At 40.5% G+C, this 121,896-nt stretch overlaps 5 protein-coding genes across 7 annotated transcripts; 1 reads left to right on the forward strand and 4 right to left on the reverse strand.

Moving 5' to 3' along the window:
- Window positions 1-5,494: 5,494 nt before the first annotated feature.
- On the reverse strand, window positions 5,495-7,888 carry fzd9b (frizzled class receptor 9b). Its single transcript, XM_084558425.1, has one exon. The coding sequence runs from the start codon at window positions 7,739-7,741 to the stop codon at window positions 5,984-5,986; it is 1,758 nt and encodes a 585-aa protein (XP_084414551.1). The 5' UTR covers window positions 7,742-7,888; the 3' UTR covers window positions 5,495-5,983.
- Window positions 7,889-47,015: 39,127 nt separating this feature from the next.
- Window positions 47,016-52,824, reverse strand: LOC311498774 (rhodopsin kinase grk7-b-like; the record flags this gene model as incomplete). Its single annotated transcript, XM_084559504.1, has 4 exons — window positions 47,016-47,723; window positions 49,283-49,554; window positions 51,162-51,599; window positions 52,213-52,824. 4 exons carry the CDS (start codon window positions 52,822-52,824, stop codon window positions 47,399-47,401), a joined length of 1,647 nt encoding a protein of 548 aa, XP_084415630.1. The 3' UTR covers window positions 47,016-47,398.
- Window positions 52,825-54,314: 1,490 nt separating this feature from the next.
- Window positions 54,315-55,795, reverse strand: rnf7 (ring finger protein 7). Its single transcript, XM_084559623.1, has 3 exons — window positions 55,579-55,795; window positions 55,392-55,439; window positions 54,315-54,975 (listed from the first exon to the last, which is right to left on the reverse strand). The coding sequence occupies exons 1-3, from the start codon at window positions 55,742-55,744 to the stop codon at window positions 54,857-54,859; spliced, it is 333 nt and encodes a 110-aa protein (XP_084415749.1). The 5' UTR covers window positions 55,745-55,795; the 3' UTR covers window positions 54,315-54,856.
- Window positions 55,796-58,122: 2,327 nt separating this feature from the next.
- LOC311498426 (transmembrane protein 255B) lies at window positions 58,123-80,346 on the forward strand. 3 transcript variants are annotated; one of them, XM_084559005.1, is made up of 9 exons: window positions 58,123-58,481; window positions 61,161-61,300; window positions 61,884-61,946; window positions 66,033-66,122; window positions 69,710-69,790; window positions 69,938-70,023; window positions 70,171-70,330; window positions 76,541-76,699; window positions 78,706-80,346. In XM_084559005.1, the coding sequence occupies exons 1-9, from the start codon at window positions 58,418-58,420 to the stop codon at window positions 78,829-78,831; spliced, it is 969 nt and encodes a 322-aa protein (XP_084415131.1). In that variant the 5' UTR covers window positions 58,123-58,417; the 3' UTR covers window positions 78,832-80,346. The 3 variants fall into 3 exon arrangements, with proteins under 3 accessions (XP_084415131.1, XP_084415133.1, XP_084415132.1); XM_084559007.1 differs by having other exon boundaries at window positions 78,716-80,346; XM_084559006.1 differs by having other exon boundaries at window positions 76,541-76,645.
- A 9,974-nt stretch (window positions 80,347-90,320) lies between these two features.
- On the reverse strand, window positions 90,321-120,927 carry rasa2 (RAS p21 protein activator 2). The gene is made up of 24 exons (XM_084559305.1): window positions 120,807-120,927; window positions 117,958-118,081; window positions 113,631-113,734; window positions 113,431-113,525; window positions 111,298-111,371; window positions 108,791-108,874; window positions 108,425-108,497; window positions 108,202-108,275; window positions 107,417-107,518; window positions 102,755-102,908; window positions 102,383-102,531; window positions 101,849-101,963; window positions 101,176-101,250; window positions 100,822-100,945; window positions 100,040-100,146; window positions 99,850-99,933; window positions 99,621-99,698; window positions 99,468-99,541; window positions 98,728-98,834; window positions 97,361-97,443; window positions 96,744-96,952; window positions 95,812-95,915; window positions 94,994-95,174; window positions 90,321-93,985 (listed from the first exon to the last, which is right to left on the reverse strand). The coding sequence occupies exons 1-24, from the start codon at window positions 120,862-120,864 to the stop codon at window positions 93,955-93,957; spliced, it is 2,463 nt and encodes an 820-aa protein (XP_084415431.1). The 5' UTR covers window positions 120,865-120,927; the 3' UTR covers window positions 90,321-93,954.
- Window positions 120,928-121,896: the final 969 nt, after the last annotated feature.

Below are 121,896 nucleotides of genomic sequence, written 5' to 3' on the forward strand. Positions count from 1 at the left end.
ATCAAAACAATCAATACGAAACCCAACTAAGTAAAAAAAAAAAAAAAAGGGGGGGGGGGGGGGGGGAAGCAGACGAGAACAAACTTCAAAACTCCAAATCAAAGAGTGTGAAATGCAACGGAGAATAGCAGATCCTTACTGAGCCCAGGGCTGGGGTGGGAGGGGAGGATCAGTGCGTGGGGGAGGAGGGATGTGCCTCCTTTCTCAGAACACAGAGCCGAGGGGCGAGCCTTTGATGGCGGAGCGTGACATGAGCACATTTAGGATGGGGGTGCAGCAGCAGTGTGACACCAAACGCACTTGCCAGACACCCGGGCTCTGGATCTGAGCGGTTCGGATCCATTTCAATACCTGCCGACAGATATTTGGCGTCAACATTGTGCCTTACTTCAACTGTCCTGTTTTGACTGACCCGTGGGAGCTCTTCCAATTGTTTTGAAAGGCTAAACTCAAGAGTTTAAAAGATGTTACGTTTTCATCTCCCAGCATTTGACAGATTTGGATGCTGAATGTGATCATTTAGTCATTCAGTCAATGGCAGGCCACAGGGGTTTAAAGATGTTCAGGAGGGCCAGAGCAGGCTTCAGGGCCGAGCTCAGACTCCCACATCCTGTCCATTTCCACTCCCTCCTTTTAGAGTTTTCTAAAAGCAGTCCTTGCATGGGTTTGTGTTCTTTGTTGATGCTGTTTTCACATTTTTTTCCCGTCCTTTGTAACTCCTGCTCTCGCTCTTTTTCTCTGGGGAGAGACTCTTTGGTACAAGAGATTAGAGCGGGCGCTGCCTAGCAACTGAATAAAAATGGCAGCTACAAAAGGGGCGCTCTCACTCTCCAACGTCTGACCTACATAATCCCAAGCCTCTGATCGTGCAACATAACAACATGATGAAAGGCCTGCTGTGATTTAACCCTCAAACAAATACTTGCCATCGCTGACCCTCAAGCTCAAAGAGCGATCGCGCTTTCTGCAGAACACCAAAGGGTGACTTCTGAAATCTTGACGGTGCCTAATTAGAAAGGAAGAAGAGGCCATGAACGCTATTGGAAATGAGATGAATGTATTTGAGGAGATGGCAGCAGAGTGGCAAAGGAGATTAACAGTGATCACAGCAATGCTGTTGGCTTCAGAGAGCGAGAGCGAGCGGTGGAACCTCCCTCTGTTCACTGATTCATCTCTCCTTCAGCCACAGGCAGACAGAGCACAGGAATGAGTACAGAGGGATGAGAAAGCTTTCCTTCTCTGTCTTCTGCTTATTGATCAAAGGACATGAAAAAAACAAAAGATACAGCAAAAGCTGGAAACTTTTTCTTGAAACTTTCACTTCCTGCACAGAGCTCATAATAAAATCTGCTCTGCCTTCACTCCTCCTCATTTTCATTAACTTTGACCTGTCTACACCTTTGACATCTTTGACATTACAATACCTCATTGGCCCAGAGTAACATACAATGAATGCATCCAGTCTTTGCAGGAACAATATCTAGATGTCATCAAAGACTGCAGGAGTGACTCTTTAAAATACTAACTACTAAAATGTTAGATTAGTGGCGCCAGGGTGACGTCTGGTTTGTTTCCAGCCTCTGGTCATAGAGAGACAGTCTTTTTACTCACTTTACCTTTACTTCACCTTGTCAAGTCTTTATGCTGTGTTCACACTATGAGAGGGAAAAGTTCCAAAAAGGCCAAGATGAGATCATGTCAGTTTCCTACAAAGCGAAGCAAAAACAAACCATCGGACGTTGAAATCATATCATAGAAGAGATGATGAGTTTTGTTTTAAAACAAAATTCTGATCTGAACCACATTGGTTTTGAAAAAGCTGACTTTCAGAATGAAACAGATGGCGTCCACTGTCTGCGAGTCACAGCTTAGGTGTTGTTTAAGCGTTTGTTGATGTTGTTGGATATCGCCCTGGTGAACTGCTGTACAAACACATATGACTGGTTAATGCAGCTCAAATTTCTTCCATTGAAAATGACTTGAGGCCTGCTGCTTTTCTACGGCTAGTGTGAAATGTAAAGCTTGGCTGGAATCCCTTTTGGCTGATGTTTAATTTATATTTAATTTAAATTCAAAAGGATGTCCTTCTGTTGATGCCTCATCCCTTGTTCTATGAAGAGATGAAATCTGCAAAGTGAGATCAAAAGTTTACCAAATGTCCTTCAGCTCCACATCAAGTATATTCTCAACTTATATTGTATATTCACAGAGTAACAGAGTTCTAAAAATATGGATATCAGACAAAATCAAAGGTAATTTGAGAAAGAAATTTTGATAATTTTGTATAAAGGCCCCGGTGGATGTGTTGATTATATAACTTGCGATTCCGGATAGTAAAAGCATGTTAAAGCATCTCCCCTGCACTGTTTCTGCAATTCCAAGACACTTAACCACCATTTGTCCTCCAAATCTGACTTTTAATCTCCTGGCCTGTCTGCTTTCATTTCATTGACTTGATAAATGCTACAGAAACATTTCAGCTGCTCCCTCTCCTCAGTCACTTGACACTGCATCTTCATTTGAACAAAAAGTCACTGTACAGACAAATCCCAAAACTTGTCTGCGTGTTTCGAGAAAACTCTCTCAGAGCTCACCATGTGATCGGCAATGTCTGCATAATGATATGAGTCAGCGTGCGGCTGCAACTGTGTGTTGTGCGATTTCGTGTATGTTTGTGTCTTGCTGTAACAGGCGAGACGGCGGTGGCGCGCTGGGCTGCGAGGAGTGGGGAGCTGTGTGAACTCTGGTGCTCCCTGCCTGCCGCATTTTCATGGAAAGCATCTCTTTGGGGGCCTGCGGGTTTTCAATGTGCTCATTTACACATCAAAACAGCACAGGAAAGGGATAGTGCTCAAGGGGGGTGAGGGACTGCAGAAGGAGGGAGGGCAGGGTAATGAAGGATGCTTTATTTTCTCTTTTTTACCCTCAGGGGTGGGCAGGGGTTTAAGTCTATGAGGGAGGCGCATTGATGCCATAATGATCGCCTTTAATCAGACCCATGACCAGATGGAGGGATTTCTCCTCCGCAGACTAAAACATGGTGTCAGCAGCTGAAGCGGGATAACTGCTGAGGTGCTTTTACCAAAAACAAATTGTACAAATCCTGCTTAAATAGACCTGTTCCGCCTTGCCTTAGAATCAATAAATAGGCTCGCATTCAACACAGTGAAATATTCCTGAGAAACCTGCAAAGAAAAGTGTTGCCTTTTCTGGGAGTAGTCTCACTTCTGGCCCAGACAAACTTGCTGCTCAGTGCGACTGACTCTGACACTATTTAACCTCCCGAGCCAGAGGAGAGAAAAACAGCGCGCAGGCCCAGCCAAACTAAATCTTTCGAGCGAGACTCCTGAAATTGGACATTACTGGAGATGGGGTGGGGTCTTGTTCAAAACAGGCTCGTCGCTGATTGGCTGGTGTTGCTCCAGCACTGCAGACCTCAGGTGTGTGTGCGTGTAAGTGAGTGAGGGGAAGGTGTTCCCGGCAGCCGCATCTCTGGCGCCAAAAGAACCACAGCTCAAACAAACTCTGTTTTTGGAATGAACCTTTCTTTCTTGCTTCTATCTGAAGCACTGCGCTGTGTGTGATTCCTTTCCTCTGGAAAAGCTAAAAATAGCTGTCAGTGACCTGGAAATGCAGCAATTCATATTTGTGAAGAAAAGAAACCGAGCAAAAGACATCCTGTTGCTGCTATAGAAACTAATTTCTGTCCTTCTGACCTTTGTGATCTTATTCAGCAATACCTGGAGAAATTAAAAAAATATACAGAGAGGGAGAGAAAATGAAAAAAAAAAAAAACCGCTGAGAAGGAAAATTGTTTCAACAAAGCACTGGTGCAAAAGAGAAATTTGCCCTCTGTGTGTTTAAGCCCTCTGCAGCTAGTTCCTTCCTATCTAATCAGTGCAGGTGGGACACGCTGGTTTGTGTCTCACACAGCAAGTGTTTGGCCTCTCTGGATCATGTCACTGGAGTGTAAACTGGGGAGGAAGCACGCGCCCCCCGTTCCGGCGCCCATGAACTGGAACATGTGGTTGAAACACCACCAGCCGAGGCACTGGCTGCGAGCGCGCTCCAAGCAAAACAGCCCTTTTTAATAGTTAAATGTGATCCACACAGTGTCAGAGTCCAGGACTCGCTGCGCTCAGCCTGCCAAGCCATGGACAACGTCTGCAATGGCTGAGTAATGAAAACAAAAAAGGGGAGGATGTTGGTAGTTAACCCACATTTTGCTCGGGAGAACAAAGAAATAAGTAATTCAAGTTAACCCAGGCGTTGCACGCAGACCCAACTGGAAATGTGGTTAATATTAACATAGACATAATGCATTTTTGATTCAAACTAGTAAATGAACACTAACGCATGCACGGAGCACGCTGTACTACACGAACCGTGCTTTAACTCTGCTGGAATGAAAATGATGGAAAAATGAAACACAACTTTTAACCTCTGGAGATGTCAGCGAGCACACGCCTGGTTCACTCCGCTGACGTTCCAGCAATGTAATGAAAACAAGCTCCTGGTCATCACAATTTTTTCCAAACTATCACTCCCACGTGCTGCTGCTGTTGCTGCTGCTGGTGGCGGCAGTGACACAGCACACAATCACACACAGACATAATAAACAATCTGCTGTCAAACACTAGGTTTTGAAATGACTTCGGCTGTGTGTGGCTGGCACCTAAACCGTTAAAGTCTTGTCATGTAAAAGCTATTTATTTTCACTTTTTTATGGACCGTCTGAGGACACAGTGGCTCGTGTGCGTTATAAAATTGATTTTATTACTGAAAAGTCAGTGAGAACCAACTGAGAGAATTTATTTAATGAAAATAATGTTATGCATACTTTTTCTCTGAATCAGCCATTATTTATACCTCACAGCAATTTAGAAAAGGTACAACTCTTGTGTAGAGGAATTGCATATGTTCATAACAGAAACAGCTCCCAACAGCCACACACATTTTCAAAGTTAATAATCCATCTACTCAACGGGCAACTGCAGTTTTGAGTGCTTGCGCTCAACTTAAATCTGTCAGTGAAACCACGCAATAAGGCTGAAATCCACCTCAGATTTGTCCTCTCAGATCAAAGTGCTGAGTGTTTGCATGAGGATCAAATGGAGCAGCAAGAGGACAACAACACAGGAGGGTTCTGTGCGAGGATTAAAACGGCATTAATTAAATATATTCCTCCGCAAACTCCTCCTGCATTTTTAAGCCGATGATGCAAACATTAATACTTGCCACGGTTTGTCACTCTATTCATCAGCGATTCTCTTTGAGGATTATTGTTGGGGACGCCCCTGGGACGCAGCATGCACTTGGAAGACAACACATGTGATGGGGGTCCTGCTTTGCAGAGCATCATTGGAAACAAAACCCAAATCATTTGTTTCTATTAAATCTAAGACTGATGAAACTGTGAATCATTATAGAACGCTGTAAGATAATTATTAAAATAACAACAGCAAGGCGATCAGGTTGAACATGAATTCCACAAATTTATTGTCCTCCAAAAGGCCAGAACCAGAACTCTTATAAAAGGCACTTTATTTTCCCTTAGCCTTTAATAAACGTATCTAAACAACAAATCCTGTAAGAGCCAAGGTGAACTTTAAATTAAATATATTTACAATAAATAAAACATTTATACAGATTTATACAGTCATTCATGCCACTCTCAAGGAGGAGAACACAGTAATATTTACCATATTCCTCCCAATTAACAGTCCTTTTTGTTTTTGATTTGCAACACTGGGCATGTCTACTGCACAGAACACTACGAACAGGAACATATGGGTAACGATACATTTCCCTTTATGCACTGAATACTGTTTATAGATAGTTTCTCTTAGTGAAGCCTGTACCTGTGCGTCCCATGGCAGCAGCAGAGAAGTAACTGACAGTTCAATTCAACATCTTCTTATAAAGTCTTTTAGCAGCTCCTTACACAGGGCATATGTGTGTGTGTGTGTGTGTGCGTTTCCTCTCAGACGTGTGTGGGGTTGTCTGAGTGCAGGTCAGTCTTGGCCATGTGCAGAACCACAGCAGGAGATTTGTAGTGGCAGTGTGTGCTGCCGCAGCTGACGCCGCTGCAGGGTTTCCTACTACTAGTCCTGTCCGCCAGCTTCCTGCTGCACAGGCCCTGCCAGGTCTGCAGGGTCTTAGAGCTCCACACCCACACGCCACTGGTGATGCCGACCACCAGCGACATGAAGATCTTCAGCATGAACACGGCCACCGTGGGTACGGACGCCTGCAGCGAGCAGTCGCTGCTGTGGCCGTTAAAAGAGCCGCACTTCATCTGCTGCCCCCTCAGCTTCCAGTAGTCCATGTTGAGCCTCTCGTAGAAGTAGCAGACTATGACGCAGGTGGCCGGCACCGTGTAGAGGATGGAGTAGATGCCGATTTTCACCATGAGCTTCTCCAGCTTCTCTGTGTTGGTGCCCTCTGTCTTCATCACTTTGCGGATGTGGAAGAGAGCCACGAAGCCCGTGAGGATGAAGGAGGTGCCGATAACCAAGTAGCAGGACAGAGGGATGAGTACAAACCCAGTGAGCGCCCCCGGGTCCATGCTCCCAACATAGCACAGCCCTGTCAGCTCATCTCCAGCCACCTTCCTCATTGTGAGGATGATAATAGTCTTGAGAGCAGGGATTCCCCAAGCAGCCATGTGGAAGTAGTTGCTGTGGGCTTCAATAGCCTCGTGGCCCCACTTCTTCCCTGCAGCCAGGAACCAGGTGAGGGTGAGGATGACCCACCAGATAGAAGAAGCCATGCCAAAGTAGTAGAGGATGAGGAAAACAATAGTACAGCCCGTGGACTCCAGCCCCTCCTGAATGATGTACAGCTCGCCGTTCTCGCGGTCGCAGGCGATGTTCTCAGCCCCGGCCACCGAGCGGATGATGAAGGCCACAGAGTAAACGCTGTAGCACATGGAGAGGAAAATGATGGGGCGCTCGGGGTACTGGAAGCGGTGAGGCTCCAGGAGGAAGGTGAGGACTGTGAAGGCAGTGGAGACAAAGCACAGGATGGACCAGACAGTCATCCAAATGAAGGCAAAGTCCTTGTCCTGTCTGGACCAGAAGACGTCCACAGCGGGGGAGCAGCGTGGCGCACAGGACTGACTCTTCTCCACAAACTGGAACTTGTCAGGGTTCTCACAGGTGCCCACGATGCCCGGAGAGTGGCCGCCGCTGGCGCCCGGCGGCCTGGGGCGAGGGGGCACCGGAAGCATGCCTTCGCCTTTCTTTCCCTCCGTCCTGGTTTCGTTCTCGGGCGCCTCCATGCACAGAGCATTGGGGTCGTTTCTGGTGGGCAGCTTGGAGCAGTCCAGCGAGTCCGGCCAGGTGTAGCTGAAGGTCTTCATGATGGGGGCACACCTCTCCCTGGCCTGCTCACACATGGGTCTGCAGGCCGGTATGGAGGTCGACACTTTGTCCGTGCACATGGGGGCGTAGAGGGAGCAGAGGAAGAAGCGGAGGTGCACGTCGCAGCCGTATGCCACAAGCGGGGCAAACTCCTGCAGCTTGATGGCAGCCTCTTTCTGGTCGTCGTGGTCCATGAAGTTGGGCATCCGGGTCAGGTTGTAGCCGATCCCCTCGCACATGGGGATCACGATGGGCTCGCACTTGGCCGGTCTGCCTCGCTCCAGGTCGTAGGAGCCGATCTCAAAGCTGGAGCCAGAAATCACCAGCAGACACCACAGAAAGATCACCACCTTCAGCGGACAACCGTCCATGCTCATTATTGTAGACAAAAAACGGAGCTTCTCTGCCTTTCAAAAGCGACCATGAAAAATAAAATTTAAAAAAAGCACACGGGGTTGAACACAGACAGACCGCCGTTATTTCCCCATGTCGAATCGGAGCGAAATTAAGCCCGTACCCGTTACAGCTCCTGTGAGAAAACCACTCCAGAAAAAGCAAACTGTTCAATTATTTGCCCGTGAATTAAAACGATCACTCCCACAGACGGTCGAGATAAAGGTCCAACACCAAAAACGTGACAGCAGGAAACTTCAAAAAACAAAAAAGATGAAAAATCATTCACCGAGAGCTGAGCGTAAATCCTCAAAGCGCCAAAATCGGGTGTAAAAGCGGCTGTTTGCGGCGTTTGCTGCGGCTTCGGGTGGCTGATTTGTCGGATCTTCGTCCTCCGCTTTCAGGCTCGACACTGAAGTTTGTGAGCCGCTCAGTGGGACTTGAGTCAGGGGAGAGACGGGGAGGAGGAGGCGGGGGGTGGGCCGGAGCTCCGTGACGCTCACATTTCAACCCGAGCACCACACAAGGAAAATGATCAGACAGATGCTGGAGGATGGTCAAATACCTCTGACATCTCTGCCCGGAATAGTACTCTCAGACGTCTTACTTCAATAAAAGCAGCAGTGAAACAAAGTTAACACTCTTTGACAGGTAAAAGCCAAGCAGTCATAACAGAAATGAATTAAAAAATGGTCAGGAAAATGATTTTTTAGAATCAACAATGCCCTTTGAGACGCTTTACTTCCACACACACAGCAAGGAAACAATGTTAGATACTCCTTCACAAATTAAATTAATGTTCTCATTAAGTGTAGCTTAGTTAGTATTTCTTCAGTAAAATCATGAATGCCACAGTATTAATACTCCTTTACAGGTAATATTTCTGCAATCATACAAGAAATTAAGTAAAACGAATACAAAAGTATCAGGAATGTAGAAAATGCACAGGTTTTATCAGCAAAATTAAGTTTACATAGCATTTGAACGATACACTGCAGTTCAATAAAAGCAGCAAGTGTTAAATATTCCCTTTTCAGTCATGAAAGAAATCATTCATAAAGTCAAAGGTTTTATTAGTAAAATGATGTCAATAATGACACTAAAAGCAGCAATGAACAATGTGAATACTCTTTTTCAGATGAACTTCACGCAGTTATGATAGAGATAAGAAAAAAATAATAACTATATAAGGTAAAAATAAATAACATATAAAGGTTTTATCAGCAAGATGAGCTTCAGTGTTAAAAAATGCTGCTTTAGTGGTGGAAGCTAACATTTATTCTTCTCATGGACAGATGAGCCGTTGCGCTTTGTATTTCACAAAATAATACATTTTTTTACTGCACTGCATTAACTTCTATATACAGAAATGCACACACTAGAATAAGAAAGCAGTTGAAGATCACAAAAAATCATTTAAGTAACATTCTAAATGCAGGTCTTGCAGTCAGTGATCTTATATACCCACTAATCACACCATTAAGTAAATTAAGATGAAAAACAACAATGTGTGAATGCATAAAATGTATAACTTATTCTTGGTAGAGTAGTTGCAGGGCTACATCCAAATGCAGAGGGCCGCTGGGTCTAACCCCTAACTTACTCGCTCTCCTCATCTTGGTGTTGGTTAATTGAATGCTAAATGTATTTAAGAATGTACACCTTGTAAGGAGATCTAGTACTAAATCTAAATCTAATACTAGAGAAAGGTAGGAGCTGGGAGAAAAGGGTGCTGGTAGGTTGCAAGCAGTCACCACCTCAGAGAGAACGTGGAGCCTTTTGTTGTATTGCCCACTTTTGTTATGTTCCTGTTGGAGATACTGGGTAAAATATGGAAATACAATCAGCAAAATGCAGCAGCAGTATCACTAGAAAAAATACTTATACAAAAGAAGGTCCTGTGTCCTGGTCATCGTTACCATTCAGTTATTATTACTGATACTTTAACATCTAAGCAGAATTTTATGTTTTTGTATGTTGGTTGAGGAGTATTTAATTTGCGAAGTAACTAGTAACTTCAGATGGTTGAAAAACTATACCACAATAGAGCATTCATAGTGCTCCATTTAACTGAATAACAAACTTGTATGGTTTATTATGGAAAAATAATCTGCTATATAGCCACAGCTGTCAAATCAGTGATGTAAAGGTACATTGTATCCATTTATAAATACAAGTGTAAAGAAATACATAATGGAAAAGCTCTGAAGAAGTTAGGCGAACATTACTTCAGTCCACATTTTACCCGACTGATGGGTGGCAGCGTCAGGATCAAACCCCACAGTCAGGTCTCAACATAATGAGTCATCATAATAACATCCATTAAATGGAGCTGAAATTGATTATTATCCTTTATTAAGTAATTACAAGAACGACACAACGATTAAAAAGGTGAGGCAGCAACGTTCCCCTCTGATTCCCTAATAAGAAATCTGCCACTAATGCTCAGAGTCAAACACTGAGGAGTTTATTTTTCTCCTGTGTGGTTGAGGAAAATAACCCACTCTAGTAAAATGATAGTCCCAGCGGTGCTTCACTGTTGCTGACTCCAAATTACTCTGTCACCATTGCTGCTAATGTTTTCGTGCAATATAATGTGAAACTTTATTGAGGCCTGCAGGTCAGTTCCCGAAAAACAAAGCAGTCCTGCAGCTGGTGGGGATTTCACTGGCTTTGCTAAAAGATCCTTCAAAAGGGGCAAGCAATTGACTAGTTGAAGGATGGTTGCTCTTAAAACACATGCATACTCAAAATCCACGAACAAGATGAAGTGTACAGAATCAGGGATAACATGCAGCAAATGAATTCAACTGTGATTGTGCAGCACAGGCTATTGTTTCCATCTAGTGGCTGAATGGGAAGAGCCTGCAGCTCCACAGCTGTTGCGCTGAGCATTTGATCTTTTCTCAAACAGGGGTGGAACTCAAGGATTTTGGCCTCTCGCCCTGCAGGACTGAATTGGTTGTCAACTGCATACTGTCTCTATTAGTCCCTGTGTTAAAAGTCTGTCTGCTGAAGGAAGTTTTGCATTTGTCTGACTGGCCCGTGAATGACTTGCATATGGAATTGAAATCTTGAAAATGTGCTTATTTGCTCTCTTGCATACTGTTACATGAGAAGACTGCCTTTGTATGCGTCTTTAAATATAGCAACAACGGTCAGTAGCTTAGCCTAGCATAAAGATGAAAAACAAAAGGAAACAACTCTACTTGAAGATAAAATCGGGAACTAGCACTGTGAAAAATTACTAATCAACATGTTTCATTTGCTTAAAACTTATAAAATCTGGAGTTAAGTTCTTCTTTAGATCTAACATTTCACTGGGAGCATATCTTCGCGGGCTCTCGGGCATTCCCCATTTCAATATTCTGTTTACATGAATTAGCCCTCTTAATTTGTGTTTTTGGATCAAATTTGAACCCTTAAGGAGTATAATATTTCATATCACTTTGTTTAATTTTTTATGTGATTAAGGCTTTAAATCGCCTGATTATATGCAGAGACAGTTCTAGCCTGTTTTGTGCCCTGGGAAAACTTCGGACAATATGACAATATGTCACAGCCACTTGGAAAAATAATATGCTGCCCTGGCCGACTGCCCACGTCCCCCATACCTAAATCCACCTCTGAGTATATGAATACACGACATAAGATTAATAACAGACATACACTTATGTCAAAACATTAGGTACATTAGTGAAAACTAATGCATTCTAATATAACAGTCTGGCACTACGTCTTAGCCTCATGACTGTTGTATGTTCAGTTTATGTTGAAACCCCACAAGAAAGGTGATCATTCAACTGGACAATCATTTTGGAGGATGTAGTTTGTGATGCTGTTAAACAGGATTGAATTAAACACTAAAGTGTTTCTGTTATTTAGCCTAGCCCACTGACTATAACTGGGTGTCGCAATAATAGAAACATATATATATATAATTCAGTAGTACTATAAACCACAGGCTCTAAAATGAAAACACAGTTGAATCAACAGCTCTCTCTCAGTCATTTGAAACAAATGCTGAATACAGAACCTTCACAAAGATAAGATTCAGTGCAGGACTGTTATGTTAGAATTAATTAATTTTGATTTGAATACCTAATGAACTGACAAATGAGTGTATATGGATAAAACTCATCTCAAATACCTGGGTTTGAGCCATGATCTTAAACCTATTACACTGACCATATATAGCCATATAGTGATACTAGGTAACAGAGAATCGCTTTGACTGGTTCCCCCATTCGTCCTTGTCACATCAAATCAATACAAAGCTGGGGAACATGTTTTCAGGCTCCCGTTATGTACTGGATATAGCTTGGGAACATATAGTGCTGCTACAAAGTATTTATACCCCAAAGGATTTTCTACATTTCTGCATAAAAATGACTAAAAACTTCAGTGGATTCCTGACTGTAGACAAAGAGAACCCAATCAGACAAAGGAAACAGAAATATTATGCTTTTTTATTTATTTTTTTATTCAGGAAAATTCGCCAATAATACATGCAAAAGTAAGTGCACCTCTAGAATTACAAGTTAACTTCTGTTCTAAACCCCCTCTAATCAGTTAATCTAATCTTCAAGTATTTCCAATAAATGTAATGAGACTCAGGTCTCATTACATGTAATGAGACTCAGACAGATTGTGAACAAACAGAGGATGTTTAAGACGATTGTTACCCTCCACAGGAGTGGTCAACCAGCAAAGATCACTCCAAAAGCAAGATGCATAATAGTCAAAGAGGTCACAAAGGAACCCAGGGTAACTCGTAAGCAACTAAAGACCTCTTAGCTATTAGCTAATGTTAATGTTCATGAATCCACCATCAGGAGAACGCTGAACAACCATGGTGTACATGGCAGAGTGGAAGGGACCAAGCTACTGCTCTCCAAAAAGACTGCATTACACTGCATTGCAGCATCAGAACCTCATCCTGTCCGTGAACCATGGGGGAGGTAATGTCCTTGTTTGGGCCTATTTTGCCATATCTGGGCCAGTACAGCTTGCCATCATTGATTGACCAGTGAATATCAAATTATACCAGTGAATTCTTAAAGAAAATGTCAGGACATCTGTCTGTGGGCTTAATCTTGAGAGAAACTACGTAATGCAGCAAATTAACAAGCCAAAGAACACAAGTTGTTCAAAAAGAACAGAATGAATGTTTTAGCATGGCCAAGTCAAAGACCTGAACTTATAATGCTGCGGGAGGACAGGAAACAAACATTTCATGTGAGGAAACCTACCAACATCAAAGAAAATGAATTACTCAAACTGCTATAAAACTAGAGCTTGTACCTGGTTAGCTTTGCTCAGCTAGCATAACTCTGTCTAAACGTTTTTTTATATATTAGCATATCTTGATTGATAGAAGTATAAAAACAAGTTTCTCCAGAGATGCTCTTGATTGTTTAAGTTCAAAGGTTTTTCCAGACAGCTTTGAAGTGTAAAAATCAATGTTAAAGAGTTCCAGTTCCAGTCTTCTGCTAAACTAAGCTAACCAGCTACTGGCTATATCTTCCAAATTAGCTAAAGCTGTGGGAGTGACATCAGCACTCTATCAGCAAGAAGGAAAGATTTCTCTAAACGGTGATTCCAAGAAGATAACTGTATTCCCAAATATTTTCAACTTGTCCAATGAGGTGTGAAAATACTACAGCGTAAATGCTGCACTTTTCATTATCAGACCTAATTAACCTGTGCTTTATGGCAAGATGTCTCCTCTTACGCTTTCTACATGACAAATTGTGCTAGTGAAGGCAGTATGAAGGCAGCTTTATCAGATCTGGCTTCAGGTAGAAAAAAAACCCCTCCAGCTTCAAATTAAGCACGATTGAGAGCGGGGGAGGAATTACATTCCAGCCTCGGAGATGATATCTTATTTTACGTCAGCGCTGGGGCTTTTGGTGAATCAAACAGAAATGCTTTGACTGAAGTTCCATTACTACTCAGCAGCCTCTCCACTAGAAGTTTTTAAGTTCTCACTTCAAAGACAAAGGGTCATTGGAGAGGGCCAGCTGGAGAAGCCTGTGTGTGCCCTTAGAAGGCCTCAGATTATTATCAGAAAGATATTTCTCTCCAAAGTAAGCATCACATATCTGGATGCATTAGTATCCAAGTCACAAAGCTTCTTAAGGTGGAGCAAGGTTTGACTCTTGAAGCGGTCTGGATTACGGTTAACTGACCCTCATTCTGTATCAGTCAGGAGTGGATTTATTTTGTATTTTTTTGTTGTATTGTATTTTATTTGTTTCTAAAGAAATTGTTTTGGAAAATGTGCTTTCTGTCTAGTTAAATGATACTGATACCATTTGCATGTGGAGAAATGTACAGTAAAACTGCATGTAGCTAGTTAGCTTAGCACATAGACAGGAAACTGAGGGAATACGGTAATATAGCTCCAGATAGTTTTTTTGTTGTGTTGTTTTTACACTTTGCTTTTTTGTATGGATGAAACAAACAAGATATGGGAAGAAGCTGCACTTGAACACACTGCAAACATTACAGCTAATGACCAGCTGGGCGCTTAAGTTCTGCCCCTAGGTGAGAGGAAATAAACTATTAGCTGGGATGCTAAGAGGCTAGTACAGAGCTGGCCTTTCTTGAATTATGCTGATCAGTTGGTCTACATTTTATTCTGTCTAGGATTCTGTATTTGAATGTGAGTAAGTGAACTGATGAATGGGCTGATAACCCATCGACATGGGTCTAAGTAGTGCAATGGGAGACACTCCCAAAAAAAGAACAAGACACTCACCATTGGGCCAGCAAACAGCCAACTGTCAGCTTGATGGATCACAGCCCTTAGGAACTAGTAGCTGGATTTTGCTAAATGTGGTACGAAATTTAGAAACAAGAACAGATAGCTTCACTGTACAAAGGTTCATGATTTTTGTGTCTGTAGCCTCTTATGAACCACACAGTTCTGCAACAGCTTCACACAAATTCATAGAGTCTAGATTTAAACTAGACATTTGGTTTGTTTCTCCATGTATTGTTAAATTTTTTCTTTTAAAGATAGCAGCTAACATTTTGCCTTTGTTTACCATTTGCCTTTTTAACAGCAGTTGGTGTTGCTGCATTCATGTGTTTGACCAAACACCGTACACTTCCCCTTACACCGGGAAAGTACCTACCCTTAAGTAGGACCCCAAGAATGTCAAACAATTAAACAAGTTCTTAGAACTACAGTATGTGATGTCTTATGTGACTCCATGGGTCCAAAAGTGGTCTGCATGACTGAAATCTGTCAACCTTTGCATGCACGTGTTGACTTCTCCACATAACAAGGGAGCCAGTGAAAGAAGTAAAACTGAGATACAGGTACATATTGAATATTAGTGGACAAATCTAACCTTCTGCCGAATGTTGTAACTTAATAATTGCAGAGTGCTATGGAGCATCTCATCTAACTTTTGGCAGAAAAATAAGATTGAAATACCACTTACTGGGATGATTTTCAAATTAACTCTAAATTCTCCTTTGTATTCCTGGGGCGACATCCATAACAGAATAAATGGCACTGTGCTGCTGATTAGTTTAGGAGCCACAAGGTCTAACCACTGCTGCTGTGTGTCCTGAACACTACAATAGGATACCATTGTGCTTTCTTAGTGTGTTTTTATTTCACCTAATTGTGTTTTCCTTTTTGACCTGAATAGAGAATGGAGAAAGACTAGGGCTATGTGCAGTATTTTGATTTGGACATTTTCTGGCTTGCAGCTGATTTGTTTTAAAAAGGTCATTGCTATTTACTTTGCTATTTGGTGGAGGAAATTGATATATGCTATTTATTTCCCCCCTTGCCAGTGCTCTCCTGCTTATAATACTGCCGTATGTCAGGTCTCTGTTCATCTTTGTAATAACTAGCCTCCACAAAGAACCCCCCATCTTTTATTTCACGCATTCATCAGGCAATTCGGCGGAGTGTGGGCCTTGTAATTACTACTTCTTACTTATTGGTTATCATATATCAGGCACAAAGCTATAAACATCCCGTGGAGAACAATGGGAGAGCCTTGCCACAGCCCGGCATGACATTACCATCCCAGAGACACAGGCTGTCTGAGATTGTTATGGGTGTAATAAGAGACACCTCACACATAAAGCAATACATCTGGAGCGGTGTATTGCCTTTGACGGGGAGTATAATGGTGAATTGTTAAGGCTTGGGTCATGTAATTACCTCTTTGTTCATATTGTGTCGTGATAATCTGTAATTTGTGCAGCACTAGACGAGTTAACAGACACGCGAGACACGGGAAAGAGTTTTTCTAATCACAGCTGCTGGGTTATGATGTCTGTTTAAGCAACGGCATTCACTTCTTTCCAGATCCTCAGTTTGAAATGGTTACAGCACAAGACGTCTCAGATTTGCTGTTACGCAATTTTATGTACTGCTATTAGGTGACTTAGAGAATGGGCCTGATTCATCACCTCGGTCCATCTGTGTTCCTCATCCTCCACTGTTTTGAAATGAGATAATGTCCTTTACAGGTAGCAAGAATGACGCTGCGGCCATATTCTCAAAATATCAGCAGTACTGGAATTAAACAAGCAGATAATTTAGATGTTTCACAGTCAGGAGGTTTCAGTTCTTTTGAAATGCATTTGTGGATTAAATGCATCCAAGGTGTGGCGATTTATATACTAATTCTTTGGTGTTAAATATGTTAATCAGCCATAACATTATGTCCACCTGGCCACAGTTGCCGGATAAATCAATAATACTGATTATCAGAGGTATATAAGGCAGCTAGTGAACATTCAGTCTTCAAAGTTGATGGGTCAGAGAGTCTCCAAAACAGCAGCTCTTGTGAGGTGTTCCCAGTCTGCAGGAACAGTGGTGAACTGGGGACAGGATCACTGGCAGCCAAGGCTCATTGATGCACATGGGGAGTGAAGGCTGGCCCATGTGGTCCGAGCCAACCGATGAGCTCAAATTGCTGAAAAAGTTTATGCAGGTTCTAATAGAAAGGTGTCAGAAACAGTGCATCACAGTTTCTTGCTACGGGGTTGCTTAGCTGCAGACCTGCAGCACCCATATGCACACATTAATATTAGAACTGGACTACAGAGCAGTAGTGAAGGTGGTCTGGTCTGATGAATCGTATTTTTTCACGCTGGGACACTTGTGGTACCAGGATGCAAGGAAAAAAAACACTGCTGTTGGCATGGGGGTGTGCTTGGTCTGCAACAATGTTCAGGTGGTGGTAGCTCTCAAAGTAACGTCCATATAAATCTCAGTGTTCCAGCAGGAGCATTACATTGTAATGAGATCATTAGTGTTATTTACTTCACTGGTTGGTGGTTTTAATGTTAATGTGGCTGGTTAGCGTACATACAAAGCACTTGGTGATATACTGTCTATTTGATCTTAAAATATCAGTTTAAAGCAGCATCTATTGTTTCTTTTTTCAGGAAACCGTCCTGAGTCAAGCCACAGTATATACTCTATAATATAAACACATTATAGGACTGCTACACACTCACGACAGTTTCCTGCAGCTGTTTTCAACTTAACATCCATCCCACACTGTCAGTATTTATAAAACAAGCGTTCAACACATACGTGTGGAATTCATGTAAACCAAACATTGATCATGGAAAAACTGGGCTACTGGCTGAATCAAGACATTTTCTGTCTTAGCTACCAGCTGGCTACATGCAGCGTTTTAGCAGCGACTCCTTTTCAAGGACAGTGGCTGCTAAAAAGGGTTTGGACAAGTTGCCAGATGAGGGTTCATATAAATAGGATATATTTTCTGCTGTCCCTTGTTTAGAATAAGGGGGGGCCTTCCCCGAAGTACACGAGCAGGTCACATCATTATGACTCCACCCATGTTATGAGTAGTATGTGACTGGCTTGCCAGGCTGAAAGGTTGGGTTCAGACATGAGATTAACACTGGTTAAGTTTAGGTAGAAGCCTTGACATGTTTAAGTTTGGGTACTATGTTGAAGTCGCTACATTGCAAATTTGAGATAACCCTTCTCTCTAGTCTCTACCTTGAGCTGTGACAACATGTAGCTGATTATTAAATTTTTTTTTCTAACGCTGTAACCCAAGTTCTAATTTCCTTGAGTAGCAGTAGATGAACATAAGCATAAATTTCACTCCTGCAATGCACAACAAATTCTTTCAGCTTTTCTTTCTCTTTCCCAGTCACCTCAAAGTCACCTGTCTGCACACCTGTCCCCCATTCCTCTGGTTAGCCACCTAGTATTATTGCTACCATCAAATGGGGGTCATGTTTACAGTGTTCACAAGAACAGTCCATATGAACGGCCCCCTCCTGAGCTATTCACAACCTCATAACTGGAAATTCTTAGCAAAGTGAGAGTTCACAAGTTGTGACCTGTTTGCAGAGAAGATAAATGGTAATTTGACATATTTGTACACATGTTCCTTTGTGGGTTTGCAGTATGCATGAAAAATCGCAACCACCTCATCTTTTCATTAGCCTTTAGATTTCCTGCATTGAGTAACCTGTTTGTAAGCTTGCAAACTCCATGGCTGGCGACTCCAGCAGATGCTTAGCAGCGTTGTTCTCGTGACTTACGGTCAGTGTTACCACGTGAACGCCAAGCATTTTGTGAGCACATCTTTTGTGTCGTAACCACAAGCTCACAAGATCCATTTGAGGCAGCATATGACATGGGGAGTAGTAAGTTGGGAAAACACCACTGCTTGGTATCTAGAAGTCACAGAGGCTACATGTTAAGTTTCTAACTTAATGTAGAAAATGCACAGGCATAATGAAAGAATAAGGCCATTGGGAATATCAATATTTTGCACAATTAAATATCTATATATCCCACCATTACTGAAACCTTATTTGAGAAACTTTCCTTTTTCAAGGACATGAATAACACAAGGGGTTCAAATGGACTTTGTCAATATTTGTCAAAATTTGGCTTAGACATTTGATCTGTCGCCTTGTTTTAAAATCACCCTCAAGTAACCCAACCTGCCACTGCTGCTGCACCCATAGCAGTTGCTGCAATGACACTCAATGAATCCACAGGGAAACATACATTTGGAAATCAAAAAAAGACAAAAGATCTGTCACTCTATTTAATCTTTTGAAACGAAGCCACCAGTCTGAAATATTTCTACAACTAGTTGTCTTCAAAGTGGTGCCACTAGGATTTGATAAAATGCCCCACATGTAGTATATTACATGAAAACAAAACACATCTTGATTGCATGTGCAACTATGCTTGCAAAATCTGCATTTAACCGTTTCTCTTAATTTCATCTCTTCATTCATGATTTGTATAGATTTACATAAGAAAACTAATGAAGTGCAACGTTTACATGGATGCAAACATAAGAAACATGATCTAAGAAGATAATGTTTTATAATATGCCCTTGAAATAATGGTTAAACAGTTGGTAGAGAACAGCTGGCCTTGCTCTGAACTCTGAACTATCCCACTGCGATACAAGTTCAAAATGGCTCCTGTGGGAAAGACACTCTTTGGGTTTCAGTTCTGCAGCTGAATAATCAACAAAAAAAAGGACAAATACAAAAATAGATACAAACAGCAGCTCTGATGATGAAAACATGTTGAAACAATGTCCTAATTGGGGGAAAACACAAGATTTTGTAAAGAACTTCTCATTCTTTTCTCACTATGGTTCATCTACAGGATGTTTATCCATACTTGAGAGATCATGAGAGCTCTCTCTGTGAATGTGTTCTGAATGTGAAGAGCCAGCAAGAGCGATTTTTTTAAGAGATATTCTAAAATAAGTGTTGGTTTGAAAGGGATTTGTGAAAACATCAACAGTTTGCATTAGCTGAGAGAAATAAAAGAGGTCAGAATAAAGAGAGTTCAACATAGATGGATTATAGTCTTCACTCCCTTCACTGTGTCTAACACATGAAAAAAACTGATGGTGTATTTATGTACGTCTGCATGCAGTATGTGTGTTTGCACAGGAAAGCTAGCACTGTGTGGCTCACTTTGCAAACAGTTAAATGTCTCGGCTTTGTTTTTAAAGGCTGAAGTTTCTGGGCACACACACGTCCACTCTGGGATGTCCTTGGGGAGCAATGCAGTTGGAAGCAGTACTAGTGCACGGTCATACAGTCGTAGAGGAGAGGGGTGGGGGGTGTTTTTAATGGCTGAGGCTTTGCACAGAGGGAAAGTAAGGTCAGAGGATTTAGACATATTTCAAGATAAAGGTTTTAGGGGAGGTGAGCCCAAACAATGATATTATGTTATTTAAATTGTTCAAATTTCTGCGGGAGGACGGGAGGAGGGACGGTGTCTGTTTGCCAAGGTTGTATAACTGGAGAAGATGTTATATTATTCCTTCCTTGAATCTGAATAGTCCAAAAGCATCCTGCGCTGGTAAGAGCCGGGAATGATTGTATTTCACTATGGGTCGGAGTGCAGCTAGTGACCGACTTTAGGCTGACAGCCAGACCGGCATGGAAAGACTAAAAATGGACTGAGGGGTGGCGGAGTGGGCAAGGTTAAAGGAACAAGTAGCATATCTGACTTGAAATAACACTCGCAGTTGCTGTTTATTTTGTCAAAGCCTGTCAATCAGCTTTAGAAACTGCACTTAAAGAGTGCAAAATAGAACATGTATTTCTTATATGAGCTTTAAATAGTCTCAGTAGATCATCTGTCATGTTGGACTTTAGATTATATGGAGAGAAAGGGAGAAATCATTCCAATAATTACACTTTGGAGATACGGGAATTACTTTTGGGCAATATTATACTGAGATGAAGATAGACTAAGTCAGGTATTATGTATTGTTTGGTCCTGTATTTATTTATTAGCAAGGGCAACAATATACATTTTATTTTGTTTCGTTCTCAGGCACGCCCTCATCTGATTTCCTCATTTATTTCCTTATCCAGTCAATAATTTACTTGCATACGCCATACTACACATCTTTTTATCTTCTTCTCAAACATTACAGTAGAGACTTCCAAAATCACAGGGGACAGATGGTTGATAAGACCGTCTTTCGAAAGGAAGTAGCTTCTCAGACACAAAAGAAGGTGCTGTGGTGATGGGGGCTGTTTAAAAGATGATCTGACCTGCAACCGGATGCAACAATTCAATGTGGGTGTGTTGGGGCAAGCACAGGGTAAAGCAAAGAAATCAAGGCGAATGGAGAAAAGGAAAAACACCAAAAAAGACTTCTGGGGTGAGACCAAGGATAAATACGGTGTCATTATTTACCTTTTGGAGAGAGTCAGACTTGCCGTGTCCCTGTTTCAACTACCTGCTGGATATAGCTACATATTTACTGTACAAACAGGAGAATGCTAGTGGACAAACCGAGTAAGCGTAGTCCCACAAAGTCTATTCCTTTAGTGTTTAGAATTCTTGTACGTAACCAAGAGAAAAGGAAAACGTTGTTGCATTGCTGTTTTAAGGAATTCAGATTAAAAAAAAAGAATAAATAGAATAAGACTAATATTGTAGTTATAGAATCGTATTATTGTAAGCTGGTTGTGCTACATGTTGGCAGAACTTGTGCACCAGTGTGGAAAAGCCTCCAAAGTGCTCAGGTTCAAGTCCCGGCCCCCTGCCAGGACCTCACATTTCTCCCTCCTCTCTTTCCCTTCTCCTCTGCCTCCTCGGTACTGTCGGAAAACTAATAAAACACAGAAGGAGGGTGGATTGCTCGCTCTTCTTTGAAAAAAAAGGAAGGGAGAGGATTATTCCTCACAGCTGTGCAGTCCTGAGGACATATCTAAGGAGCCGCCACCGTAGAGGTCAGCTCTGTCGCGGCCTCACACTACCCTTTAAATCAATCACATGTCAAGGCTGTGAATAGCGGACCAATAAGCTCAATTAACACCAAAATACTCTGAATCCGTGCCCTTCTGCCGCCCGTCACCACCTCCTGGGAGAGGCCTCTCAGATCTCAGGACATAAGAAGACACCGACACTCCTGACCCACCATAGCTCCGACCCAGCCGCGGCCTCGCAGCCACGTACGGCCCCTATCAAGCTATAGTCACATAGCTTAAGCCTGCACTCACACACAAACAGCTTGGTGCCTATTTATACATCCCATCCTGGCAACGCACATGGGAAAACAAGACCCCTGCACTATCAGTGTATCCAGTGTTGTCTGCCGCTCAATGTTCTGTCCCTGACTGATGTCGGAGAGGACAGAGACATAAGATAGCTGCTTAGGATAGCTGAAAGATGGCTGCTTTAGATAGCTGGAGATACCAAAACAACTTGATTATGCATTTGGCAAGAAGGAGCAGTTGTTGATATTCCAGACGCTGCATTTCCTGCCAGCATTCCTGTGCCTGTAATTGTCTTTAGTGTCGTGTTATCAAATCATTATCAGCATGAGTTAGCTACAATAAAACAGCAGGGCGGTATGATTTAACTCCGCCTGCAGCATCTTATGCTCTGCTGTCAAATAAAAACGATGCTTCAACCAGTTGCCTTTATTTGGATCCTGATTCAGCAGATACTTGGGTCAAAAAAAGACTTCAGCACATAACTAGACAGTGATAAACATGTGACAGGCAACATGTCAGAAACTCTACGCAATATAATAATACAGGGAAAGGGAGTGTTAAACATGTATACTGTTAACTTGGCATAAAAAGAACAACAACCAAAATCTCTGCCTCACCTTTACACAATAAAGGCTAAAATTATGTCATCATTAAGGTTTGCATCAGTTGGCAAATATTATAACCTAGTAATAATGAGAAAGTGTTTTTTAATTTGGTCTAACATGCTGTTCATAAATGGAAAAAGTCTGAATGTTAACTCTTCACCTTGAGAATAGTAATCTGATCAAACTATGGTGTTGCAGTAGAGTGCCTTGATTTAGCGACTATATGTAATATTTAGAGGTATGATCTATTACAAGAAAATGTATACTCCATCAAGGGGTGACAGGTAAGTTTATGGCCTGGATGACTGAGAACTTTCACAGACACATAGCACATTTATTTTACAACATAGTCTCCTCCTACACGCTTAGTCCAGCACATGCGGAGCATACGGATCGCGTGTGGAACGAGTAAATTATGTCAGTTTTGGTTTTAAAATGAAGAGCTGAAACAAACACACATGATTGGTTGAGTGTCTTTGTAGCTTGATATCGTTGGATTCCATTGAAAACACCAATGCTTTTTTAAATGTAGTGTGAACAGGAATGAAAAGGGAAACCTCTCAGTTTGTTACCCCTGGCCGATGCTGACCATTTTCTCAAACAGTGTTGGAAGTTCAATTTTCAATCACCCCAAACAGAACAAAAGTTATAAACTTCAAGCTTTCTGAACAGTCACTCGGAGAACTGAACTACACATGCTCCTAACTTAGCACAAAGATCAAAACATGGCTCCACAGCTCACCTGTGTCTTTCTAACAGTAAAAACTAATGAGGAGTGAAGAGTGAGAAGTGAGAGTGTAAAAACATTGATTGGATGCAAGAATAGCCGATATATTGATTTTAAAAGGTATTGGTACTTATGACTCAAAATGTTAAAGACACTTGATCTGGTTGACACCAAATGGCCCAAACAAACACCTTTTATCAGTGCATAGTGACAAATGTCAGGGCTCACTGCTGGTGATCTAACCCAGGTCCATAGCTCAGCAGGGAGCCTCTCTTCTTATCCTGATCACTGTCCTATCTCAGTGTTCTTCTTCCTCCAGCATGGCACCAGGAAGTTTGGTTGTTTAGACGTGCTTCAGCAGTGATCACACAACATAAGCATAAATTATGCTCCCGTTTAAGATGGGTTTAAAATCTATTTATTGCTCTCCACTCTCATTTAAACTAGTTGATTGTCTTTAATCTTGTTATCCCGTTTCTCAGGGAGTTGGGAAATACAACATGTGCAGGTCAAAGACTCATAATTCATGTTTTAACACATGTTGACTCATTCCGTTGCCCAGCCAAGTGCGTAGACACATTCAGGGGGCGAGGAGAGATTTTGGGGGTCCATTATAATTATGATGATGAAGCATAAATCTGCTCTCAGTCACCCACCATTTGCCAAAGGCCCGAGTAGTTCAGTTGCAAGCTGTCAACTGAGCTCCAGCTGAAGAGCGAGCAAGAGAGACACACTGTGCAATGATGATGATGAAGCACAAATACCACTCGCCATTTGTCACGTTTTCATGTGTTTGACCATTTCAATTACATGCTGTCAGCTGGGGGAGAGAGAAAGAGAGCGAGAGAGAGAGAGAGAGAGAGAGAGAGAGAGAGAGAGTAGCAGTAGATGAAGCACATGCCAGAGAGAGTGCGAGTGACACATGTTACAGAGAGTGAGTGAGGGAGGACACATGGTGGGCCGACAGAGAGAGAGAGAGAGAGAGAGAGAGTAAGAAAGAAAGAAAGAAAGCGAAGGCATACTTGTATGTGAGAGAAAGTACTGGGGGGGGGGGGGGGGGGGGGGTTAGAGGACACAGGGATATCAACTATCTTTGACCCCACCCCTCTCCACCCCCACCCCATCTGCCCACCCTGTAAGCCTCAGCACTGGCTCGTCAAACAAGTCCTATTTATAACCTGTGGATGGATGAGGGAATCAGGTGGACTCAGTCCACATCAGAGGGGTGTATGTATGTGTTAGTGTTGAGAGCTGTGTGTGTGTGTGTGTGTGTGTGGGTGCGTGTGTGAGGAGGGGTGTTGGCATTTGTGCATTTGCCACAATGTGCACGGGAATGTGCCCCAAGACTTACTGACCTGCTGTGCTAATGCGCTGTGCTGTGTTTTTTTTACTTGCTTTCTTTTTGTTTGCTGGAGGACTATCCTTCCTCTGTTTGTTCTTATCAGTTTGTTTTCTTTTTCCCTATCTGCATCCTGGGTGAATGCGCTTTACTGCTTGCAAGACCTTTTACGGTTTTCAAAATAATAGCTTGGTCTGACTTTCATTTCTTTTTCAGTTTGGATTTTATTTATCATTACAGAACAGATGATCTAACAGTTTCTGCAGTCAGTGTCAAATGTTTTGATTGGAATCAATTATTCTTTTTGCTCAAAAGATGATGTAGGTATCTACACACTTACATGAATCTGCAGTGAACTCACTAACTAGTGCACTACTGAGGATTTCAACCATAACACTTCATCAGCAGATCAGAATGACAGATCTCAGTCACTGTTACTGATTAAGCCCTCAAAGTATTACGGATAAAATTATGATCATATGCCAGTAAAGGATTTGCAAGCGAGGATTACAAGACGTCATTTCATATGAGAAATGAAAATTAATTTCCACATTACCAAAGTCTTGTTGAGGTGGATTACCGATAATACACACCAAACATGAACACAGTCAATAGCCGTAATAATACTTTATATTATTTACTTTATGTCCTTGGTTCAAGGTGATTGTTGCTCTTTTTTGGGCATGTTTAAACAGAACATAAAGGCCTGTCATGTGAATGCCTGATGAGTGAAATGTAGATATTCAATATAGCATAATTGTTGACAGTGTGCAGGAGCTGAGTTTGATTTAAACATTTTCCAAACTTGATCTCATCCCTGGCAGTTCCTAGGTGGAATCACCCATGTAGTGTGCCACGAGGCAACGGCAGACAAGCTGTAAGGTTAAACCTGCGCTAACACTAGACAGCTAATAGGCTCATCCATCATGGAGGAAATGAGACAGGCTCTCCCCCGCTCTCTCTCTCTCGCTCTCTCCACTCTGCTCTGTCTCGCTCAGCCAACTCCTGAGCCCAGACACACTCTTACACACTTATGGGCAAAATTACCGCTAAGTTCTCCACCAGGGTATCCTTTCTTTATTATTCTTAGCGAACAAGGGGGCCCTTCATAGTCAACGTAATTTATCCAGTGTCTCATTTCGAAATAATAAAAAAAAAAATAGTCCAAAAATGAATTGAATGGAGTGAGAAGGTCGTTGTGGTTTAAAGCCTCCAAGCCACAGGCCTTCCTGAGCGGCCTGAGTGTGGAACCGAGGCCAGAGGGTCATGAGGAGGCCCATTCAGTGCTGGCTGTGTTTGACATGGGCAAAAACACAGATCCATCAGTACGACCATTTATAAAAACCTTGCATTCCTGCACTTTGTTCCCTTCTCAATAATTTGCTGGCTCGCAGTTTCCGAATTTTTCAGTTCTGTGACACTAAAAACATACTGAGGATCTTATTTTCTTAACATAACATTGCAGTAAAGGTAGCAAGAGAAAATAAGCAGCATGTTTTGAGGATGACATTTAGACGCTGCCTAAGGCACTGCAGCTGATCAGAAGTTTTCAATTATATATTAATTAAATCATGTTGAATGAACACAGCTCAGTACTTTGGGAGCCGAGGCTAAATAACAAGCCAGGAAAACCAGGCAGGGGCTCCAGATTCAGGCTTCCGAAATTTGTACCACTGAAGTACGGTATCACTGATGTCAGATCCTCCATTGTGTGTCCCTTCTCTGTGTCTAGGAAATGTCCTGAAAATCTCTACCATAGGAGATCTGCATTTCACACTATTTTTTTTTTTTAGAATGAATAAGTCTAAAATTTGTATGAAATTTAAGTAAATAGTCCAAAATGACACATAATAAAACTGTAATGTGAAGAGGGAGGGGAGCTGAAAGCAGCAACTTCCTCTCCACCTTCCGTTAGGTAGTTAATCTGGCCATGGTGGTAGCAGTTGATAACTCAGAACCACAAACACAACGAATGGGCTATGCACTGTTGTACTGTCAATTCTCTTCTGTAGGCGTAGTTCTATACGAGGGCTTGTTGCTCTTCCTAGCTTTCCTGCTAGCTCTTCTAGTTTTCTGTTTTTGAAAGACAAATGCAGTCTATTGCCCCCTGCTGATATGTGGAGTTATTTCATCTCAACGATTTAGCTGGCCGTTTTCTGTAATCTTTGCTTTGTGATCTTTATACAGTCTGTGGTTTCGGATATAGACTGTATAAAGATGGAGACGGAACAGCTCCTAAAAATTGAAGCCAAAGCAAGTAGAGCTCCCCCTGGTGGCTGGCTGCAGTATAGGTCATAAGCTCCACCTCCTCCATGTTAGCGGATGGGACTTGGGCCAAACTAAGACACTACAGTACATGTCAATTAATTATTTTTCAAGGATGATTTGTTTCATTTTAGGTAGTTAATATAATACTGATGCATGTTCAAGTGTCCATTTTTCTGGTAAGTTTTGTTTTAGTTAGTTATTTGATGCTACAGAAGCAGGATGTGACATCATGATGACTACAAGTTGCCACGCCAACTGCCCCATGAAGCGGTCCTGTAGCACCGTGAGAATAGGAAAAACAAATAAATAAATAAATAAGTACAGTGTATAATCCAACATTACTTATATATTTATGTACAGTCTATGGTCCAGACACAGGAGAAACGAGGCATCTAGTCAGTGCCAACATGCTAGGCTAAATAAAACATTTTGAAAAGAAGCTGGTTAGGTTCTGAGTAGAAGAAAAACTACGTAAAAGTTGTTGAATGTTGCAGAGGTACAAATACCTTTAAGTGGTAATTATACACACTGAATGCTACTGGGGGACTAACACTTGTCTTCGATCAGTCTTTGTAAAATATACAGGACTACGACCTTCTCATGTTAGTAGCACTTAAGGTTAAGACAGGGTCTTCTAACAACAATCCTAAATGTCAGTCAACTGTTGCCTTGGGAGACCGCATAAAGTTTGCATTTTCTAGTATCTAGTATTTTTAGTATTTTCTAGAAAATACTGAAATAGAAACTAGAAGCAGTACTAAGTGAATACTAGGTTCACTGTAGTCTCATGCTGCCCATGCAAATCTCCAACGTATACAGATAGACAGATATGCAAACAAACTCTCTTTCTCTCGCACACACACACCTTTTGATGGTAAAAGACGTCTTTGATTAGCTCCCAGAAGTCTGTGTGTTTTCCCAAAAGCAGGGAAATCATAAAAAGTGCAGGTTCCTAAATTACTGTCACTCAAAGAGTTTCTTTCTCCTTCTCTCTCCCTCTCTCCCTGTCTCCATTCACCTCTCCTCCCGCCAGCCACGCAGTCTCCGACCCTTTCCTGCTTCCACCAGCAGCAATGGGGGCTTTCTCTTGTTTCCTGGTGCTGGCGCTGCTGGATAAACACACAGCCTCCCCCTCATATAAAGGCTCAATTCTTCTCCATCATGTTTTAAATATGGATACAAAGAGAAACTTGTATGATAATTTTTGGCATATGGTGGTGGGGGTCAGCGGGCGGGGTGTGTGTGTTTAGCAGGGATAGGGGGGCAGGCGAGACAAAGTTCTGCCTTGTTCTGATACTTGTCTAAGATTTCGAGGTTTTTGTTTTATGCAAGATCAGACCGATGCCGTCTGACAGAGTGAGCGAGGGACTGGGCTGCAGTTTGTGTTCAAGCGTGCCTGCAAATGTGAGGCTGGCCCACTCAAGTCGTCTGCTGATATGATAAGTGTTGGCAGGGTATGCTGCGGCATAACGTAACCCTGCTATGGAATTTGGGTGGCATGTGGAAACGCAAAACAAACAGAGACTTAATTGCAAAACTCAATTGAAGGAGATCACTTCTCCTTCTCGATGGCGGGCTGTCTGGATTGGGCTTGTCTTTCATCTTTGATTTTGTGATGTAGTAATGGAAACAGAGAGAGAGAATATGGCTCCTCAGTTGGAACATGCCAGAAATGACACAGATACGATAGATTGATACTGATGGCCTGCTGATAGCCTGTAGATCACCTTACTAACCCCAGTGCCAATAGCACTGCAGCAAGCACGGGCCTCTGAGGAGAGTGATGTTACCCTTCGTGGATACTTCAGAGACTGTAATGACAACTACCACACAGCAAAGTAATCGCAGTTTTAAAAAACTATAGGAGTTGTTGGTATTATGAAAGGATGTTTAGTACCAATTTCAAGCAGCGTTTCTACTTGATAGATGGATGGATCAGCCATTAAAGCCACAAAGTGTAAAGGTTGTAATCAATATTTTTTTCTCGTGTTATTTGATCTGAGCTTATTATAGAATGAAAAACTAAAACTGATTGGCAATTAGCCCCTAAATATATGTATCCATTAATAGATTCCATTGATGTAGTAGCTATAGCACTAGTAGTATTAGTAGTAGTGGAAGTGGTGATTGTCCGTGTCATGTCTGCATCAGTGTAGCACACTGGGTCTAGATGGAACAGTATTTCCCCCTCTGTATATTTTCATGAACATATTGTGGAAGTGACAAAAAGCACAACTTCAATCTTGAATCTGTTAGAAAGTAATCATTTATAAAAAAAAGTATTATAAGATGTTAAGCTGTAGTTTCATTTAATAATAACAAAATCTGGCAGCTTAAATGTATTTCTTCATAAAGCTTTAATAAAGTATTTATAGGCCATTAACAAAGACGTTTTTCTTACAGCTTATAAAACTTTATCTAGTGTACAAAACAGGCGAGCGTGGCCAGCTCCACTGTTGCTCAATGCAGCATTAAAGATTCTCACCTCCTAAAATAGCCACACGTGGCAATTAAAGCACTATAAATCTAGTTCATGGAGACAATTGGGTGAACAGATTTTGCCAACAAGATGCTAATGCATCATTAGGATATTGTATTTTTGCTTTCACAAACCTTGAGAAAAGCAAAAATTGCTTTTTCAACACCCAATAAATCAGTGTGTTACAATGGTGGAAGACTGGCTGAACATCTGCGATGGCTCTCAACCAAATGGTGAATCTTTGACTGAGGGAACAAGTTCCTTAAAAGGCTCACATGTATTAATTCCTTAAATTTGGGAAAGCACTCTGGATTGAAAGCCAAAATGTTTTTATGGAGATTAGTTGCTCATATGTAGCTTTCACGATGGATTATTTTGTCAGCCTACCATATTCAGGGTGAGGAATGTACTTTTCTACTTGACTCGAGCCAACATGAATGAAAAATCCTACTGTTAATCACAACATCTATTGAACTCGCAGGCACAACAGTTCCATCTCCACCTGAGAAAAATCCATCAGTAGATAAAAAAAACTCTGAGATATGATTGGGCCATTTTTTTGCCTCTATTTTGCATTGTACGTGCAAGGTGGGTATTTTAATGCTTATCGGCAATGAGAATCAAGACAAGAGAAGGCAGCGACCAAAACCAACAGATACGAGTTGGCTCCAGGACGCTTTCTAATGCGATTCTGGTGATAACAGGATCATCTGGCATTTCAGAACGACGGGGAGTGCGACATAAGCAGTGTGGGAATGGTTGAACTCCCAGTAAAGAGGTGAAAAAGATTTTTTGATGAGAGATAAAATGAAAGCAGAGCATTGTAAAGAAATTAAAAAACGCTTGTTGTATGTTAGGGACTTATTTTTTATTCCATTGCAGGATTAGTGAAAGCGAGGCAGGTTAAAATACAACAATGAATATCTGTTCAGGTTGATACATTATGGCCTGGTTCTTTTTGCACTGCTGTGATGGATACCTGCAGTATGATGATTGGCAGCCCTGTGCAGAGGTAATAAAGCAGTTTATTCTCCTATCCGTCAGAGCATAGAGCGTGCATTCACCGGCCGCCAACGGACACAACCTACCTACCCCGGTTAGCTGAAGAGGACGTATTAAAAAATCCTGTTTCTTTTGTAATCAACCCAAAAACCTATTGGATATTTTAATCCCATCTCACCTCACCTCCGTCTCTCAGAAATGAACTTCAGAAATCTGGAAAAACACCACATTAAGTTTACATTTGGCCAAACCCTTTCCATTTTGACTTGTTCCAGTGTTTGTGTTTTTGTGGAATAAGTTCACATCAAATGGTGTATAATTACTCATGCCTGGCCTGTGGGGAATGATGGGCCGTCACAGCTAGGATTGGATGATGAACTAGATCTCCAACCAGATAAAACGACACAAAACCTTTATTCAGTTGGCTTTCGTCGCTTTTTTGAGTCTGCACTCTTTTTGAACAGTGTATTATAATCCACCAACTGCCAGCAACCTTGCTTTACATACCTCTCGTACTTGTGGCACCAAGCTTATTAGTGCCCCAAGTGATGCTGAGAGGCTACACTGTGAGCTTTTGGGGCAAACATGTCCCAAACTGCCCAAATACCAGAGGTGTCTTTATCCAACCCTTTTGTAGCATTTTCTGTTCATTTGGTTGTAATTATATCAGTGTGCAGAGAAATGAGAACTCGGTTCACTCCGTGCCCTCATCCAACACTGAGATTAGACGCAGTGGACGATGTGAGATAAAGCGCCCCCATGCCAAACTGTACGCCCGAAAACTGATCTCAGAGATAATAAAGATCTAAAACACCGACATTCAGGTTTCAAGCTGGTAACTCTGACTCATAACAACCTCCTCGGTGCAGCGGGCATGAAAGAAAAATCCTTGAATGAATCTGACATGTGAAGGAGTGAGAGCTACGGTTGTTGAAAAAAGCAGGAAGAAAACAGGCAAGGCTTTTAGTGTTTCCAGTGAAACTCGTCAGGTATTTTGTGTTGTCTGTTTGGTAGAGAGAGCTGTGTACACAAGTCTATACACGTCTCTTTGACTTTTTATTTACTAGTTGGGTTTTCTATTTTTCAGTTTTTCTTTTGTTGCCTATGTACTTTCATGGTTACAAAAGTGCTATCTTACAGAAATAGATGAAAATGTTGGGGTAGACCTTATTTGGGGTCATGTTTATTCATGCTAAAATGAGCCGCCTGGCTGCTGGCTGCAGGATTACATCATATTTTGAATAAATACATAAGAGTGGAATTAACATTTTGATCTTACTACCCATCTTATTATCCAAAATGTTGAATCAGTACATTAATAATTTCAAGCATGATGTGCAGTAGCAACCCAGTACGGTAACTCGACAGATCCACTGTATCCTGAAAAAAAATCTCAAACCTTGTGTGTCCCTCATCAACATCATCATTGAGATTAAATTTTGCCATGCAATTAGTTTTTATGTGTAAATATAATGTACACATAATAAAATTAGTAACACATCAGTTTCAAAGCTAATTAGCCAGAATGCTAACATGGTAAAAATAAACATAGTAAAAATAGTACAAGCATTGCTACTGCAAGCTTTACAGAGATGCAAGGGTGGCCCTTCAAGTAATTACTTTTTTATTATCAAGTAGTGGTTTAGCAGGAAGTTGAAGAGCAAAGATGCTCACATATGATCTATTATAAATGGTAGAGATATGTATAACATTAATAATCAGATTATGATAAATGCATTCCATGCTTGAAACCCTATAGATTTTCTCCCTATGGGTCTCCTGGAGTTTAAACTTCCCAGATTTTTCCTGCTGTCATGATTAATTTAGGCAATCCAGAAGTGGACATGAATGAAAAGTTTTCATGGAGGAAAGCATAAAAAGCTTTTAATTATATAAATCGTAAGGTTATTATCAGCTCTACAGAGAACGGAGGAGCAGAATAACTGGCTGGAAGTAGTGGGAGGTAGTGGGAAGTAGTGGGAGGTAGTGGGAAGTAGTGGGAGGTAGTGGGAGGTAGCGGGAAGTAGTGGGAGGTAGTGGGAAGTAGTGGGAAGTAGTGCACATCTGGCTTGAACAGAACTGACATATCATAGCGGTTCTTTTTCCCTGAGGCAACGCTCCATTACTAAAGCTTTTTTGTCATCTTGTTTGTTGAAATCAGCTTGACATGGTTTAGTTAACAGATCGGTCTGGTACATGTTTGCTTGGTGCAGAAGGAAGTTGTGGGTGAAGGTTTGCCTTCACGTTATATGTTCTTAGATTGATTTCTAACATTATGTTTAAGGGTCGTCTTGCTTTATTTAAAGTTGAAAGGTGCACGAACATAACAGCTGAGTTGGGATCTTCTAGAGAGCTGTTAGTTACTGACACTGTAGAGTTACTGAATTTCAAGCTTCAATGGATACATTCATAAAGCAGTGACAGTGGTAATTCCTCACTAAGAAGTTGGAGGCAGCTCCTCATCTAGCAGCTCACTGTAGTTTCAAATGTTTGTATTATTACTCCCTACAATGTTTCAAACTGACCAACTCTCAAAAGAACTCTAAAAGCCATGGCGACATGAAGGCCAGTGGTGAGGCCACACATGGACTGTGTATAAAGATGGACATACCCTCCTGGACATCACCCATGGTATTCCTCAAGAGCATTTGGAAGCTCAATGTTGGTTGCTCCAACCGTCGGTATCTTGGCAGAACCTGCTCTGCCTCAATTCAAAACTGAGCCAAGAGGTGGAGCATGAATGGAACCTGAGATGGCACCCACCTGTCACTCAAAGCAACCACACCCTAAATTACACCAGCATGTAAAATTGTATATTTCTGTTGTGAAGTTGGTCATTTTAACATGTGGTTGTGAAGATGCTGACTCACTTTTGGATCCTAGTGGCCATGAGAAGAACTGCAACTTTTTGGCACTTACGTGTTGGCCTCATTTTTCAGATGAGGTTTTATTAAGACAGAGAAGAGTTCATTAATGTCATATTCGTTATATTATATTATATTATATTATATTATATTATATTATATTATATTATGAGCATACTGAGCATATCAGTGTGATGACGTGATTTCAGGAGTGCTGCCACTGTGCTGGACATTTATCAACCAGAGCTTAGACTGTCAGCATTCAATAATGTATTTTACTGTGTTCTTGATCCTACAAAGCTCCAGTCAGCGCAGCAAACTCGATGGGATGGGGGATGAGCTGAAATATTGATTGCACTCACTTCTCCGCATAAATCCTGTTAACAAGAATGCTTCATCTATCCCAGCTGTTGGATGGAGAACCTTGCGTCTTCAGGGTTGAGAAAAAAAAACATTAATATTGCATGTGGGTTTCTGATAGATAGCCGTGTATTCTGAATGCAACATTTTTCACACTGCGGAGGAGTAACTGCGGTCATAAAAGCCTGAGTAAGAGCATATAAGGTAATGAAACTTTTCAGCTTCACTCGAGTTCAGGTTCACTCCCCTTCGGATCTACTCCTGTTTCTCTCCAGGTTAAGCACATGTGAATTATGGTGCATGTTCCTCAACGGGAGAGTTTTAGCTTGGGTGTCATCGTTCTGGCCTGCTGATTTACAGCACGTGTCCCGACCGTTTCCCCCGACTCGAGAAAGTCCTGTCCCATGGCTGGGGGGCTTTAGGCCAATCAGGGGATTGGAGCTGTTCAGGTCACGCTGGGCGACGTGGTTCCACAGGGAGTCATACTGAAGTCTAATAAAGCTCCACCATGTCTGGGAGCAGAGAGGCCCTGGTAGGGTAGGTAGCCCATAGGGGGGACTCAATCTGTCATGGCCCATCAGTGAAGCCTTAAAGCACAACGATGGCTGTTTTCCTAACAGCTCACTGGAGTAGAGTTTGTGAGTGAGCTGCTACTGCTGTCTGCAGTCTACACAGCACATACACTAGATATGGAGACAATATGCCTGTCTGATGAAGTCCGATGTGGCCGCATCTAAACTGTACAACTGTTGCTGACGGTCAGACACTGAGCGCTGCCGTTTTAAGCTGACAACAGAAAGCAGTAAACACAGTAGAGCCATGGACTAAACTCATAAACAAACATTAGTTTATTGTCTAGTAGCTCTCCAACAACTATTTGCATGACCCCTTAATCTGACATGTATTGCCTTAATCAATTGATTATTCATTTAATCAGTTAAATGTGGAACAATAAGAAGCACATGGTTTAGATCTCTGCTAAACCAGCCATTATGTTTGAAAAGCTGGAACCAGCAGTGTTTTACATTTTGGTTTTTGTGTCTTGTGAGTTGGCCCGTATGACATTCCAGCATTGAAAGACAGATTATTTTAAACTCTATAACGTGTTGTCACAGTCAGGTAATGTCCAACAGCCCATTGCAGAGTATAGACTCAGACCGCCACTGCGTTTTCCAGGAGACAGCATCGCAGCAGGACGATACGAGCCTCCAGGAACTGACAGGTAGTGTTTGTACTCCAACTCTTCTGTGCCAATTTAAACCAAGTCTCTATGCTGCAGGCTTGAAGTTGCCAACAGAAACAAGAGCTGAGTGAGTGTTTCTGTTGACTAAAGCTGCATTTATATATCAGATACATTTAGCTTTTCATTTTCATTTTAATCTTATAAATGTCTTTTAAATTTCTCTGTGAATCACTTCACAGTATCTGCTCAAAGATGGTTTACCTTGCACTTCCCAGTCACAGTGAAGTCATTGTTCAGTTGTGTGTACATTGTACATGCAGTGCGTGTTTGCACACTGTCAGGTGAACGGAAACACATTTTCAGCAGGTGTGATAAGAGATTTATGCTAACACACATGAACAACCAACTCTGACTTCCCTCTGGGTGTTACTGAAAAACACAGACACTCAGATAGCAGATTAACTTGTGTTTGTCAGTAATTTTTTATTACAGTTAATATTTACTGAATAATCTATGGAGCTTTATATTGTAATAGTAGTTTTTGATAGAGGATTTTCCATGTGGAGCAAGATCTAAAGCAGAAGGCTAACACAAGATAGTACTGTGGGGCTGTAAAGCAAAGGAAATATAGGAAATTTAAATCACTTGAGTAAAGATACAGATGTTAATGCAGATTTATTTATTTATTTATTTATTTTATTTTTTTACAGCTCAGCAACAACATTAATTCAACGTTCTGCTGGGACACTTTTGGACCTGGCGTTCATATGGATGTTACTTAGACATGCACAACCCAACTAGACCAGACCAGGCACCCCCGCCCCATAGCAATGACACTCCTTGATGGCAGCAGACATCCCCAGCAGGATGCACTAGATCCCAAACTGATCAAGTATTTGTGGGATGATCCACAGAGGCCCCTCCCCTCAACCCATAGGTCCCAAAGGCCCCCACTAACAAAATTCTGTTGCCAGACACCACAGGACAGAAGGTCCATGTCCATTCTGATGAGTCACAACTGTTTTGGAGGCACACAATATTAGGAAGGTGGTCATTATGTAATGCCAGTTATTAACTCTGTAAGCCTGTATTCGTCAATAAAAAGGGAAAGTGGAAGAGCTAGAGTTAGAAGATTAAATAAATATCTTAAAGGACAAAAACCTTTTGAGTGGCCTTAGAACTTTCTATTTTTGTTTACTTTTGTCACTTCTGTTTGTCTCCACTCATTCTGTAAGAGTGTTGTGTCTCAAGTGTTCCCTTTAAAGGGGTAATCTCACAGATTTCGGTCCTCATTTATTTAGCAACCTGTAGTTTCTGATGGCAAAGACCAGAAACTCCAGCAATATGCAAACAGCTATGGTCTGATCCTATGCCTCCCATGGCATGAGTCTGCAAACATGGTACAGTGAATGGAGGTGATAATCTCAATGAGAAGTTGGAGGTATGCAGCTCTTCATCTAACAGCTGACTGTGGCTGCTCCTGTTCCATTAATCCTTCAAATGTTTCCGACTAATCTGCTGTCCAAAATTTCTAAAAATGACCCTTGTCTTATATTACAGACATGTTTTTGATACAACAGTGGTAAGTGCTAGTCATTGCCACTTTAAATGTCAGACACGGCTTCCGACCTTTTGACCGTCATCGTATTTCAGCTCGTACACATGAACTGTCACTAATACATTTTCACCATGAAGCAATGCTGCAGATCAAATGACACCTATACATCAACTGCTTTCAGAGCTTAAATTTCAATTGACTCTGCCAGTTCAACATGTTTTAGTTTTCCAGCTATTCCCCTTAATTTTCACGCAGCTAGTGCAAATGATGTTTATTTTCTGTTTTTTTCCTATTTAAATTCCCCAAAAATTCATTGGTGCTCGAGCTTCTGATGCGCTACTTATGTGTCTCTCGTTGGGGAGGTTGTACATGACAGATGCTTTGGACTGAAACTGAAACTACATGTTGTGTACCACATACAGGTCACCTCAAATGGATCCACTGATGGTTTTATTGTCGTAAGTGGTTCTCTTTGGGGTTTTTCTTGGTTGTGAGTTTTTCATCAATTTCATATGGTAATATCATTTTAGGACATAGACACCAACAGTACTCCTGTTGTGGTTTTGGCATCTTCACTTCCCTATTCCTTATGTTTCTGGGGTTTTCCCTCCCTCATATGTCTTGTCTCTTGGCAATCCAACCATCTCTGCAACTCTGCAACCAGCCTCCACACCTGAAGCCTCCAGCTATCAAGCCTTGCAATATAACCAGCCTGGTCTATCGTACACTCCTTGCCAGCTCATTGTTTCTATCTGTACCATAACTCACTGATCCCAGGTGTCTAAGAATGAGATTTTTTTTGTCCTTGTCTTCATGCTTGACCTTTTGTAACCTGTACCTCTCTATCCTGCAGGATCATTACTTGTCAATGCTAAACTACCAGATCTCCAGCCAAGCTCAGCATCACTCCACCTGCTTACGGCCAGCCAGTTTAGCCTGCTTTCTACCTGCGTTCACATCAGCTTGCCTGCCACAACCAAACATCTCAAAGTTTAAAATAAATATTACTTTTCACCACAGAGACATTTGGATCTGTGTCCTGCTTTTGGGTTGTGATAACTCTAACATAAGCACTGATTTGAGCTCTGAATACAGTTAAATGCTAATTGTTAGGGTAGCCTTGTTGTTGTCCTTAAGTCAATCAATCTTGATTTTTCACATATGAAAAATCACATTGCGTATATAAAAAAATACATTACCAAACTAAATCAGATTTTATATTTGATCTTTACTGCACTTTGGAGTGGAGTTTGCATTCACAGAGCATTTAAGAACAGCTGACACTGAGCTGACAGACATGCCTCTATCTGTATCTGCACCGGACCCACCCACTCATCTTAGTCCACTATGTTTTTAATGTCCCATGGAACACCAGCTCGACTCACAGAGGTCTTCGCCTCTTGGTCACAAGGGCCACTTTGTACATCTGTGACCCAGCCAGTGGAAATGTCACTCACGGGCTGTTTGCAGCTTGTGTGCCCTTGCTGGTGTGAGGGACACAGCCTCTTACAAACAGATGCCAGTATGGGTGGCTGGGCCTCACTAATGCATGCTAATGCATTCAAAGCGGAACATGTGTATTTCTTACACTGTGCATCCATAATGTCTGAAACATTTAACCTCCAGGTCTTGATATCAGTGCAAAAGCGAAACGAGTTTAATCTGTCAGCAGGAATCGTCACTGGTCCTGTGATGAGACCTCCGCAGCACATGTGTGCAGCGCCCTCACGAAGCGTATTTGCAGGGGATTACAGCGATGATCTGTGATAAAGTGCTCAACTGTTTTCCACACGCTGCTCTCATGGTCACAGGGGCATTAGAGATGGATAGAGACACCGAGAGCAGGAGAATGAGGGAGGGAGACAGAAATAGTACGCGAGCTAGATGGAGACGTAGACAAAGAGTTACTGAGAGGGAGGAACAGAGGAAGACAGAAGGCCGGGCAGAGAGAGAAATGAGCAGCGGCAGAAGCGACAGACTGCAAGTATGAGATGGCAGAGAGGGAGAGTGAGAGTAAGAGCGGGACAAAGAGCATATTGTCAGTGCTGGGCGCTAATCGTCTCCTCTTAGGCTGCCAGAGACAACAGGTGAGAGCAGTTTGACTCCCTGCAGGCTCCACAAAGCTTTCATGGCTGTGTGTGTGTGTGTGCAGGGGCCAGGGGACCACGGGAGAACTCTGCCAATGCCAACTCAAACGGCAAATGAGGAGCGAGGGCCACACCATCAAAGGGTTCTTTTCAGACATGCCAGTGCCTTGGCCGTATATGTGTGTGTGTGTGTGTGTGTGTGTGTGTGTGTGGCTGCATAAGCGCGTACTGCATTTGCAACATGTGCAATATTCACACATCTTCCAAGAAATGCTCCATCCCTTCTCACCAGCCATACTAACGGTATACTTTATGTGTTCAAAGCAGCAGCAGAGGGGACATCACACTGAATGAATAAAGGAGGGTCTTTGATGTTTACAAGAGTGGTCCTGCTTATTATGTGTTAACAATCAAGCAGAGCATGTGACCCACAGCAGCTGTCTGAAAAAAAATCTCACCTACAGGAGTGACTGCAGAATACCAAGCAGCAGAGATTAGGAGAGAAACGTGAGGAGAGCAGTTGAAAGTGATATGATTTTTAAAGCAAATTAAATTAGTGTGGAGGTCTTTGTCTCACTGTCGTTTTAAGGACCATAGTCCTTAGACCATTGTAATAATCCACAGAAATTTCAGCTTTCATGTGATTCAAAATAAGCATAGAAGTTTAATGGATGCTCATTTTATGCCACTTTTTATTTTTGTCAGCTCCACTAATGTGGAAACTGAAACAGAGCGCACCTGTAAGTTTGCTAATAATCCCTCAGTTCAAAGCAATGGGAAGTGTGAGAATGCCAAAGTCAAAGCAAAGACTTTCTGACATTTTCAAACGGACAGTTCGGGCATTCATTTTACTGTCTGACTTGTACAAATAAATGCGTCAAACCAGGGGTTTGTTTACAGCTTGGATGAAGTTCTGTGCTTCCAATTACTTAAGCTAACCAAAAAAACAAACTGTACTTTCCCTTTAAATTGAGCAAAATGATTAGATAAATGACCTACGTGCCTCGAGTTGAGCCACATGTGGTGTTTGCAGGCCTGATCACACTCTGACTCTCTTTGTTAACTTTTCTGGCCCTGCTTGCTTCTTGTTAAAACAGATTTTTGTTATGAAATCAGGTCATTTACATCACAGCAGCATCCAACCGCGTAGTGGTCTAATTAGGATGAAGGATTCTAAAACAAAGCTCAAACGAAGGCGACTGGACTCGTTTGAGTTTTCTTGAAGATGTTTTATCGCACGTCAACGTGGCTTCTTGGATGAGTGAGTTGATTTTCTGAGGAGCTTGTTGTATACAGCTTGCAACAGAGCTTTTTATTTATTTTTTGCTCTCATCAGGTTAGACATGGCCTGACATGGCCTGACAAAAAAATAAAAAAATAAATAAAAAAGTAACAAAACGTGTTTATTTGAGCTACTATAGCTATTATAACGTCCCCTTTATTTGGAGTTTAAGCTAAATAAAATATGCCTGGAAGTTATGCAGGTGCCTTTATTTTAGTTTTGTTTTAGACACTTTGGATAACCGAGAATCTTCACAGACAACCCCCTGTTAATTTGACAGATATGAAGAACATCTTTTACTACATGCTCTTTTCCTGACTTAAATTCCACCAAGCTTCATTAGCACCCTCAGCAATATCGCAGCACGCTCATTTGGATGCCACATGTAACCCACCCACCACAGCACACCTGATAATGCAACTGTAGACATATGTGTTTGTTTGCAAGCACAGTAGCATTAAAACTGAATATTTCTTTCAGCTGTTGGTGTTTTTTTCAGGTTTATTTTACTAATATTACAATGATAATTTCAATTCAAAGCTACCAAGAAAAAACAGTGGTCGTAGCCATTTTATGAGTACCAAAGGATATTTCTGAGGTGGTTCACATTAGACTGTGTGAGTGGAAAATAGCTCCAGTGGAAAAGTGCAGAAGAGTTCTGTTGTGCAGGCCATGCAGAGTTAACCGTGCATGCACGGATAAACAACTGTGCTGGAGTCACAGCAGACCATGTCAAGAAACATCTGCGGGGAGTGTGTGCATATATATGCTGGCATATTTGTGTGTGCATTTGTACGTGGGAGCCCACAGGACCACGTCCCCCTGATCATCACGAGATAAAGGCCAGCCCTTTAATCCACAGTACATGCGAGTACCAAACGTCATTGACTAAAGATAAAAATAAGAGAGATAAGGTTACAGTGAGGAGTTTTTAGATTTGAGGCGTGTTACCACTGAAAGCATTCTCAACAGTTATGGCTGCGTTACTGGACTGGCAACTTGAGCTCGGTTTGATTTTAAATGCCAAGAGACGGCCTGCGACAAGAAAGAGCCTAAAGTAGTGCTCCCTAAATTAGCCTATCTGTCAAAACAAGATGAAGTACCTCAGTGTCCACAGTGGGTTCATAACTATGTTTTCATGTGGGAACCAGCATTATCAATCTTTTTCTCACAGGCACACGGAGTTTTGTGCTTATTCGGATACAAAATAATCAGTTTTAGATACTTTTCATTGGACCACAGTACATACTCTTGTAGTGACACAGCAATTTTACATTTTATTTTCACATTTTTTGCAGTTTTCCCCCTTTAGGCAATAAATGAATTATTTTTGCCCCCAAAGAGCTGCTCTCTGTAAGTGTGAGGTCAAATTCTCTGAGATGGGACTGATTTTGGTCTCACCTGATACTATGTTTAAAAAAACAAAAATGGATCTAAGAGCACAAAACCTTTCACAGCTGTTTAACGTCACTGTAGCACTGAGCTACTATCACAAGACTGTAAATACATTTCACACAGTATATTGATCCCCAACATTGACTACATTTACACTGACTATATTTCTTTAACCTTCTGTCTTCATTAGAGGTTCCAACGTAACATTTTACAGTGATGCTAAAAATAATCATTCTATAAAGATCAGTATGTGTGTGTGTTTACATGCTCCAAAACATCTATCAGAATAAAAACTGATTCTACCTGCTGTAGAGCATCAAATCTGGTGCAAATATAACAGAAAAGGAGGAAGTCGGGTTTTTTTTGTTTTGTTTTGTTTTGTTTTTACGATTTAATTGGCAACAATGAATTCACTCAGTGGAAAAAGAAAAAGACCAAGATGGAACCATGTTTTCAGCGGCGCTGTACACATTGAACTCAGCGCGGTCCGTCTTTTCAAACACTTGGGGCAAACATGTGCAGAAATAAACAATTTATTCCACCTAGAGAGAAACAATAGGATCAAGTGTTTACATGGCTTCAACATTTCCCATTTAACAGATTAACAAAGGTTTACACCATCCCTCTCAATAATGCTTGGAAACTCATCGGGTCAGTCTGTTCTGACTGAGGAGGTTACACAAAGTCATTTTATGGATTATTATTATTCTGATTTGGGTTTTTTTGGAACACTAGTGTCCATGTAAACACAGCCTCACCCTCTAGTTTGTAGGTATGTGCTGACGACTCTCCTCTCCACTCAATCTCAACAAGAAACAGCCAAACCTCATGAGGAGTACTCTATACCTTCTTAAAACGTCTTAACATACTTCAGGTTAAAAACAAAAGATGGCAGAAGCACTGTAGAATTTCAGGCCAACTGGGCCTTTCTGTGTGGAGTTTGCATGTTCTCCCTGTGTCTGCGTGGATTCTCTCCGGGTACTCCAGCTTCCTCCCACTGTCCGAAGACATGCTGGTTAGGTTCACTGGTTGGCTCATTCTAAGTTGGCTGTAAGTATGTGAGTGTGAATGGTTGTCTGTCTCTCTGTGTTAGCCCTGTGATAGACTGGTGACCTGTCCAGGGTGTACCCCGCCTCTCGCCTGATGACAGCTGGGATAGGCTCCAGGCCCCCCGCGACCATTCACAGGACAAGCGGTTACAGAAGATGAATACTAACTTATTTTTCAGCAGCAATTTGCCTTCTTCAGAACTCATAAGAGACTATTTTAGTCAATTGATTGATTAACTAAAGTGTCCTGTATCATATTTTATACAAAACCAACACCCAGTATGATCACATAGGGGACAACATATACATCAATATTCCATAAATTCAAAGATTTAATAAAAAATATCACATCCACATAAAGGAATCAGGTGACCAAAAAATAAAAAATAAAAAAATAAATCACAAAGCCATGTGCCAGTTTGATCCATTTAAGAATAAATGTACAGATTATGAAGAGGTCTGACCACTTCCTGAAGTATGTTTTTAACTTCTTGAAATGAAAGAACAATGTCTGGATATGTAACTTCTTCAACCGAGGCAACTAACCAATGGTCTGTCTAACTGACCTTAGATAACCTGAGATTATTACCTAATCTTTTTTTCTTCTTTATGACGCCAGAATTCATATGAACGCTGCCAGGATGCCTAGCACCTTTCACCAAAGAAGACACTCTACAGATTTTGCCTGGACATTTGACATCTCCATAGTTAATAACTGGAAATGGGACAGGGTGCATTATTTTATGAGTCTCAACCTTTTGCCAGAAATCGCAATATATGTCTTCCTCCTCTTCCTGTTCGCATACATGGACCAAATGAATCACTGTATGAGGAGTACCTGTGAGGACATTCCACACAGTTTGGTCATAGTATGAGGAGTAGCTGAGCTGTCTTGTTTCAGTCTCAACTCTGTACTTTATATATACAGACGTAGTGTTTCATTAGAAACCACAGATCATGCACTTAACAGATACCAAATTGTGTCCATTAGCAGCATCAACACACCCCAGATGTCCAGAGATGAATGCAGGGGAGGGAATTTAGTGATACCCACACGATGATACTTGACATACTGGAAGATGTAGGTTACAGAGTTGGGGAACACACACACATACACACAACAGCAGAGATGGATTTGGACTGAGTCCAGACTGCCTGCCGCGCCAAATGTCAGTCATATTACACTGCTAACAAAGAATGCAATAAGTACCAGCTAATTAAATCAAACTGGATACACACTCTCAGAAACTAATACCACCTCACAGATTAGATTTCTGTTTTTGTGTCGCTGCCATCAACGCTGTGGAATCGATCGGTTTTGTACCCGCTTCTCTTATTCACACACAAGCAGGCGGAGCTGTGCACACAGAGATGCCAAAACCTGCTCGGTCAGTGACCTCAGAGGCAGCATGGTGTGCTCTAATTAAAGTACATTAACACATGCACCACAACTGTTTTTTTCCCCTCACTGTTCAATATGAGAAGTTGTAAAGTGCTTTCCTGATGCAGTATTCCGTATCATTATATCCCTCTCCCTTCGTTTGATGTGCTGATCTTCAATCACTTTGTAACGGAGGAGCGAGGGACTTCAGAAAGCCTTACACTCGGGCCAACTCCGGTTTCAGGATGCTATAACTTTTTGAACTTAAAGCTGTTTCCTTGGGATTTTCTACTTATGCGAGAGAACTTTATTCCTCGTGACAGGTGACAGGAGAGATGTGGCTGAGCGCCGATCGTAGAAATGGGTGGACCGTGAAAGTCAAGAAGAAGGATAATAATAGTATAAAAAGTTTGGTGCTGCCCCGGCGAAAAGCGAAGGGTAAATGGTTGAAGCAGCTGAAAGCACTTTATAAACAGGTGAGAGAGTTTAGTAAAACTATACTATAGTATACGGCTGAAACAGAGACCAAAATAGACAGTTGGGCCCATACTGACCTCCAACTGTGACACAATCCTGCAATAAATCAATTTTCTATACATCGCACTGATATGGAGGAAACCTTCAGCTTCTGAGACCGAAGGGCCCCAGGGTTAGCTGTTAAGTCTCTGCAAAATTTGCTGCAAAGAAATCAAACTTAGGGAATTTTCATCTCCTAGTGAGCTTTTAAATTCCATTTTCTTCAGCCAAGTGACAGTAATATCTTAACATATATATATATATATATATATATATATATATATATATATATATATAATGTAATATAATTTCCACTGCAATCAGTCTGTGCAAACATATAAGTCTCATGTCATGCTGTCATGGTGCAAGGCATGAGTTTGGAAAATGTAGTGCTATTGTTTGGACCAGCTGGCAGATTAAATGACACAGACAGATGATTTTTGCTGTAAAGGGACTTAAGATGTTGCAGAGATATGACGAGGGTCATGAGTGCGAGACTGTTTACTACTGTGTGTGTGTGTGTGTGTGTCTGTGTGTGACTGGGATCTGTCCATGACGTTGTCCAGCCCCTGGCAGTGGAGGAGGGGGGTCTGGGGTCTGAGGTCTGAGCGCCATGGAAACTACCCATTGGGCCTCAGTGGGGAAGAACATCATGCACACACACGTTGTGTTTCTGTTGGACCGCCGTGCAGGAATTCACTTATTTGTGGAAATGTTAAGAATTCCAGCAATGAAGCTTAGAAAACTGAACGCAGACCAAAAATGAAACATTCGTTGTGTGGTCACCCTGGTAGCTCTGTACAATGAGGCTCTATAGGTTCAGAGGTTTTGCTCAATTTGTTTTAATGAAATGGCATGAACAATTTCAAGAGAAAATAATTCAGCCCTTGTAAAAATAGACGTTAAACCTTAAAAATAAAGCCCTCACTTTAGCCTTGAGTATGAGACAGCGAGCAACAACCTTCCTTCCTACTTCATTCTCTCCCACATGGCTGGCGCTCACTTTCCCTCAGCAGACAATGGCCTCTCTGTCTCAACTATTTTCTCACCTATACTAAATACAGACACACACAAGTGCACATATAGACTCCACTTAATGTAATTTACTTGTTTATGACTGTTGAAACACACATACACACTCATGCGGACCCTGTTCACAGCCAAAGAGGGAAAAGCGGTAATATCACTGTGATACCATCCTGAAGATGCCAGGGCAGAACTGAAGTGTGGCACATGCCTTTGATGTGAATCCAGAGCATGGGCATGTAACAAACGCAGATACCAAATTACACCCTGTCCTGCTTTGATCTCTAAAACCCCACGCATGCTTCCACAGAGGTAATAAGATTGTGTGTGTGTGTGTGTGTGTGTGTGTGTGAGAGAGAGAAGGTGTTCTGTGTGGTTTGTGTGCATCTTTTCCTGCACAATCAGTGTTAACACAATCATGTGACAATGCATAAATGCACATACATGAGTCTATCTGCATGCATGAGTGCAGATGCGTTATAATGCGAGCAGTGTGCATGTGTGTGTTACAGAGTTGTTCATACTGCAGGATTACAGGCCATGGGGAACTAAACCCTGGCAGCAGCTTGTACGCGCCTGGTAAAAACATGTTCCTGGAGACCTTCTGCCGAGTTTGTCTTGTCGTCACGTCTTCCAGGGTGGACTCCCCACTCTGCCTTCGCGGCCGACGATGATCAGGTTGCGTCTTGGATTTCCATCTGAACCACCCTCTAATCTCATGACAGTCAAGCGTGAATGGAACCACTTCTCGGCCCTGCAAGGTTGCCCCCTCGCAGGAATTAGCACAGCACATGTTTATGCGTCCCTCATTACCCAAACACGAGTGTTACACTCCATGAATGACGGATGAAAGCTCTCAATCAAATATTGAGGTGATGTTGTAATCACGAGTGTACTATGGTTATGTTTTGAAGATGCAAGCAGCTTCCTCTTTTTCAGCCTGACTCTGGCTCTTTGGAGGGATGATGACAGATGATATATGTGCCTTGAGATGAGCAACAAGAGGACAATCAAAATAACTGCACACAGAAAGTGTTAACCTCTAACTTCAAATGTCATCGCTGTGAAGACTTGTGTGTTTCCGCAAATCATCAACAGTGCAGAGGACTGCATTGAGCTTTTATTTTCACTGAATTTGTGAAAAACATCCCAAGAAGGCATCACAGAAACAATGGACAAGATCCTTACAAATGAATGCAAAAAGAAAATATTAAGTAATCTGTATGTAAGCACACTTACGCGATTTAAAAAGAAAGATCATTGGCACACTTCGGGCAGCTCTTTTAAGAGCGTGTCTTCTCGTGGTCATTTGAATCAGAAATAAGACACCTGGAGCATCTCGGTAGCTTAAACATGTCAAGCAGAAAATATGTAATCCCTGGTTTGAGTCTGGCCTGATCCCTGTGTTGATGTCAGACCTCCTCTCTCTTTTATTTAATCTCTCTGATTGCTACCAAATATAGGCAAAAATTTTAAAAAACATCTCTTGCAGAAGCCACAGTAGCATCTGTAATCAGGGTACCCTAACCCTGCTTGAGAACAAGAGGACATAGACTTATGAGCAATAGAAAAACTGTGATCCATGATGTGTGAAAGCTATATAAACAGTCTGTTGTTTCTTTTGTTGTTGTTGCTGTGCACTAAATAAGCTTGTAAACAAAGGGTGATTTGGGGGGTTATAAAGGGGATTGGCAGTGCCAAACTAAATCTATGTTAGCATGTTATTTTCCGGAGGAAAAGACTATATGTGTACAACAGTTTGTCTCCCTGCATCCCTTGTTAAAAAGGAGCGAACGAGTCATCCAGTGCTTGTAAATACCGGAGCAGCACAGTCAGGATAATGGGGATGATGAGGAGTGCTGCGGGAGGTTTGAGCACACTCCACGGTGGGTGTCTGGCGGCACTTAGTGGGGAACGTGTGCCACTGAGACGCTTCACACGAGGCTGCGTGAGATAGTCCCCTCACAAGAGCAAAAAGGCCTCCATGGCATTTGGTGTGACACTTCAGTCATTATAGGAAACACTGCTGCAAATACCGATGATAATAATAGTAGAGCTGCTGGTCACTGACACACACACACACACACACACACACACCCACACACACAGCCATTATACAGCTTGTTTACAAACACATGTAAACAACTGCCTGCCAAGATGGCTGAGTGATGTAATGGAAACTATGAATGCTCTGGGATCTGCTGTCTCACCAGGAATAAAGGGCAAAGTAGAAAGCAGCACTTGCAGTTCATTGTCAGCATGTGTTCTCATCCAGGCGTAAATACTGTGGTTTTGTTTTGTGACAAATGTGCTTTATGTTTGGCAGCATAATACTGTGCACACTCTTCCTGGATGGTGCTTCCTCACTGAGGTAAAGGAAAAACAAAAGGTGGCCTTATTTTAGCATTACAACCAGGCACTTACAGGACTGATTATTTGTGCATTTTCAAGTATTTTATATAACCCAGTCTCTGCATGCTTCTCACATGATAGGATGTTTACAAAATGGTGCACATCCTGGATTTCCACACACCACTTAAGTCATTTCCGTTCAGTCTGATGTCGTTCAGCTCGTCAAATACTCCACTGTCAATGATCTCCTTCTGCCACTGGATTGAGACTGCGCCCGTGCTGAACTCACTGAAGAATTTCTTGTCCTTGGCATCAAATTGAACGTCCTTGACCTCGGAGATGTCCCTCAACTCGTTTGTGTCTTTGGCGTAGACCACGTTGGGCTTTGGCACCCAGGGGGGCTCTAATAGCCCCGCTTCCAGACGATGGAAGTTGATACTCTTGAAAAAGACATGGCTTCGTGGGTCATAACTGCAAAAGACACAATTGATTGAGAAGAAGGTGAATTAATTAAATTAGCCAATGTGTTAAACGGTGTTAATTGAATTGACACAATACATTTTAACAATAGCTTCGTTACCTAGCACCTTTAGAGAGTTGCAGTGAACTAAATACAGAAATATAATAACATAAAGAATAGAACAAAAACAATACAGGTTATCATCCAAGTTCCATCTCCCTCGTGTTCCTAATATTACTTACATCCTTATTTTTACTTTTAGAAAATATAGCATAGCTCCCCTAGCTTCCATCTTTCTACACCGGGAGTATGTCTGAAGACAGGGATGTCAAACTCATTTTAGTTCAGGGGCTACATACAGCCCAATTTGATCTCAAGGGGGTCGGACCGCTAACATAATAGAAGAATAACCTATAAATAGTGCAAAGAGGTACAAGTACATTGTGAAAATGTTTACAGTTAATGAACTATCCTTTTACAAAACATTTTATTAAGTCGTTCATTCATTTCTGTAACCGCTCGTCCTTTGGAGGGTTGCAGGAGGGGCTGGAGTCCCAGGTGTCATTGGGCAAGAGGACGCGCAAACTCCACACAGAAAGGCCCCAGATGGAATTGATCCCAGAACCTTCTTGCTGTGAGGCATCAGTGCTAACGACCAGGCCACTGTGCCACCCAACAACCTCAAATTTCTTAATAAGTGCATTTTTTTTCCCACATTGCTGCCATCTGCTGCCTAGTTCTGGGTCTCAGTGTTGTGTTATGTCCGCAGCTCTTAGTAAAAGAGTGTGACCCCTAGTGGAAAAATTAGGAACAGCAGCAAAAAACTCCCACGTAATTTTCATCCTCCAGGACAGATTGGACCCTCTGGTGGGCTGTGTCTGGCCCAAGGCTGTATGTTTAACACCCATCTAATGAGAAGTTAGCAAATACATTTCCTTTGGAAGAACTTCCTAAAAGATCTCAAGCTGAAAATACTCCTCAGAATAGTCCCCTATTATGAGAAAATTCAACAAAAGACTATTCTACAAGGAGATTTGAAAGTGATCGAAAGGAAATAAGAATGCATTGCACTTTGCCAAAGTGTTAGTTAGTTTCTTCTGATAAATGTAACTACCCTTTGTGGATGAAGGACTTTATCAAATCCATCTGAAATCCCTTTTCCAGCATCTCAAACCTGTGAATATTGTTGCCTGAAATACAATATCTTCATATGACAATCACATATGACATACGTGATTTTCAGATTGTTACATTTAAATAATTTGTAGAGGCCTGATGAGGTGAAAAGTTTTATTACTTCACCCCAAAACAGAAATGTCAGTAGCAGCAATGTCTGTTGTCATTTTTGTTATTTTTTATTTTTCTTCACCTTGTTACCCCAACAAATTGCCGCTTGAGGGATTAACAGTAGTTGTGCATTGTACACCTTAAATGTATCTGACAGCCCCTTGAAAGTTTTAGGAACCACTAGTTTGGACTCCTGGGCCTATTTTACAAGGGTCTCCCAATACCCAGGATATATAAGTGCCATATTTGATAATTACATCATGTGACAAAGTTCTATTCTCACCGGCACCCCAAGCGGTGACCGACCTTCCTCTTGAGAAAGCGGCTGATGATGTCTCTGGTGGGAGCGTCAAAGTGTTTGTGCTCAAACTTGCACTCGTCCTCCAGCGTGCGACGGGTCACCTCGTCATTCTGCACCTTTTCCCTGAAGTCTTTAAAAGGCAGACGGGCGGCCACCATCTCGTAAATGCTGCAGCCCAGAGCCCACCAGTCCACAGACGTGCGGTAGTACTCCTGTCTCAGGAGCTCAGGAGCCATGTAGCCCATCGTACCAGCCTAACATGCAGGGGGAAAGAAAGAAGGCTGTCAACATCTTAGCTCCATCGCCAACATTTTACATGTTTTATTTTACTTTGAAAGTGAAGCTTTCTCATTTCTGCAGGGTGCCACAGTAAAGCTGACCTTTGACCTTTTTGATTTACAATGTGAGTCTAAGTAAATGTAAAGTTTGGAGGAACGACCCAAAAACACCATGGATAACACTGTGGACAAGATAGTGAAAATTATTATTGTTATTATTAAATGTTAAATGTTTCACTCTTTTCTTTTGAAAATCCTGAATCAAGACTTTCTTCTAATCTTTGTTTTTCTCCTTGTATGTTATTGGAACATTTTGAGGAGGCCTCAAAAAAAATTATACAAAAACGAAAGAATGACAACATTTTAGCTGAAACAATCAGTTTGCAAATTACTAAATGGTGATGAGGTTTAAACTCTAACAGATACTAAAGACGATGACAACACAAAAATGACAGATATCACGACTGACTTGAAAACATACACAGAGCTTTTGGACATTTTTTTCAGTGAAATCTATAATATCTTCTTGAAAAAAAAAATAATCCAGCATTCAAAAGTTATTTCATTTAACTGTATTAGACTGTTTTCATCAGCTCCTGCTAAATGTAAAATGCCTGAAAATAGGACACACAGCAAATAATGCTGCTTTAAAGGCACTCCATCAGGGTGGTGAGTGGAGCCCTCTGCTCCTTTCACAGACACGTGGAAGCCACATCTGCTGTGAGTGAAGCAAAGATGATCCAGCTATTGTTAACAGGCTCTGGTCACTCGTCCATACATTTCTCTGGGAATGAGGTCAGACACCTTTTAATGAGATTGATTTGGGTTAGACAAGGTTATGCTCTGTGTTGTGTGTAAGAGGAAAGAAACTATCAGGCGGACTAGTGCTGCACACAAAGTAGATTTAAAAAGCAGCGAGGCTTGGAAATGACAAAGCCCCCCAGATCTAAGCTGAACCCCATTTACTGCATTACATTTAACCCTAAAACCAAAAACACTGAAGAAATTACTATAAAACTTTGCCACATCCTTCAAAATGATTCACTCTTGCAAGAAACCTTCGCAGATCCACCCATGATTACACTCAAAAGGAGACAAAACATAAGGGACAGAGCTGTTAAGGGATGTCAAGATCCTAGAGTCCCATCTGCTACCAAATCAATTCAAGGCTGAGAGTACACTAACAGCACTACATTTTTAACCAACCTATCAGTGGAAGGACCATCGACAACAAGGGCTGTAGCACTTGTAAAACAAATAATGTAGTTTATATGCTAAAATGCCCAATGCGATAAAATATATAGGTGAAACATCTCGCGCCCTAAAAGAAGATCTCTGAACACAGAAGTGCCATCAAGAGAAACAATCTATCCTGTTCTGTAATGAAAAACAACACCACATCTCTTTAATTTTTACAGGTAAATAAGAGAGAAACTAGTGCTGATGTGGATGAGGAATAAGCTACAGTATATAGACTATAACTGAATGCGTGCCAAGGAGGACACTGACCCAGATATTTTCTAGCTGTAACAGAACTGTGTCCTACAGTGACAGTGTAGGTCAATCTAGGTCAAACTACTAACCCTCTGGCAGATCATTTCGAACTTTGGCAGCTCCACAGCCAGTCCGAGGTCCGACAGCCGACACTGTCCTTTACCATCTAGCAGCACGTTCTCTGGCTTCATATCACGATACACAATGTCCATAGAGTGCAGGTGGAGGATGCCTGTGGTTATCTGAGCTGTGTAGTAAACAACACGCTCCATGCAGATACCCCTCTCCCCTAACTCATAGATATGAAACTTGAGGTCTCCTCCGGTCATCAGGTCCATGACCAGGCACAGGTGGGTCCTGTTGTCGTAAGCGTAGGCCAGGTTCACAATGAAGAGGCTGTTGACTTTTTCCAGGATCCGCTTCTCGAGCAGGGCCAGCTGCTCACTGGCTTTCTTCTTCAGATGCCTCTTATCAAGCTTCTTGCAGGCGTACATCTGGCCTGTGTGTTTCACCTGCACCGCGCACACCTGCCAGACACAGCAACATTACCATCAAATGAACAATCAGTTCGTTTGCCTTATAACATATTTGCCTAAGTCATTTTTTGGTCACTGTTACAATATCAATAAAAAATACCAATGTGATTGCAAAATTGTTTTTTGAAAACGTTAAAATATGACTTGGGCAATTATGCTATGAGGCTAATGAGTTGTTTGTCCTTTAGTTTGTTGTCTGTCATTCTAAGATATGTCTCTGCTACTTTTATCTGCACAACTTTTGCAGGACAGTGACCTTAGTGGACACTTAGAGGATATAAACAACTGTTACAGTACATGTAGAGTATGATCAAGGTAATTAGGTGACTTGTTAATCTTTGCGACTGAAGAAAAAGCTATAGTTTGCTTTAGGTATAGAGCAATACCTTTAGGTATAGTTAAAGGCTGAAGAATAAAAATCCTTAAATGATTTGGATGGCATTTAATTGCTGATAATTTCACCTTTTCACTTTTTGAAAGTGAGAAGAAAGAAAGAAAGAAAGAATATTTCTTCTTTTAAAACAGACAAAGAGCAACTTTAAATATTTATCAAGAAATCTGAGATTTTCACTCTTATTCAGATGCGTTGACTTTTGGCACTTACCTCACCAAAGCCACCTCTTCCCAAAGTCCTGAACTCATAAAAGTATTTGTCAGTGACCTTCTGCTTCTCGTACTCCTTCCACTGCAGAAACCTGCTGAAGAAAGGACTTTGCATGTACTCTGAGAAAGGTTTTCCCTTCAGGAACTCCCTCGTGGCTACTCTTATCTGGTTCATGATTGCCTCATCAAAATTCTTGTCTGATAAAGCCTTGCACATTTCAGCATCCACCCCAGTGAGGTAGGAGAGGAAACTTTTCGACTCAGGCTGACAGAACTTAGCAAGGATGCTCTGCTTAGCCTTTTCTCTGTTTTCATCTTCAGCAAGGCTCCAGTTGCTCAGCTCCTCCAGGAACTCAGCAGCAGCTACATACTGCGGATTGGAGGTCAGGAGAAACTGCTGGAACAACTTCCTTCCAATGGGCTGCTGCTCACAAAGTGACTCGTACTCCTTCCCCACTGATTGCCGCAGAGCAGAGGTGTTCTTTATTTTGGGCAGTGTCAGGGAGAGTCTCTGCTGTTTGAACTCATTGCGATCTATCTGCTGAGCCTTCAGGTAGGCTGTGTTGGCCACCAAGTTGTCCAGTCCCAACAGGTCCACCATGTCCTGTGGCATACCGGCAGGCGGCTAATCTAGTAAAAACACTAGAGTTAACCCATCTGCAGGTTCCAGGCACAAGTGAGCACCTCAAGCACCTGCGTTGTGCTCCAGTACCACGCCTCTTTGAGCTTTAGAGACCTCACTGTCCTCAGGGATTTATGGGTAGCTAAGTGTCTTTGCACATTTATTTGTAGACGGCACACAGGGAAAGCAACTTATGAGGTTTGAACTTAAGAGGCTTTAGACCGGACTATTTTTAGAAGCTAAGTGCCTGTGTACAGTAATGGGGATAAGGTTGTAGATCTTGTTCTTAATGAGTTATGGTCGATTATAACTTATGAGACTAAGAAGCCATGTGTGTTTAATATGAGCAGTATGCAATCAAGTGTGCCAGTTTAATGGTTTACTGTTGGGTGGGGGTGGGGGCGGCTCATGACTCATCTCCATCATGACTCATTTAACATTGATGCTGACATTAAATGCACCTTATATTCACAATATTTCTTCAGATTTTAAAGCAGCTTCTATTGCCACTTCCACCTAGAGATTATGTTTTAGAAAGTCCTCCTGTCAGCTTGACAAGGTTCTCCCGAAGCCTCCTTAGGGGACGAAGTTTAAAATACATTGCATATTAAGGCATGTTTCCCATTAAGGCCATCATATCACCTCGTTCACATGGCCACACTGGAACATTATAAGATTTATAAAGGTATTAATGTGATTGCACTAACTTTGTTTATCCATACAGATATATATATTAAAATAATAACAAACTAAGTCTAATTGGAAGCACAACATTAAGTCATTTTAATCTATTAGAATACATTTTTAAAGTCAAAACTGTGAGAAGCATATTTCGCTGTCTCTCAAGGTTTCACAGAAACAAAAGATTGTGAAACAAATGACAGATTGATAATAAAAATGATGTAATCCTTATACAATACAATCTCTCATTCATGTGGATTTTGCTGGGACAGAAGGCTGAAGCAGTGCCCATCAAAGTCATTAGCTCATGTCTAAGTCAATTAGTCTAGTCAGCGACTGGACGTGACTCATGTAGTGATTCTATAAAACTAAACCATATTCCATGTGATTGTTTATGAATTTGGACACACGTATTGAATGTACTTTAGTTTAGTTGATCAAAATCCTGGCTGTGCATAACGATTGCTCCAATTCAACCACAATCAACAAGGTTAAACTTGAAACTGGAACATGGCCAGCATCACCATATAGGAATAACAAGTACCCGAGGGAAAGTGGTTAGCGTGGCAGCCAAAGTAATTATGGCAGCAAGGTGAGTCAATCCTAGTCATTGCCATGTTTAGGAAGTTCTGGTGTTTGCTCCCAATCAGCTCAAGGGATGATATTCAGGAGATGATCGCATCTGCTGACCTCCCAGCATGACAGCTAAAACACAACCTCTGATTTTACAATATGTTAAGTAACTCATTATTCCACAGTCTAAATTACACATTTCACTGAAAAGGAATTAGTCTCAAACGTCTCATTTAAACCAGCAACTTTATAAAGAACAGGAAAATACAAGTTTTTGTTTTGGAAAGAACTCAGTGCCAGATTTAAATACTTCCCAATTTTGGATGTGTTGTGGTTTTCATGATTAGCTATTAAATGTTTGAGTTTGAAACCCAACTGCACCTTGGCCGTAAAACTACAGTAGCACACGTTTCCACCAAGTACGTATTTAAATTTCACTTTACAACTAATCACAAACCTTTATTTTTTTTAAAGACAGTCACATATTCAATATGTGCCTGACATGACGACAGACAATAACGTAAAGCCAACAAATACTGCAAGTCATTTCATCCATTGCTTCACGACCCTCCATCCCTTCAGTCACATTAATGAGCAGTCCCTATGTGCAGCTTAACTTTAGTCCATCGAGCTCCTTTGATACCAGGGTTACAGAAACATGCATCGTAAGTAGGAGCTGGCGATGTTGGTGGCTGTGCACAGGACGTTACAGTGATCACTGTCAATTCTGTCACCACTTGTCGGCGGATAGTCCACCTGGATGTGGAGCTTATTTGCCGATTCTTTGCACCACCCAGTCCTGTTGGCACAGGGGACAGCGATTGTTCTGCTTCACCCACAGGGACATGCAGCAGTTGTGGAAGGAGTGGTTGCACTCTCCCCATACGACTGAAAGACAAAATCATCAACATAGTGAGAGAGATAATGAACGGGCATTTACAGGGTACAGAGAAGAGGAAACCAGTAATTGTATGACTCGATTGTTGTCCCTTAAATAAAGTTGCAGTTATTGTGATAATATGTGTGCTTTGTCAGTTAATTTAATCGTTGTCGTTTAGGACGAATTAAAATCGTATAGTCGTATTACAAATTGCTCATTTAAAAGTAACAAAGAATCATAATCAAATGTTTGCCTTTTAATTGGCTCAATACAAAAAAAATAAAGAATATATATATGACAACAACAATAACTCCTCTGTGTTTAACTGGCTCAGTGGGTAGCAATCCATGCTAGCTTGTTGGATTAACCTGCAGAGTGTTTGCGCTGCTAATAAATATCATAATGAATGCTGACACTGTCTTACCAACACAGTCCTCTTGTTTATTTTCCGCCTGGCATCGAAGACAAGCGTCTGCAATCCAAAAAGAACACATTACAATACCACTATGCCGAGACTTCCAAGTATTAACGGTAATATTAGCCACGTTAGCTGCATTAGCCGGCGCTAGCGCTAAGCTAGCTGTCTAATGCAGACAGTTTCTCGTACTCACCCATGACTTGTACACGACAAATGGCACAAGTGTCGCATTCAACGTCCCAGCTCCACATAGCCACGGCGTTCCACTTCTTCAGGGAAAACATCTTGTCCCCGCCCGACTTGGAGCCCGAAGAAGTGTTGTGCGAGAGGACTAGACCCGGCTCGTCACCGTCATCCATCTCTGCTACACGGTAAATAACATAACGTTAGCCGGCTAGCTAAGCTAAACAAAATGGACGAAACGGCTTTAGCGACGCTAATGCTAATGCTAAGTGGGTTAGCAAGCGTCTTGTCTCCATAACGACAGAAGAGGGAGCTGTTTGACAGTATTAATAGAGGTAGCAAACTCAAAAAAGATAAAAAAAAAAAAAAAAAAATGTTTGAATAAAACACAGATAATAATGGTTTAATAGAGCACAGGGCTAGGACATATGAAAACAAAATCAATAAAAAGACTTAAGTTTCTAAATTTAAATGACATTTAATAATACCTACTGCCAAATTTAAGGGAACAACACTTTTAAAAATGTATGATATATCTTATATAATAGCAGTTAGTAAATTGCTATATTATGGACATTGGCACAAATAAAATGTAGTGGTGACGTTGGTGAAACTTGCAGCATACAGTTTAAAACTCGTGCACACAAGAGATAGAAAAATAAACATTAAATAAGATATGTTACTTTGACCCTATGTCTGCTAGACAAACTATTTTTAACCAGTTAGTGTCTTATCTTACAAAGACAATATCATGTTCAGATTTTTAATCAGTGTTTCTCCTGATTGTAGTAATGTTTATGCAGACAGACGGATTTCATTTCAGTTTTCCTCTTTTTAGTCGAATAGCCAGCACTGTAAATGAAAAAATCTACTGATCTCAATCATATTTATACAGTATGATACACTGGCCTGATACGACACATTGAAGCAGAGGTAAGCATGTGGAAGCAGAAATGGCTAATTATGTCTGCCACCTGCAGACAAGAAAATAACAATTAGCTGGTTACACAGAAAATAATATAATCTCTCAAATAAAACATATCTTATGAATGAATTAAATTTATGTCTCCCTCAGAGGCCACAGAAACATGTATATGTTGTTATAAACAGTTTACTCTTTTTGCAACCTTTAAAATGTGGTTGAAAGGCTATTGAGAGACTATTTGTATCATATATAAATTATTTTCTTCATCTATTTGCAGTTAAAAAAAAATAATAAAAAGACACATAAAAACCCAATATGATGCAGTATCCAAGTTTAATACACAAAATCTGGGGAAAAGGAAAAGTCTTCTAGATGTGGCCAAGTGCCGGTTCCCTTAAGTCACTGGAACAAGTCTGTTCTCTCTGAAAAATGTTACATTGCATACCATTGCACACATTTGGTTTGCTATAGAATAAAGAAAATAACTGGATTCTTCAAAAATAGCCAGGTCAATTGTGCTGGTACCACCAGAAGTGGTGCATTGCCCTGTTTTAGACTGTTGTCTTTAATTTGTATAACAGGGTTCTTCAATTTAACCCATCAATTTATATATTTATTAATATTTTATTTCATTTTTATTTCTATTTTTATTTATTTATTTTATCAATCGTACACCTATTTTTCTTTTTACTAGTGGTTTTCAAAAGTGTTTTTGTATGTGAAATTGAGCTATGGTAACCAAGCAATTTCCCTTGTCGATTAATAGAGTCTATCTAAGTCTAAGTCAATAGTAGATTAACCTAAAATGGAGAAAGGTCCTCATTGTGCAGTTGGGTATCACTGAAAATGGGAAGAAGAAAGATAGTAAAAGCATTGATGAGATAAGGAAGGAGGTAATTACTAAGCACGATCAAGATGACGGTTATAAAATCTTCTCCAAACAGCTTGTTCTTGTGACCACGGTTATTAATATCAAGAAGTCTGGGGCCGTAGCTAATTTCCCTGAATGTGGTCGCCACGGGACATTGAAGAGATTGAGAATAAGATAAATCTGAATGGTTGAAAAAGAACCAGGCAAACTTAATAACAAGCACAAGCTAATTTGCTACACAATGAAGGTGGGCTCCATGGAGGAAAATAGCTGGCTAGACTGTTGCGGCAGCAATGTACACACACTCAGCATACCAAACATAATATATAACAATACAAAAAAAAACAGAAAAACCTAGAAAGACAAACTTTTTTTTTTTTTCTGAGATACATATTGTTTCAGTGCTTCTGAAAATGCTGTTCAGAGAGCAACAACATTTACATTTATTTTATGATCACTGAGAGAAAGATGCTCTCAAGGAAAAACAATGAATGTCCTTACTGTGAAATACAGTGGAAGCTCAATTGTGTTTATAAGGTTGCTTTGATGTGTCTGGCACAGATTGCCTTTACTCTGTGAAGGACGCAATGAAATCTGACCATTATTGGGGGCACAACTCATCAGACAGGATTCAAAACATACATATAAAATCGCAGAGGAATGCATCCAAGAGATGTGTTCACTTACAGTACAGTAAATCCCTCTTAACATGTACATATTCTCCTTTACTCTGCTGCAGCAGTTCATAACCAGCCTATGTACTGTCTCGATTTACAACTGCACAACCTAATTTTTTATCTCTTGGATTAACTACCATTACTATTTACATCATTAAAGGTTCATTTTTCCCACTGTCATTGAATGCTGCAGAGGCCGGAGCATTATGCACTCCATTGAAGTCGAGCTGCATCCACTCAGTAGATGCCAGTACTACTCTGGACTCTGCAGGCTTTCAAGTGAAAGCTGATACTTAAACCTTGAACATTGAAACCAGCTGATCAGGAGTTCGAAGCTGTTGGAGGGGAAACTGTGTTTCAAAGCAGTGGATCTATCATGACTGTCAGGGTTCAGGGAACAGCGGGCTGGGACAAACCAGTGCCAAAGAGCCAGGCAAGAGGTAAGTTACCTGCTGGAGGTGCTCTCATGCAGCTTCATATTGATAGGGGCAGTTTTGTGAATTGTGTTCCTTATATATTGTACAGGACACAGTGAGATTTAGCCCATTAACTTTATTTCATGTTATCTGTATCTCTAATAATCTGATAGTTGAACTGTAGCCATGATAACCATGTTTTTGTCAAGTTAAACTAATGTGCCAACCATAATGCATGTAAATATTAACCTTTGTTTGTATAAAACAACCTGTTATCCAAACTCTTTTTAACCAGTATCAGGAAGAGTCACTTATCTAATCACAATATAATCGAATCAAATCAAACATTTTAGATCCAAAGCAATTTTTACCAGAATTAACCATTCCTAAAAGTTAAAAACAAATAAGTTAACAAGGCAGTTTAGTTGTTTTGTTTTTTCCTGGTACCCTATAGTTGGATGTATGTAGCTATCTTAAGCTCACAGTTTTAGTTTAGCACAGAAAATCACTGATGGATTCAACAGTTTCAGCAAGTCTGCTTCAGACTACATGCAGTTAAATAGTGAAAAGGTTTATCTTAACAGCATTGTAAAAGTGATAATCATGTTCATAGGCCAACTGAAAGAACGTAATCTCACAGATCTTTTCTTTTTACTGTCATTTAACCTGTTTTTTCATCAACATTTGTGTTAGGGAGACAGATTTTGTTTTTTGAGAATATACTTTTTGGCTATTTGTAGTAAAATAAATGTTTAACCATTTTTGTTCTGATTACTTTTACATTTCATTCAGTAAAGTTAGATTAATTGAGCTAAATGCTAATTTGCTCAGATATATTTAAAATCTATTTAAAAGTGTATTTAAATGTGTTTAGATGTTGTTTCAGCTGCTGCCTTCGTGCAGGACATGACTGTAATGAGTACAGTCATCCGTGTTAGTCCTGATTAGAGTCCAAGTGATTTTAGCTGTGGAATACGTGTGTGTATTTAGAAAGTGATTGTGTATGTATTCCCATCTGAGCTTATTTTTTTTCTGTATGACACACTTTTTCTAGAGATTGGAAGGTTTCTTTGTTGGCTACATTCAACATGCTCGAGCAAAGGAATTAACTACAAAGCAGACCTTTTTCACCGCAGACACTTTGAGTAGAGAAAACATAGGTGATGGCTCGACTGCATAATAGCTACAGTACAGGTCTTTCATACTCTATATAAATGAATGTCTGTCACATTTAAGACCTTTCCAATAAATTCACACAATGCTGACTCAGATAATCAGTGGGGTTACATTTCCTCGTATTCTGAAGCATACCAGATTTTATATGTGTTGTCTTTGGCGACATTCCCATGCTGGTGCACCATTGGCAGTGTCTTTCTTTTTGTCAACAAGCAATGATTATTTGGTAAAGCTGGCTGTAACAAAAGAGACAGAGAAGACTGAGTATACTGAAACCAATGGTAAAAAAAAAACAGTGGTAAAAAAAAGTATTCTATGGTCGTTGGGATAGGTTTTATTGACTATAAGAAAAGTCCAATAAAAGTTTCTAATGCTCCAAGTAAAACAAAAAAGTCATAGGGACGTTACCTCACTGGAGACCCCCAGGAAAAAGAGAAAGGACTAATGGCGCTTTATATGTTTGCGTTAAGCTGACGCAGAGGCTACGGTGACAACGCCGACACCTGGCGTGCACCTCCCCAGAAATGTATCTACGCGCCACGGCATTATATGAGTTAATTGTCCTTCTTGTACCTGTAGTAGATGGTGGTCAGCATGTCCTCAGTTCATAGAAGGATTACTGACACAGAAGCCACGCAATCAACTGATGTGCATGTGGTCAGCAGTTAAATGCATTTAGCCATCTCAACAAACACTATCCATGCTTTCTGGCAGACTTTTTAAACCTAAAAAGCTAAAGCCATTCTCTTCAAAGCCACCAGACTCTGTTGACAAAAACAGTCATTTTACCTCCCAAACCATTGGAGATGCATGTCTACTGCTGGTGTTTCAACATGCTAATTCACATTCTAACTTATGTGCTAAACCACCAGTATTACACAGTAACATACAAACTAAACAACCAATGCAGAGGTAGACCAGCAACTCCCATGTCCTGTGAGGAGAATTTACTGTTTTTGTCCACGGTGTCTGGTGGCTTTAAAGGGGCCATAGATCAAGATAAAGCCATCTGTCCCCTGTCGGAAAAAGCCTTCTGACAGTAAAGTGGTAATAACATTTAAAATATATTGCAGACTTAAACTGATATTGATGACTGAAATATGAGCAGCTGTTCATTACAGTTCTTTGCTTGGCTTCTTTGGCATATTGCTCTGCCTCTATCTGCTCTAGGTAATGCACAAAGTAGCCCAAGTGGCTCATACAGTCCCTCTTCATAGAAACTGAGCTATCCCTTTAAAACATCTGTGCTACTGTGTCAGGTCATCTACTATGAAAAAGGTATTTTCTGAGCTGTAAACATCTCATGACATTGGAGCAGCACAAGCTGGGAACACTGTTTTCACAATTAAACCAAATTAAACAAAAAACATCTATGTGTTGACTTTAGAATTAAACTAGAAATATGCAGCTCCGTTGGACAGCTGTCGAGAGGCTCGCAGCTGGAAATCTAGTTTATTGTGTTTTATTCATTCTGCACTTTACCGTGTAACATGCCTGAACGTTTATTTTCTTGTCTGCGGGTGGCAGAGATAATGTTGAGGGACAGGAGAGCTCTGTGGCTGGTACTGGGCATGCTCAGTCTGTCTCTGCTGCTGGTGGTGCTGGGAGCCTACACAACGACCCGGACAGAGAGCCTGACTGTGACTGGCTACATCTCTGGAGTTATTGTAAGTTTTTTATCTGTCCCTTGATAAATCCTTGTTATAAATTATCCAGTGAGATGACAGATTAATATGATTTAAAAAAATTCTTTCCAGCTACCAGCAGGAAGTTTTATAACATATCAAAACATCCGCAGCATGTGATTTCCATCATGAAATTAAAGCTGCAGTCCTTTGTTCTTGTTGCAAGATGTTTTGCCTCACTGTGTATGTAGTCTTCCAGGTGGGCATTAGCTCGAGAGCATGCACAGTTTTGGGCAGACTGTGATTGACAGCTGTACAGGCAGGGGTCCTCTGGAAGTGTTGTCAGAGATCCTTGAAAGTGTAACTACCAAAATCAGTTTCTAGATAATCTATGTTGAGATTTGATCCAGGGTAGACCTATTTTGCAACAGTATGTAACATGAAACACACTGTACGTTTTTAAATTTGGGCCACAGGAACTGTTTTCATAGCTGACAGTGATAACACGCCCATTTCATTTTTCATTGAATTCTATCTTCGAAACAAATCAAGCCACAACTCTCACAAAAATGAGCAGTTTTCCTTTATTTCACACATTTTTTTTATTATATTGTATCCTCTGCAGCTGACCCTCGGATCGTTCCTGGGACTTCTGGGACTTCGCCTGGAAGAGAACCGCAAGCAGCTGGTATATTCTTCGGCTATATGTCTTTAACAGACACATACACATGCGAAGACAAGCATCCTCTTATCATAAGAGGTGTGCACATCATTTTCCCATGTGCGCACCTAGCCCTGACCTGCCAAAAGGGAGTACTTTGGCCAAGAGAGACCATGTGTCATATTTGTCCTATTGTGGAATCGCTGAGGGCACTATTAAGCTAATAAATCTGCACTTTCACAATCCAGACACGCAAATAATATGACTGACAATAGGCTAAATGTGTAAGACAGTTTTGCTTTTTGTTAGCTTTACTAAAACAAAAACACATGAGTTATGGTGTAAGGAACAAGTTAAATATCTATCTACTCTGGTTACTGCTTAATTACAACTGTCCTATAGTAACAAAGCACTTTTTGTCTTATGTCTGCATCAACATCTTTATCCTCAGTCTTTTAGTCTAACCATATACATTACAGTAGGTTTTCAATTTCAAAAGACTTTATGTGTCCCTCAAGGGGTAATTTAAGGCAAGCAGTTGCAAACAATGAGACAATTTGTTCACACATTAAAAAGAAAGAAACAATCCTAACACATGATGATATCAAAACGCCTAAGCTCACAGATCAGTGGCAGATGCCGGTCCAGAAATGTTGCAACATCCTTGAGGCAAAAACAAGTCAACAGTCTGCGCAGAGGCGAACCCATCATTTGGTTTACCAAGGTTGTTCACCGTTCTATTGACTCCTTGAATAAAACCAAATGTTCTCCTGATTGTTTTACATAAAGGCAACTTAAACTGCATTGGATCTATGTCATGCAACAGAGTTATCTGTTCTAGGGATCTTTGTGCTTTGCCAGTCATCATTGTCACCCAAGGCTCACAACACCTTGCACCTAGTCAATTGTTGTGCCTTTATTTGATAGTTGCTACTAGAGTGAGACACAGACACAAGGTTAAAAGGGATGCCATGCAGCAAAGAGCCCAGGCTGGATTCAAACCGTAGCCACTGTAGTGGGGACAGAGTTTATGGGATGATTAGGCTCAAGACTGAACCAGGTGAGCTATCGGAGTTCCCCATTCTGGCAGGTGTGAATCGGTAGGTGGTTTTTACATTGTAGAACAAGACAAAAAGACATCTAAACTGTAAAATAACACACACAGAACACAAACCAATACATATTTATTATTTACAGTTCCTCAAAGCAGGCACCGTTTGCCTTGATGACAGATTTACGTGCTGATAGGTCTGAGAAGCTGTGGATTTTCATTTAATGATGATGAGGCTATCAGTTGTGCTGTGCAAAGTTAGTGTTGTTATACAGCTATATGACTACAGTCCATATCATGACAAGAGCCCATCAATTACATAAAGAGAATCTACAGTGTATCCTAATTGTAAGACGTGAAGGTCCGATTCGCATCAGTTTCCCCTCTCAAAACTTCTCAGTCTAAACCAAATGCAACTGGACTTTGGACTGGACTTGAAGAGATTCTTCAATTTGCTTTTTCAGTTCTGTATTAAATGAGTCCACTGATCTTTGTTATGACTTTGTTTTTTGGATTCATGATCAGTCTGGTTTTTATTAGGACTACCCAGTGAAGGAAGCATACCTCTGCAGAGGACAAGTTTTAGGACTGAAACACAGGCTGCTTTGTCAAATTGTGGCTCTTCAAGGCAAAATGTGGCACAATATCTGTGTGTTTCATATAATAGTTTGCACTTTATGTTGCCATGTCAATTGTTCAGCCGACTGCTCAGATGGTTGCCAATTTGAAAAACCTAAAATGAGAAACAAATTTTTCCCAACCCTAACCCCTGTCTTAAACTGCAGTTGTTTACTGAGATTATGAAACACGATCTTGCGAATGCCAAAATATGACAGCTGTCAAACAAAAGAGCTAATTTACAAGAATCTAACATCTGGTATTCATTGTACCGCCGTTATGTTATTTTAAAAATGCTTCACTAATAAGAAGTTAATTAGCTCTTCCTCTGTGTATCAGATGTCGTAGCCAGGACAAATTGTTATGGTTCTGATGAAAGTCTCCTGTGCATTACATAGCTTTTCCACGTGTCCACATCTCTTACTCTTACCCAAGGGATATGCTTGGGGAGTTGATAGATGTAGAACAAAGTAAACCACTTTTTCTAATGTGTATCGTATCGGTTGTTTGAGTGCAGTAAAAGTGAGTCTGTCTGCTGGCTGTAAATGGACAGCAACTTGTTCCTCAGGAGTAACTAGCAGGATTGTAGTTTTTTGTCTGCAGATAATTTAACTTTAAAAAACCTTGCTTTGCAGTGCCATTAAACAACACTTTCTTTCTACACTGGTATAAATACCGGTAAAATGGATTGGAATCACGTGTTCTGCTGTCAGTGTTTCTGCTTATCCAAGAAATGTGGAACAAGAAGACAAACTTTAGAAAAGTACACTGAGCCGTTAGCAGGAATGAAGATGATTTACAACAAACAACAAAAGTGTATTTTATACTTAAGGCCCACTTAAGGACCCCGGTTTAATCTCGAACAGCAATAACTTCATCCTTACCTGATGTTCTATCAAAGCATGATGTCAAAATTGTCCTGGTTAATGTCCAGAACTGCAGATCATCATTTCAGCAGGAAACATAAAAGCAGTATTTGGACAGAACTGGTTGCTTTGAGTTAGCATTTATTCTGTGTGCCAGAGATGCTTTTTTCTAATAAAATGTCAGAGAAAAAAGCAAACTTGATTTAGTGCAAAATCATTTTTTTCCCATTTTTCCATAATGAAGCAATTTAATAGAGAATACTTTCATATATCTGCTGTGAGACTGAAATCAGGCTTTGGGGAAATGCTAACCGACAGCAGCTTGTACTGATCAGCCACAACATTAAAGCCACCTGTTTAATGTGGTGTGTGCCCTTCCTGTTTCACCAAACAGCTCTGACCTTTGTGAGTAATGGTCTCTATGAGACCTCTGAAGGTGTTCCATGGTATCACACATCAAGGAGTTAGCAGCAGATCCTTTAAGTCACGGAAGTTTGAGGTGGAGCCTCCATGAATCAGGCGAACTTCCACCTTGCCCCATATAGGTTGATCGGACTGAGAGCTAGTCAAGTCAACACAGTGAACCGTTTGTCATGTTCCTCAGATTAGCCCCGAACAAGTTTTTCAGATACCTTCGAATATTATTAGACTGATGCTGCTCAGGGACATGGGCCTTGCAACAATGTTTAGAGAGATTGTACGTCATAGTAACTTTCACGTGAATGCCAGGATCCAAGCTCTTCCCCAAGAACATTACTCAGAGAGCATCACACCAGCTGTCCTTCTTCCCATAATGCATCCATTCCATCTCTTTCCTGTGTGAACAACCTGCCCGTCTATATGATCCGTCAGACCAGGCCACCCTCTTCCATTGCTCCATGGTCCAGTTATGATGCTCATGTGGTTATTGTAGGTGTTTTCAGGAGTGGATAGGGGTCAATGAGGTTACTCTGACCCATCTGTGCAACTCCAGACACAACTCCAGACCTGTACCTCTCTTCTTTTGGATGGGACCACGTTGGTCCACATTTTGTCAGTACTAACCACTGCAGATCGGAAACACCCCATAGCACCATCACAATTTAGCCCATGTCAAAGTTGCAAAATGTTCTTGCTTCAAAAACACATCATCTTCAAGGACTGAATGTTCACTTGCTGCCTAACATATCCCACCCTGCCACAATATCAACTGGTGCTGAACACTGAAGAAAAAGAAAGCCGATTACCCACCCCATAAACACATGACAGTAGAATAGGTGCAAAAAATCTAACTTGTAAGAAGTATCTGGACAAAATTATTGATTTTTGGTTTAGTTTTATTTGGGTAGTTTGTGCATAGAAATATGCACAAAAAAGATACAGTTAGTATACAATGTGGCGGATTTAACAAATATTTCATAGTCTTTCATAATCATTCAAAAGCACCAAACACTTTCTTGTGAAGAATCCAAAACTTTTATCAGTTGGAAATAAAAGAAGCTTTCTTTAGCTGCGACCTTTGTTACTGTTGTTATTTCTGACATTTTATGTGGAACTTATTATTTTTTTAATTTTTATTTTCCTTTCTTCCCCCTCCAGCTAACGGCTGCCATGGTATTCCTCAGCTTTGGGGTCATCACCTCTTTTCTGTGCCTGGTGATCGATGGCGTCTGTATTGTCTTAAACATGGTGAGTTATCTACACAGGCGTGTGTGTTCTGTAACATTAGAGATGGTTGTGTTGCACGCTGAAACACCACATTATCAGTGGACCTCTTTAATAAACCACTGTGCTGGTTGACTGTGATCCGGCTGGACGGCCTCTTGGCCTGCAGTGCTTGCCAGCATCACTCTGTTGGACACTTTAAACAGTTCTGCCCATGAAAAGAGTTCCCACATATTATTGCCCAGTCTTTATTAAACAGCTTTGTTTCTTGGCCACCCAGATTAGTAGTTGTGCAAGCATGGTGTGAGAAAAAAAAATGTGGGAGTGTATCAGTGGAGAAGAATTAAAGAAAGTTAAGTTGTTTTTGGCTTAAAGTGGCCAGACATCTGATGTCCTGGACGAATGAGAATCTTAACAGGGTGAGTGTGACTGATAATGCTGCTGACCAGCCTCCATAAAACAACCCTCAACAGATGTAGAAAATAAATAAAGCTACATTCCTGTTTCTAAGCTGTAATACAAACACTCATTAAAGTTTTTATCGGCTCCGTCTGAGAAAACTCCCTCCTTATACAGAAACAGATAACCACTACTTTCAATCACATGTCTAACAGATGCACAGAGTTATGTTTTTTCTGTCATGTTAACTGTATTTTGACTGGAATTTCCAGTAAAAACTCTCTCTCAAAAGCCTATAAAGTGCTTTGCTTATTTGTAATTGTGAGTTTGTATTACAGCTCTCAACACTGGCTAGGCTTTAGGAAGTTGTTGAGAAATGATGAAAGAGATTATTAACTGTATTTTTATTGGTGTCAGAATTGATTTATACTTCTTCTGTTTGGTGGGTTCTTCTTGGGTTCCTTTTTTTTTGGAATATTTTATTTTTTTTAAGAACAAAGCTACCGTTACAAAATAAAATACATTATGCAATAATCGAAGGTACAGTTGAAACCAGATGTTTACATACACTGTGTTAAAAGACACATTTTTTCCTCACTGTCTGAAGTTAAACCAGACTAAACCTGTTTTAGGTCAGTTAGGATTACCAAAATTATTTCTATTTGCTAAATGCCACAATAATGAGAGAGAGAATTTCTTAGAGAATTTTTTATTACTTTCTTCAAAGTCAGAAGTTTACATACACAAAGATTACTATGTCTTTAAACAATGAAGGAAAGCCCCGATGATGATGTCATGGCTTTGGAAGCTTCTGAACAGACAACATTTGAGTTAATTGGAGGCACACCTGTGGATGTATTTTAAGGCTACACCTCAAACACACTGCTTCTTTGCTTGACATCATGGGAAAATCAAAAGAAATCAGCCAAAATATCAGGAAGAGAATTGTGGAGCTCCACAAGACTGGTTCATCCTTGGGTACAATTTCCAGATGCTTGAAGGTGCCACGTTCATCTGTTCAAACAATTTTACGCAAGTATAGACACCATGGGAATGTCCAGCCATCATACCGCTCAAGAAGGAGACAGGTTCTGTGTCCCAGAGATGAACGTGTTTTGGTCCGAAACATGTGAATCAACCCCAGAACAAAAGCTAAAGACCTTGTCAAGATGATGGCTGAAGCTGGTAAGAGAGTGTCATTGTCCACAGTGAAAGGAGTCCTGTACCGACATGGGCTGAAAGGCCACTCAGCGAGGAAGAAGCCATTACTCCAAAAGCAACATAAAAAAGCCAGATTACAGTTTGCAAATGCACACAGGGACAAAGACCTTAATATTTGGAGACATGTCCTGTGGTCTGATGAAACTAAAGTGGAACTGTTTGGCCATAATGACCATCGTTACATTTGGAGGAAAAAGGGGGAAGCTTGTAAGCCTGAGAACACCATCCCAACTGTGAAGTATGGGGGCTGTTTTGCCACAGGATAAATAGACGGCATCATGAGGAAAGAACATTATGTGGAAATATTGAGCAACAACTCAAGACATCAGCCAGGAAGTTAAAGCTTGGACGCAAATGGGTCTTCCAAATGGACAATGATCCTAAGCATACTGCCAAAGTAGTTACAAAGTGGCTGAAGGACAACAAAATCAATGTTTTGGAGTGGCCATCACAAAGCCCCGATCTCAATCCCATAGAAAATCTGTGGGCAGATTTTCTATGGGGCGTGTGCAACCCTGACTCAGTTACACAAGTTCTGTCAGGAGGAATGGACCAGAATTCCAGCAGACTATTGTGAGAAGCTTGTGGAAGGATACCCAAAACGTTTGACCCAAATCCTACGGTATAAAGGCAATGCTACCAAAATGCTAAGGAAATGTATGTAAACTTCTGACTTTGAAGAAAGTAATAAAACAATCTCTAAGAAATTCTCTTTCTCATTATTGTGGCATTTAGCAAATAGAAATAATTTTGGTAATCCTAACTGACCTAAAACAGGAGAGGTTTAGTCTGATTTAACTTCAGACAGTGAGGAAAAAATGTTTGTGTCTTTTAACACAGTGTATGTAAACATCTGGTTTCAACTGTACATGCCAAGCAAAGCCAATACAGGGAGATTAGTCAACCTGGTATGCTGGTAGATTTTCCATATAAGTTAAAAATGGTTGCCACATTTTGTAAAAATTCTTACTTCTTTTCTGCATCCAGTAAGTTATTTTCTCTAGGGGCACGCAGCTGTTGATTTCACAAAGCCACATTTTAATTGGAAGGGGGCGTCAGATTTCCACCTTGTTGGGTTCCTTTTATAAGCTACACCATTAACACTCGTAGATAATGGTATGGGAAGAGAACTAATGGAATAAAGAGTCACAGCCTTGCATATTGAAACTCTGATATTGAGGCAGGCCTTTGCTGAAATGGCCAAAACACTGTAAATACAATACATTATAATGTACAGGTGTGTTTTATTTGTTCCAAAGTGGCTTTTAATTTCAATTTATTGAAAGATTTTGTGGAGTATAAAAGTATAAAACCTTTATTTGGGATTTCTTGCACGTAAAATAGAAACACCCTGAATTTCCTATTTATTGTGCTGGTGTGTTTATAAGACAATAAAGTGAAGAAAAAACCAAAATACATGTTTTTGATCTTTATAGTCTAGTGAAGAAAAATGAATGTTAAACTAGTCTTAATACAGATGTGCTTTTATTATAGAAGAACTGAGCTTTAAGAATATTATTTTAGCTTAAAATAGTTTGTGCCAACATAGAAGTGTGTAGTTCAAGAGGTTATAATACTGTATGATAAATATTATCTGTGGACTGAGTTCAGATGTGTTTTTGGCCATCTGGATTAGCTTGCAGAATATATTTGTGATCGATAAGATCAGTCCAAGTTCAGGCAAAGGAGGGAATCCAAAGGTCACATGATGAATTAGGTTTACCAGGAAAGCTGAAAACAAACTGGCACAGAGGCAAGGGAATACTAATAAACTATGAAAGAAGGGATAACAAAATGCAGGTGACACAACTCAGGGCACTGCATAGGAGGAAAATATCTGAGGGCTGGAAGTTAGGCAAGCATATCAAAATAAGAATGAAACAAGTAAATCAAGAAAAAGAACAGATGAGATGTGACACTACTAAGTTTTTTTATTTTTTTTTTGATATCCACTAAAGACTGAAAGGTTTTCATATATGATCTTTTGCCAGGATGTGCGTCCACTGAAAGCAGGGAGGTGCCAGTATTACAGCAGCGGCAGCAGCTACATCTATGAGAATTTCTACGCCTCTGTGAGCAAAGAAGCCCTGATTATTATGAGGAAAATATCCTGGGTTCATTTGATCCAGAATGATTAGAACTTGCACCAAATAAAATCCAAATTATTTTCTATTTCAGCTGCAGCTGTGTTGGACTTTGTATTGTGTTTGCTCTTTCAGGTGTCATGTTGGAATCTAAAGGAGTCTTGTAGCATGACAGTACGAAGTGGGACCTGTTACTGCTGCGACCTGTACGACTGTGCCAAGTGAGACAATGCATCACTGTCCTAAAATATAAATACATGTTATCACAGAAATAATCACCCGTTTAGTATCATCTTTGTCTGACAACTCATTCTGAAAAAAACGACAAACTGATCTGTCCCCCCATGACTGGCTGCTTTGTTCTGCAGTGGAAGCTACCTCAGCAACTACTATGAGTTTGTTGGAGTTCAAAGCTGTGAAGAAGTCTTCACCCTGTACATTTTAATTTGGACCCTCGCCAGCCTCAACCTGGTGGCCTTCTTCGCTGGAATACTGACCACAGCGGTGCTCGGCAGCCTCAAGAATTTGGTAAGAGACATACAGCAGGACATATAACTCAGTTTACATTAAATCTCTCTGGCATAGCTGTCAGCGAGAGGCACACAGATTTCCATCAGAGTCTGAGAGAAAGGACATTTTATTTTTCTTTTAGTAATAAAATACCATGCAGTAAAGTAAAATATCCTTTTTAGTCCACGAGGAGTTCAACCAAAGAATGTTAAATCTATACCGATTAGAAGCACTCCATAACAAGAGATAATAGCTAGGACTAACTCTGTATCTGTAAAAACTCATATGTTTTTGATTTCCATCAATTGCAATCTATTCTGCGGTCACAGCAGAATTGGCATGGGTCTATTTACCCACACACTATGGTTGTAAGCAGAGGCTGACAAAATAGTCTGACTCCAGAGACCAAGATGTTGGTCTGTATGGCCAGTCCTTTGATTAAAACAAAGCATCAGTACTATGAGAAATGATTGCTGTTCTATTTAACATGTTTCTTCTTGGATTATAATGACTTTGATCATTCTTTCATTTTGTCTCTATCACCCTAAAAATAGAAGATTGTATTTTTATCTAATACTTCAGTTTATGCCAAATACCTTCAGATTCCACTGTTTCCATCATCTTCACATTCCCTTATCGTGTGCAAATGTTTGCATGAAACTCTGACATGGTTAAGAGTATACCTGCTTCCATTAATAGAATAACTGGCCAAACACAACAAAATTGGCTCATGTATCAACCTCAGTCGGAACAGACAGGCTCAATCAGAGGAACTTTTAATTGTTGAAAGGGGGTTGCATGTTTTCCCCATGTGACTTAACGAGTTTCTAGGAGGGACAGAAACATGGAAGCAGTCAAACAACAAGTTGCATAAAAAGACAGAATCAATGTGGGCTGTGTTGTTGATGTGGGTCCATGTTGGTCATGTTTCTCTATTAAATTAATTCTGCTGTTATACTGACAGATCTGTTGCTCCACAGTGGACAGAACCATTTTGCATATGTTAAAAGAAATTCTCCTCTGATCGATGATCATTTTATTTAGCATCCATGTAAACAGTTGAGATAGAATCTCTCAGCTAAACTGTGGACTGCTGGTCATGTTACCAAACACCTTTACCTTCTGCTCTTACACTCTCAGCAGTTACCTTTCAACTTATTAAAGGTGCAGTCTAGATACGAAAAACAAAACTGCTGTTTGCTCGCAATAGAAATCAACATTCAGTCAGATTAAACTAAAGGTGACTGAAACACGATCAGATTGTAAAATGCCGTTACAGCCAGCAGGTTTGGCTAAATACATTACAGATCATTATTAAAAAGCACTGCCACAGAAAACATGAACACATCGCCGGCCGTTACAGTGAAAACTGATAGGGTAAAGCTGCTAACCTTCCTGACCTGAAGTCGTTCTCACTTTCATACTATGCATGAACGAATGGATAGGAATCAGCGGTTCACAGAAAATTGCGTCCAATTTTCCAAAATGCAGTCGCAATGTGGGAGTCATTGTACGTCCATTGTATATGGCTCGCGGCGCAATGTAAACCGAGTCCACAGACCTGTCAGTTAGCGTAATCCCTCCATGGTCGACTGATGGGAGTTACTCTAAAAGGACAAGGGAAGTGGTGGTCAGTGGAAGCCTGAGGCTCATTACACATCTTTCCAAGACGGTTACACCTTAACCAAACAAACCCTTAACAAACCCTTCCCGTGTGCAGGAATAAACTGATGTGTGAGATATTACTTCTTTCAGATTTATAGTGTATCCCTTAAGATCAATTTCATTCTATTCATCCATTAAAAATACAAACAATTACTTAAGCTTGTACTGGCTGTTCTAATTTTAGCCATCAATCACATACAGTATTTGGCTCAGGATTGTGTGTGTTGAAAGAAAGGCAAACTGAATGTAGTCAGTACAGTCTTTGGATTCAAGCTGTGTGTTATCCAAAGTGAGGACAAACCATGTATAGATGTGTTTGCTGTAAACAGTGTTAAATGTCTGAAACTGATTAGGGAGGAGAATGAGGCTAAACACATTTTGTTGGGAACACACAGTATGTGACCAGAGATAGTTTCCAATCCCCGACATAGTTTCTTCAATCACATCCAACCACATAATCTGGCATTAGGGGGAAAGAAAATGATTCTGCTGTAGTGGAGTCTGGGGACATAATTCACTTTAAGCATAGTTTGGTGTGCATTTTATACATTGTTATCCCCGTCTTTGTTGGTGGAGGCGGCCCTTTTAAGGGTTTGGGGTTTGGAGTTTTGTTGTGAACAAGACAAGCAAAGAAAAGAGAGAAATTGTTCATGTCCGTTCCACACTTCACTGTCTTATGAGTGTGAATGTTAAGAGTCTCACATGCTGTGATTAAATGTATGAGACCTAGGCTGCTAGGGGGCCTAGGGGGCATGATACACTGACCCAGGGGTCACGTTAACCGAATATTTCCCGTCATTCACTGTTTTTTTAAAACTGTGACAGAAAAATCTGAAGGTCATCTGTCATTTTGACCACTTGGTGGCGAGTGGCATTATTAATTGGCTCTTGTCTCTAATCGCAGTTTGCATTCCAAACATCGTGGAACTTTTATCAGTGCACGATTTCCTGGCACACCGATTACACTGATGCACACGTCAGAGCTCGGCTAACCATAGACATGTATATGTGTCTATGTCTATGCGGCTAACGGCTACCAAAATGGAGGAATCGGATGAAAGCACAATGCTAGGACTGATGAGTTTTTGTGCAAATTGTGCAAAATAAAAGAGTTTGCATACCACCGAAGCACTTCAACCCTACGGTGCCATCTAAGAGCTGTTAGCGCTAGCAGTCCCGGTCCGAGTACGGACAAGACGTGTCGGCAGCCCTAACTTTGTTTTTTTCCTACCATTTAAAGTTAATACTGTCAATACTGAAAAAGTACTTAAAGTTAATGACATTTTAATGAAAATTAAATGCTATTGAATTGCATTATTATTATTTTAAAAAATTAAAGTGACGGGTAAATATAGATTATGACGGGATTTTATGACCCTGTCAGTCAAAATGACAGACAACGAAAAAGTCTAGCGCAACATCTGCACTGACCACTTCTTCTCTCTCTCACTATTGGACATGTTTCGGATATGTGTGTTTCTGATCTGTGGAGCTGCATGCATCTGATTTGTGGAGCTCCATGTTTCTGACCCGTGTGTTTCTGATCTGTGGAGCTGCGTGTTTCTGATTTGTGGAGCTGCATGTGGTAGGCATTCCTACCTAAATGTCACTTAGACTTCATTCTTATAAAAGCAACATTACAGAATATATACCCGTTAAGTGTTTCTCTCATGAACCCCTTGCTGTCTTTATCAATCCTTTTTATCCATTATCAGTCTCCCATGTATCATGCATCAACTCGTATGTCATACTCTTGTTTGTATTATGTTTATGTGCTGCACTTATGCTCCATTCAAATGTATGAATTTATCAGTTTGCTTGTGCGTCCCTCTCTTCCTCCTCTCCTCCCTTCTCTTCTGTCTCACTTCCATCTTTTGTTTCTGTCTTTACCATACCGGCCTCAGGCAGATGGCTCTTCCCATATGAGCTGGGTTCTGCTAAAGGTCCTGCTTAAAAGGGGTTTTCTCTTGCCTACAGCCTTGTAGCTACAGTGTGGGGGGATTTCAGGTTCTAGGTTCGGTAAAAAGAAATAGACTGTTTGTAGATTGTTGTTGACGCTATATACATAAAACTGGATTGATTTAAAACTCTAGATAGCAGCCTCTAAATCAGAAACTCTAAGCTGGTGATAGGATCACAGATTTATTTTATTCCACATCTGTCTAGATACTGTTGTGTTGCAGTAGTTTCTACATATTAAACTTTCCCTTATTGCCCATGGTCCTAGGTGAAATATGATAACAGTATTCTGAAGTGTCTTTAAACACGGTTGTGTGTTTTTGCAGTAAAGAGTTGCAGTAAAAGCACCTAAGACAGGATGTGAAGTAGAGACAGTGGGTAATGAAAGCTCATGAAAACCAAAACACACTGATAGTTGTATCAGCAGGGTTGACAGGGCCGTCTCTGCTTGATAAACCTCAGCCCATCAGCAAGGTTTATTAGAAACATTCCTTCACTGGGCCTCCTGTAGCCTTCACATGGAAAACTATCTCTGAATTAAAGAGAACTTTCCCACAGTACTGTCCTTAGAAAACATAGAAAACTATTTGATGAAGTCTCTACTTTTCTTAAATGTCAGGTTAATCATATTACTGTAGTCTTTTTTTTTTTTTTAGATTACTCTTTACAGAGAGAAGAGTAAAAACTTTCTTAAATATACCACATTCTGTGTATTTTTTTTGGGGGGGGAACTACTTTGTGAATAATCTTTGATAATACAGAAATTTTATGATAAGATGATTTGATGGAAGAGTTGTATCTTTAGGACACTGCCCCTGATTGAAGCTCTTTCCAGCTTATTTATTATTTATTAGATCTTATTTTTTAGCAAATCACAAAGAGGGAAGAACAAGAACTTTGCTGACTATTCAATAATCATTTGAGTTGTTTTTTCCATCTCAATAGTAATGATTGATATTTTTAGTGGAGCGCTTGATTTGTTTGAATGAACCTGGTTGACAGCAAACTGATATCAAATTCCAGCGTAGCCCGACCACAATGTGCCTCCCTCCGACATCGTGCCTTAGCTCAGCTTTAACAAAAAAAGGTGTGGCTCATTCTCTACGAGCCCTGTGCACTTAGAACGTTAAAGACTCTGCGTTTTTATTATCTTTGGAGAGCTTATTGATGCTGCTAGATATTAACCTGATCTGTCCTGAGTGACCCTAATCTCCACAGGAAATGACTGAACAACAGACCACACAGCTCCTGTCCTCCTGTCGCTCTTCACTGCATGCTGCCAAAACTACTATTTTCCTTCATATCATCGACAACAAAATAAACATTCATTATCTGCAGCAATTTAGGGAGCTGACTCCCTGAACTGTCGTAGCTCTTTCAGTTATCTTTAAATCGGCTGATGATCTGTTTTCACAGCATGGCCGAGTTTAGATTTCCCCCTTAAATTTAATATAATCCCATACTTAAATCACTTATCTGTCAATGGCGCGCCCACATTTCCCATGACATATTTTTGTGTAGAGTTTAAGTACTTTAAATACATTTTTTGTGTGTGAGAGAAGATGGTGAAGATATCTGGGGCACCACATGCCTGCGAGATAATTAAATCATGTCAATATATTAACATTAGTTGCTTTTCTGGTACCTCTCCCATCTGGCTGCAGAAGATAACGCACAGTAATCACCCAGGAAAGTTTAATTTACAAGTTCTCAGTCTACAGAATGTTTTCAATTTGACCTAAAACACACTGTGGACAGGCCACCCACTTGGAGACCAGCACAACACCTAGAACCAGACGTGAGAAATGATTTTTGGAGGAAAGAATGTATGAAAAACTAACTGAGTGAACAAAGTGGAAAGTGTAGCTAATTGTAATAATAAAGCATTTTCCTACATGTTATTTCCCTTAATTTGAGTTATTGTTGCTGTTTGCTGAAAGATTTCTCACACCACCGCCTCATGTTCTTGTGAAGTAGCTGAGTGACCTGTACATAACCTTCCTTTGAACGGACCCAGCATCACGAATATAACAGATGATGTTCTGGCTTGCGTTCGTTTTTGGCCTCTGCTGTCATTTAAACGTCAGCTTTTTGGCTGCAGACCCTTTTGTACTGTTGCTCTTACATTTTGGTATCTCTGATTTAAAGGCGCTGGAAACCTGTTTCCTCCATCAGTGATGAAGTCCAACAGAAACACAAACATCTGCCACAGAATTTGGTTTAGTTTGTATGACGATTTTTGTGTTTGTGTTCATTTGGGCTGCACTCAGATGGAAAAATGTGGCTTATTTGTACTTCTTCCCACCAGTACATTTCACTCAGAAAGATACAGAAAAATTAATTAATGAGAGTTTCTTAATCACGATCCTGATACAGCAGGTTAACGGATATATGCATGTGGTTTTATTAAGGAGTGATTAACCATCCCCACCAATGGAACAACACAACTCTTTGCTAAAATATTCTGTTCCTTAATTTAAGTCCCTCTGAATGAACATATTTTGCAAAGGTTTACGTTCAGATCTATCTATCTATCTATCTATCTATCTATCTAAACACAAAATAATATTTTGCGTGCGTGTGTGTTCTTTTTGTTTCTGTCAGAGGAGCAGCAGCCCTGTGACCGAGCCCCCTGAGAGCACAGCATCTTCCCCTACAGCTCCTCTGCTGATGGATGCCAACATACACACAGCTCACCAGCTCCACCCAGTCAGTGTGCGGTCAACACACTCACACACACCAGCACAAGATACAATAACAAACGTGTGTATAAAGTCTTGATTTCTCCCTGCTCCCTGTCACCTCTCCTCTAACCATCTTTTCACTTACTCAAACAACACAGCTCTTTCCATCTCCAGCCTACATCCATCCATTGAACTCTTCTATAGTGAGGGATTTCAGTATGCACCCTGCCCTATATCAGCTTTTAGTTTTTTGGCACAATCATCCTGTAATTTTTGGAACTTCAGCTCCCAAAGTTATTGGGCTTTAGAGCATGTAAACATAATGTTGCCACAATCCTGTTTTTTGTGTCACACGTAAACGTATTCAGTATTTTTCTGCGTTTGTCAAATGCAATAGGAAGTTCTTCATGAACTCCTACGTATACTTGAGGTTCTTTGGCAGACTCAGAAGGTGTTTCAGGTGCAGCGTCTGTCAGTGCAGATGTCACTACATACTGTGGTTGTACTGACCCAGGAGGCTGCTGTGCTTTGGTCATCACAGCAGGCCGCCTTTGTCCTTTGGTCACAGGAGGCTCCAGGTACTTGCACGCCACAACAGGCCCACTTCTGGTTGTCATGACATAACCAAATAATATTCGACAAGTTGGAGTCTTATCCTTCTTTTGTTTGCCGAATACCTTTGTAGCTGGAGCTTAATTGTCAGTCTTTTGTTCCTGCCTCAGGTGTTTCTTAGTGTTCTCTCTCTGGAGAGGAGGAAAGTTTGCCTCATTCAGCTGAAGGCTGGCATTAATGTCATCCACCTCCTAGTGGGATGTTACATACCAGCTGAGGCAACTTATTTTGGTCTTGAAAGCAGACTCTTTCTTCGACTTCCATCTTTTGTTGTGGGAAGGCTGCCATTACTGAATGCTCTTCTTTATCCAACTTGGCTTTGCAGGAGATCTGAAGATAACAGTCACACAAGGGCTGTTTTTGGTTATCATCCGCCGCTTTGGTTGCCTTATGTTCTAATAGATTCCTTACAGAATGCAAGAGTCGGAGAAGAGTCTCTTATTTATCTGATTTCAGAAATGAAAGGCAATGAAGTCACCAAAGCTAGTGTTAAAATAGCAATAAGAAGGCTGAATGGAATCAGTGGCAGACATAGTCATATTCACCTGCAATAGAGAAGTTATTAGAGGTCAAATTGTTCTTGAAGATAATAACTTAGTTAAATCGTATGAGTTAATAGCCATGTTTTTTAGCTGAGCTACAGATCTCATTCACATTTGGTTGAAAGAGGACTGACTCTTGATGTGAACTTGTGACCCTTTGGTCCCAAAGCTGCTTCTCTAACCAGAACTGATACTGAACAAAACACCTTAAAATGCCATGATTCTCAGGCAAGTACTGCAGCTGTAGAGTGTCTTTTTTCTGAGATTTCTATGTGAGAGTTTGTGTCACACTGATTACGATGGCACTTATCAAAGTGTGAGATGTACAGAATTAGGTAGGAAGCAAAGAGTCAGCTCTTGAAGTGGATTTTTTTTTAGAGGGAAAAGTTATCTACCAACTTTAAATAGGTCCCACAAGTGATGTTTAGTTGAGATACGATGAATAGAGGCGTGATGTTTTGTGTTTATTTGCATGAAATCTCTGCATTTAATTGGAAATAAAAAATCTGCATAGACAGAAGTTGTGGAAATAAGACCGCTGAGGGTTCTGTGCTTGACCACCCACATTAGATCAACACGTTGGCTGTGGCATTTCAGTTTTGATCTGTGTAATAAACCAGTGTGTTTACCACCAGGAATGCCGCCTGTTCAGAACAATAAACTGTTCTTTATAATCCTCAACAAGGCTGTTGGTTTAAAACAGCAGCTTGGCTTAAATGATGAGATGCGAAATAAATCTTTTAAGTGTGCCTTGAGTCTGGAGTTTTAAAATTAAAATCACTGAAAGGTACCAAATAAACCCATGTGTTTCTGTTTGAGCACTGCCAAGGCAATGACTCATCTTTAACATGCTTTTTCTAAGTTAGTGTGAGAATAAATTCTTTCTTTGCTTTCTTTTGTCCCTTCTCTCTGATCTGTCCCGACTATTTAGGGACCATCAGTGTTTTTCCCTCCAGCAGAAATGACAGCTGCCTCACAGATATATCCTTCATCATCTACGCTCCTCCCAGAGTTCAGCCCGTCTCCATTCACTCCTCTAACCAGCCTCTCTGCTTGAGCTCCACCGGTTCTCCTCAACCAGCAGCTTTAAGTCAAAACGGTGGTAACTGTTTGATCATTCTGCAGGATGCAGTTTGTGGCGCTGTTAAAATGGATTGAATGAAACACAAAAGTGTTTCTGTTATTTAGCCTAGCCTAGCCTATATAATGGGGGTGTCAAAATAGTAGAAACATGTGTCGGTACAACACAATACAGTTGAATAGTACAACAAACCACGGCCTCTAAAATGAAAACACACATGAATCAACATCATCTCAGTTATTTGAAACTAATGCTGAATACATAACCTTCAAGAAGCTTTAGTTTAGTGTACGACTGTTGCTCAAGTAAGTGTAAAATATTTGTTAGTTTAAAATATTTGTAAATGATAGAAAATAAAGTCTGCTGCATTGGTCGTCATCATGTGCGTAACGGGGCCTGTAACTCAAACTTTCACACGCAAGTTAAAATTTCCTGTGAGCATAAATCAGTAGCCTCTCACACAGAGGCACATTTCTGTAATAAATATCAGGTTTGTGGATGGTTTCCCTGGTATGTTTATGTTGTATCAACACTGTGTAAGTGTTTAGGTGTAATGTATGACCTACAAGGCCCCTCTTAACATGTGATTTACACACATACATACTTATTTTACTATTACTATTGTCTCCCAGAATATATTTTGCATGACAAATGTACTCTTGAACTTTTCATAATGTGTTTAACTGCGTACTAACAGTAATTCACTATCACTATCATACGTGGCAGTGTAAAGCCGTTGACTGGTGATAAAGGAGTCAACAAAAAATGCACCGTGCTGCCACTAAAACTGAAGTCAGAACAATGAATCAAACTTGTTTCATACTTTGAACAAAATGAATAAAAAAACAATTAAAAAAAAACCAGACTCATCCATATTCTATAAGAAAATAATCCTTTAAATAGTGAGTTTAAATAATTTTAGGTTGCAAAGGGTCTCATTTCGTAGTTATTATAATCATAATTGTAACTTTCTAAAACAAAGGTGCAAGGTGCTGAACAGAGCAGAGGTTTAAATACAAAAGATTAAATACAAAGGACACACAACAACTACTGTATATGAAAGAAAAAACAAAGTAGTAGTGTAAAGCTGCAATGACAGGAACAGACCAGCTGAACACATTCAGAATGAAGGCCTCACCATTAAAGATCTTGGTAGTGTTTTAAAAGAGTAATGTTCCACAGAATAAAAACTCAATCAGAACAGATTAAGGGGTTGTAAACCTTTGACAATCTATTCAACAGGAAAATATGAGCACCTAATAAACATGTAAGCACTCTAGTCATTTCTCTGTGGGTGGAATAAACACATCATTTCGGTGCATGTTTTCAATTAGATTTGGAAGGGTGGCGTTAACCTTTTGGTATTTGTCCCTCACATGGGGTAAACACAATGTGACATGATGAGTTTCCAGGAGGGATGGAAGTGTTGGAGTGAAGCTGTAACCAAAGAGGTCAGCAGCATCCCCACCGAAAACCCAGATGTGCTTTGATCCATATTGGTCATTTTTTTCCTCATTGAATAAATTCAGTGCTTTCAATAAAGTTTGGGGGAAAACTCTATGATGGGCAGAATCGCCTTTCAAAAAAGTTCTATTCCGATTGATGGTTTGGGGCATGTAAATGCATGTACTCCGTCTTATTGGAACATTTTACGTTGATGTAACCAGTCAAGGTGGTCTTGGAAACATAACCATTGTCTGCCAGGTGATTCTATAGCTCAGGTGCTTAAACGGCAAATGTCCGATCACCTTTGGTCCCAAGGGTAGATCTGGGAGCAGTCAGAAGGTTCTAGTCGGAGAATCTCTAACAGCTACAAATGTAAGTTGGCACCAGGATATGTAAAAAAACAAAACAAAACAATAAGACCCTAAAAGTGGTCACATGTGAAGGCCAACAACAGAGAAATGTGTTCTCTTCTCCTGAAGCGAGTTAAAAGCCAAGTTGCAGGATTTTGAATTAAATAAAGCCTGGAAACATTTCGCTTTCTGACAATAGACTCAGTTCCAGTAGTTAAGTCTGCAGCAAATGAAAGCATGTATGACCATTTCTGGGGCTAAAATGAGGCTCTAATCTCAAACTGAAGGAGGCCAAGACAGCACAACCAAAGATCACAAAAGAGATTCTGGACCTCTTGTTTCACATAATAATTGGGCCAAACTAGACGTTTGGTGGACAGATGCTTGAACTGGCTGACAGCACTGAGGAAACACTTTTAGTAATACATTTAAATTTCACAGCTGATAGTCGTCCTCCATTAATACACACAAAAACCTTTGATTGCTCACATTTAGAAAATGTTGCACTCACTGGTCAGCAGCTCACGTTTTCACTACATTCTAATGCACTGCTGTGCAACTCTGGACAGAAAGAGATAGCTGGATTATTCTGCTAATATATGATATTTATAGTCTAAGATGGAAAATAAAACATTAACTGCAGCACAGTTAATTTCACATTGATGTGAAAGCATATGAGGCACGAAACAGAACATGGCAAAGCCTGAGGAGTGTGAGGTAGGTCTGGCAGCAAGATGTTGGGAAAAACATAAGGGATTGACGGTACGCCAGTTCTGTGGGAATTACAGGGTATGTTTCCTCTGTAAAACACTCCGCAGACTTCCAGATTCCAGGCGAAGACCGTGACACGATGTAGACTATTGCAGTTTTTCTTACGAGAAAGCCAGAAACTGAAATTTGTTTAGGAACATATAAACGTCCAAAAAAACGTACACGAGAGCCAAAAGTGACGAAACACGTGACACCCAGGGAACGGTGTGTATGTTTGGATGTAATGTTGCATTCCTTTAATGTGTGGTTATCAATACGTGCCTTTTTACGGTTTACGGTTCTAAAGAACTAAAGCAATGTTCCCATCCATGCTAGCAGTTATCAGCTACTTTGCCATGATAAGCTAATATACAATACGATATGATACGATAAACCTTTGATGATCCCCATAGGGGCAATTCACGATGACCGGCAGCATTAGAATAAGACATATAAAGAAAACAGTCATCTGCATTTATACATGTGTTTATGTATGTGTGTGTACAAGAACTCTGTTATTGTACACATTAAATATAAAGATACACGGTATCTCCGGTATATCCTGCAGTGGTTGTGGATAGGCACCTGAAGAAACAACAGTGTATGCACAGTGTGCCCGTGTGGGATTCATCCTCTGTGGCCCATGAACATCTGTATGAAAACAGACAATACTACTGCTTCTTGTTGTCTTTTCCCTTCCAGCTGCATCACTTGAACTCTCCACCCATTGAAGATGCATCACCTCTGCAACCACGTCTCGCACTAGTTGCTATCCGATCATTTGTAGAGCGAATCTTAGCATTACAGGCTTTTTCCTCATTTTTTCCTGCCCGTCAGATCAGCTGTTATTGAGCCCCGTCTGAAGCCAGTGGAGAGACTTTTTATGTTCAGCTGTCTGTGTCCTGACTTGGTAAGGCCGGTGGTAACTTCACTGACCTTGATTTTCTGCATGAAAATTAAAAATGTTGACAAATGTTACAAAAGTAAAAAAGTATTTTTACGTCCTACAATAACACTAGGGTTGACATTTAGAATTTCCAAGTATTTCAGTGAGTGCCCTATAAAGGCTGTTCACATGTCAGTTGCCAAATGAAGTCATATTAGAAACATTTACACCCTAACTGGTTACGGTCTGTAAGTATGTAGGACTTGATGATCCCACAGTGGAAACAGACAAAAAAGTAAAGCAAATTCAAACAGAGAAATCCTGTGAAATCTTAGATGACGAGGGCCGTGCCTCACACATTCAGGAAATAACTTCTCTCCGTAGGCTTGTTGAGTGACACTGCTGAGACAACTGACACAGTGACTTTATAAAACACAGAGTGTAATATGAAAGCAAAAACATGCTTGCGGTTAAGATTTGTTATGATTGAGTCGCAGAGCTGCAGGGCTCCACTTCAGAGAACTGCCACTTCCTGGCTGTATGTAGAGAAAATACATAAGGCACCAGAGAGAGAAGAAATGCCTGCAATTTGTAGATGGTTTCGAAAAAAAAAATTAAAAAAGTTAAATTAGGAAAGATTAAGCATGCCTATTTACTGACTAATTTCACACATATGAAGTTTCACAGTGATGCTTTGAATATGAACTAAAAAACCTTGAGTGTGCAGTATAGACTCCATTCCTCATGCAGTCCCGTCTTTATTAAGATCCCACACAGGAAATTGGGTTCCCGCATAACAGAACATGTAAGTAACCGTGACAACAACACATAACGCAACACAATTCAGGAGCAAGTAGGAAAACAAATATATAAAACAGATGCATTGAAAAAAGAACCCAGATGATGGGAAACAAATACTTTAAAACAGAGGTCTTCAACAGGGGGTCTGGGACCCCTAGGGGGTCCGCAGAGGTACTGCAGGGGGGTTGCGAAAGTTTTGGTTGATTCGAATTTTTTTTTTTTTACGCAGTGTTTTCCACAAATTTAAATGTCTTTAAATACACAAATACATAAATAGCAGATCACCGCTCCATTTCTCCATCAGTTTGGGGGTCCTTGGCCTGGAAAACATTGAAGACCCGTGCTTTAAAAGGTTCCTGTATGACTATGCAATAATATGACTGCATTTGGAACGAAGTATTTATAGTGATTCCTCAATATGTCAAAGCACGGTTAAAGACAAGTCAGACAGGCTTCACTGAAGTTAACAAACCAGCTGATTACGGACAAAGACTGCACGGAGTCTGGTAGTAGGATCTATAAAACAATTCCATCAGGGTCCTATCTATATCTGCAAGGATCTTTATTTCTAAGACAGTGTAGTCGCTATTGTCCCTTTTTGCACAGTACCTCTGTATCTGCATCAATCTTAAAATGAATGTGTCGTTGTGCTACAACCACCTTGTCGAGAACACGGCTTACATGCACTTCCTCAAAGGTGTAACCCCATCTTGAAGCTATGTGATGACTATGCAAAATGTGACTGGTCAGCGTCTGCACGTCTTTGCAGTAACATATGCTCAGCAAGGCCTTTTGTGCTGTCAACGTTCTGCTCACAGTGTCTGTGCTTTTTGCATGTTGCCTAGTACTACTATGACTTAGCAATGCTGTCGCATTCATTTCTGTTGCATCAAATTTGGAGTGGCATCGGCATGAAAGTAGAAATGTCCATTGTGGATATGTCCGTTGTTCATTTGGCCTTGCAGCTGTGGGGCTGTCACTGTTTGAATTTGAGGATTTTCTTTAGGTGGATGTGTCATAAACGCCTCAGGTTAAAACTATGGCAATGCACATAAACTCTGCTGTGCCCTGAGGGAGGGGAAAGAGGCGCAACACATCAGTATGAAGATTGCGTAGTTGCGAGAACAACTTGGAACATTTTCTTTCAACAGGCCTGTCGAGGCCAATGAGACTTTTGAACAAACAGGAGGCCCAGCTCCCTCTAAGGAGTATTAAAGATACTGCTCGGTCTCTTCTCCCTCCTCAATCTATACTGTGATTCATGGGGCTAGGGGGTGGGGGGCTGGCCTGTGTTATCCTTTCCCTGCTGCAGTTACAACACATCAGCGCAGGGATATAACATGATGCCCTGAAACGTATCTGACATTGAGATGATGTTGCTCTGAAACAGCAGCGTTGGTGATGCCAATGAAGCAGGTTATTCTTGGAGAACTGAAGGCTTGGTAGAAAAAGTCTGAGTGGCTTCATGCGGCTCAGAGAGAGAGCACCAGAAGTTGCTGCCACTTCTTCTGTTGGTTTGCTGGCAGCCTCGTATGTGATGAGCGATTGGTAAATGAGCCAGAGCTACGAAGCCGAGGACTGACGTTGTTGTGCGGAGAGAATGAGGTGTTTTCTGGTGGATGTGTTTGGTTCAGGTGTCGAGGGAACTGTCAGCATTTAGTCCATAGGAGGAGGATATCTAAACCAGCTGGCTCCGTATCCTCCAGGTCCAAAGATGAGGAGAATTCTGCCTTCTTATCGCATTACCCAACTCTTGACCTATCAGGCAATTCTTGCTACGTTTTTTTATTTCATAAGGGACTCCTCCTTTATCACGAAATGTGATATGAATATAGGAAAGGCATCCACCTATTTACTTTAAATACCTACAGACTGCCATAATCTCCATAATCAAAGTCAAACCCTTACTAACTTTGGCTGTCTTCATGGCAGCATTAAGTTATTCTGCCCAATTTAGGAAACAAAGCCTCCCAGATTAACAAAGCACTGATATAATAAGGTGAGCTCAAGTAGGTGCAGAATGAACATTTAATGAGGATTCATAGACATGCAAGGTGATAGTGATAGTAGTCTCCAACGAGTGACGAGGTCATAGAGCTGAATGCCAAACAATGGTATGAAGGTAGATAAGGTGCACAGGGACAGGACCACCCAGCCTGGATACTGCTGCTGCTGGTGGAGACGTAGATGAAGCTGGCAGAGATGGGGAGCAGGAGGGGTGAGCAACAGATGGCCTGAAGATGGAGTGACAAGAGTGACGATGAATTTAAAGCACAGGGACGAGGGAATGATTGGCTCAGAGGATGCGAGCAAAGAACTGATTAGGAAACGCTGAGAATGGACTGACTTTGACGGCATGGGAAAACGGAAGAGCTAAGGAAATAGAGCGATGGCCCACATTCACCATACGAGAGCAGATCATTAAAAGGACCCATCTACCTTATTAACTTTCGCCTAAGCTTTCTATGGTTTTATGACCACACACCTGCAACATTAGGATTATTTTTGAGGCTTTCACAGAGTTTTAATGAGCTTTTGATGGAGAAGTAACAACACTGGTTACATTTGGTCACCAGAGAGGGCTATAATGCATCCAGAAGGCATGTATATTAAGGCCTCCAGTGTCTTGAGGAATTCATGCTGGTTACATCATTTGGGCTTCACACAGAGTGAACTCTGCTCCTTCACTTAAAAGCAAACGGGGAGACTGCTACACTGAGGAGAGATCTTCCTCCTTTCTCTCGGCCTCCCTCACTGACCCATTTGGCCACAGTGTGCATTCTGTATTATTTACACATACACACATAATTCACTTACATTAAACTGTCTTGTCCCTAACACTCAGTCGTCTTTGTACAAATAAACAGATATCCGTGGATCCTATCCAAATTTCTGGACAGACGTGCTGTTCAGTTTTTTAAGAGAATGTTCTACATGTTTGAGGAGCACAAACAAGATTTTATGGTCCATGTGTTGGAATGACACTAAACCTTCAACTGGCAAACATCACAAAACTTAAGTACATTTTAGTGTGTCTGTTTGGGTGGCCTGACCGTTTAAGCCAGGAAGCTGCAGGAGACAGGAAGTGCGTACTAAAGTCCTGTAGAAGTATGTGCACATCGGTACACAGGCTCAAAGGATCAAAAAGCAACATGTCTCAGACTGATATGTGTACTCTACGTTAAACTTTTAATAACCATTTGGGAGGGCCTGTTTTCATTCACAGACGCAGCTTCGCACTCTCGCAATGTCATGCATGCTTTAAATATGACCCCTAAAACGCAAATATTTTCTCATCAAGAGCCCTTCAAGACCGCATTCCCTAATGGAAGTGAAGACAGCTCGTGTTGCCACATATACAGATGCTGACGTTGAAGGATGGCAACAAAGCGAGGTTAAAGTATGGGCCCTGTCCTCACATTAGTGGCATTTCCTTTTCAAAAACAGATGTTCTAATCGATATTGTTCATGCCAGGCAAGAATGCGTGCTACCATAAAATATGCAAATTCTCTAAACTCATATCTCAGAGCTCATGCTGTGACTGATTCAGTCCACATGTGCATCATACATCAGGTCTGACATCTTTGTCTTTTACTGAGGTAGTTTGAAATACGTAGCACACTCAGGAGATTGATGCCTTATGCCATTTTATAGGTGGTGTTGCTTGGAGCTGAGCTGTTGGAAGGGAACCAGTGGAGACACAAGAGACTGTCCAGGTCCATAATGTTTAGCAATAACCTCCTATAAAACCATAAATTATCAGTTATACACTTTTTGTATGAATTATAAAAACAAGATGTAACATCCCAACCACTGAGCTTTAAAGATGCTGGTGGGTAACATTTGTTATCTTTGGACAGAGCCAGAGTAGATGGTTCCCGCACTAAGCCACGCTACCTAGTTCATATTTCCTACTGCACAAAAAAAATGTGTTTAATCTTCTCATCTAACTCTTATCAAGAAAGTGAAAAGTGTATTTCCCCAGAAGTCAAAATATTCCTTTGGAGAGGTGGCAGGAATGTCATATAGGAAGAGAGTGATTCTTCATAGGAATGTTTTCCTTGTAGGAGGTGAGATGGAAGGGTCAGGAGCGGGACACACAGCTGGTAGAGATCCCATCTGCTCGCTGACTGGGAGGGACCTCGGTGCCTTTCCCTCAGGGCAAACTGGGTTTATTTGTGCAGCACGTATTAGACGTTTTTAGAAAGCTTATCAGAAGGCCGCCGCACGAGGCCTAAAAATGCATTAGGACAACATTAAGGAGAGTACAAGAGGGAGAACAAAATAAATGGAAGCAGGATGAAATCAGATGTAAATAGACAAAGATAAAGTGAGGGTTTCTCTCCTGTGCACCCAGCTGTAATAAGAAGCTCACAGGTGTCTCCGCTGTAGCTGTCAGAGCTTCCTTCCATCCGTCATCGACTCGATGGCAAACAAGCTGTAGGGTCTAACTCCAGATAAAATCCACAACCACCTCCAACATCAATAAACTGCTGGGGTGGATACTCCTTATTTAAACCTGTGTCAGTCAGTTTGAGATAATAAGAAAGATCTGCTATTGTACATATATTATAATAATATAAGTATATTATATTATAAGTTAAAGCAACATTGTGTAATTCTTTTATGTTAACATAATAGCTTCAAAACCATTTTGACAGTACACTGACTGTATTGGGGAGGCTGGTACCTCTTTCATTCCCTCTCACTGGCCTGAATACATGTTCTGACATTATGTATGGTAACCTGGGTTAATGACGGTTTCCTGTAGGAAGTGGACACTTTACGACACCACGGCACACATCACCAAACATGGGGCTGCAGCTACTCTAGCTACAAGAAGAAGGTAGTTCAGTATTCTTCCTCAAACGACTGATGAGGAAGTTGGTGGAAGAAGCGAAGAAAAAAATTGTCAGTACACAATTACAACTATGCTTCAGTACCCAGTACTACTACTTCTAAATTTGATCCTCTGGCGTACTGGGACTTCACTGAGACCTCACAGGCAGTCTGTACCCTCTCCTGTCTACTCACAATGACAATTAGACTACATTACCCAGGGGGGCAATACGTGTCGTTCCCCTCTTCAGTGCTCGCTGGCATGACGTAGCGCTCACTAACGCCTGTGTAGTTCCTCCATTGCAGGCCCGATGCCTTCACTGCACCACACACCAAAGCCAAGTCAAATAGTTTCTACAGTCCATACGTCTTCAGTGAAAGCTGGGCATTGAGAATGGTGATTCATGGCTTCTTAATTTGGGTGACACGCAAGTCTGTTGAATAAGTTCATGTTGTGAAAATCTGCATTAACTTTTAGTATCATTTATTTACTGTAGCAATTCAGAATGTGATGTGTAATTACTTTTTTTTGTAATTAATATTTTATTTCCACCAAATCACAGGACAGGACAACAGATGACCAGGGCATTAGAGAAAATCTTGGCCTTACCTTTCATTGTGTGTCACAGAATGAAATGCCATGGTGACCTTCTTGCTGTTGGACTAGCAAGTAATATTAGCTGGCCTGCTGTGCAACTTGCTGACTGTATTAGAGTTTAGAGTTTCTGGTGCTAGCTGGACATTACACCAGTAAATTCCACTCTAAAACGGTAGGGGGCGCCCAGTTACAGAATATATAACAGTTGTCCTGTGAACTTGACTTTAGAGTAATGCTTTGAAGCAATGAAATGCTTTGGAGCTCCATACTACATCTGTTGTCGTGGTCTCATGACCCTGCCCAGTCCTCATAGCCTGCAGTTCTCCACTCCTACCTGAATGAACGATTCTCCAACCTGCCTATGATTCCTCTTATATTCTCAAACTGTCATGTAACATTAGCCATTACTATTGTTCGGAGCGGCTGAAACAAGCATCACATGTATCTTCTCCCCCCTCTACAGGCATTGATCTACTGTCCGATATATATGTTCCCGTATAATGTACATTCCTCCATCTCACACAGTATCTCAAACCCCAAGGAATGTGGAAGATTGAATTATTGTACCAGTGCTGACAGTGTAGGGTACGGAGCAGGCCTGCATAGTTTAGTAGGCAACACATCACCGACAGATGAAGAAGTCACGTTAAGTCTATTTATGTTCATAGATATCAAGAATACCTAACGCTGGACCAAGGCAGAAACTTATCAGCTGATGCGTGTGGGTCCAGACTTATAGCCTCCTTCTTGTGACAGGAAAGAAGACAAAACACAAGAAGGCTACCTCAGTGTTAGAAACATTCACGAGTCCCATCATTTTAACTGACCAAAAGTTATATTGGACATTTTGCTGCAAATCCTACAAATGTCTTGTAATTATTTTCATTTCCTGCACTCATTTAGAGCCTTGACCGACTGTCAAGAACATCTCAAATGTCCTGGCATTCTTGTGAAGGACTTCATTATTGTTGCATTACTATACATTTGGGGACCGATTGTACGCAGCAGTAGCCAACACTGAAACGACTGTAATCTCAGTAGCTTGTTGTTATTTTTTTTAGTTTGAATCCAACCTGCTGGAGGACAAATGAACGTATCAGATGGCGCTCTGTGTGCCGTGTTCCTCATCTAATTGCTACGGTATTTTTTCTTCTAGTGGCGTCTCGTTTCTCATTTCAACAGAAATCCCTGGACGTGATTAATGAGATTCTTAGGAGGCAGATGTAGTTTAATGGGCTACTGGCAGGAGTGGCTCTACAGCAGAACCATTTAGGGCGCCTTGATGACAGGAGAGAAAAAAATCACAGTGACTTTTCAGATGCTCGTGGCCTGACCAATGATAAATGACTCCCTGGTTGTTATAGTGAAAAAAACATGCAAAAACAGAGGAATGATTGTGACCAGCAGGTGAGAAAAACAACAAAACTGCAGGTCACAGTGTCCACACCTCTGCCTGTCTGTGACTTTTGCATCTCAGCACTAACCTCCACTCAGCCAAGGCTGGGTTGTGTAAGTCCAAAGTGGCAATGTGGTGGTATTTTTTCTTTTTTTGATCTAAGAGCAGTTCCTGCACATGACATGGAATAGTCTAGGATTTAATAAACGTACATACTCGCCCATTAAATGTGTATTTGCTTCACACACACGCACCACGGCTTCTATTCAAAGATAAAAGACAGGCGCTTAGCTAATCTGTGTCTGGTATAATTTATTCCACATAAAGTGAAAAAGGATGCAAAATCAAGGAAAAATATTTTCACAGCTGGTAAGTGATTTCAATTGCATACTGCATGCATACATTAATGCATGCGGCACGTTTGGCTTTGAAGTGCAAGCAGATGGATTTAAAGCAGCGAGGTACAGCTGGCAGACGTCTTTTACACGTACACATTATTCAAACAGGTCCGCACAACACTGTGTCCGCATTTGACAGAAGGAATTTAGGCTTGTCTTCATGAATAGAGGGGGGTTGAGCAAAATCTTAAAAGCAAATCTTAAAAGAGCTCTCCAGAATGTCTAGTTGTTGCCAAACCCAACTTAATTTGCCATTTCCTTCTGTTAATACTTTGTTCTTTATTACAGAGTGGAAGAAAAATCTGGCTCAATAATGATGTGATCAGCTTTACGTCACTATTCCCAGATAATCTGGCAGGAGAACCCTATCTACATCATACAGTTTGCACAATCAGAGCAAGATAAGAATACAGAGAGCAGACACACAGGAGACAAATTGGCAAAGTGTTTATTGTGAACAAACACAGGAAAGACCATTAAAAAAAGTTCCAGTTTGTATAAAAAGAACAGACATCGTACTGAAGCTGTAGATGTGAAGATTACCGCCACGTTCTGCAACTACTCACTGTACACTGGACAGGAAGCTGAATAAAAAAAATAATCTTACAAAGCCTTCAGACTCTCTTGAAATCTCACTCTGCCATGACAGAGGGCAATCTGACTGGCAGGGAAAAGACTGGCCAATTTAATATGTTGTTCTTCAGCTTTGAAAAAAACTGTTACAGGCTTTGAAATCCATTCTATTTCCGCATGAACACATACATTTCTGTCATACATTTCGTAATACAATGTGCTCTGAAACTCACATCCGACGCTGCGTGTCGGCTAATACCTGGATTGAAGTTATCCATCTGAAGCTTCAAAGCAAGTATGAACATATTCCTTTCAGTTTGGTAATATTAGGAGATGAAATTGGCCACAGTCCAACAAGTGAAAGTCAAAAGGCTGCTTGTCCTAATGCATCAGGCCACTGCACCCGTTTCCACATACAACTCCTTGACATCCATTTATTTTAGTGCAATGTGCCAACATCGGAATAACAAATGGAGGAAATTCCCTTATTAAAAGCAGATACAAGCCGAATGGAATGGAACCCAAGTGTTTACATTCATATGAAAATGAGCACACATTTATCAACCTCTATTTTCACTGGCCTTATTAAAAGTGGCAATGGTGTCGACATGCTAGCTTATGCAGTGTATAGCAAAAATGCTCTGCCGTGGTTACTCCTAATTCAGATATTGTTGTTTAAATTTGTTCTGGTCAAATCAGTCATTTGTATTTTGGCTCATGGTCAGTGCCAGCTGCAGCTTGGTGGAACATCACAAACATATTCGCTTTGTTGAGTTCAAGCCCCCATGAAACTTGGAGTGATCAGCTACAGAGCAGTATTTAGCCCGACAATGACAAATAAAAGTAATTTTGTAGGTAGTCTAAAGGGTATTTTAAAGTTTGTCATTTCCCAGAAAAAACAACTGAAAAATGTTGATGACTCATCCTGCACTAGGGGCTAGGGACTAATTCTGCATCCAATTAAACTGGGACTGGGTTTCTGGGATGAAACATGTAGGGGCGGAGCCTGCTTGGAGCTGATCAATCAGAGAAGAGTAGACTTTTTGGAGGGGGAGTGGCCTCACCAGCACCGTTGTTATATCAAACTGACCTTTTGTGGGGAAATAGGCAGCAGCTACAGCCACATACAGTCAGCAAACAGAATGCACAGTAGACAAAGAAAAAGGTACCATACCAGTATAGCAACACATTCAAGCCCTGTTTTTTTTGTTTTTTTTAAAAAAGATACAAAAACATAGTCATAGAAAAAATATATTGTTAAATGTACACGCCATGCACATTAGAAATATAAGATGGACCAAAGAGCAAACTATTTATTTCCATCCAAAAACGAAAACTACTGTCAACAGTGAATTCTCAGCTTTTGTTGCTTAAATAATTTCAAGTTTCTTTTGCTTCTTTTCGACACTTCACCGTCATCGTTCAAAAAGTGTAAAATACATCTTACGAGATAAAAAAGATCATACAAATGTGGGGATTTTTCTTGCTTGTATCAGTTTCATATAGCTTAACGCTCAAATAACAACGTTTCAAGGATTAATGCTGGCTCAGTTAACCTGCATTTCTCGCCAGTTTTGACAGAACATAGACTAGTTTCTTTTGCTTTGTCTTACATATTGCTGCTCTTCTTCTGCGGGATGCACTTGCTAAAGATATCAGACACTTCAAGAGTCTGCTTGCATGTGTTACTATCAATGAACTTAGCCTCTTGTTTACTATACACTTTAAGAGCAGTGAAAAAGTTAGAACTTTCAACTCAAGGGTAGAGAGTGCCACATATCAAACAAATGCTTTGAAAAGCATGAAGTACAACAAATGGAGCTGTGGAGTGTTGCTGGTTGGACAGATAAAAGCAAAGGAAGAGGATATAATGTGTGCGTTTGCTGGGATTGTCTGGACTAATTTAGGGATGACGGGTAATTTGTTATTCTGCTTGATCCCTCTCTGCATGTCACCCATAATTTCTTACAAAAGCCACTATAATTATGTTGGGAGGCTCTCAAAATGACAGCACAGATCTGATGTACACCGTACCGATACAATTCACAATCACAGGGAAATACAACTCTTCACCACAGTCGTGCTATCAGGATTCAAAACTGAATGCATACAAACTGCCTCAAAGTCACTAAAAAGAAAAAGATACGTTAGCAAAGACATACACATAAACCAAACATGTATATATAGAATTTGTCTCCATTTTTAAAACATTTGTAGTCAAAATACATTATTTCTTTTCAAGTCCAAGTTCAAACCTATGAAATAGTCTTTGGTCAAGAAAAATATTTTAAAATCTACAGGCTATAAACGTTATTGACAAGGCAAATATGTACTAGAGATCATGGAACTGATCAAAATGGGGCACACTGATACCAAGTATCTAATCATTTGCATTTGGAGTGCTCCAAATATTTTAAAGTGCTTCTTCATTATTCCCTCAGCATTTAATGTGAAAGAAAACATCTGTCAAAATAAGGCAGATCGGTTTTATCGACTTAAATGTACATACACACACACACACACTCACACACCCCTAATATTACCATACTCATAAGAGTAGGGGTGCTAAAAGATTGTACAGGGGCACCGATAGAGGACTCTAAAGAAGATCCTAAAATGTGGGGAGAGCATCATCACAGCCGTTCATATAAAACTGAGTGAATAAAAAAATTAGCAGCCTATTCACACACCATCTAATGATGCCCTATTTCAAACAGCTGTCGACGTAAACACGGGACATAAATTAAGACGTAAAATGAGTCCCTTTATAAGCGACCCGCAATGCAGAGGAGGGGGAGGAGATGACATACTGCCCAAAATAAAATACACACATACAAACAGACAACATCTAAGGGTTCGTTCATTTCAAGGATCGAGGAGTGATCCAGGAAATAGCTCACGAGCTTGTTCTGTTCCCAGTCTTGAGCCGTCACTGCTGTAGTGGACTCCATGACATCTGGAGGTCAGGGTGTATCGTTCTGCCAGTCACACAGTGGCCTTTCTTGCTATGACAACTCCGTGGGCTCCTTTAGGACCATTTAGGCCACACCTTCCTGCCAGGTTAAGAGGTTTTACCCACTATGGGGTTGTCACTGAAACAGAAAGGACACCACGGGTGATTTGACTCTTTTTCTTTGAGTTCATGCGTGAATGCAGAAGTAATAATGCAATAATACATTCAAATTTATGAACAATATATTTATAGCATTATTTTTACCCATTTATTTTTTATTTCCATTTACAAGGAAACAAATGGGATATGCTGTAAACTGCTCCCTTCATATATGTAGTGCTTGACACATTGAATCATGTTATCCTATAAGATTCAGCCTTACAGAGGTTTGTCCCATCTTCTCTGGTCCCAACAACAATGTGGAGCGCCCCAGGGTTCAATGTTAGAGCCAATCTTGTTTTTATTATACGTGCATCTCCTTGGTCACACTGGCCGTTAATGTTACACAGACAATAACCGGGCGCATCTTCCAGTAAATCCCAACAATAGCTGTGATCTCTATTGTCTGGTGAAATCTTTTGCAGATGTGAAAATCTGAGATTCTGGTGGTTGGCCCCGGAGACCCAAAGGTGGAGATAAAGCCAAATTTCTGCCGTTTAATTTGTTCTGCGTGCCTCAGTCTCATCAGAGCTGAACTACTGAAATGTAAATCAGGAAATGCTCAACAGACTCCATATAGAATACTACACTATAAACAATAAAAACAGGAAAAGACTCCCGTTATTCCACTTCCAGTATTGCTACACTCAGCACTGATTTATCTTAGCACTGATTTCATAGCCAGGCTAAAGTCTGTTTTTGAGTGTCCCTCCCCAACATGTGAACAGCTTGACGTTCCCTTTCTAGAGAATCTGCTTTTAAAATCACTGAAGTTCTTAATGCTTGGCCCATGCGGCTTTTTAATATTTTAAGTGGGGTGTCTTGTGTGTTTTTTAATTATTGTTTGCTGTGTGTAAAGGACTCTGTAACATTAGTTTTAAGATGCGATACAAATAAAGTTACTATTGGTCAAATAAACTCTATAAAGTGCAAATAGTAAACTACAAACATTAAGATCGTGTCATACACATATACACTGTATACTTACAGGCTGCCATACTGAGCGGTGGTGTCATTCCTGATATCATGCTGCATCTTTAAGTCCTCCATGACGTTTCGGAGCTGTTTGAGTGTCTGAAAGGTCTCTTTGGGTTCCTGAATGGTGAACTTGGAGTAATCCTCCTGTTCCCGTTGAGGGCCCTGGTACACTGCCAGACTAGCACATGCATCTATCCAGAGGACAAAGATATAAACACAGTGCAGCTTAATTTATTGATCACAACTAGCTTTTCCCATCAAACCAGTACCACTCATCAAAGGGTATTTACCATATGCCGATCACATGACACAAGGAAAAAGTTGTTAAAAAAAACGAATGAAACCACGACTTCTTCAAATCATGATTGTTTTGCCTTTAGTCTGGTCTTCATGGATTGTACTGCAGAACAGTGGCGAGTAGGAATCGACACTAACTAGCAAGCAAGCTTCACTGAGCTTAGTTGGATTGAAGTTTAATTACTTTATCCAAAAAGCAAAGCAAAAACAAAAGCAACTGGACAACTCATTCAAGTGGCAAAACATCTTCAGAGAAACTCAACAAGTCCAGTTGCATCTGCTTTAGCTTTGTTGTTTGGCTAGACCGTGACCTGGATGACTGAGAACATTCACAGTTAAATAGACTACTGTCAGGTGATTGGGAACACAACATGTGTACTTCACAAGGTGTCCTTAAGCACAGTTATGTTAACACATTAATCATTATTATAGTCTTTCTATGACATAAGCCTTGGGTATGGAGCTGTTCCAAGAAATCAAATCCTGTTTTGGCTCAGTGTCTCTAATAAACTCAGTATTTCATGAACTGACCCTCCATGTTCTGGAGCTTTGTGTGGTTTGAGGAGAGGAGGGAGAAAATTCTCTCAGTTTCCCTGTCGCAGTCTATGTCCAGCTGCAGATTGACCAGCATGGTGCTGAAATGAGACAGAACAAACGTGTGAGGAGATCTTTCAAGGGATGAAGAGCAGAGACAACAGTACTTACATTTGTTTGAAATTAAAACACAGATCTAACTGGGTGTGTTTTCTCTATGTATTAACTATGATGACAAACACTACATTCTCCGAGTCTTTTTTTGGTTTTCACTAAAGGAAACTCAAACTGGATTTTTACGGAAGGGAACAAAATCAATAAGGTGGTCTTGACTGAGTGACAACAAATCTATTTTCACTAAATGGAGCAAAATGTATTAAATGGCAGCAAACTCAAAACCTAAAAGTTAAACCAAAAGCTGTGTGATGTTTGAAGGCAAAGAAGGCAGGAGGAGGTGAAAAAGAGGAGAGGCCTGTACACTAGGGAGGGTGTATTAACAATGATGAAGTTAGGTTTGGTTCAGTTCCTATAAATGTACCTGGAAAAGTTCTACATCGGAAAATGGCCATTTGTCAAAGATTTCAAATTTGAAGCGGCTTCCTCGCTACATTGAGGGGTCGTTCTTTGTTATCAAGCATTTTACACATGCTGTAAAACAGACCACCAAAAAGATCAAGTTATGGAAGTTTTATGTGTGCCATTTTAAACACCATTTTATCTGTTTCTTCTCGAATTGGCTCTACTCTTGGACTAAGCACCTACATGATTGGTGAAATGTAACACCAATGGCGGGGTTTCAAAACAGCGGTAAGCCCATTTATTAAGTGTTTATTGCGCTCTGCAACACATGTCTCGTAAAGCATCAGCAAGAATACTGAAAACTTTATAGCTGATGTATGTCTCATCCTGGCGGTGACGTGGAGACTCACGTTGTGCAGGGTTTACAGCCTGGAGCATTGCTGCTCGTATGTTTGCAGCACTGCCAGGCTCCACTGGTGTAGTTTGATGAATGGAAAGTGGTCAGGCGTCCCTCGTTGCAGCGACTGACCTGGCTCAGGACCTCCAACCACTCACTGGCTTCCACACAATTTCCCGCCTGAACATACAGAGGCTTGTCGGAGTGGATCACCTGAAACATCTGACACAAGAGAAGCGGAACGCTTGAGCCAAGGAATGACCAATTCTCCCACCAGGACCCTTTTGATATTCTAGCAGGAGCCGGCGCTTGTTACATTTCCCCTGGCACGACACCACATCAATTTGTGAAGAAAATATTAAAACAATATTTCACAAATTTGTCTTTCTTCCTTTCTGAAATTTGTCAAACTACAGTGGCTTAAGTTTTTCCAGGTGACAAACTTCTTGATGTTGAAGCCATTTACACTCATTTTGCGGAATGTCATCAAATGCTCATGAGACATGCAATACTATATTTCATCATTTGTTTATTTTAACTTGGGGGAGCTGACATTGTACTACAGTTTCCATTAGAAAGGGGCAAAACATTAGAAGTGATGACTGAGGCATCTGAGTGGAAGCGACTTACATTTTTGCGGTTAAAGGCACTTTCATCCAGCTTCTCCACGGCCTGGATATTTTTGACGTTGATGGTGCAGAGGGCCTCTTTCCCTGTGAAGCAAAAGTCATTCTGTCAAGTTTATGTTAAGAACAAAAATACACAGACACAGTTTGAAATCTTTATCTATATTTTCAGCGTTTCTGTTTGAGTTAAATAAATTAAATTAAAAAATATAAAAATATGTAAAAGTGAATTAAATCACTGCAGCTTTTATCTATTATTTAATCTTCACTTGTGTAACCAACCATGTTGAAGATTTATTTAATTTTTTTGGGAAACTTCTGAAAGACAATTTTCAATCAGTTCCGTATAATTAACTTTTGCCAAATACCTCCCGTGGTGTATGCTCAGGCTTGCAGTATAGCCCCAAAGTATCAAACTGGTTGCCTTCTCTAAGGTCAAACAGTTGATTAGCAACCTAAAGAAAGCACTGTAGTTGGTTTCAGTCACATGGGTTCATTCTTGGTGACAGCAGGAACGCCGCAATGAAACAACATTACAGAAGAGCCCCGTCATGACATGTCTGCTATACTGACGGTCACGGTTTTCAGCAAGAAGAGAGAGCCTGCTCCAGCGCTAGTTGTAGCTCTCGTGGCTGCAGAGTCTCTACAGGCTTAACAACAACATGTAGGTGCTGCTGCTTTCGATACAGAAGTGTAAAAAGACAAATGATGGCGAAGACAGTATGTGATGAACCAGACTCACATGGACCTATATTTTTTGATGGGGAATAAAAGTTCTCCTACACATGAGTTGTTTTTAATTCCACTTTTTTTAAGTCTGCATTAATTCTGTCATCTTTTTAAGTATTTGTTGAAAAACAGCTAGCGACACAGCGGACTACTCCAATTTATCATCACACCCTCCCTTTCTCATAATTCACTGCGCAGCATACAACTCTTGACCCTTACCATAAATCTCCTGAGAATATATAGAGATTGATATTATTTATTTTAAAAAGCCTACAGATCTAACAATGGGTGATAATTACCCCTCAGTCAGTTAAACCAAAGCAAACACCAACCAACAACACTATTTATCTTTGAATGATAGTGTTTGCAATTCCTTTACATTGTGAATTAAACCACTTTTTACACACAATAATAACTACTGTGTTTTTTTTTTATTATGTATGTAAATATCTTAACTTTTGAATGAATCCAATCAATAAACTGGCTTTGTAAATCTTTACTTTGGCGCCATCTGGTGGTAAAAAGCAAGAACTATACTGTGACACAGCGCAGCACATGGCCATATCCTCTCAGTTTTATTTCATATTATCTTTCAAATAAGTATGTTTGATTTGAATATGAAATGACATAATCTGGTCTCACCTTTATGTTTGTGGTAGGACAGCTCCCTGTTGGTCACTCTGAGCCATCTCTTTTTAAAGCTCCTCTTGACAAGGCGTTTTTTCCCCTGACCACGTTTCTGTACTTCCCTGTTGGCACACATACAAGATGACTGACGTTAAAAAGCTAAAATAATTTTTTGCTTCTTTCCAGCAATCTCGTGTTTTGTTTATTTAAACTGTCCAGTTGTACAAAAAAGGCTTAAGGTTACAGTGGAATTGATCTGAAATTCAAGTAATGAGTTATTTAATTTTCAATGGTCATTTTGACCGTTTCAGACTGATTGATGACTGAAAAAAAGGATAACTTCATCACATTTTATTTGTCCAAATGCTAGGTCTCTAGCATTAAATGCAGCACTATATCATTTCAGTCCCTCCCTCAACATCAGGCCAGCCATTTTTCACCTTTCTATTGTCAGTCCACACTTTATTACAAGTTGCAAACTCACTCTTTTTACATCTGCTCTGCATGAAACCATGGTGAATTCTTACAGGTTAAACTTTAAATGCATATGTAACATTTTAACACCTCTGAAGAAGTGAAAAGGCAAATATTAACTGACATCCTTCATCAATTTTCTCACTCTTGAGAGAAAAATTATGACATTTTTCTCATAGGCTGGCTATATTTTGAAGAGTGCTTAAGGAATCAGCAGTCATAAGCTGCTTCCTTAAGCCTGGCCAGAAACAGTGGGAAGTACTTATGAGACAAACACTCACCCCTCCTTGAGAACCACAGCGTCCTCAAGTCCACTGGACTCCTTGCTGACATTTGAGGAGATTTCATCAAGAAACTGGAAACCAAATTAGCATTTAATATAAGCGAAGTCATTTGAAATTATAAACACATTGAGCAATATATTAAAAAAATACCTTTTTGACTTTTTCGATACACTTGTCTTCTTGGAATGATTTGAAGAAGTCATACATGTAGGTTTCTTTGAAACTGGACTGAAGAGAGAAACAACAGGCTTAAATCAGCATGCGACTGGTAAACACCTTTGCATTTGACAATGTTTAAGAACAAGTACCCATAGCATTCAACAATATTCAGATAGCACCTTATTCTTGAACAGTCCCTCACTTTGTATATTCATCTTACCAGTTTTTTTGACAAACTGCCCCAGCTGCCCAGAGTCTGGATGGTTTTTGAGATAAGGGTGAGAGTGCGGGAAATCTCGGGATCCTGCAATCACAGAAAATGTACATTTGATAAAGCTATAAACTGTTTGCATGTGGTGTTAGGCCCTTTAATTAAATAGTAATTTGTAGTACTAAGGTCATGAACTTACAGGGTAATGGGCACGGAGCTGGAAAGATTGTGGAGAAAGGACAGCAACGGCAAAAAAACGCAGGAACACAAAGCTGCTAACGGCTGAGTACTGAACATGAGGGTCACCTAGAGGGAGAGAGAGAAACCTTTAGAAAGAAGTCTGACTACACAAAACAAGATAATTCAATCAATAAGTATGTGAGAAAATATACAGTAAGGTGAACATCCAGCTAAGCCATGGATTTTGCGCCACCTTCTGGCTCATAACTATAATTACACCCCCTAAAAGTTTCAATAATGTTATAATTTAACTCACAGGCATAAATCAACTGGTCAGACCAAACTGTAGAACTAGAGCTGCAGTACAAGGCTGGGCTTAGACCTGTGTGAAATCCTTTTATTCTTCACTGAGGTGGATATTACACAACACTATATAACACAGTGTAATTAAAAACACAAAATGTATACATAAAATACATCAATATGTCTTAATAGATTCTAACATAATCTGATCAAGTACCACTGCTACCAGGGTATTTGACTCAGACTAATGTTGAAGACTAATGTTGCAATCATCAGTTGAACCTGTCCATCTTATATCAAGCTATGTGTTGTACAATGTCGGAGCAACAAAACAGAAACTTATTTCTGACGGTAAAATGATGACATGACACATGACTCATGACAGATTCATCTGAAAGAATACATGTCTGCTGCAGGCCTGGAAGAGATTTGTTCCGGCAGCTGCTATGACCAAGTAATTTTAGAGATGTCATTTCTTGCAAAGGAGCTATCTTTTACCTGGGAAGCGTTTGCATGCCAAGTGTCTCAGAGACCTGAAGACATCACACATGAGTGGGGGGCAACTAGAACTGGACTGGGTGATGGAGGAGAAGACTTTCTGGACATACACTTGAAGGTTTTCCTGCAGAGGTGACAAAAATGTTCATATTATTTAAATATGAAAGTTGAAGTAAAAATATAGCCATACGGTTTGTTTTTATGTGGATTTGAGCATACAGGTACTGCAGCAGCTCTCTAAAGAGTCTGGCATTCAGATATCAAGTAACCATAGGACTTATTAGCCTGAATGAAATCAGAAGGACTGCAAAGGATACACTTGTCTTAGAACTGGATTGTAAGAGATGACTTTACCTTGTTGACCTCCACGTTGTCACCTTCCTTTAGCTTTATGGGATCGATCTCACATGTTTTGTTGGATTCACATATCTATAGAGGGTACAAATAAACAAACAAGCAAACAAACAAACAAACAATTACTTAGGGCCGAATGTATTCCTATGAAACAGAACAAAGACTGTGAGTCTGTGGTGCTTGGGGCCACAAATTTACTAAACAATCTAGAAATGAGGAGTAACAGGAGGTGATGATGAATAAGAGGACTGCAGACATTTACAATCCTAGCGTTGCTTTTTGTTTTTTTAATGTACACGTCTATAAGAACTGTAATCAAACAGCAATTAGGGTGCAGATGATGAAGGAAGACGATGAGCAATGCATTATGGTACATTATACAGATACATTTAGATCAGTGTCAAAAAGAAATGAATGAGCCACTGATGAAAAAAATAAACATCTAACATTCACTAATGTGATCCATGTTGAGGAAATTATAGAAAAGGGGAGGCTGATGCAGTGAGAACTACAAATCTACCAATTACATCTGCACATCTGCTTATCTGAGGTGGAAAGGCAGATGTTCGAGCAGATTTTTCCACACTGACCTCAGTGATTCAAGCCTGTTCTGGCATTGATGCTGGACATGTGTGTGTGTGTGTGTGTGTGTGTGTCTCCTTCTTACGCATACCTCATCTATTACAGGCTTCAGGGTAACAGCTAGGTAATTCTTTCCCACAATCTTCATCATGTCATCAATGCAGCGTGCTGCCAACGAATTGCCACGGAATATAGTGTTAGCCTCCCTGCATGGACAGAAATATTACATCAGCATGAACAAAACATTATTTTTGACTTATTTTTATTATTATTTCACAGTCACAATTAAGTTGTACTAATGATTCCCAGTATTGACAATCCAGCACAGTATTTCTTAAAAGGAAACATGAAAATCTAGGTCTAATTTTTGTAGTAACGGCTGCCATTCATTCTTAATTTTCAGAATGACACATCATAATAAAAAATAAATAAAGGTAAATTATACCCCTTCTGTGTCTATTGTATTTCAGAGCTGCTTCCTGTTTCACATTTGACTTTGGTTACATTATCATAGCTGAGAGCCGTACAAAAAAGGAACTTAACTTTAACACTTCAGGGATAAGAGAAGTAACAGTGCTGGCCATGACATTTGCCACTGTGTCTATGAAAGTGTGACAGTACTCACTGAGTGTTGTCCAGCTCCAGTGCTGCCACAGCAGAGACAAAAGGCACAAAGCGATTGTGGTGTAGCAGCAGACGAACCATGGGCAAGACGGCCTCGTATCTCTCTCTGTAGATGTCCCCCAAGATGTGTGCTGCTGAAGCCGAGATGGGCTGAAGGAGGTGAAAAAGGGGAAACAGTGGAAGGTGAGAGGGTGAAAAGAGGAAATGCACAGATTAACAAAATTGAAGGTTGAAATAGAGAAGGAAGTAACAGACAAACGATACGGTACAGGTCACTTCCACTGTTCTACTTAATTACATTTTATAAAAATAATGTTCAACAACAGGGAAATACAAAAATGTACATTTTTTCTTGTACAGTTTAAAGTCTCACCTTCACATCTGGGGATTTGAGCAGCAGGTTGCAGAGTGGTGTGTAGCAGGCAGACGGCAGCACCGTGTCTTCTATGTAGGTCAGCTTCAAACGCAATGATCCTAAATCATCGGACTTGGACTTGCTGCCATTCCCTTTGGGCTGGAGGAGATACCTGTGAGACCACAGAAGAAAGACACCATGTTATTGTGCTGGGAGATGAAAACAAAGCAACGTCATGATCAACCAATCTCCAATTTCCCCACTGTGGGATAAGATTATCTTATCTTATCTTAGTCTTGAGACAGCAAAGTACGCGACGTAAACATAGTCATTTTGAGTTATAAAATAGAGGCAGATAGGATGGTTGATTCTACTGGTCTGAAACAAGCTGTTCAACACATCAACGGTGAAGCACCTGTGAAGTTATTACATTAAAAAAAGAAAGATAAAGGAATAACTTCAGTTACTAAAACTTTATTGGACTAATGAAAACCTCTTCATCAGTCAGCGTGTTACACTGCCTAAATATAGATGCATACAACCAGCCTTCTTAGTAAAAACACAACAGATGAACATGGTGGGTGGAAAACAGTTTGTGAATAAAATGAAGCGAAGGAACACACTGCACTGTTTAAGCTGGCAATAACTAACATTTGAACATAATTTTCAACAAATCTGGCAGTTAAAAAAACATCAACATTCATCAGGCCACCCAGTGAAATTACTCTCTTTCAGCACCATTTGTGGGCTCCGCCAACTCCTCCGGAACACTTCTAGCAAAAGTAGCTGTCAAGCAGCTAAATAATAAAAATCTATTGGTTATAATAATAATTCTTGTCTTTCATATTGTCAGTTTGATAGAGGTACAATACAAATATCATCAGTCACTGTTAAAACCACTACACAGATACATCAGCATCTTATAGAGTATTAAAATATGTATACTAAATACTCTTGATGACTGCTAGGAAAATGGATGAATCCACAGCCACCTACAGTGACACAGTGGAAACAGAAGCTGAGGGAGGTGTATGGAATGGAGGCTTTAACTGCTCAATTACAATTGACCTTTGGCTAAGCCCCGCCCCCCTTGGTTACTGTTGCTACGTCCGACATTCTCTTCTGGGCTGTGGTTTTCTGGTTATCTATAAGGCTCTGGTATCAATATCAAGGAGCAACACTGTTCATGCAAAGCTGGGTACGTCTCTATTCACTTCTATAATCGTTATTACGAAGCAAACGGACTAACGTTACACACGTATGCGTTGTATTTCTTCAGCGTGTGCTAGCGTATCAACAACTATGCAACTTAAGCTGTAACGGTGATGTTTTGGTTAGCTCCACAGGGTTTTGCGCGCACATCATTGGGCTTATCCATACCCTGGATGCTGGATATATACCGACAGTATAGCCTGCCGAGACCGAAAATATGAGACGCCTGCGTTAAAGTCAATGGAGCGCTGTGAAAAAGTGTCGGACCCCTGTGGGAGCTCTCTTGGCTGTGATTGGTCAATCTACATTCTAGGGCGGGGCTTAGCCAAAGGTCAATTAAGGTCTGATGTTTTTGTGAGGAGGTGGCTACCTATAGCAAGATACCTCTTTAACTGAGGGAAATCCCACAGTATGCTGGAATGTCTTAACCTCCACTTATTTACTTATTTATTATTTTTCACTCATCAGTATTATTCAGCTTTCTGTGCCCCAATGTTTTTTTTTTGTTGTTGTTCTTGTCTTTAGCACTGTCATACATAATTTGTGATGTTGTCAAGGAATGTTTATACTGTGTTTCTCATTAATAAAAAAATAAAGTAAAAACAAAAAAAATAATATGTATACTATAGAATGAACATAAGAAACACTCCACTACAGACAGTAATATACTGTATATACTCTTGCAAAACATTAGGTACACTTAATGTTGAAACAGCATCGGAAAGGTGGTATTTTAACTTTTTTGATCATTCTGGAGGATGTAGTTTGTGGCATTGTTTAAATGGACTGAATTAAACACTGAAGTGTTTCTGTTATTTAGCCTAGGTAGCCCACTGACTATAATGGGGTTGTCAAAATAATAGAAACATGTGTCGGTAGAACACAATACAGTTCAATAGTCCTACAAACCACAGCCTCCAAAATGTTAACACAGTTGAATCAACAGCTCTCTGAGTTATTTGAAACTAATGCTGAATACAAAACCTTTATAGAGATTTAAAGTAGGACTGTCATATTAGAATGCATTAGTTTTCCTTGGTGTAAGTAATAAACTGGCAAGTGAGTGTAAATTAGACTTGATGTTTGTTTGTTTTTCAAATCAGGTTGCAATGCTGCCTTTGGAATGATGTCTGAATCCCACAGCTTTTACAAATCCACATTACACATGTTTTAACCAGTAAGTATGAGCTTGTTGTAAAGCGATAAAAAACAGACTGTAATGTTTAGTTACTGCATATGTGTCTAATGTATAACACAATGGAGTGACAACTAGGACAACCCTAAAAAAACTGGAGGATGTTTTACTGCAGCGACTGATTAGAATGAAAGGAGCTCAAACTCGTAAAGGGAATACTGTTCAATAAAGTGAATGCCTTCCTGTCTATTCCATGCAGTATATAGATGAGACAGCTGTCTTTGCTTCCTGCTGCTTATTTTTAAGGTCTTTATTAATTCTGGTAGAATGGATGGTTTCCACTTAAATCTAAAGATCTAAAAACTATACACAAGTCATATTTAAGATTTTTGCTGCATGCACATCTCCACAGAAACCAACAGGTGGAGCAAAACACAAAATGATAGCATGTAGATTTGAACCGCAGTGCCTCAGAAGCTGCAGTAACTTTATGAAGGTTTGCCCATAAGCTGATTGGTTTGCAATCATGGTAGACACAGATACGCTTCAAAAGATCACCTGTGCTGATCTTTAAAATATATATATATTTTTTTTAAATGAATGCAACATAGACAACTTCCAGCACAAACGCAGGACATGAGGTCCTGCCACCATGCAAAGAAGCCACCCACGCACTCAACGCTCAGCCCTCATGTACAAACAGATTGCTATCTGGCATAATCCCATATCACCTACTCTGACGCAAAGCTAGAAAACACTCACAGAGTGGAAGAAAAACTGCTGAACACCGAGAAATCTAGGAAGATCTTTTAAATAATCATGTAATGGCAAGGAAAATTATCAGTTAGAAGTTGTCCTAGTTGCAACAGACAGAGTTCCTGAATAAAAATCATCTAAGGGAAGAGGCTGCTTCTCCCTTGTTTCAAGACTTGATCTAGTTAAGAGGAAGGTGAACAAGCAATGACATCAGAGTGATTGTGTCTGTTTTTTTTATGACAACCATTTAATATGTTTCAAAAGAGACAGACACATCAGAATGTCAGTGTTCGTACAATAAAGACCACAAACTTTTTCCATCAACGCTCCTGCATTTCCCCATTCAAAAAGAAATCTGATCTATGAATGAATCACATTTTCAGTCATGGCTGTACATGAATGCCTTCACAGCAACGCAGTTCCATGTAATGTCTGTGACTTCATGTTGCTAAACATACACCTGAAGACAATGCAGCAGATTGCCAAATTTACCAAGGGGCAATGAGTCATGGGAAAAAGATTGAGCCACGTAAAACAAACAACCGAAACGTCTCTTCTAAATCTATTCTGAAGCAGCTGAAGCTCTGGTGGTACAGCAGGTTGTCCAGTAATTGCAGGGTTCATAGTTGGATAATCTACGACCATCCACATGCCAAAGTATCCCTAGTAAGTAAGAAGGTGAACGAGTTGCTCCTGATGTCAGGTGAGAACCTGGCACAGCATCGTCAATGTGTGCGAGAGTGAGAACGAGAAACATTTTTGACATTTGTACTGCTAAGGTTAAAAAAGCCCTATATAACCCCAGACCATTTAGTGTGTACAGGAGATAACAGGGGTGTGGCCCAGGGCTACTAAATACCTACACTCACCAGTTCATTACGTACACAAGTGGAAACAGATGCATTCTAATATAACAGTCCTGCACTAAATCTTATCTTCATGAAGATTATGTATTCAGCATTTGTTTCAAATAACTCAGAGAGCTGTTGATTAAACTGTGTTTTCTTTTTGGAGCCTGTGGTTTGTAGTACTGTTGAATTGTATTATGTTCTGTGTGTACTGACACATGTTTCTGTTATTTTGACAATCCCATTTTAGTCAGTGGTCTAAACTGATCATTATAACATTATAACGGGGATTTAGTGGAGAACTGTTATGTTAGTATGTATTTGTATTCACTAGTGTACCTAATGGCAAGTGTGTGTATATTTACTGTATCTCTGTGTTTTACACAGGGTTTAAAATCTGTCATTTGTATTTTACCTGCTCACAGAATATCCAGGATAATATTTTATGTATGCACTTAAATAAATCAACCAAAAAAAAGGCAACAGTACAGTATGTCTTAAAAAAGCAGTAAAAAATCTCTATGGAAAAGCAAAATGGAAACACAGTCTGGGAAAATAAAAGTCAGAAGAGTTCATTGAATCTGATGGATATGGCTCAAGACATGGAGTTACGAGAAGAGCCCTTCTATGATATCTGAGAGCTGTTCGTATCTGTTCCATCACATTATTTGCTTTTGTACACTTGTGTAAAATCATAAATGTCTGAAACTGAAATATTTCTCTTCCTACCAGGCTTTGTGGATGTGGTCGTTTCGCAGGATCTTGACAGGGACCCGCGTTTCCCCCAGAAACACATCCTGAGCCAGGTTCTCGTTGTTCCACACGTCAACTCTGCAAAAGTAGAGCATGTAAACTGAAATGTCTACCAATACAACTGCACCAAACAACACTAAGTGAGACACATTTTTAGTCCTTGTGTCCTTTTTGTGTTCAGCACAAAACATATTACCAGCCAGTTCCAACATGGCACTAAGTGGTGCTTACCTGGCTAGGTGCATGAAAGCCAATACAATATCCGTGCAATGACATCACCTCAAATCCAAACCTCAAAACCATGCAGGAGAGATTACCTTTGAATCTGTCTAGTCTTACCCAGTGAGCTATGAGTCCACTGTGACGGAAGCCCCACAATTCCTTAACCAGAAACCAAGGCTCTCTATCAGTAGTCAGAACACACCAGATCTAAATTCACTTTTTTTATGTCCTCAAGTTGTTAAGAAATAAATTTTCTTCTGTCAAGACTGTAGAGAGGAAATAAGTGGGATTGGGAGAGAGAGACAGGGAGAGAGACAGAGAGGCAGAGACAAGGAGAGAGGCAGAGAGACAGGGAGACAGAGAGAGAAAGACAGAGACAAGGAGAGAGACAGAAATACAGGGGGACAGAGAGAGAAAGACAGAGACATGGAGAGGGACGGAGAGAGAGACAGAGAGAGTGAGACAGAGAGACAGGGAGAGAGACAGAGAGAGAGTAATGTGCAGCTGAGACAAAAAAAAAAAAAAAGAAGAAAGCTTACTTGATCTCAAGTTTTTCAATGTCCTCCTCCTCCACATGGAACTTTTTATTAGAGTAGCTGCTGGACCGTGTGACCTGAGGATACACATGTCAAGGCTTACTAACAGGCTTACTTATACAAATCCTCTACTTGTCTTTTTGCTTTGTTCAGTAATCTATCAGTAATGCAGTCATTCAAACCAACAATGTGGGTAGACAGCAAAATGTGTAGTTTCGGAGCTCACCTCAAAGAAGAATGTCTCTTCAAAATAAGGGTTGCTGGTTTTCTTCTTCACCTTTGTTTTCTTTTGATCAGACCTGAGGAGACACAGAGACAGACACAGGCGTGTTTTAAAATTACTCTTTTTATTATGATTTATGGCTTCAGGTATGGATCGGTTCTTTCACTTTCACACTGTCAGGATGTGACTCAGATGGAACAAAATACTTTTTAAATGATGGGTGCCATTCTCTACTTTCATTTCTACATATTTTTACAACTATAGCACATTATGTGTTATGAATATCAAGTTAAAGAAAGACAAAGAATATCCCAATATTGACTGTACAGTTGTTGTCAGGACAGCATAGCTCTCTGTTGTATATGTTACCTGGCAGGTCCGACGAGTGACACCGTGGCATAGGGGTCACAGTTTTGTCCACTGATCAAAGGCAGGTCCTTGCACTCTATTATTCTAAAGGAGTTCACAAAGAAATAGATAGAGACATTATTAATATAATTACTGTGCAGGGACATGACATAAACAAGCTCTTTAATGTGTTAAAGCATTCTTATCAGTTAAATAAATCATAAAAGACATTTAGTTCAAACTTTCTAAATTCTGCTTTGGAGTTCATCGTGTTAAAACAAGACTTTTTGTACTGTAAGAAACTATGTTTTGATGAGCTTTGAAGTGACCCAGACCCAGAGATTAGCTTTCAACGCTTGAGAGCATAAATGGTAAATAATTTCTTGTTGGTTCAACAGATGCCTCTGCGGAAATGCTACTGCTATTAACCCTGTATGATCTGCGCTGCCACAGCGCTGAGGAGAAAAAAAAGGTTTTCTCAAAAACACAAAACTTATGAACTTCATTTTTTGAACACTGGCAGAAACATTTCCAAACACCGACCTAATAGACATTTGTGACTTTCACAGCAGGCATATAAGAGCACACTGAAGTTGATGTCATGGATTGAACTTCAACAAGTTCAAAAATGATTAAACTAAACCTGTAAACATGTGACTTATTATGTTAGATGTAAAGAATACTCACACAGTACATTCATTACTTTTTATCCAAATGCAAATCAGGTTTAAGTCGTGCAAATAACACAAAACAACATTTTAATGGCCACTAGTGCTGTACTTTCTCTACGAAGCTAATAAATGTGTTGATGTTCCACATCATTTTTCATTACTGGGTCCTCCCCTCGTGATAAAGCATTGAGTCATGTATTACAGCCAATGTGATCATGATGCCTGAAAGCAGCACAGAATATAGACAGCTCACTTACTGCTTATGAAGTAGATTCAAATTCAAAATGTTTTTCTTGATTGATTTGGCATCATTTGTCAAGATAACCATTAAAAAAATTGAGTCCTCAATTCTCATGTATGTGGTGTATGAAGGTTATATAAACATAAAAATAGCACTGGACTGTTACAGACTAGTGTTAGGCTTGTGTCACGCAGGGGCCGCTGCTTTTTTCACCGGTGCTGCAGGTGACAACAAACACACACTGTAGGTACCTTAAACAGGATGTGGCTGCTAAGCAGGAGCCACCAGAGAATGAGAATGAATTCAGCCCATCGCTAACTGAGGCCAGAGGGAGAAGTCAAGCACCCAAATGTCAGGATGTTTGTGTGGATCATCTTCCAAGGTGTCATGGCAATATTCCCTAAAGTCTTTGTATCTATCTTAACTCAATGTAGCACTGCTCTGGTCATCTCTGGGGACTAATCAAACAGGATGACTAGAGGTGAGCGAATGATAAGCTCAATGCCTTTGATATTAACTTTGCTACTTTGCCTGATCGAGCTGTTGAAGAAACAGCATGCGGTGTTTTTCATCTATGCACAGGAGGTAAGATCTGACAGTGTGCAAGTCAACAGTTTAAGCAAACAATCTGAGTGACACGGTGAATGACAGCAGCAGAAAACCACAGCGGTTGCAGTGTGAGAAGCGCAGGCTTCCTGCTCAGATGCCATCACTTCCTCCTCATGACCCTGCTCTCCAAGTATGAATGAGGGGGGTGCAGAACAACATACGCAAACAGCCTCAGGTCTGACATGCATGCACGTACGCGGCATGCGCAATTTCACAAGCTCAACCTACTCCCTCAATGAGCGCTTTCTTCTGACCATGCTCCCACGTCATTATCCGCCAATCTATTAGTATCTGCTTGTGACAATTTTTTTTTGAACGTGAAATGTACAGCTCGGAAGTAAAGGTGAAAGATAAAGTAATATTGGGACACACAAAACCTAAGATTGGCAAATAAGATACTTTTATCAGTGATGACTCTTTTTTGATTACACATTCCTTTCTGGTTTCTTTCACATAAACCTCCTTCTGAACTGATAAACATGTGCTTTCAATAGTTTCTTGACATATATTTGGACATGAGATGTTCTAAACTACAGCCTGTAATCACTGAGAAAATGGACTGAAAATAATATGATCATAGTAAGGTAGAGTTGTTATAAAAGGGTTAGGGTTAGAAATAAAAACCCATTATATATTGTTTGTGTGTGTTGGAGGTAGTGTGGGTTTAGTCTCTTTTAGTCTGTTCAAGATAGTGATATTTCAGCCCTTATTTCAACACTTTCTACCTCCCCTTCTTTATATTACGATATATCTGGCTCTTTCTAGTTCTCTAGTTAATTGACACATAACTGAGCCTTTGCTTTTTGTATGTACTTGTGTAAGATATATGTAAAAATGACGCAATTGCATACAGAAATTCGGCACAAGCTTTAACACACTGCTTTCAGGCTTTGAGCTTCAGCTAGTGGAAACATTCAGTTGGTTTATTTCTCAAGTTTTATTGTGATTTCAAAACTTTCAAAGTTCAGAGCAAACTTGCTTGGCAACAAGGGAATCTGTGAACTCACCGGACTTGTAATTGTTGACCTGAGTCGTTCTGAGTGATCACTTCATTCAGTCGCATCTCCAGGTGAACCTTACCCTGCAAACCATGAAGATTGGAGACCGAGTTTTGAGAAGTTACAAATTACTCAAGTCATGAGACTTTAGTCTTACATCAGGGCACAAGTCAAAAGTTTCAAGTTAAACCCTGAGTGGATATGCAAGGCTTAAAACTAAATACAAGAGCAGGTTGTACACCAACAGATATGTAAAATACATTCATCATTCTTCATTTAGATTGCACCCAGTAACGCATTTTTGTCATACTTAATTTTCCAAATAGTTTCCTGTCATTCTCTGGCATCATAGACCCAGGCGTGTGGCCCTGCTCCACTTCATGTTTTATGTTAATGGAGGTACCATGTGTGACAAGAGCCACAACAGCTGTGAATATTGTCATCACTCAAAAAGATCTTTACGGGTCGGATGTGGTGAAGGCTGCCGGTCTCGGCTTTGAAAATGTCAGAGAGAGAGGGAGAGAGAGAAAGAGAGAGAGAGAGAGAGAGACGTGCAGAGTGAGAGAGTAAGCAACAGAAAGAGCTAAACAAAACGCCCCCACACTTGCACTCCGTCTCTGCATTTCAGCAAGTAGCTCTTTCTGATACAAGATAGGACTTTAAGCTGATATAACACTAAATGCATTAGCAAGGGTCCCAAATTAACAAAACAGTCCCAAGCTAATTAACACTTACACTAATCATACCCATTAAAACTTGGTAATGAATATGCATAAAAAAAATCATATTGTCTGCCCTATTATTGTATTCTTTCTATTAATTTAACAAGTTCACTAGAATATGAGTTAATTGCTCACAAGGTGCATGTACAGCTCCTTTCTGGCCGGAAACCAAGCCGGAGAAGCATTGCAATAACACCTCCATCGCTCACTGATGTAACTTTGCAGTTGAAAGTGTCTACTTGTGAGTGAATCAGTGTAGCAGCACATACCCAGAATAGTCTGGCGTGGGCTAATGGCAGCTAGAGTCAACATGTTAGCTACAGCAGCACAGAAGTGGTAGTGTGCTGCAGGTTCATCCAACACAACCACAAAACAGACCACAAAAACGTTCTGATCAAAAAAAAAATTACAGCCCTACATGTGGAACTGCACCCCTGAAAAAATGATCAATAAAATGCTAAAAAGAATAAAAACGAAGACTTCCAACACATAAAGCAGAGCAAAAACACCTGAAAAGCAAGACTATACACGCAGCTGGCAAGCTAACTACTTTAGCCAGCTGCAGCCTATTCTACAAAAAAGTCATTGTCTCATTTTAACAGCCAAAAAAAAAAAAGCTCTGTGGCATTAGTTGTTAATCTCGCACGCCTCAGAGATCTGCCTTCATCAAAATATTGTGTAGGTTGACATACTGATAATATAAACTCCTCGATTTAGGCAAATTCTAAGTAACCGTCTTACCACATATGCAGTCAAAATGACATTTACATTACTGAGTAAAAAGGGAGAAGTGATTGAGTTGGTGGAAAATGCTTAAAGAACTTTTCTAGACTTTTTAACATTAATTGTTATGGCAACAAAAGTGACAAAACTATGCTAAAACATTTTCAGAGGTGCCGTTTTTCCTAAAGCTCTGAGCTCAAAAGAGACAGGCTATCAAAACCATAGTATTTTCACAATATACACTGCAGTGTTTACAATGTGCAAACTATTTCACTGCAGTCCTTCATGCCGTGACATTAAGACCCTGCTAAAAAAAACTCAGCATAGTGTATTTCATTTTGCTGCTGTCAAAATATGACAGTGTGTTTTTGGGAACAACCCCCCTCCAGCCTGCTGTTGAAAAGATGTGTCTTATTTCAAACTGTAAAAACGTGACAGCTTGGACAGAGGTCATTAAACCATATTCTGAAAGGGATGGAAATGATCTTATCCATATGCAAATTTAGATGACATGCAAGTGGATTTCCTACTTGTTATGATGCAGGTGCAGCAAGGTCTGAGCATAGGTATGTAAATCATACTTATGCTCAGGACATGGATTCTCTGAGCACGAGGTGACGAAATGTTTTAAAGCCTAATCAGGACACCACAAATGGTAGCCAACTTTGAAGTGACATTTACTTTTCCTCAGTATTACCTGCACTTCTGAGTTTGGATCTACCGGCTGAAGGCCAAACCAGTGCTCCTTCGAACTGTATTTACATAGGTCATCCTTGCGAATTGACACTTTGCCTGAAACGACAAATAAACACATATACATATTGAGCTACATACATCCATTCAGACGAGGAAATACAGTATACTTGTGTGCTAAGTGCCTTTCTGAATGTGACTTACCAACAGGTAGGTCCCTTTGGAAAACGCTCTTGGCATAAACATAGAAGGATAAACACTGAAAAGGGCGTGGGATCTCAAAATAGAAGTCCTCTCCGTAGAAAGGGCTGTAAATAAAGGAAGAGGAGAATATTAGAAAACAAGGTGACGTCTTTGAAGGAGATAGCACCATGAGAATGTGTGTAATAGGTACTTTCTGGTAAAATAATTAGCTATATGGCTACTGGCCCTGCACAACATCATAAAAAATCTAAAACAAAATTGCTAAATACTGCAGCAAGTATATAATTTTCAATAAACATGGACTGTCATTGCTCTTCTGTCCTTCCTCAGCCATCATGCGAGCTAACCTCGCCGCCAATTAATCTGAGGGTAGCTGACAGGAAGTTGGTCAAATGGTGCAAATGCATGGCCCAGGCATCCAAGGCACCATCTGATAGGTCAAATGATGACATGCTCAGTGTGAATACGTGTAAATCATACTTATACTTTGCATTTCAGGCAGCCTTTTGCATCTTGTTTACGGCACATGTTTATATCACTAAGATGATAAAAATACAATTTAAAGGTCAGCATTAGCGGCTAAAGGCCTTAAGTGATCAGCTGTGATTCAATAGCAGGGTGCCCACAAACCAGAGGTTTTGCGGTCCGAACCCTTGAACACGCCATGTGCCAAGAACATTGAACTCCCAGTTGTAAATGCTTTGAGTATCAATAGGTAGAAAACTGAGTATGAAAAGAACTAACTGTCAATACATTACATGTATTACATTACAGAGTAAATATACATTATAAACAACACAATGGATCCATTATACAAGATCACCCATCATATAATACAACTGATTTCTCTTATTTCCCTGTGCATTTTTTTCTCTCTGTCCCTCTCTTCCATTATTTCCTCTCTCTTCCTCCCTCTGCTTGTCTTTGACTCTCCCCTGTGTCTTTCTATTTTTCTCTGAGTCTTTCTCCCTCTTCTTCTTTACTTTCCCTTTCTTTCCCCCGTGTCTTTCTCTTTCTCTCCTTTTCTCTCTACCCTGCCCCACCCTTCCTCCCCTTTCTCTCCCCCGTTACATAGCCATACCTAGTGCTGATGCATGCTGTTCACCCGTCCTAATTCTATACTTTGAAATCATAAGACCACTAACTCAAATTCCCCCCCATAATATACTTTTTATAACAATAAGACAGTTATTATGATACAGGGCGGTGTCCCTAGATTATGAAGAAAAAAATATAATTACTGAATAAACACGGTGCTGTGTTCCAGTTTAAATGTAATAACAATATCACATTACTGTCATAAACAGAGGAATTAGTGGGAAATGAACTGTCTGAGCAGAAGGTGGACAACACAGGGTGCCCTATGACTCATCAGAGACGAGAGGGGAACATTCTGAATATGTTGTAGGCTCAGATCTGCCCCTTTTGCCATCTATTCTCCTCCAGTTTTTCTTACTATACAGTCTAATGGTGTACAAACCCTGTAACAAGTGTTTTTTATGTTATATTCCTGAAGCCTCACTAAATTAAATGGACAAAAATGAAAAACTGCATCCACCATAACTTTCAGTGCAATATTTTGTGATATGTCATACAATAATCTCATTTTACAAATGACTGTCTAAGGATGATTTTCAAAGGAATATGCTGTAAGACTGATCAAATTTGTTAATGAGACTTCTGTTTTAAACATGTGGATATTTTCTCTGGCATAGACCTTAGTGAAACATTGAATTAAACATCAATTTGAGTATTTCAGAACTCACTTTGCATGTGTTTATCAAAATCAGAGAAATACTCTTATCACATGGCTCGTTACAAGAGTCCAGCTACACCCTGACAGCTTGCTAATGCACGGATAACACACAGAAACAGATAAGGCAGCCACTCTAACACACTTACAGGCATATTTTTCTGAACCTGCATGTTTTAGACTGTGAGAGGAAACCTGAACACCTGGAAAAAACTTAAACAGCCACAGCAGGAAGATACAAACTCAAATCATTAAACAGCAGGTACAACAAATACTGAAGGACCTAGTCTAGCAGTAAAGTGGTCAGATCTCGTTTGTTCAGCACAGGATTCACAGGAGCTGGCAGGAACACAGAGGGCTCAAGCAGTGCCACCCAGTCCTGCCAACACAACTATCTCACGACCAAGACTGCGAGCCAGACAGCTTGATCTGACATAGCCGATTGTAGGTTAAGCACTACCTCGATGTACGTGCTTGCCTGCAGATGGACCACCTGTCCCAAACAGACTTAACTGCAGTTAGACAAACTGTTGATGTGTTTGAATAAAAACTGCAGTCCGTCTTTTAAATGTAGTTTAGTTAAGCATACAAAGTTTAGGGGTTTGTTCTCTTACGGGGAAAAAAAAATATATAAATAAAAATACCGCATTAAAGTAATAGATAACTGGCCTATAAACAAGTAGGTAGATTATATGTGTCATGTATGTATGTGGGCTAGTTCTAAAATAAAACACTCAGTAGTGCCAGACATGTGTCTGGTGTTTACTGGTCCTGTGGTTTAATGAATTTAAATGAAACATTTCCTCCAGTTTCAAAAATTTAATCAGGAAACTGGCCTGGTAAACAGACATATCTGTCTTCATATCCAGTAGAGGTACCGAGTGAACCTGAACACCGATGCTTCCCTCCATAATTTATGCATCTTGGATGGTGAAATATCTTGCCTGACACTTCCACAATGGGCTTAGCCAACACACTCAGCAAACACCCACACATCCTCCTCAGTATTACATGCAACTATGCACTCGTAACCCCCTCCGTTCTGCACACACTCACACATACACCCACTATAAAACCTTTCCCTCTGTTGTCATCCTGGTTTCCAAATAATGCGAGAATGCTAGGTAGACCCACTTGACCACAGCTGTTTGAACATGCCTACTTTATCCTGGGGATTAGCTGTAATTAGGGCTTCCATGCATCCTTTAAACAATTAGAGACAGGAGAGCATACATCAGGCATGAGTCAAGCACCATCAAATAAACAGTGGGCCAAATTCGAGTGCTTATTAAGACGTGCTAAACAGCGGCTAAGGAAGTTGAGGGTGACACAGAGAAAAAGACAGGAGAGCGTGGGAGGACACTTCCTCAGAGGCTGTAAAATCCTTTTGAACGGTACCGAAATCAGGAGTGTTAAAAAAAAAAAAAAAAAAAAAATGTTGTGAAATACCTAGAGAAGGCAGGCCTGTGTTTACACTGAGATGTGCAATGATGTAGATGGAAACCTAAAAAGTTTTCCTGATCTCCTGCACCTTTCTCTGCTTGTGAACATGTAGCTATTGGCAAAATAGCTAATTTCAGTCAGAATCACTCAACATTTCTCAGCAGAAGGGATACCCCACTCACGTTTACGGCTCCAAGCCATGCATCAACAGTTTCTATGATGAAATCAAGCGGCTGCACTTTTAAATGGGACAATTCTTGCACGACAGGCTCACAACAAATGAAAGGGTACCGATATTAGCATAACTGTTTCCACATGAGAGATTCTATCAACAGGATATTTCTATTTTTCACCTTTGTTTCGACTTCTAATCTAAAAGCAAACTGAAGAACAGCCTGCAAATGTAATGTTTCAAAACACTCTCGTCCACGCCTCTCTCTAGATTTCATTTGAGTAAGCAGTGTCTTACAAGCAGAATAGCTCAAATCAAAACTCACTTAATACTAAATGAATGTCTACATAAATAGACCATCACTAATAATCACTATGAACAGTCTCAATTCCTATTTTCTAACTTAATCAGCATTGTTCCTGAAACTTCATTTTGCATATTATTTGTATTTTAATTTCACTACATACATTTTACACTTTGTTACTACTGGTATATACTGCTGGTAATATCAAACTTCTACTATTTTAAAGGAATGAGATGGTTCCATCTTCGTATTTATCTGTGGCAGTATGGAAATGATTTAATTGATATAAATGCATAAATTATTTAACATATAAAAAAACTGTACATCTAATATGAATGCTCAAAACGTGGCATCATAAATAATTAAAAAGTCATTTTCTTGAGATTGTCTCTTCAGTTTAATATTTAGACATCCACCTCTTAGAAAAGGGCCTCCACATCCCTTAACTAATGTATGGATGTGTAACTAATGTTTAAGAAAGTAACTAATGTGCAATGTTTTAAGTATGACAACTTATTTCTATGTTAACACATTCAGGGCTTTACTGCACGGTAAAAGCTGTCAAACTGCAAACCTAACTGAAACAACAAGATGACGCAATGCTGCCATGTGCAACTGTTATCGAGCTGCTATTTTATTGAATTATTGGGCTTACCTGACACTTTTGTCAAACACCCTGGTGCGGAAAACCTCCTCCTGATCCAGACTTATGGTACAAAAGGTACAAAGATCCCTTTGTCGATTTGGGCCCGAGACTGGACCCAGGTTCTTAGCTTCACCTGCAGCACCAAAGGGAGAACAGTATTATCATCTTGACTATCATCAAAATAACACAAACCTTTTTTTCCGTCAGTGAATTCAAAAAACACATCAGCCATTTTTTAAATATTCACTACCTAAACCCTACCTACCTAGCGCTACCCTCTAGGTAGACACAATAGATATCTACTCTATTTTAAATGACGACAGAATTTAACTAAATGACATTTCAACAGATGTACAGTATACTTTCAGCTGCTTCTGGGAACATACAAAGTTTCAGTCAAAAAGCAACAACAACTCAGTTGGATAATTCGTGGTACTCCTACAGACTGACAACTCCGAAAAGCTAAAATAAATTTTGTTTGCGTTAATAAATTCCTACTTTTAACAAAACAACAACTAGTCCCTAAGTGAGAGTGATGGTTTATTTGAAAGAATCTGACTCAGAACAACCAATTCTTAATCAATAGAAACACGTTACTGCAATCTTATGCTGTAAAGAGGTGCTTTGATGTTCGGCATCCTCGTGTTCATTTGGTGACAAGGGCTCCTGCCAGTTGTCAGGGCCAACTGCAGAGCGGATGTAGCTGAAGTAGACTTGAGGCTCATATGTGGTTAAAAACATGAAACATTGACTTCCTCAGCATAACCAGTGGCGACAGTACAGCGCTGATTCACAAATGACAAACACCTTTGTAGCACACACCACCTCCATTGCTGTGCAGGCAGATTACATGCCATGGGGTTTGGTGCAATACATACACAAACAAATATACCAAATCAGTGCCAGAGAAGTTAAACCCAAAGAGCCAACATTCACTCAAGCGCAACACTATCAGTAAATTCACCCCAAGTGGGATTTAGACTAGTGGATTAGAGGGGCAATAACATGTCTAAATTAGCAGCTCTAGCTCTGCATTGGTACCCTAAGCCCAGGTAGGGACATAACTAAGAAAAGCTGACAGTAAGACCAGCTTTCTAACGGGCTATAAATAATAGTGTGTGGATAATCTTAGGAAGCAGCAGCTATAACAGTCAAGTTGTCACTAAGCTCAGACCAGGATGACCTGGTGGAAGTAGAGCACAGCAGGACATACACATACAGCATTTACAACGAACCCTGCCGCTATGTCTAAATTTCCACAACATTTTTGCTAAAACAGAAGTATGTAGCCCTGTAAAAACCAGTCCCAAAGGTCAGGCAGTAAGCCCAACAACTAACAATCTTAGCAGGTTAATCAAGTTGCCCATTTGTGACCATTTAAGCAAACAAAAAAGCACACAGGTCATCTGCTAACTGCTATAATACGTCTTCACAGAAAGGTATCTCCAATGATGCAGGCTAAAGGAAAAAGGACAAAGTGTGAACGAGGAAGAATGGAGTTTCGTAAGACTGCTAGACTGTGAGTTACATGCCATGACAGTTCCTCAATTTTGTTCTGCTTACCATTTTCTCATTAATTCATAGTAGCGAAACTGACATTTGTCTTCCCATTGTGTGCCGCCTATGCATAAGAGCCTTATGTACCAGTGAGCATATTCACCTTACAGTAAACACACACAGTTACGCCACAGTTACAGCAACTCATGACAACGTCAGCCCCTACTCTGGAAATATAAAGGGCACTCCAAAGCACATGTTAAAAATAACATGTTTAAAATATTAACAATGGTATATATTTATTTAAGAAAAAAATAGTTTTGTCCCCATTTATTTTGAACTGATTTCTCTTGATTACAGTCCGCATTGATCTTTAGAGGCAATGAAGCAATGCCACAGGGACAAATTTAATTCTAACCATAATCAATTACCTCAAACACAGAGGGCACAGGGCAGCAGTGGATGAGGGCTAATGGATGTGTGTTAAATCAACACATTGTTATCTATGATACTGCTGAGAAATTTTACTTTAAAGGCAGCGTTTCAGATTTGGACTACAAAAGTATGATATTTCTGTGTCATAACTTTTTCTCGTACTTATTTGATGCTGTAGGTAAAACAGGTAACTCTTTCCCAATTTTTTCTTCGATCAATTGATTAGAGGCAACTGTCTAGACTTTAATATTTAATAGACATGCTGCTTGATTCATGCCTCTACATGGAGGTCAGAGACAAAGACTGAGTTTGTAGAGTGACCCAAACATCAGTCAACATAAGCTACAACATGCAATAATTAGCAATAATAAGTTAGTGAAACTAACCATGATTAGGTGAATAAATAACTCGAGTAGCTAACGTTAAAGTCTAATATGTGTTACGTTAATACACTGCGTTATCGCTAAAATAAATGATCATTTATCTGCTAAATTACTTGGCTGTCAGATGCCTGCAGTGAGTAACGTTATAGCTGAATGGGTTAGCCTAGTGAAGTGGCTGGTCGTAGCTAGCCCACTTAGCTACCATCGTCAACTTGAAGAGGAGCACCACAAAAAACTAACATTTTAATAGCCGTAAAACATACGGTATGCTCTGTGAGCTTAACTTGAGGGTGGTGAAGCGCTGCTCGATGAATGAAATCACTCATAGCAGGCTAGTAGCTTCTGCTAGCATGCTAAGCTAACTAAAGCACCAGCCAACAGACCGAGCAGATGAACTGCCTGCCTGTCTCAGCCTTCTCACTGTCGACTGTTGATAGCACGCCGCGCCCCTCCGGGTTCCCGTCTCGCCGCTCGCCCGTTCTACCGACCTCTCCCCCACTCTGAGAGAAACGGGGAAAACGTAGGCTCTCCGGTCAGACTTACATATTTTACCCCGCAGGCTCTTTAAAATCCGAATCCTTGCGTCGTCCTCTTCCGCCATGGTCAGGGCTGACTGTTGTCGCGGCTCCGGTGCATTCAGCGCTGGTTTATCATATCCGTTTATGAATGCTGGCAGAGTGAAGGAAAGCCAGCCCCACTACCGCGTCACGTCGGGTCCCGTACACACTTGTGCCTAAAAACGTTTGGAGAAATACCAAGCTTCCTCAAAAGTCGAGCCGCTCGCTTTGACTAGCGCAGCAGTGTGGAGGCGGTAGGAGTTTTAAAGGGGATTTAAGGTCTCTTGTGTGCTGTCGTTCATTATGCAACGATAGCGCACACTTCTCATATCTTTTGGAACTAGCTTAGCCCGTTAATCTTGGATATGAGTGTTTTAAATCAACCCTGCTTCTCTGAGGCAGATGTAAATATGTCACCAAGTGTAAATAAGTGTAAAAACAATTCTTGAGGTTTTAGAGCAGGTAAAAATTGACTGAAAAATTTGTTAAAACATTTTTATTTTGGACAAACGTCCTCCACTACTACCTCCAATGAAAATGTCTGTCAACACAGAATTGTGCACATCGTGCTAGCTTGTTTTTTAGCGCTAAAAGTTTGCACATCACCATACAGCCATTTGTTTTTAACTTAATAGCTGTATTACTGATGAAACATGTTAATATGTAAAAACACAACTGACATTAGCTGCTCATATGGTTGTGTAAAATGTATTTTTTTTTCTTCCAGTAACGTTTTTACTGAACAGATTTTCATGTAGAGTGTGCATTAGTGTAACTGAGTAATAACATATAGATTATCTAAATTTTACAACTTGATGTATAGAAATTATAAATTAAATTAATCAATCTGTAGTATCTCCTTTGGATAAAACTGAACATAGTCTATCTTCCTTTATTTCAAGGTATCGATGCTTTCAGTGTTGCGCAAACACAGGTCTGATGTTTTTCACCAGTAGTAGCATGGAAACTGAAAGGGCTTTCAGGTAGGCACTGTGACCTTTTATCTAGATATTACTAATTCCTTTGAATTATGTCACTCTTTTATTAATGCATAGCACAAACTACTTTACCTGCAT

The sequence above is a fragment of the Chelon labrosus genome (genome assembly GCF_963514085.1).
Source record: "Chelon labrosus genome assembly, chromosome: 13".
Classification (NCBI taxonomy): Eukaryota; Metazoa; Chordata; class Actinopteri; order Mugiliformes; family Mugilidae; genus Chelon; species Chelon labrosus.

Excerpts from the sequence above, each read along its gene's own strand:
- fzd9b (XM_084558425.1), bottom strand. The coding sequence starts at position 7,741 with ATGAGCATGGACGGTTGTCCGCTGAAGGTGGTGATCTTTCTGTGGTGT.
- rnf7 (XM_084559623.1), bottom strand. The coding sequence starts at position 55,744 with ATGGATGACGGTGACGAGCCGGGTCTAGTCCTCTCGCACAACACTTCT. Across the intron at positions 55,440-55,578 it reads TTGTCGTGTACAAGTCATGG|ACGCTTGTCTTCGATGCCAG; the intron begins GTGAGTACGAGA and ends TTTGGATTGCAG. Across the intron at positions 54,976-55,391 it reads TAAACAAGAGGACTGTGTTG|TCGTATGGGGAGAGTGCAAC; the intron begins GTAAGACAGTGT and ends TTTGTCTTTCAG.
- LOC311498426 (XM_084559005.1), top strand. The coding sequence starts at position 58,418 with ATGACTGTCAGGGTTCAGGGAACAGCGGGCTGGGACAAACCAGTGCCA. Across the intron at positions 61,947-66,032 it reads AAGAGAACCGCAAGCAGCTG|CTAACGGCTGCCATGGTATT; the intron begins GTATATTCTTCG and ends TTCCCCCTCCAG. Across the intron at positions 69,791-69,937 it reads ATGAGAATTTCTACGCCTCT|GTGTCATGTTGGAATCTAAA; the intron begins GTGAGCAAAGAA and ends TTGCTCTTTCAG.
- rasa2 (XM_084559305.1), bottom strand. The coding sequence starts at position 120,864 with ATGGCGGAAGAGGACGACGCAAGGATTCGGATTTTAAAGAGCCTGCGG. Across the intron at positions 111,372-113,430 it reads ATCCAAACTCAGAAGTGCAG|GGTAAGGTTCACCTGGAGAT; the intron begins GTAATACTGAGG and ends CATGGTTTGCAG. Across the intron at positions 107,519-108,201 it reads ATTGAAAAACTTGAGATCAA|AGTTGACGTGTGGAACAACG; the intron begins GTAAGCTTTCTT and ends CTACTTTTGCAG.